At 45.6% G+C, this 144,179-nt stretch overlaps 1 long non-coding RNA gene across 1 annotated transcript; it reads right to left on the reverse strand.

Moving 5' to 3' along the window:
* Positions 1 to 14,467: 14,467 nt before the first annotated feature.
* Positions 14,468 to 118,241, reverse strand: LOC134980468 (uncharacterized). The gene is made up of 3 exons (XR_010190403.1): positions 117,949 to 118,241; positions 17,423 to 17,607; positions 14,468 to 15,454 (listed from the first exon to the last, which is right to left on the reverse strand). It is a non-coding gene; the product is annotated as an uncharacterized LOC134980468 (long non-coding RNA).
* Positions 118,242 to 144,179: the final 25,938 nt, after the last annotated feature.

Raw genomic sequence — 144,179 nt, forward strand, 5'->3', positions numbered from 1 at the left:
GATTACAGAAAGCATCCATATGACCACGACACATATCAGAGAGCATCTACAGTACACGACCACCATAAGTACATATAGGGGTATATGCAATTGTGGTCAAATTGCCGCAAATGTCGAAAAACGGGGCATTTTCGACAAAAAAAAATATGTCGAATTGGATTCGACAATGCAATACAGTACTTTTCGACAAAAAAACGGCCGTTTCAGATTCGACTTTTCCAAATTCGACAGTTGTCAAATTCGACATGTCTGCACTGTTAAAAATGCAGCTTTTCGACAAAAGTATATTCAATTGAAGAATGTCGATTCGACAACAGTGCTTTTCGACAGTAATTTCGTCAATTTCATTCCGCCTCACTTTGCTGGCGAAATCTAATAAAAAAAATTTAATACATGTTTTTTTATATTTTTTTTATTGCTAATACCATATCTATTTATATTAGAAGGGATTATGTACTTAGTTTGTCTATTAGGAGACACAAGTATTATTTATAGATTTTTTTAAATAATATTTTTTTTTAACTGACTAAAATAGAGAGAGTATGGTCTTCAGTGGGAAGGGGTGGGAATGGGTTAAAATCACGAAAAAAAGTGCGTGGGGTCCCCCCTCCTAAGCATAACCAGCCTCGGGCTCTTTGAGCCGGTCCTGGTTGTAAAAATACGGGGGAAAAATGGACAGGGGATCCCCCGTATTTTTAGAACCAGCACCGGGCTCTGCGTCCGGTCCTGGTGCAAAAAATACGGGGGACAAAAAGCGTAGGGGTCCCCCGTATTTTTTGAACCAGCACCGGGCTCCACTAGCTGGAGAGATAATGCCACAGCCGGGAGACACTTTTATACTGGTCCCTGCGGCCGTGGCATTAAATACCCAACTAGTCACCCCTGGCAGGGGTACCCTGGAGGAGTGGGGACCCCTTAAATCAAGGGCCAGGGGTGAAGCCCGAGGCTGTCCCCCCCATCCATGGGCTGCGGATGGGGGGCTGATAGCCTTGTGTAAAATAAAAGAATATTGTTTTTTTGCAGAAGAACTACAAGTCCCAGCAAGCCTCCCCCGCAAGCTGGTACTTGGAGAACCACAAGTACCAGCATGCGGGGGTAAAACGGGCCCGCTGGTACCTGTAGTTCTTCTGCAAAAAAAATACCCAAATAAAAACAGGACACGCACACCGTGAAAGTACAACTTTATTACATACATGCCGACACACACATACTTACCTATGTTGACACACCAACTCTGGCCACGTCTCCAAGTAGAATCCAGGGTACCTGTAAATAAAATTATACTCGCCTAAATCCAGTGTGTCCTGTTCTTTTTTTTGTAATCCACGTACTTGGCAAAAAAACAAACCGCATACCCGATCCACGAACTGAAAGGGGTCCCATGTTTACACATGGGACCCCTTTCCCTGAATGCTGAGACCCCCCATGACTCCTGTCACAGAGGGTCCCTTCAGGCAATCAGGGAGCGCCACGTTGAGGCACTCTCCTGATTGCCTATACGCGTCTGAGCTGTCAGACAGCGCATCGCACAGTCTCTCCATTATCTTCAATGGTGGGAACTTTGCGGTCAGCGGCGAGGTTACTTGCGGTCAGGCTGCACACGGCAGAGATACAATGTAGCGCCTATGCGCTCCATTGTATCCAATGGTGGGAACTTTGCGGTCAGCGGTTGACCGAAAGTAACCTCACCGCTGACCGCAAAGTTCCCACCATTTGATACAATGGAGCGCATAGGCGCTACATTGTATCTCTGCCGTGTGCAGCCACACAGACACTACGGGAGCACACAGCCAATCAGGAGAGTGCCACGACGTGGCGCTCCCTGATTGGCTGAAGGGACCCTCTTTGACAGGAGTCAGGGGGGGTCCTGGCAGTCAGGGAAAGGGGTCCCATGTGTAAATTTTTTTAGTAGTAGTACTACAGGTACCAGCGGGCCCGGTTTTCCACCGCATGCTGGTACTTGTGGTTCTCCAAGTACCAGCTTGTGGAGGAGGCTTGCTGGGACTTGTAGTACTGCTACTAAAAACAATATTCTCATTTTTAACACAAGGCTATCAGCCCTCCATCCGCCGCCCTTGGATGGGGGGGACAGCCTCGGGCTTCACCCGGGGTGAGACAATTTGGAAGCTGACGGAAGACCGGTGAGAGGAATGAAATGAGCCATCTTGGTGAACCGGTCAACTACCACCCATATGGTATTATACTTGTTACACTCAGGAAGGTCCGTAACAAAGTCCATTGATAAATGGGTCCATGGACGGTGAGGAACAGATAGAGGAACCAGTTGCCCAGCGGGTGACTGGCAAGGTACTTTGTGTTGGGCACACTTGGGGCAGGATGCCACAAATTACGTAATGTCCTTTTTCAGGGTCGGCCACCAGTATGATCTGGAAACTAATTCTAAGGTCTTCTGAATGCCCGCGTGTCTGGCGAAGCGAGAGGAATGAGCCCATTGCAAGAGCTTCCTTCTGAGAGCCGGTTTTACGAGGCTTTTCCCTGGCGGGGGCATAGAGTCCATCCTCACTGCGGAGAATGCCACTGGATCAATAATGTAATGCTTGTCAGTAGACTCAGACTAATTTTATTGCTCCCAGGAGCGGGAAAGGGCATCAGCCTTGTGATTCTGTGACCCTGGACAAAACTGGAGTTTGAAGTTAAACCTGGAAAAGAAAAGTGCCCACCTGGCTTGGCGAGGATTGAGACACTGGGCGCCCTTTAAACACAGGAGCTTCTTGTGGTCCATCAGAATGGTGATGGTATGAGAAGCTCCTTCTAACAAATATCTCCACTCTTCCAGGGCTAGTTTGATAGCCAAAAGCTCTTGATCGCCAATGGCGTAGTTGCTCTCAGCAGGAGAGAACTTTCTTGAGAAGAAGCCACAAAGATGTATGTGGCCATCATTGGCTCTTTGCGACAGGACTGCGCCTACTCCAACGGAAGAGGCATCCACCTCCAGGATGAAGGGCTGGTGTCTGGCTGTCTCAAGACTGGAGCAGAGACGAACTTGGAGATGGAAAGCTCGAGTAGCTTCCTCAGACCACTTGGAAGGATTGGCACCCTTTATGGTAAGGGCTGTGACAGGTGCCACAATAGTGGAAAAGTCTCGAATAAATATCCTGTAGTAATTGGCGAATCCTAGAAATCTCTGGACACCCTTGAGGGTTGTAGGTATCGGCCAATCTCGAATAGCTTGAAGTTTTTCCTTTATAAACTCCTCCATGGGCTGGGTCTCTGGAAGCAATTATGGGTAGATACGTCCTTGAGGAGGAGAACTGTCAGTCAAGGAGTTACTAGAACCACTGGTGGAATCTTGGTTTAGTGGAGGTGGAACATCTCTAGATTTGTAAGAAGAGTTACGAACTGAAAGATCCTTTTGAAGACAAGTCTCTGAACAGGAAGGACCCCATGCCAAGACATGCATAGTCTCCCAATCAATTTGAGGGTTATGGAGACGAAGCCATGGAAGGCCCAGAACCACAGGATGTGTGGCCTTTGGAATCACCAAGAAAGAAATCAGTTCGGAGTGGAGAGTTCCTACCTTCAGATGAATAGGCAGGGTCTTGGAGACAATGTCTGTATTGGAAATCCTGCTGCCATCCACGGCAGTCAAGGATATGGAAGATGAAAGTCTCTCGGTGGTTAGGGACCACCGCTTAACGTATTCCTCAGTCATGAAGTTCCCAGCTGCTCCAGAGTCCACTAGGGCAATGAGGTTCCTGAAGCGCAGGGCAACTTGAAGCGAAACTGGGAGATTACAGTGACACGAGGATGGAGAGGAGTTCATAACTTCTAGCCGGCCCTCTCCTTGGCGGGCTAGGATTTGGAGTTTCCCCTGACGCTTTGGACAAGCGTTGATGTTGTGAGAAGGATCAGCACAGTACAGACATAGTTGTTCAGATAGACGTCTTCTACGTTCTACAGGCGACAGACGAGAGTAACCAATCTGCATGGGTTCATCCCTAGGCGGAGATGGCTGATGAGGAGGAGCAGCAGTAGAAGCTTTAGGAAATGTAGACCTTCATCGCTTAATTACCCTTTCACGGGACCGCAGATCGATTTTAGTGCAGAGAGATATGAGCTCGTTCAGCTTTGAAGGTAAGTCTCTGGTAGCGAGTTCATCTTTGATACGTTCAGATAAGCCATGCCAAAAGGCTGCATAAAGAGCGTCATCATTCCAGGAAAGTTCAGATGCCAGAATCTGGAACTGTATTAAATATTGTCCGACTGTACGTGACCCCTGGCGTAACCTGAGGATTTCAGAGGAGGCTGATGTCACACGACCTGGCTCGTCAAAGATGCTCCTGAATGTTGCCACGAACTCTGTATAGGAGGACAACAGAGCATCCGATCTCTCCCATAGGGGTGATGCTCATTTGAGGGCGGAGCCACTGAGGAGAGAGATAATGTAGGCAACCTTGGTGCGGTCAGTTGGGAAACTGCCAGTCTGTAACTCGAAATGAATCTCACACTGATTTAAGAATCCCCGACAGGCTTTTGGGGACCCATCAAATTTAGCAGGTGTTGGCAAGTGGAGACGTGGAGCAGAAACGGGTATGGTGGGAGGGGTTACCACCGCAGGTACTGTAGTCGACACACTGGACGCCTCTAAACCACGGAGGGTTACTAGCATCCCATCCAGCCGGGAGGAGAGGTCCTGGAGACAGCGGACCATATGGCTCTGTGCAGCCTCCTGATGTTCAAGGCGGGCTGCAAGTTGTTGCATGATACTGGTCGCATGGGCCTGGTCTCCGGCCAGATCCATTGGGTCAGTGCTTACTGTCACAACTGAGGGCTGGTGCTGACCAGGGGAAGCCTCAGTTGTAGGGGCTGAGGTGTATGTAAACCTGGGTGGTAATATGGGACTCTTAGACATGCAGATGGACTTGCACTACCAATGCCCGAAGGCGTGACCACGACAACAGGAGTAAAATTAATGAGTTTTTATTTAGCACAGCTCAGATGGTACATCGGCAGTTGCAGTAGTAAGATATAGAAAATGAATAAATGCAGTACACAGTTCCACAACATGCAGCAGTAGTTGGAATGTCCTTAGGTGTGGTATCGGCAACAAGGCAGGCTTGGGAGACTAGGAGATGGAAAGTCCTTTTACCAACACCCGTCCGCTGAATAGTGAAATAGAAGCAGGAACTGACCAGCTTGTATTATACTGAGGCTGGATGTACTGTGGAGTAAATGGTACACGTAGACTGCCGGGTTCGCCGTATAGAATCGGACCAGTTGAAGAACTGTGAAGAAGTGCAGATAAACCAGTGTAACAGGAGAAGAGTTGAATGACACTGGTGATGCTAGAGATCGGTGGTATTTAGGAATAGATGACGGACCCCTGATGGTTTCTGGAAACCGATGGCGGAGCACCGATGGTATCTGGAAACCGATGGCAGAGCACCGATGGTATCTGGAAGCCGATGGCGGAGCACCGATGGTATCAGGAGGCTGAACACCGCTGGAAGCCAGATGCTGGAAGCCGGTGTTTAGGGCACTGCCAGTCGCAGGAAGCAATGAGGACACTGCTGAGTCAGGCTGCACCGCAAGGTGGTGACTCTCTGGTGGAGTGAAGACACAGGAGCTGGAATACCTGGAACTTAGTAATCAACCACAAGGAGCAGAGACTGGATACACTGGGAATGACAACCAAGGCACTGACAACTTCCTGGTCCAGGCACAGGATATTTATACCTGCTGTGAGGCAGGCATTGGCTAATCAATTATGCAGAGTTCAGCAATGTAGCAGATAGGTGCAGAGATAGCATGTGACTGGAAAAACATGGCTGCGCCCATGTTTGCATTTGGAGGGAAAGTCAGTTTGTGAAACCATGTGGAGAAATGACAGTAATGGCGGCGGAGGCCGCGGAGAGCTGGAGGCGCCATTTTAGGATTTAGCAAATCGGATTTATGAAACTGCTGTGTCAGCGCTAAGGGATCACAGGGAGGAGATGTGAAGTGAGGATATCAGCAATGCAGCTGGGATCCAGCCCTGGAACGCTGAGCCAGCCTCAGGAGACACTTGAAAGGTAAATAATGGCGTCCAGTTACCCGGATCGTGACAGCATCCTGGGAACAGTCAGAGCTTTAGCCTGTTGGTGCCTCGGATCAAAATCCAACTTTACACCCTGATGTTATTCCCAGTGTACCCCGCTGCAGAAATGAAAATTTGTCCTTCTGTTCTTCTGTCTTTCTATACAAAGCCACAGTTTACAAGCAAAGATGGTGAAATTTTACATACAAGCGTATTAAAACACAAGGCGGAGGCGACTAAAACAATTTGAAATCCCTAGCACCCAAAGGGGGGCAGACAGCAGCACAGAGTATATTAGGAGACAGCATAACGCCGGAATTGCTGGAGTACAGTACTCAAAAATTGGTATACATATGCCTTACAGTCTGGCAACAAACACTGTGGAAGGAAGACACCCCTAGGGCTGGGACAGCAGCACAGAGAATTTTAGGAGACAGCATAACTCCCGAATGCCTGGACCAATTTACAACAAACATGGTACATATATGACTTACAAGCTGGGAACAAACACTGTGGGGGTAAGACACCCCTAGCACCCCTAGGGGTGAGGCAGCAGCACAGAGTTTTTCAGCAGACAGCATAACTCTGGAATGCCTGAAGCAATTTACACCAAACTTGCTACACAAGTGACTTACACTCTGGGAACAAACACTGTGGGGGTAACACACCTCTAGCACCCCTAGGGGTGGGCCAGCAGCACAGACTAGATCAGGACATGTATATGTCAGTGATGACAGGGCTGCATGTGACAGGGCCAGTGACATGATGTGAGGAGGGGAATGCAGGTAGCACAAACCCACACACTGAGAGTTATATAGTGGAAGTAGCACTGTCCCCCAGCAGCACAGAGTATATCAGGAGATACACAATGTGCTGCACTATATAAGAAATGGTAAAAAAAATCGATAATTTCACAGGGGCACTGACATGATGTGAGGAGGGGAATAGAGGCAGCAGGAAGCCACAGACTGAGAGTTGTATAGTGGAAAGAGCAGGGTCCCTTGGGGGACCAAAAAGGGGTCCAGCCACTATACAAAGTGCGTGAGGGAAGCAAGATATGCCTATATACTAGATCTCCAACCAACGTAAATTAACGAACAACTATCATTCTAATTTTACCATCCTCATCCTGTAGCGAAGCACGGGTATTCAGCTACCTACAAGGTTATTTATACTATCTTTGCAGGAGATGAAAATAGATTCTGTGGATAAACTTGTGTGTATCAAAGCCGGATTCTTCTGTATTATCCTGTTTTTTTGGGTGGAGAACACCTACTGGATAAGGAATCGATAGGTCCTAGCACAAGTTGTTATCTGGTGGAGAACACTTACTGGATAAGGAATTGATAGGCCCTAACACAAGTTGTTATCTGGTACGGACCTTTCCATTTGTTGTGTCTGCAATACACTATTAACAAAATTACTGCACCATAAGGCGCTTGTTCTTCTCTCCTAGTACTATAGAATTTCCAATGACTGAATATACCCGGGTCATTACTGAGGAACTGAGCTGCCGCCAGGAAGTCTGGAGTGTGCCCACAGGATTTAGATGATCCTGCCATTTTGCTGAGGACAGTGACATTTTTAAGACTTTTCAAACTGCTAATGACTATGTCATTATTACCTTTACAGGAGTTAGCAGCGGAGACATCAGCGGGCCGGCCGCAGGCATAAGAAACCCCATTGAACTGGGGAGGAAAAACACGCCGCAGAAAGAACCCGGAGGCTCCAGATAAGGCTCTAACCAGCCGGGAGGGGTTTGTCCAAAGACACTGCACAGGCATAGTATTATACCCTGAATGAGTGAACGCTATGAATTGCCATATAAGAGGCTATAATCACGCATGATCTGCTTAGCTAAACGGCAGAAGCCTTAACTGTGGAGAAAGCGTTTTTAAGTGTACAATTAAATGTGGATGTCTTTAACCTGAGGAGAGAGATTTTTTGATCTGGACTAAGTATTCATACTAATGCATGCTTGGATTAAATACTAACATCTATAAGGAAAAATACCCTGCATGGTTGCATGTCACTAACCAAAAAAAGCGCTGGACACTCTATCTTTGTCTAATCTGTTTGGAGTGATATTACTAATATTGCATGATAAAGATATTAATGGTTCATTTGAAGCATATAAATTAAGGATACAAATTGTATCAGGTATTTAAACTGGAATCAAGAAAGTATCCTCTATTATTAGACCCAGTAGTAATATATTAATTGGTTTTATGAAGTAATCTTTTATGTGATGCTGGCCGGTATCAAGTACTGTGTATATGTTTGTTTGTATGTATTTGTATATGTCTAGAAATTAATTTTATGTGAAAATAAATATCCACATCAGATTGATTTGCGCAGTCCCAGCCTTGTGTTTTTTGTAGTTTCTGTACTAAGGGTTAAAACCAAAAACCCTTGGGGATTGCTGCATCCATCTGTAATCAATCACAGCGCCAGGAGATTGTGGTTTTTTATTGCTAATGACTGACCCTTAGAGGGGATTCCCGATTGTTGGATAAGCGCACTGATCTATAAAAACATTTGTTTATATATATATATATATATATATATATTTATTTGCTATGGGGCCCAGAGCTGAGAACGGTCCTCCTAACTGTCATAGTTACATGTGTTATATAAATTTTTTTTAACTGTTGGGCGGTACGTAGGGGCCCTTCCAATTTTTTTTCGTGAGGTCTACAATATGTCTAAGTATGCCCCTGGATCTGTTCATTTTAATGTTGTATAAAATTAACTGAAGGGCATATTTTTACATAATATGAACTGGGGCACTGTAATATGGGTAGCAAAATATGAACTGGGGATACTATGTCATAATGTGAATTGGGGAAATTGTCAGATAATGGGGGCCCCGTCAAAATGGTGCTATGGGGCCCACAAACCTCTGGCTATCTATCTATCTATCTATCTATCTATCTATCTATCTATCTATCTACAGCAGAGGTTCTCAAACTCGGTCCTCGGGGGCCCACACAGTGCATGTTTTGCAGGTCTCCTCACAGAATCGCAAGTGAAATAATTAGCTCCACCTGTGGACCTTTTAAAATGTGTCAGTGAGTAATTAATACACCTGTGCACCTGCTGGGTTACCTGCAAAACATGGGTAAGAAAAATTTGGGACACCTCACAAATGCGCAGGGATGGCTGCCAAAATTATATCCACCAAGAAGGGATGTCTCCCACTTCCCAGAATAACAGACTTTAAAATAAAATTAGGTGGTAACAACACTAGGCGCCAAACCCAGATGACAAATATTCAATTATGTAAGTGTAGTCACAATCACACAACACCCATATAACAGTTAATGGGGTACGTTCCTTAAAATTACTTGAATTTGAGCATGTAGGAAGATTTCTGTTCTTCTTCTGGATCATTAGGTACTTGTCATCCGAATTTTCATTTATCCAATGTCATAAAAATAAGAGGAGAAAGGTATCTCGTGTATTACCGTTTATTTTTCTGACAAAATATTCATATAAAACTTTTATAACATATCCCCCTATCCAATGTAAACAGAGCACATGCAGCCGGTGCACAGCTATACTGGGTGTAAGAATGGGATAATTACCATATAGTATGAGGAAACAAAGTCCTCAATACAGCAAAGTTCTTAAATACCAGTCTGCCTCCCGGGAAATGGCGTTCTGGATTTTGCGGCAATCACCTCTCCCACAGACAGCAAGATGTCACCTCCAACTGCGCCGACGCGTTTCAGGCCTTACTAGGCCCTTTCTCAAGGCAAGTGTGCTCTCTACTGACAGATCCCCCCTTTTTATTTCCAGATCAACCAATCACAATTCACAATCAAGAATAAACCTGTTTCATATGTGATCAAAGATGGCTCCCTCCATTTGTTATTCACTGTTGTCATGACAACCTATGATCGTCGATCATGAATTGCAGATAAAAATACATCCCATGTAGTATAAGTATCCTTGTAATGTACTAAACTGATATTTCCGAAGTGCTTTATAAAAGTATTGTCTTTAAAAGGTCCGTTTTCGGAGTCCGTTTTTACTAGCGATACGTCACTTCCGGTTGTTTCCTCCGTGACGTTGCTTAGTCCTTATCCGAGGTTCGTCACGTCCGGTGTCTTCTGTTGCTAGGCAGCGGCTGTGATTTCCCCGTGCGCGACGTCACTTCCGCTCCCAGTGAGATGTTTCCCCGTCGCTGATCCTGTTATTCTTAATGATGCACGCTGTTGCTAAGTAGCGGGGACAAACAAAGTTCCCCGTCTCTATTGCACTTCCGCATTTCCTCAGGGTGGAATTTCAATAGGATACCATATTGTTTAAAATACCGACTTGTCCTTCTCATGACGACATAATATTCTTATAGGGTAATGGGTAACATTTCCTTATATTTCAGATTTTCCTATTAGGGATGATCATTTCTCCCATAAACGACGGGGCAGAATTCATATGTGCCCTAAAAAAAGGGACACCAATAAATGTATGAAATATATATAATATAAATATTATAATATAAATATAAATAGGAAAAATAAAATATGAAAAACTAATCATCTTAATTAAAACAATTGTGTTAAAAGACACTTAATTCATTTTTTTAAAAATTCCATGAATTTAAAAATACAAATAATCCCAGATCAAGTATTAACATTTTGTGGTCTTTATAAAAACCACTTGACCTCAAAATCAGAATTAAGGCCTTTAGGTAATAATGTATTGTACTTATAAATCAACTGCATTTCGGTTTTGGCCAATAATTTATTAATGTTATTTTGGCGATGGTTTGCTAATATCTTTTTAATTCCCACAAACCTCAAAATATGGCCTGGATCACAGTTGTGTATTTTTCTAAAATGATCAGAAAGTGCATGTGCTTCAAGGCCCTTTTTTACATTTCTTAGGTGCTCACTTATACGTATTTTTAGGGGCCTAGATGTTCTTCCTATGTAAAACTTGTGACATGAGCATTCTATGGCGTACACCACGTTTTTCACATTACACGTAATGAAATCCTCAATTGAATGAACCTGTCCATTAATCTCTAGTTTTTCTAATTTTTTTCCACTGTCAGTTTTAATGGTTTTGCACCCCATACATATCCCACAGCGGTGAAAACCCTTAGTCGCAATTTGACCTTCCTTTTTAAGGCTAGGGAGATCACTTCTGACTAGACTGTTTTTTATGTTGGGTGCCTTCTTGTATATAAAAATGGGTTTTTCCGGTAATACCCCTGACAGGACTGGATCTTTTTTCAGCACTTTCCAGTGTTTCCTAATGGAAGATTCTAATGATTTATGTTGTGTACTGTAATTTGTTAGAAAAGCATATTCGAAATGTTTTGATTCATCTTTTTTCTGATTCTTGTCCCTCAAGAGGTCTTCTCTATTCAATAGTAATGTCTGTTCTTTTACTTTTTCCACATGTTCAGGCTCATAGCCATTATCCTGGAATCTTTTTTCAAGTTGTTCTGCCTGTTGTTCAAATACAGCATCCTCCGTACAGTTCCTTCTGACTCTCTTAAATTGGCTATTAGGTATCGACCGAAGCCAATTCCTGTGATGGCAACTGTTCCTGTCTATGTAGGTTTGGGAATCCGTGGGTTTGGTGTACGTCTTCGTGTGTAGGATCCCTTCCTTAACATATAGGGTGATATCCAGAAAATCTATATTTTCACTACTGACGTTGAAGGTTAGATGGATATTGCAGGGATTGTTATTAAGATAGACACAGAATTTCTCCAAGTCCTCCTTCTCCCCTTTCCATATGAAGATGATATCATCTATGTATCTCCTCCATGACACCAGGTTCGCCCCGAATGGGTTGGGACCCCAGACATAGTCTGATTCCCATTTCCCCATAAATAAGTTGGCATAACTCGGGGCGAACCTGGTGCCCATGGCGGTTCCAACCTTTTGGAGGTAAAAATCCCCATCAAATTTGAAATAGTTGTTGGTTAGGATGAAGCGGACTGCTTCTAGAATGAAGCTCTGAATGTTGGTATCTATATTGCTCTTTGTTAAGAAATCCAAAACGGCCCCTATTCCTACATCGTGATCTATTATCGTATACAATGATTTGACGTCGGCAGTGACCAACAGCATACCCTCTTCCCAGATTATTGTCGGTAGATAATTTAGAAGATCCTTCGTATCTTTCAGGTGAGACTTATTGGTTAATACCAATGGCTGTAGATGAAAATCTATCATTTCGGATAGATTAGCGGTAACAGAGTCGACACCTGACACTATGGGTCGTCCTGGAGGATGTTTCTCATCCTTGTGTATTTTCGGGAGGAGATAAATCACAGGGATAATTGGTTCTTTATTTCTAACAAATTCTTGTTCCCTATCATTTAGTACTTTCAAAGTTCCATATTTTGTAATGAGCGTGTCAAGTTTCTCCTGAATTTTTATCGTGGGGTCCGCTCTCAATTTATGATATGTAGTTCTATCTGCCAGATGTTGCCTTACTTCGTTCACATACCAGATCCTATCCATTATTACCACCCCCCCCGCCTTTATCGGCGGGTTTAATAACCAGTTCTTTATTGGTTTTAAGCGATTTGAGTGCGGTTCTCTCTTTTTGAGTGAGATTACACTTAACTCCTCTCACGTTGATCTCCTTTACATCATCGTGCACTAACGTTGAAAAGGTTTCTATACAATTTCCCTTCATATGATGCGGGAAAAAGACAGATCGGGGTTTAAAGGGAGTGTTGGATATTAACTCCGTTTCTCCCAATTCCCGTATCGTTTCTTTTGTGAGAAAAAACTTCTTTAAACAAAGCTTTCTCACAAATTTCTGGATGTCAATATATGTGGAGAATTTGTCTATGGAGGTGGTTGGAGCAAACTTCATTCCCTTTTCTAGAACTGAAATTTCAGATTTAGATAATACGTGCGAACTGATATTGAAAATTTTCGTTTTTCCTCTTTCCTCAGTCCTTAATGTTTCCGGTGCGGTCCGTCCCACATTCTCCTGATCATCAACCATTACCAGAGTTTTCTCTTTTTGATTGGTCCGAGGATTCTTTCTTCTTTTTATTTTGTTTTTCCGAATCTTGTGTACTCCTCCCCGTTTTCCCCTGTGTGTTTTTTTATATCCGACATACTTCATCTTGGGTAGGTCTGTAGACCTCTTCTCCCTAAAAAACGATTCTCGTCACCATCTCTTTCTAGAACTGCAAATCTATTGCGTTGAGGGAGGGGTGTGCCATATCTCAACTCTTCATTCCTTCCCCCTCTTTGATATCTCCCTCTATCCTTGAACCTTCTTTGATTTATTCTAACTGGTGATCTGTATGGTCTGTTCCGTTCTTCAAAATTGGGATTTGCACGGAATCTTCTATTGAAATTTTCTTGTCGATAACCCAAATTTCTATCCAAGTTTTTCCCTTCTCTATGGGAACGTTCTCTTTCCATTCTTTCCCTTCTCCTAGTGTAACTTCTATTCCGTGGTTCTCTTTCCTTCTGTTCTTTGTTATATCTTAGGGGGGAGGGGGTCCTGGCCCTTACATCACCCTGCTCGGATTCTTCCTCTTGTCTGGATATTTCGTTCTTTTGTTTTTTGTCCCTAATATATTTCCTTATTTTCCTATCTATAAGGGTTTTCTCTACTTTCTTTATATTAGCCTCAATCCTCTGTTCTAGATCTTTATAATCATTCAGGTCAGCAAAAGGGGTTACTAGATCTTTATATATTTTAATTTCATTATCTAGTTTTTCCAATTCCCTTCTTCGTTCTTCCACAATTAGGTTCATAAGGGAAAAGGAGCAATCACAGATGATCCTTTCCCATTCTTCTTTAAACTCCCCTGACGAACTTTCGAATGAGGCTTGTTTGTTAATCTGGAGGCCTTTTGGGATGATCTGATTCTTTATATATTTCTCTAGCATAACCGTTTCCCACCAGATTTTATTTTCCTTAATGAGAGTTTTTTCCAACTTCCTCATAATTTCTTCTAAACTCTCATCTAATAGTTCAATGTGTTCCCCGTCATCTTTGAACAGATGGTCCAAAGTTGACCTCCTGTGTTCTCTATATTTAAACATTGTCACTGCAGCACTAACAAAGATGATCCCTTGGGGGACTTAAATACAGAGGTAAGAAAAATTTGGGACACCTCACAAATGCGCAGGGATGGCTGCCAAAATTATATCCACCAAGAAGGGATGTCTCCCACTTCCCAGAATAACAGACTTTAAAATAAAATTAGGTGGTAACAACACTAGGCGCCAAACCCAGATGACAAATATTCAATTATGTAAGTAGTCACAATCACACAACACCCATATAACAGTTAATGGGGTACGTTCCTTAAAATTACTTGAATTTGAGCATGTAGGAAGATTTCTGTTCTTCTTCTGGATCATTAGGTACTTGTCATCCGAATTTTCATTTATCCAATGTCATAAAAATAAGAGGAGAAAGGTATCTCGTGTATTACCGTTTATTTTTCTGACAAAATATTCATATAAAACTTTTATAACATATCCCCCTATCCAATGTAAACAGAGCACATGCAGCCGGTGCACAGCTATACTGGGTGTAAGAATGGGATAATTACCATATAGTATGAGGAAACAAAGTCCTCAATACAGCAAAGTTCTTAAATACCAGTCTGCCTCCCGGGAAATGGCGTTCTGGATTTTGCGGCAATCACCTCTCCCACAGACAGCAAGATGTCACCTCCAACTGCGCCGACGCGTTTCAGGCCTTACTAGGCCCTTTCTCAAGGCAAGTGTGCTCTCTACTGACAGATCCCCCCTTTTTATTTCCAGATCAACCAATCACAATTCACAATCAAGAATAAACCTGTTTCATATGTGATCAAAGATGGCTCCCTCCATTTGTTATTCACTGTTGTCATGACAACCTATGATCGTCGATCATGAATTGCAGATAAAAATACATCCCATGTAGTATAAGTATCCTTGTAATGTACTAAACTGATATTTCCGAAGTGCTTTATAAAAGTATTGTCTTTAAAAGGTCCGTTTTCGGAGTCCGTTTTTACTAGCGATACGTCACTTCCGGTTGTTTCCTCCGTGACGTTGCTTAGTCCTTATCCGAGGTTCGTCACGTCCGGTGTCTTCTGTTGCTAGGCAGCGGCTGTGATTTCCCCGTGCGCGACGTCACTTCCGCTCCCAGTGAGATGTTTCCCCGTCGCTGATCCTGTTATTCTTAATGATGCACGCTGTTGCTAAGTAGCGGGGACAAACAAAGTTCCCCGTCTCTATTGCACTTCCGCATTTCCTCAGGGTGGAATTTCAATAGGATACCATATTGTTTAAAATACCGACTTGTCCTTCTCATGACGACATAATATTCTTATAGGGTAATGGGTAACATTTCCTTATATTTCAGATTTTCCTATTAGGGATGATCATTTCTCCCATAAACGACGGGGCAGAATTCATATGTGCCCTAAAAAAAGGGACACCAATAAATGTATGAAATATATATAATATAAATATTATAATATAAATATAAATAGGAAAAATAAAATATGAAAAACTAATCATCTTAATTAAAACAATTGTGTTAAAAGACACTTAATTCATTTTTTTAAAAATTCCATGAATTTAAAAATACAAATAATCCCAGATCAAGTATTAACATTTTGTGGTCTTTATAAAAACCACTTGACCTCAAAATCAGAATTAAGGCCTTTAGGTAATAATGTATTGTACTTATAAATCAACTGCATTTCGGTTTTGGCCAATAATTTATTAATGTTATTTTGGCGATGGTTTGCTAATATCTTTTTAATTCCCACAAACCTCAAAATATGGCCTGGATCACAGTTGTGTATTTTTCTAAAATGATCAGAAAGTGCATGTGCTTCAAGGCCCTTTTTTACATTTCTTAGGTGCTCACTTATACGTATTTTTAGGGGCCTAGATGTTCTTCCTATGTAAAACTTGTGACATGAGCATTCTATGGCGTACACCACGTTTTTCACATTACACGTAATGAAATCCTCAATTGAATGAACCTGTCCATTAATCTCTAGTTTTTCTAATTTTTTTCCACTGTCAGTTTTAATGGTTTTGCACCCCATACATATCCCACAGCGGTGAAAACCCTTAGTCGCAATTTGACCTTCCTTTTTAAGGCTAGGGAGATCACTTCTGACATGCACTGTGTGGGCTCCCGAGGACCGAGTTTGAGAACCTCTGATCTACAGTATCTATCGTCTATTCAGCTCCACAAGCCATCGACCCATAAAGAAAACTGCTGGAGAAGCCTCTGGCCAATCTGCCCATGATCATACCTGAGTTATTGGAATATTAATTGATGCTTTTGTTTTCAAATCTTAGACAAGTGGTTTCCAAACTTTTTTGAATCACGGCGCCCTAGAATATCAGGATTTTTTTCATGGCACCCCTAGGCCAAAAATTTCTTATTGAGAAATTTAGAAAGATATATTACATTAAGTAGATCACATTTATATGTCATCCTTAGGGTCAGTTGTGTGTTGAGGGACAAGATTTGCTTCTGTTTGGCCACATATTTTATGACTGGCAGCCACCAGCACTGGTTTTGCCTATTATATTGACCATGAATAATTTGAATTGGTCCTGGACCACCAACCCAGGGCACCCCTGCAAGTGTCCCAAGGCACCCCAGGGAGCCACGGCACACAGTTTGGGAACCTGTGTCTTAGACTGATATGTACACTGGTTTTGAAGTTATATGTTTGTAATGTTTACATTTTTTTACAGATAAATTAGCTATTAATGGTTTTTCAAATTGCACTTGCAGCTCACCTAATTCAGCTAGAAAGTTGGTCAAGGTCTCATTTTAAACCTCTTTTTATGGCATTTTATGACATATAAAACAGCAGTATGTTTCAAGAAAATTCCAAATAAAAAAAAAAAAATCTTTAGATTTTTTCAAAAAGCCAAATTTGAAAAAAAATAAAAATAAAAAAATAAAATACAAAAAAATTGTTCATACTGTTGTTAATAAATCCCCAAAGTTTTATTTTGGGATCATGATGGGATCATCTGCTACAAGAATGGTCACTTTGGAAGTTTGTTAAAATAATGAAAATTAGAACAATTTAGGCCTGTTCATTACTTTTAATTTATCTCCTTAAACAATCCCTTTAATGTATATTATTACAATGACACAGTGGGCGGAATGTAATAGAGTCTGAGATCGCCCGAACTTGGACGTTTTTTTTACAGGGGCAATTATTTACGAGACATGGTTTTGCCTTGTAAATGGCTACTCCTTTAAAAAAAAGTCCACATTTGGCCGGCATCCTGCACGTTTGGTGAACTCTGACACTATTACTATTCCCAGCTTGTATGTTAATACTAAAATAGACTTTTGCAATAATTTTGTGTTTCACGCAATTTAAGAAAGCTTCCTACAGATCATTACCATTTGGTGCTGCTGCTCTGGATGGGTGGTGCTACTTGATTGGTTGTAACTGGCAGCTGCACATGCACATAACGAGATGTGCGCTGGCCCAAATCTTGGGGTTTGGGGTTGGATCTGTATTTCCTTCGTGTTTTGGTTTTGTATTGGTTTTGCTAAAATCGCCCTTGCAGGTTCTGGTTTTGGATCTGTATATAAATTAAAAAAAATATGATCAAAACAGATAAAATTACAGAATTGTTTTTGTTCCTACAGTATTTTTAACCTCAATAACATTCATTTCCAGTCATTTTTGACCACCTCACAATGAGGGTCATTCCGAGTTGTTCGCTCGCAAGCTGCTTTTAGCAGCTTTGCACACGCTAAGCCGCCGCCTACTGGGAGTGAATCTTAGCTTATCAAAATTGCGAACGAAAGATTAGCAGAATTGCGAATAGACACTTCTTAGCAGTTTCTGAGTAGCTCCAGACTTACTCGGCATCTGCGATCAGTTCAGTCAGTTTCGTTCCTGGTTTGACGTCAAACACACCCAGCGTTCGCCCAGACACTCCTCCGTTTCTCCAGCCACTCCCGCGTTTTTCCCAGAAACGGTTGCGTTTTTTCGCACACACCCATAAAACGGCCAGTTTCCGCCCAGAAACACCCACTTCCTGTCAATCACATTACGATCACCAGAACGAAGAAAAAACCTCGTAATGCCGTGAGTAAAATACCTAACTGCATAGCAAATTTACTTGGCGCAGTCGCACTGCGGACATTGCGCATGCGAATTAGCGACTAATCGCTCCGTTGCGACAAAAAAATAACGAGCGAACAACTCGGAATGACCCCCAATATTGTTTTCATCCAGCGTCGGATCTTGCAGGTTTTGGATTCCATATGAGGGAGCTGCAGCCACAATTTCACTCCCTTCCTGCCAGGATGTCTGCAATAAATAATACTCTAGGAACAAAAAAAGGCAAACACATGACAATTCCCACCATAAACTCCTGACAGAACATTACTTCTCAGTCAAGGAGCATAGAATCTCTACCAGCAACACAGAGTCCCAGATAAAGCCAATATAATGGGTCCCACAGCAGATCCCTTGCAGAACATTACTTCTTAGCCTAGGGTCAAATAATCTCTCTTCAGCTCTCTGGGTAGCTCTAGTTATACCTCCAGAAGCTTCATATTGCAGGGGTGTGTGTGACCTCTGTGTCTTTGGATCTTATGCATTGGAATACAATATATATTCTAATCAAGGTGATTACATCAGCCAGAGAGACACCCTGTCTGGTCAGCTCACTTTTGGATGATAGGGAGTAAACAAAAAGGGACAATGGTACCTTATATGACTCAATCTTTGAGTGTCCACTGTGGTGAATGAAAGCAATAGGAAACTAGGTCTAACATAAATACATTATCTAAAGTGTAACAGATAACATAACACAATTGCATATATTAACAATATTAAGGTTGATTTAAACACAGTATTGGGTGAGCAGCAATGGACATGTTATGGAGAATGTACAAACAGATGAATTGGATGTATATGGATATGGGTATAAAAAGTACATTTTTGACACAGGAAATGAGGCATAGCTATATTAATTGTCACAGACCTCAATTCCTCAAACTCTCCCATTCTAGTGAATGGGGAACGTCTCCGTCACAGGCGCGTGCCCACCCAGACGGAGACGTTCTTGGAATTAGGTGTGTCTGGGCGGGCGCACCCAGGCACAGATGGAGCCATGACTAGCATGGCTCCATCTGTAAGTTGTTTTATTTTAAAAATGTTAATTAATTAATGGGGCATTGGTGATGGTCTTTATTGCATTGACAACAATTTTTATTGGTTATTGCACTATTATGACTTTTACTAATTTAACTTTTACTTTTTATTTGATTTTACATGCCCTGACTTAAGCCGTCTATGCCCTTAGTCATGACTGGTATCAACATGACTGGTGGCAGCACCTGCAGCCTTATTATGTGCTTCCTGCTCTGCTCTCAATTGTTCGTCCTCCATATCTATCAACACGAACCAAGTGGGGTACAGCACACACTAAAATTTGTACAAAAAATGTACCACCTACAGTGCCACAATACGTGTATCAGTCAAAGATAATAATCTAACACTATGGTTTTCTTTCACCTACAGTGTCACACAATATGTGTATGAGAACGAAATAAAATATATTACTGTGGTACCACCTTCATCCACAGTGTTGCACATTATGTGTATGAGCGCGACATAAAATATATTACTGTGGTACCACCTTCACCCACAGTATCGCACAATATGTATGAGTATGAAATAATAATATACTGCCGTCTGGCTGGCAGTGTCACAGTACTTATGAAAATGTGTTTATTATTATATTTTAGGCTTTTTAGCTTTTATTATCTTAATTTTATACTGGGACGGAGCTCCTGGATAGACAGAGCACCTCTATACAGACACAGCAGCCCCAGTATGTATACAGGGGTACAGCACAAAAATCTAATATTAGTTTTATCTTTTTAACACTGGGATAGAGCCCCTAGATGTATGGACAGATCACCCCTAGGTGGACGGAGCTCCGCTGGAGAACACGGCAGCCCCTTGCCAGTTACAGCAGACAACAGAGCACCCCTGGATTGATACTGATAGGACACACCAGCCCCTGGATGTACATAGTATACTGGGTTTTTAATTAATACTTGGGCAGGGTCCCTGGATGTATGGACAGAACACTCCTAGGTGGACAGAGCACCCTTGTCAGATACAGCAGATGACAGACAGAGCACCCCTTAACTGATACACCAGCCCCACGCTCCGCAACCCAGAATTGGGACAGACACATCCGTTCGATACACTCTCTACAGCCGGAGTGTAAATGGCGCAGACCACTGGAACCTTTATAGGATCCCAAACCCTGCGAGAATCCGACAGCAGGATGATGACGTTTTGCCTTGTTTTGGGATCCGAATCTGGCAGGAAACCCAGAGCCGGATTCTGTGGTGGGTCCGGGTTCTCCGAGATTACTCTGCTCATCTCTAATTTTAGCTGGTTTTATCGATTTTTAAACCCATTTTAAACCATACCAAATTTTGAATCCAATCCAAACACTTGGGGGTGGTTTTGACAAAAATAAAATACTATGATGAATTAAAACCAAAACCAAAACACGCGGGTCCACACACATCTCTAGTTCACATGTTGAATCTTTCTACAGAGTATCTTTCTGTATTGTGCTTGGTTTATGAAATTATTTGTCTTTAATCATATAAAATGACTATGTAACTGTCTAGGTGTAAAGAAACTCTTAGGACAGGAGCAACACCTTCAATGTTCCCTATAAACTGAGTAGTCTGGGTCAGAAAGTGATAAAGTGTCGGCTTACTGGAATCTGTAGGACCATTGTCACCATAAAATGGATTTTTCCTACCAGAGCCGGCCTTAGGCATAGGCAAAATAGGCAAATGCCTAGCGCATTTGGTATGCTTAGGGGCACCAATACATACAGGGCCGTTTCTTGGGGCAGGCGAGCAGTGCAACCGCACTGGGCGCCCGCCGCGGCACTAACTGTGCCTCCCTGCTTCCCCCTTCTATTTCTCCCCGAGTAACCCGCTCGGTAGGGCGGAGTTTCACGGAATGACGCGGTTGCGTCGTTACGTCACGACTCAACCCCGTCACTCTACGAAACTCCCCCCCCCCCCCGAGCGGAGTACAGAGGGGGATCCAAGTTAGGAAGAGGGAAAGGCCGGCGCGAGGAGCGACTGGTGAGCCGGGCCAAAGAGCGGTAAACACCTCTGTAAGTATTCTCTCTCTCTCTCTCTCAATGTGTAAAATGGGGACACCTGCCGTAATGTGTGAAATGGGGACTCTTGCCTGCTGTAGTGTGGGGATTTAATGTATCAAGGGCATTGCGGTGTGTGGCATAATATGGTGCAGGGGGCGCGCGCAAGTTTTTTTTTTTTTCATCTTGGTGTGTGTGTGTGGGGGGCACATTTTTTTATGTCATGGGGGGGGGCACATTTTTAAATCTCGCACTGGGAGCCAAATTGGCTAGAAACAGCCCTGAATACATAGCATGTCATACATTTAAAGCACAATAATATCTCCAGCGGTGCAGTGAATCACTAAAAACTGATGATGATTAACTAGAAGCTAGCATACTGTAATTGTAATTAATTTTATCAGTATAAATTAAAGCTATTATTGTTAGATGCACTGCGCTCACTCTGTCACACACACACACACACACACACACACACACACACACACACACACACACACACACACACACCCACTCTGCAGCCATCATGCACACTCTCTTTCAAGCCCTCCTGTGCCTCAGCCAGCCGGCAAACGTAACCTTCTTTCATCTTCTCCAATCTCCACTAGTGGCGCAGCGTGATGTCATGAGATCACGCATGCCGCGTAACAAACTTTATTGTGCAGCCGCAGCTAGCAATGCGGCCAGTAGCCTGCGGGCAGTAGGACCTTGTGCCTCCATTACTTTCCTGTACGGGCGGGCAGGCAAGGAACCACCTGGGTCCTCTTTCACCTTGCAGAAGTTTCGGTAACAGCGGCCGGCGATAGGAGCGGGCCAGGCCTCCACGTTCTCTGTCAAAGTATCCAGGCCCTGTACAGCTGTATTGGCAGTACCCCCCTGATGGCGGCCCTGATGTTAATACTAGTACTTCCTGATCTCTCTGCCCAGACGGAGCAATGGACCCTCTTTACGCTTCTATTTAAAAAAAAAAAAACAACAACAACAGTGCACTCTCCTTCACTCAGAAATACAGTTATGTAACAGCTTCTAAAACTTCAAGGCATCCCTTATAAAATATTAACTTGCAACGGATAGATGATGTAACGTTTCGGACCATTACATGCTCCTTATCAAACGAGATAATGAACTTTACAGCTACCAAAATCCTCTTCACTTTACAAAGATGAGAATGTCAAATAAGGTGCAAAAATAGTATCTGTATTAAAAGTGTTTGATGTTTCATGCCTACTGGGTTTTACTTCCTAACTTTCTCCTGCAGTCTTGACACATTTCTATGAACGGTAATAGCTAAAGACGTGGTCCATTTAGGCACCATAAAATAGGGAAAGTAACGTATGAAAAGTGATGCCTTTTTACCTAGCCATTCTTTCCAGTTTTGGTGACAGCCGCATTATCCTTTGTGGTTTATGGTAGATATATATTGTTACTTTCATTTCAATTCATCTTACCATCTATGCGTTGAGGCTGCCAAGTGTGCTAGCAGAACTCGTTATGGATGATATCAGAGGGTGCATTTTATCTCTGTTGTTACACTCTAAAATAAATATTGGAGTTTATTCTGCTAGTGTTATGGTTACAGGCACTTGAATACATATAGCCTTGTTTTCCTAAAGCTCGCACTGCAATTACGATGCTTGTTCTCTTAAACATACAGGACTGTATTTACAGTGTTTGCTGCCTTAACCCAAATATGAATCTATTTTATTTATTCAATTTGTGTTTATGCTGTGCTGAACATATGACTGGAGAAATAGGACATTGCCATACACTATCAACAAAACCATAATAAAATAGGTGGAAAATGTAATAATGAAATACTGTACATTCTGGCCTGTATAGACTTGCTTTTTCGAGTACCTTTCAAAGCAATGAGTCATTAAGATAGACCGTGCATATTTGTGTTCTACTAAATAATCTGTGAGATGTTGTTCTTGTGGTAGAGTTGGGGAGGCAACGTGTTATATTTTAGTTACATCTATTTATGGGCACCACACAGGGCCGGATCTAGGCCTTGTGGCGCCCAGGGCAAAAAAATAGGGGCGTGGCTTCGGAGAAGGGGCATGGTCAGTTATGCCCCCTGTAGCTGTGCCCTCAGCAGTTGTGCCCCCAATACTGTGACCCCAGTAGCGCCGATCACCCCAAAAAATAAAATAATAAAAAAAATACTATATTTATTGCAATTGTGGCAGTGTGACTGTAAATGGCATTACTGACATGTGTTCAGAGTGTGGCTGGAGGGATCCACAGAGGAGAAAACACCTAATGGCTGCTGCAGTGAAGGGTCAGTGTGGCGGATGCTGCAGACTCGACAGGCTGGAGCCTGTATGTTCAGCTCAAGTAGGATTGTGGAAGCCAGTCGAAGCTCGTTATGCAGGGGAGTTGCTGAAGATCAGGAGGCTTGTGTCTAACCCTGGAGGAGACAGCGGAGACCACTAAGCTAAAAGACTGAGACTGTATATCTGAGAGACCAGATTGCAAAGCTGTACATGTGAGCAGCTGTGCACTTGTGCAGCCAAAGTCAAGCAGGCCAGGTCATCAGTATTCTACATGTCAGAGATAGGGCTGAGACTTTGTTTTTAGAAGCCAGAGGCCAAGCCAGGCCAGGTTAACTATCTAGCTGCCCCATTATAGTCAGGGGTGAAGAAGTGAATCAGTGCCCTGAATGGGGGGTAAGCGTTTGTTATTCTCTGTTTACTTGTATTGTTTCCTGCAAGTAAAGCACCATTACGTTTATTTACCTGAAAAGCTGTGTTGAATCCTGTCTGAACACCTAGACAGTGACACTGCACAAATTCTCCTTTCTACCGAACTAATTACCCCAAATATCACATTATAGAGGTGTTTGCCAATGAGGCATTTGACTGAATAATTAAGTAGAAACCTACAGCTACAATAGTTGCTGTGCTATGTTTTGGCAAGACAAAAATATAATCTACTGTAGATACACAAAACTAATTTAGACTTTTTTTGTTGTAGATTAAATACTTTCTTACTTATATCACATATTGGGGGTCATTCCGAGTTGATCGCACGCTGACGATTTTAGGCACCACTGGGGGGTTATGGTTAGGCTGCGGGGGCTGAGACGGTTAGGATTAGGGTATGCGGGGGGTTCTGTTTAAGTGCCACCCAGGGGGCTAGGGTTAGGCTGTTGGGTGGGGTAAGGGTTAGGCACCTAAAAGGAAGGGTTAGGGTTAGAGTAGGGGAGGAGTAAGACTACTTATGTCCCTTGTCGGGATCTACACTGTTGGGTTGCCGCAGTCGGTCTTCTGGCTGCCAGCATCCCAACAGCTGAGATTTCATACCCAACCCAAGAGAACAGCAGCACAAACACACAGCAGTTCATAGCACATCTATAAAACATTGCCACACAGCAGTGGCAAAAATGAAAAAGTGGTGTCATAAAGGAAATGCACCGTTTAACAAATCAAGCACTTCTGTGACAGGAACTGCCACTTTTGTGACTGAAGTGCTTGGTTTGTTTGGGCCCCCACAAAACAAGCTAACAATCGATTTACGGCAGGTATGCTAAAAGCTCTACAGTGCCAAAATTTCATTTTTATTATGATTCTAATCCTCACCCTCATCAGTGTGCACATCCTCACACAAAATCAATATCAAAGGCTTGCAAGGTGACGCAGTCCTTTGCCTCACCACTCCCGGAAAACAGGTCCACCACCACCCCCCTTCCTCCCCTTGACAGCCTCTGGCTATCAATCAGGCAATCACAGGACCTGTTCTGCAGAATGGGTCCTGTGCGTGTGAAGGACCCCGCAATCGGGGGAAATGCAGTAAGGATCGCATAAGCAATTCTTACTAAATCACCCCTATGAATCCATGGATCCATTCTGCCTTATGTCATTGATTCATGTTAGGGGTAGTCTTAAGGGTAGTCTTGTAATGGTGTAGGGAGTTTACTTGGTACACATTTGGCCCCATGATACCTATTGAGAATTGTCTAAATGGCACAGACTAGCTGAGTATAGTTGCTGACCATGTACATTCCTTTATGGCCACAGTCTGACCACCTTCTAATTGCTACTCCCAGCAGAATAACATGCAAAATCGTAAAGCTTCCATCATCTCATGCAGGTTCCACAAACATGACAATGAGTTCAGAACACTGCAATGGTCTCTGCAGTTACCAGATCTCAATCCAATAGAGCAGTGGTTCCCAACCTCGGTCCTCAAGTACCCCCAACAGTTCATGTTTTCCAGGTCTCCTCACAGGATTGCAAGTGAAATAATTTGCTCCACCTGTGGGTCTTTTAAAATGTGTAAGTGAGTAATGAATACACCTGTTCAACTGCTAGGTGACCTGGAAAACATGAACTGTTGGGGGTACTTGAGGACCGAGGCTGGGAACCACTGCAATAGAGCAGTCCCCAACAGGTAATGTGTTAAAGACTTCTGTCTGTAGAAGCAGGTGAGACAATTACTAACCCAGCAAAATAGAGTATCTCACCTATGCATGATTAAAGACATCCACAAAACATGACCTGTTGGGTATAGTTGACAACTGGAGATGAGAACCCCTGACCTAACACAAATATTAATATTTTATCATATAAAAATGTGTTGTGCATGTGAAATTATCCCACCTGCCTCCACAGGCAGAAATTTCCAGTACATGACCTGTAGGGAAAACTTAAGGGTTGAGGACAGTTGAGAATCCCTGTGATAGAGCATTGTGCTATTATATTATCACAATGATGAGACATAACTGATTTTCAACTAAAATATTGAGGACTCGATTCTGTCTGAGTTGCAAAACGCTTTAGCTATGCTAATGCTGGTGTCAGTCTTTCCTCTAGGGTACGTCAGCCCTCCCCCTGGTGTACATCAGCCCTTCTCTGGTATATGTCAGTCCTCCCCCTGGTGTACATCAGCCCTTCTCTGGTATATGTCAGCCCTCCCCCTGGTGTACGTCAGCCCTCCCCCTGGTGTACATTAGCCCTTCTCTGGTATATGTCAGCCCTTCCAATGGTGTACAGTATGTCAGCCCAGCCCCTTGTGTACATCAACTCTTCTCTGGTATACATCAGCCCCCCCCCTGGTGTATGTCAGCCCTTCCCTTGGTGTACGTCGGCCCTCCCCCTCGTGTACATCAGCCCTTCCCTGGTGTACATCAGCCCTTCTCTGGTATATGTCAGCCTTTCCACTGGTGTACAGTATGTCAGCCCAGCCACTTGTGAACATCAACCCACCCCCCGGTGTACATCAACTCCTCTCCGGTATATGTCAGCCCTTCCCCTGGTGTATAAAGCATGCTTCTGACTGTGCAAGGACTGAGATTGACTTGACTTGAGAAATACGTATAAATAAGTCTTTAGATGCAACCAATGGGTGACTAGCGCCAGCCTTATGCTCTAAGGTTCAGATTACCTCCAGAGTATGACCGCCAATTTGAGCTCCCAGTCACTGCCCAGGAACAATATATCTCTGATACCATGCATCTCAATAGCAATGGTGCCTCTGTGTGTACACCATGGGATGAATGCGGTGTGCGACTCTTTAGAAACGAATGCCCTTATTTATCAGTAAGTGATGAATTTCACTGTGAGTGATAAATTGCACCAGCCAATCCGCTCCTGTCATTTTTCAAACACAGGGGCAGATGTATTAACCTGGAGAAGGCATAAGGAAGTGATAAACCAGTGATATGTGCAAGGTGATAAAGGCACCAGCCAATCAGATCCTAACTGTTAATTTACATATTGGAGCTGATTGGCTGGTGGCTTTATCACCTTGCACATATCACTGGTTTATCACTTCCTTATGCCTTCTCCAGGTTAATACATCTGCCCCTCAGTCTGTAACATGGCAGTTAGGAGCTGACTAGCTGGTGAAATTTATCACTCATTGATAAATAAGGGCATAAGATGCATGTGCTGTTGATAAATATTGACAATTTGGCAAATATCAGCTACACGTACGACTCAGGCTCTAAATTTGTACTACAAAATAATGATCTTTATGTTTCTATCTATAGTGTATTTCAGGTTTTATGTTAGAGAATTTATTTTGTGACCCAGTGATAATGTACAAAATAATTTGTGTTAAAGACCAAAATATGTTTTGTTTTTAAATCATTCACTCCATACACAAAGCAGCTGTTCTACATCCCTCCATCACCTTCTTATTGCATGTGGTCACACCCCATAACATCCCAACAGATGAATATTTCCCTTTGTACCCATTCTATCAGTAAGTATTTAGATAAAGCCACACACCAAGGACAATAAACCATATCGTGATTGCTCTTTACCTTATCTGTTAAGACAACTGAAAAATATTTCTTCTAGCCATTTCTACAGGTCATCTGTGGTTAGAGCCCTCCAAATATCACTAACCAAAAGAGACTTGAACATCCCAAATAGCTTTACTGTTCAATGCATCATGTTATCATAGGCACTTCTGGATTTTAGTCAGAAATATGACATTGAAATTCACATATATATATATTGTATGGAAATATAAAAAAAAAGTCCTTACATCAATACAAGGACAATATAAATCAGTAAACAGTTTACTCCACTGCACTGGGGATGAACCTTCCTGTCTTTCTCCCCGCAACTATTTGTTCCTTTAATTCTGTGACATCATCAAATGGTTTCTGTCACAACCAAGGTTTAAGAGTTTGCATCTTATGTGACCAGTCAGAAACACCCACAGAGAGGCTGTGGTTCTCAGAGGGGCATTCCGGCACCTCTGCTGCCTGGTATCGTCCATCAGTACTTGACGTGCTGCCGATCAGGCAGCACGGCGGCACCTCCTACCCTACGGCTGCAGAGATTAGCAGCCACTAGGGATATTATTGTTATTATTATTATTATTATTACCAGTTATTTATATAGCGCACACATATTCCGCAGCGCTTTACAGACAATATTTGGCCATTCACATCAGTCCCTGCTCCAGTGGAGCTTACAATCTGCATTCCCTACCACATGTACACACACACATTCACGTTAGGGTTAATTTTGTTGGGAGCCAATTATCCTACCTGTATATTTTTGGAATGTGGGAGGAACCGGAGTACCTGGAGGAAAACCACGCAAGTACGGGGAGAATATACAAACTCCACACAGTTAGGGCCATGGTGGGAATTGAACCCATGACCTCAGTGCTGTGAGGCAGTAATGCTAACCATTACACCATCCGTATGTAAAACAAGCTGCCCTTACCTTACCTGTGTACACCTGATGCCCAGTGGCTGCAGAGTATAGCAGTTGCTACAGTGCCAGATTAAGGTCCACATGGGCCTGGAGTCGAAACTTATAAAGGGCCTATTGCGTGCCGACATAAGGGGTGTGACCAGCTTCATGTGGGTTTGGTTTATGATGTGGAGGGCATGACCAGTGCCTTGGGGAATGATCTGTACAGCACCATGATGGCCATAGCTATCACCTACTGTACTTTCAGCCACCTCAATGTCCCTCCCATCGATGTGTGTGTGTGTGTGTGTGTGTGTGTGTGTGTGCGTGCATGTGTGTATATATATATATATATACACACACATCTACACACACGTATGTATATATATATATATACACACACACACATTATATATATATATATATATATATATATTATATATACATACATACACACTACCCACCACCCACTTACATCCTTGTCGATCATCAATCAGTCCTGTATACAGAATCTATTATCTGCTACTACTTACAGATACCATCCCTCAAATGCTAAAATACCCCTCATTCACCATCGCTACATGACCCCATACCACAAACACTGAAATATCCCTCACTCACCACCACTTCCCAACCCCATATTTAACCATCTGTAATTCCTCTAACCACCACTCCCTGACCCTGTAACTGACAAACTAAAATACCCCTCACTAACCATCATGCCCTGACCACACCACAAATACACAAATACCCCTCACTCACTATCATGCCTTGACCACACAACAGATACACAAATACCCCTCACTCACTATCATGTCTTGACCATGCAACAGACACACATATATCCCTCACTGGGTGGTCTTCAGTATGCTGACTGACGGGATCCCGGCGCACAGTATACCGGCGCGGGGATCCTGACAGCCGGCATACCGACACTATTCTACCTCGTGGGGGTCCACGACCCCCCTGGAGGGAGAATAAAATAGCATGGCGCGCGTAGCGCGCCACCGTGCCCTTAGCGTGGCGAGCGCAGCGAGCCCGCAAGGGGCTCATTTGCGCTCGCCACACTGTCGGTAAGCCGGCGGTTGGGCTCCCGTCGCCGGTATGCTGGTCGCCGGGAGCCCGACCGCCGGCATACCATAGTGAATCCCCCTCACTCACTGTCATGCCATAACCACACAACAGACACACATATTATATTCCTCACTCACTGTCATACCCTAGCCACACAAATGCCCCTCACTCACCGTCATGCCCTGACCACATAACTGACACACATATACCTTTTCCTAGATCTCACAAAAAAAAACACCAAAAGAAAATTGTATAACATTTAACATTTTCTTTAATTAAATTGCCCTACCTCTCAGTGGACCCGTTGTTATTCATTCATCCTCCCACCGGATGTATTACACAGATGCTTCTTAGTTTGGGCTGTTGGTATTATCCAACACTGGCCTGAGATATAGTGGTAGCCCATTCTAAAGGAGGTTTCATAAAAAGCAAAATAAAAGATACAATATTGAAAAAGAACAACGGAATTTGCTGCGCTATAAAAGAAACTTAATACATAATAAAGGAATATATCTTATGATTGTAGTAATAGTATAAAGGATACTTATTCAAATATATTAACCTCAAAACTAGAGATGAGCGGGTTCGGTTCCCTGTGAACCGAACCCCCATGAACATCCTGCCCCAAGCCCGGATCCAAGTCCAGCTCGGAACTTTCCACCAGACTCGGAAACCAGAATGAGGCAAAACATCATCCTGCTGTCGGATTCTCGCGGGTTTTGGATCCCATATAAACAGCCTCGTGTCGCCGCCATTTTCACTCCGGACTTGGAGAGTGAGGAAGACAGACCTCTGTCTCTCTCTGTGGGTGTTGGCGTCGGGTGGGGTTAGTGTGTGCTCTGTAGGGGTGCTGCTGAAGTCACTGTGGTGTACCTGTGCTGTGTTAGAGGTGCTGTCCTGGCTCTCACTGGTGTTTCATACGCTGCAGCTGTACATGGGTGTTGCTGTCCTGGCTCTCACTGTGTTGTACAGGGTGCAGGGGCACTGTCCTCCTGTATGCTGGAAAATATAAGGGTGCTGCTAGCCCTGTATGTTGTAAAAATTCAGAGGTGCAGTTGTTAAAAATTAAACGCACACTGCTGTATGCTGTAAAATATATGGATGTTGCTGTTCAAATGACATTACACTGGCCCTTGTATGCTATACAAATTCAGGGGTGCAGTTGTTAAAAATTAAAAGCACACTGCTCCTGTATGCTTTCAAATATAGGGGTGCTGCTGGCCCTATATGTTGTAAAAATTCAGGGGTGCAGTGAAAATCAATGTACACTGGCTCTGTCTTGTATGCTGTAATAATTCTAGAGTGCAGTGAAAATCAATGTACTCTGGCCCTGTCTTGTATGCTGTAAAAATTACAGGGGTGTTGTGAAAATACAGCGGTGCTGGCACTGTCTGCGGTTGCGATGTCTAGGCCTGACCTTCACAACACTGTATGGGTAGAGGAGGCTCCTACCACCATTTTCACGCCGCCTGCAAGTGCTGGGAGGAGCACCGCCAGCCCAGTTGCTGATATTGAGATTGAGGATGTCACTGTAGAAGTACACCAGGATGAGGAGGATATGGGTGTAGCTGGCACTGCGGAGGAAGTTGACAATGAGGATTCTGATGGTGATGTGGTTTGTTTGAATAAGCCACCAGTGGAGACAGTTGTTGGCCATGGGATGAAAAAGCCCATTGTCATGCCTGGGCAAAATACCAAAAAAGCCACCTCTTCGGTGTGGCATTATTTCTCCACAAATCCGGACAATAGGTGTCAAGCCATCTGTTGCCTTTGTCAATCCATAATAAGTAGGAGTAAGGATGTTAACCACCTTGGAACATCCTCCCTTATATGTCACCTGCAGTACTTCATCATAAGTCATTGTTGTCAGGAATCTGCATTTTGCATCACGTCACTTACCAGCAGGGGTGTATCTAGGGGTCTGATCGCCCCTGGCAAAGTCAGGGGCTGGTGCCCCCCCCCCCCCCACACACACACACATGTTTGAAATAAGGAAGGCGTGTCAAAAAAAGAATGTGGCCTTGTGGGGAAGGGGTATGGCCACATAATAGTACTTCCAGTTAAAATGATGACACACAGTATCACATTACACCACACAGTAGTGTCCATTACTCACATTACACCACACAGTAGTGTCTCTTATTCACATTACGCCACACAGTTTTACCCCTATAGAAAACACAGTCTATACAGGGCATATGGGGAAGGCATATAGAAAATGGAAATGTGGACCAGTGCTAATAAATATATTTCTAATTTTATATGGAGAATGCGGTCAAACAACATTTGCCATTAGTATATCAGATACTGCCCATAGGCACACACACATGTACACTTACATACATAGTCAGGCATACATACAGTATGATATACAGTACAGTCACACATGCAGTATATACAAATACAGTTACATACATACATAGTTACACACTTATTCACATATAGTCACACAATAATACACACATAAATACAGTAGATACTTATACACACACACAAACATACTGTACATGCCAGTGCCGTAACTAGATATTTTAGCGCTGTGTGCAAGAAATGGCATCGGCGCCCCCCTCTTAACGTAAACCGGCGGCAGTGCGCGTCGTAGGCGCGCGCAAAAAATATAGGGCCGTGGCTTCACGGGAAAGGGGTGTGGCCACAAAATAATACCAATTCATATAATGGTGCATAGTAGTCTCCATTATTCAAATTACGCTGCACAGTAGCGCCACTACACCAGGTAGAGCCCCTTTTTCACATTACGGCAGACAAATTCCCCTTTTTACACATTACGCCAGACAGCGTCCCCTTTTTACACAATACGGCAGACAGCGTCCCCTTTTTATACATTATTGCAGACAGCGTCCCCTTTTTATACATTACGGCAGACAGCGTTCCCTTTTTACACATTAAGGCAGACGCGTCCCCTTTATACACATTACGGCAGACAGCGTCCCCCTTTTTACACATTACGGCAGACAGCGTCCCCGGATTCACCTGTGCTCAAACATGGAAATCCTGAAAACCTGACCTGTCAGAGCCCTCTTAGTATACACTCTTGTAGCTCTGCTCTAACCTCACATACAGTATACATGCATGGTGCCCCTATCTCCGCACAGAGACACTGACTTGCCTGGTCTTGCATCTCTGGGAGAGGCCTTCAAACCCGCCATCCCCTCCAGCTGGACCATGTCAGCCGGCACGGCGGCGCTGCGATGAGGGCAGACATTAGGGTGGCACTGGAAGCCATGTGGCGGAGACACACTGACACTTCCACACCGCGATCAGAGCAGGATTAAGGCCTTTCCAGACCACTATATATCTATATATATATATACATACATACAGGGCTGCCATCAGAAATGGTGGGGCCGGGGACTGACAAAACAGGCAGGCCCCCCCCCCCCCCCCCCCAAAAAAAAAGTAAAAAAATAAATACTATATATATATATATATATATATATATTTAAAAAAAATTCATTTTTAAACAGTGTTAGATATTTATAATTCATATTCCAGCTCTAATACTTTATGTTCTAATAACACACACAGGCACACACTCCTACCTCTGCTTCTCCCTAGAGCTCCCAGCTGCCTCCGAACTCAGAGTTCCGCTCCAGGCCAGTTCCCCCATCACTCCCCCTCCTAATTGCTTCTCAATGTTCCGAGGAGACTGCTGTGCGGTGACGCTGTGTACCGGTCTGCATGCATGGGCTGGAGGATTCCAGAGAATTCAGCAGGGGCAACAGCGTGAAAATGGCCTCTGGAACGTGTGCGGCTGCAGAAGACGGATACGGGCGGCGGCGGAAGACGGGGACGGGCGGCGGCGGGCAAATGGAGGCACAGGCAGCCCGGGCCCTCTTATCACTGTTAGAGAGGCCATGAACGCCTCAGGGCAGTGGGAGCGCAGCCAGGGGGAATATGCGCTCTAACTAGGTGTGCGCTGTGGGCAATGCCCCTTCAGCACACACCTAGTTACGGCGCTGGTACATACATTCATAGTCACACACATACATAAATTCAGTCACAGACACACATACAGACAGACTATTTAGTGTCCCCCCCTCCCCCCACATTACAGACAGGGTATGCTGACTGCATGTACTTTAGTAGCTTGTTGTCCTCTCTCCCTCTCCTCCATGCTGCTGGGCTGCCTGGCAGTGAGTGCCGTGTAGCCCCACCCACGTGCTTCCACTCCGTCCATTGCCCTAGCCAAAAGCAGGGCAGTGTAGTCCTGTGCCTCAACCACCCTCCCCCCCCCCCCCCCTCCCTCTCCCCATAATCAGACTCTGACTGTACTTGGTGACTGTCTGTCACTGCCGGTGCCAGTGTCTAGCCGCACAGCTCCGCACTTGTGATCAATCAGACTCAAAGTAAGTTACAGCTCCTAGCAGCCCTTGCTGCCGGGGGCTTCCGGCAACAAGGGCTGCTGGGAGCTGTAGTTTATGTTGAGTCTGATTACAAGCGAGGTGCGGTGCACTGCTGCTGGACACTGGCGCCGGCACTAACAGACAGTCACCAAGTCTGACAGTACTACTTGGTTCTACACCCTGGCTATGGATGGTACTGCTGGATGGCGCCCCCTCCTTGCCTGGCGCCCCTGGCGAGTGCCATCCTGGCCAATAGGTAGATACGCCCCTGCTTACCAGTGCTCTGATGTACTGGCCTCCGGAGGTCACATCCTCAGCCTGGCAGCGTATTCTATGAGACTCTCTCCAGTGTGTACCCCGCTTGCCATACAGCATGTACCTCGATGTATTCCCACCATCTCCAGAGTATGGGCACCGCCATGACCCCTGCAGTCAGCTGACTTGGTGCTATACACTCCTGAGCATTGGGCTCTCACATGACTTGATTCTCCAATCCCTGCTGACCAGGGGGTATATACTCAGAATTCCTGGTCAGTATCATTGCCTTGAACAACGTGTCACATCCTGTGAACAAGCGGTTCCTGGCTTCAATCTTCTGTCTTCAGAGATTCCCCTATGTATTAGTCCTGTGGAACTACAGGTCCCAGCAGTTTCCAATCTCCAGTTTCCAGTTCCAATCTCCAGTCTCCAGTTTTCAATCTCCTGTTTCCAGCGATCTACAATTTCTGGCATCTCCAAGTGATCTCCATGTTTCAGTAATCCTGTGGAACTACAGGTCCCAGCATTTACTCCAGCTTTCCTACGAACTCCTGCCACAGTCAGCCTCCACACTACTTGCAGTAAGAGACTTTCTCCAGGTGTTTCTCACCATTCTCACCTGTGTAGTAATTACCAGCAACTCTGCACTGTGCAATTGCATTCAGCACTTAATCTACCAATTTGCTGCATTATAGACTGTCTCCTGCTTGGCTTAGTGGACGTGTGCCTATAAATAGACTGTGTATCCTCATTGTTGGTTTCCAAACTATCCAGCAGAGTTATGTATTGCCTATAATCTTGTCTTCAGCCGCATCTGCTTCATCTGCATATTGTTTCCGTTTTACCTACTACAAAACCAATCATCATTGTTATTTAATATCATTGACTTTTTAAAACCATTTACCGGAGTTATTTACTGCCTGATACATCAATGCGCACATGCGCAGGAACTTCCTACAGCCTCCTCGTTTTCTCCACCGCACCACTAGTGCCCCCTCTGGGAACAGGCAGAGTTACAGACCTGACAATTGTCAAGTTGCGAAACTTTGGGTAATTGCGTAAGCAGTCCACTGACACCTAAATGATGTGGTTTTGTTTGTTTGATTATTATTTCTCTGTGAGGATCAGATTGTAAACACTGAAGGGGGGGGGAATCTGAGGATGAGGATGACATCTTGCCACTGTAGAGCCAGTGTGTGCAAGGAGAGGTTAATTGCTTATTTTTTGGTGGGGGCCCAAACAAACCAATCATTTCAGCCACAGTCATGTGGCAGACCCTGTCGCTGAAATGATTGGTTTGTTAAAGTGTGCATGTCCTGTTTATACAACATAAAGGTGGGTGGGAGGGCCCAAGGACAATTCCATCTTGCACGTCTTTTCTTTGTCTGCCACATCATTCCAGGGGTGCTGCCCTATATGGGGTGCTGCCCCATCAGTACAGGGGTGCTGTTGCCTTTCTGCTGTGCTGTGTAATTCTTCAGGGGTGCTGCCTATGCTGTATAAGTTCAGGGGTGCTGCTGTACTTGATCCTAGGTTTAAAAGCCTAGAGCAGATATAAAACAAGCTTCAAATCACAAACAGATTTGTGAAAACTAGCCGCAAAGGTGGAAATGGAAGTGGGGAGAGACCACATTTGCGGCCAAAGTCAGTGTGACTCAAAAGAGACTGAATCATAATCCAGCACAACTGCCGGAGAGGTAAATGTGATGTTTTCTGCTGGAGCATTAGAGAGAGGTTCTTCTCAATTATTTCATGTTAGGGACTCACTCAAATGAATGGCTCCAATTAGTTAGTCTTAATTTTGATTTATTATTGATGTTCCATATTTTGGGATTATTTATTTAGAAGATGCGCATTTGTTGTACAGGGATCTTCTTTTCCTAAGGGCTGCATAGGGTTATCGCAAGACCTTGCGGTGTTAGAAGAACAGAGTTTCAGTGGTCTCGCATTGCATCAGCTTTCCGTTGCACTGCAGCACTAGATGGGCCAGGAGCTCCTGTGAGGCACAAACGGTTACTGAATAAGGCCCAGTATGGAGTCTCATGGATGTCTGGCTTGCCAGGCTGAGGCATGCTGTGGACACGGAGGTTAGCATTGCTTCCTCCCACAGTCCTATTTATAGTATGAAATGAGTTTGGACTGTAGAGTGGTAAGCTCGACTAGGGCATGGGCTCAATAACAAAAACATTTACTGCACAGTCGTGCTTAGTACTTTACCGAACCCACCCGAAGTGAACTTTCCCCATTCGGGCTGCTGTGGGGGCTTAGGAGGGGCTGCTAAAACATCTAAGGGGCTGCTTTATGTAAAAATAAAAGAGACACAGGTATGCTCACATGCGTGTAACTGGGACACACAGGTATTTTAACATGCGTGTAACTAGGAGCTGTGAAAAACAAAAATAGGGCATCTGCCACGAAATATGTAAATAAAAATGCAATTAAAAAATGGAAAAAAAGAAAACCACGAGATTTTCACAAAATATCCAATCTCGATCCTGTGGTATACACCAGTTTATTTGCATCTCATCATTAAATCCGAGATTAGCTTAATCCATGAACATGGAGAAGGGGGTACAATTTTGGAGGCTATGGACCCTAGTTTTTTAGTTTGTCCAGTAATGTGGTAATTAATAATTATATATTTGCTTGGTTGATTTCCTTTCTGTTCCACAACAATATAGGAGTGGAGGTGAAAGCCTGTGTGTTGTTCCTGATTGTGTGTGCCTCTCTAATTTTTAATCACCTTGTTGACACTGTTCTCTTACTCTTGCCTCTTCTCATGTGAAAAGTCATCAAAGAAGGAGGTGGTACATTTGTAGCTAGGTATGATTGAGAGAACTTGGCGAGCTTTTTCCAGGAGGACCACCTGTCGCTGAAATGATGGGTTTATTAAACTGTGCATGTCCTGTTTAAACATCATATGGGTGATTGGGAGAGCCCAAGGACAATTCCATCTTGCACCTCTTTTTATTCTTTGCATTATGCACTCTTTGGGGCCTAGTTTTTAAAACTGCCATCCTGTCTGCAACTGCAGTGTCACTTCTAGATGGGCCAGGTGTTTGTGCCGTCCACTTGTGTCGCTTAGCTTAGTCATCCAGCGACCTCGATGCAACCTTTTGGCCTAAAAACAATATTGTGAGGTGTGAGGTGTTCAGAATAGACTGGAAATGAGTGGAAATTAATGTTATTGAGGTTAATAATACCGTAGGATCAAAATTACCCCCAAATTCTGTGATTTTAGATGTTTTTATTTTTTTTCCAAAAATCATCCAGATCCAAAACCAAAACGCGAAAGGGTGGTTTTGGCAAAACCAATCCAGATCCAAAACACAAGCGGGGATCCAGAACCAAAACCAAAACATAAAAAGTGTCCGCCGCACATCTCTGCTCAAAACAACTCATAAAGAAGGTAGATGGAGTCAAGTAATAATAACTGACGATGGACCTTATTGAGTAAGGATTGCAGATTCTGCTTTTTAGCAGAATCTGCAATCTTTTCAATCTCATGCTCGGGGCCGCCCATCGCAGCCCATGAAGTATATGTAAGTGTTTTTTTTTATGAGCTGTTTTCCTACAATGGGTGAAACCATTTACACCCTATATGAATAAACTATTTTAGCTAAAAAGGACCTTGATAAAGGTGGGTACACACTAGGCGATGTGCTCGGTGAGCGTCATCGCCTAGTGTTTCCCCTCCCAGGCCGCGCCAGGCTGCCCGGGTATACACACTGTGCGAAATCACACAGTGACGTCATGCCGCAGCTGGCCATATCATGAGTCCAAATTGAGTTGTATGCACAGCCGAGACCGAGGGTCATTAATTACCCGTGAGGCCACGCATCGCTCGTCAACGGTGGCATACACAGTTGGCGATATAGTAAACTATATCGCTCAGGAGGGGAAAAATTATCGATATAGGGGGTAAGTCAGAGTTGATCGCAGCAGCAAATTTGTTAGCAGTTGGGCAAAACCATGTGCACTGCCGGTGTGACAGATACAGCATTTGCAGAGAGATTTAGATTTGGGTGGGTTATTTTGTTTCTGTGCAGGGTAAATACTGGCTGCTTTATTTTTACACTGCAATTTAGATTTCAGTTTGAACACACCCCACCCAAATCTAACTCTCTCTGCACATGTTACATCTGCCCCCCCCCCCCTGCAGTGAACATGGTTTTGCCCAACTGCTAACAAATTTGCTGCTGCGATCAACTCTGAATTACCCCCATAGGGGGTAATTCCAAGTTGATCGCAGCAGGATTTTTGATAGCAATTGGGCAAAACCATGTGCACTGCAGGGGAGGCAGATATAACATGTGCAGAAAGAGTTAGATTTGGGTGGGTTATTTTATTTCTGTGCAGGGTAAATACTGGCTGCTTTATTTTTACACTGCAAATTAGATTGCAGATTGAACACACCCCACCCAAATCTAACTCTCTCTGCACATGTTATATCTGTCCCCCCCCCCCCCCCTGCAGTGCACATGGTTTTGCCCAACTGCTAACAAAAATCCTGCTGCGATCAACTTGGAATTACCCCCATAGTTCACTGTATTGCTAAGTGTGTACCCACTTGAAGTTTTATGTGTGTTCAGGTTGGATAATAAATATTGGCCCTCATTCCGAGTTGTTCGCTCGGTAAAAATCTTCGCATCGCAGCGTTTTTCCGCTTAGTGCGCATGCGCAATGTCCGCACTGCGACTGCACCAAGTAAATTTGCTATGAAGTTAGGATTTTTATTCACGGCTTTTTCTTCGCTCAGGCGATCGTAGTGTGATTGACAGGAAATGGGTGTTTCTGGGCGGAAACAGGCTGTTTTATGGGCGTGTTGGAAAAACGCTACCATTTCCGGAAAAAACGCAGGAGTGGCCGGAGAAACGGAGGAGTGTCTGGGCGAAGGCTGGGTGTGTTTGTGACGTCAAACCAGGAACGACAAGCACTGAACTGATCGCAGAAGCCGAGTAAGTCTGAAGCTACTCAGAAACTGCTACGAGGTGTGTAATCGCAATATTGCGAATACATCGTTCGCAATTTTAAGATGCTAAGATTCACTCCCAGTAGGCGGCGGCTTAGCGTGAGCAACTCTGCTAAAATCGCCTTGCGAGCGAACAACTCGGAATGAGGGCCCTTGTTTTATTTGTATAAAGAGAAGCTTCCTATCAATTTTATCATTAAGCAGATATATATCAACAATATTTTGCTGCTTTTTTTAACCCTTTTCATTGTGTTTTGTGTAGGGCCAGTCAAACAACAGGCCATCTGACTAGCCACAGTCTATCTGGCATCATAAGATAATTTTATATTTTAAGATATAGATATTCCATACCACCAGGAATAGATGCTATTAGTGAGCAATAACTTGTTGCTCTTGATTTCTGCATTGTCCCCCTGTCCATTATTATGCCCCATCCACCCCCTCTGTGCCTATTTTTACCCCTTTGTGTCCATTATTATGCCACCTCTGTGTCCATTTTTATGCTCCTTTCTGTGCCCATTATAATGCCCCCCTCCTGTGCCCATTATGCCACCCTCCTGTGCCCATTATAATGCCCCCCTCCTGTGCCCATTATTATGCCCTCTTCTGTGGCCATTATTAGTCCCCCCCTCTGTCTTTTATTATGTCTCCCCCTCTGTGCCCATAATTATGCCTCCTCTGGCTACTATTATTTCTCTGCACTCTGTGTCTAGTATTATGCTCCCTCTGCTCTGTCTACTATTATGCCCCCCCTATGTGACCATTATAAGCACCCACCCCCCTTGTGTCCATTAGTACTGTGTGTTCTCCCCAGAGCCGGCCTTAGGCATAGGCAAACTAGGCAAATGCCTAGGGCATTTGGTATGCTTAGGGAAACCAACAGCTTCTGCTGATTAAAATGATATGCAGCATGCCTATATTCTGTGTGTGACTGCGGCCGTATCTGCATACGAAATGCTACGTTGCAGTGTATTCCTGGAAATCACTGTAATGTAGCATTTCGTATGCATATACAGCCGCAGTCACACACAGAATATAGGCATGCCACATATCATTTTAATCAGCAGAAGCTGCTTGTGCATCCTAGCCACATAGTAATGCAAATATTATGATGCATTTTCATAAACAAAAGGCGCCCGACGTTAGCAGATCTGTCAGCTGACTCATGCCAGGCATCTCCTGCAGAACTAGCGGCGGTGCTAGGGGGCACCAGCCAAAATCTTGCCTAGGGCATCATATTGGTTATGGCCGGCTCTGGTTCTCCCACACCACTGCATCTACTATGGTGTTTCTCCCCTCCCCCTTTATACGTTTAGTATGGTCTCTCCACCCTGAAGGTCACTTACTTCTCGTTTCTTCTCTCCCCTGAAAAGCGTTGACAGCCAGGAAAGTCTAGTGCTGCCATCGGTATACCAACAGACAGCACTCCGGCAGTCAGGGGCATCCAGTGTGTGGTGACTCCTGTCCTCAGTCCTCCCCATGGTCTTCAGCGTCACCCACGGAGAACCTTGCACGGTAGAGCCTATGTGACATCAACCAGAGCGCCGCAAAGTCACATGGCACAGCCGCACAGAGAAGGGGCTGAGGCACACTAGTATGCGGCGCAGGGAGGGCTTGTGAAGCCTTCTGCTGCACCACCCTTTGAATGTATGTCCGGCCACCGGGACTCTGAGGTTCTCCGGGTGGGGTGTGTAGGTGCTTATTGGAGGTGGGGTTTGAACGGGAAGAGACTCGGTCTGCCACTGGTGGTGACAGGAAAATATTTTTTCCTGTCTCCAGCGGATCCTCCTTGGTGGTGTGGGCCTATTATCATGGGGGGAAGGCGAGGGGGAGAGGGGGGGGGGGGGGGGGCTGTAGCTGTAGCTCCATCTGCCCCATTGTTAATCCGGCCCTGAGTCGATGTGAAAAAGTTATGAAGGTCGCAATGGACGGATATTTTGGCCATCGATGGTTGAAACAAGTTTATATAATTAAAATAAAATTGTGCGGGATATGTTTTTAATAAATGTTCTTAACCTAATTCATTCATAACTAAAAGTCAATTTGTAGCAATTAAAAAAAAAAAAATATTAGCCAGTTAAGTGGTTTAGCATATAAGGCACAAAAATGGCAACTGAGAGGCCGGCATAAAAGCTACCATTAAGAAGAGATGAGATTTTACAGTAGGCTTATATTAGTCATTTTTGTATTTCAGTTGACATCAAGGTTCTTGAATTTCTGAACCAAAAGAATATGAACAACATTTCTTTTAATTGGATTAGACTTGACTTGCTTACTGCTGAATTATAATATGTACGTCTGTACTTCCAAAATGAAAATCAGGAGAGCACTGGACAATTTTAACTTGTAAATATATTATACCTAGTCACCAAAAACAATTTGGGACAGTAGAAGCCTTACCGATGATTGCCGGAAAACCTTTGTGAGCAGCCCCAATGGACAAGGGGTCTACTGAGGGGGTGGGACGTTCCAAGAGGGCGGGGCCTCCCGAGCCAGATGCATCCTCCACTGCAACTGTGACTCCACTCCAACTCCACACACATACGATGGCTCAGCACATGGAACACACACACACACACACACACACACACACACACACACTGTTCCCCCCAGGTCACCACACACACACACACACACACACACACACACACACACACACACGCGCGCGACACTTATTGAGAGAGCTGTGTAAATATTAGGAAAAATAGTCTGTGTCCTAGTTAAGATATAATATTATACTAAAGAGGCTATGGAGAGTCTCAGTGAAGATCGTGTGAGACATCTGATTAGGGGCGCTTGTATGTTTGCTTTTGAGACTACATATTCATATATTGCACTGCATTTTGTAATGACATTACTCAAGTTGTCTTTTATCACTTCAGCACGCACACACAAACCCTGTTCCCCCTTAGTCACTACCCACACACAAACACACAACCTGTCCCCACCAGTCACTACACACACACACACACACACACCCTGTTCCCCCCAGTCACTACCCCCACACACACACACACAGCCTGTCCCCTCCAGTCACCACACACACACACACACACACACACACACACACACACACACACACACACACACTGTTCCCCCCAGGTCACCACACACACAACTTGTTCCCCCCTAATCACCACACACACACGCACCCACACACACAGACCATCTTCCCCAGTCACCACACACACACACACACACACACACACAGCCAGCCAGATGCAGAAGGATCAGGCAGTGCTACAGACAGAAGACCGCACGGGCTCAGACAAAGTTGGGGGGCCTGGCCTAATCCCAGACCAGTGGCCATGCCCCTTTTAAAAACCTAGAGATGTCCATCTGTGTGCTCACCATCGATTGTTGCCATCGATGATGAAGCTGTGAGTGGTCACAGCCTTGGGGCAGGCTTCACAGGTGTTGGGGCGGAGCTATGCTGAGTGTCCTGACATCTTACAAAAAAAAAAATTGTTTATGCTGTTCCATCAATGGAGGGAAACTATCTGGTTCTCTCCCATCGTTTGCAAAAGTAGTCAATGATTATGAAACATTGATGGTCGATGGCCATCCCTAAAAAACTCTACCATGCAGCAGGCACCACAAGCCGGCCCAGCAAACAGGGCACTGGACCGGCCCAGCTGTATATCATCCCGGCATCCCAACAGGCAAATCCGGCCGCTGTTGCCAAGCCACGCCTGCTATGCATCCAATTGTATGCTTTTGAGGTCTGAGCATCTATATTTAATTCCAAAATCTGAGAGCTGATACATATTTATTGATGTTAAAAATAGCTACCAAATAAGGTAACATGTATTTTTGAATAAAATATCTGGGACGGTCCTACTTCAACCTCCAGTTCTAGGCACAACCCCCTTTACCGCGTGAGAAACATCTGTTTTCTCAAGAAAGATGTATCATCACCCTGTAATAAAGCAACACCTGCAGTATGTTCTGTGCCTAAAACCACCAGTTAGGAATGGGCCACTAGATCCAGATCACTGGAAACCTCCCCGTCACACACACACACACACACACACACACACACACACACACACACACACACACATTTACCTATGCCTGCATTAGAAACACTGTGAGTTGAACTTCAGATCCACACTAAGTCCTACATTTGATGCCTCAAAGTCCATAGTTACAACTTTCAACTTAATCTACCGAATGTTGAAAACAAGAAAAGTGATCCAGAGTGAATATTTTTAAAGAGAGATTTCTTCCAGAATTGGAGTATATCTGTTACTAAAAAACACTTTTGTTCCCATATTTTAAAGACATTGGTTTATTCCATTGGTGAAAGGTCATTGGATCAGTTTGTCACCCAGATGTAAGGAAAGACTACAAACACATTGTGACCATCTGTGCAACTATTTGTCACAATACCTGCACAGCATCCGTGAACAAGATAGGCCCTCATTCCGAGTTGATCGGTCGCAAGGCGAATTTAGCAGAGTTACACACGCTAAGCCGCCGCCTACTGGGAGTGAATCTTAGCTTCTTAAAATTGCGACCGATGTATTCGCAATATTGCGATTACTAACTACTTAGCAGTTTCAGAGTAGCTCCAGACTTACTCTGCCTGTGCGATCAGTTCAGTGCTTGTCGTTCCTGGTTGACGTCACAAGCACACCCAGCGTTCGCCCAGGCACTCCCACCGTTTCTCCGGCCACTCCTGCGTTTTTTCCGGAAACGGTAGCGTTTTCAGCCACACGCCCCTGAAACGCCGTGTTTCCGCCCAGTAACACCCATTTCCTGTCAATCACATTACGATCGCCGGAGCGAAGAAAAAGCCGTGAGTAAAAATACTTTCTTCATAGTAAAGTTACTTGGCGCAGTCGCAGTGCGAACTTTGCGCATGCGTACTAAGCGGATTTTCACTGCGATGCGATGAAAAAGAACGAGCGAACAACTCGGAATGAGGGCCATAGTTATAAGAGGAAACTCTTTTCTTACATTCTCCCACTGATTGTATCACGGAGAGGATCTATGTATTTGATGATAACCTATGGCCAAGACTGTACAGGCAAAAATGTTTCCTTTAAGGAGGGATAATATATTAATGTATAACAGGACGCTTGTGTCCCCGTTTGTCACAGGTTTAGAAGGTCTTTGTCCTATTCCTCTGCTTTCAGCATCCACAGCCTTTTGTCTTTGTGTAAGCTGTTTTGTTTTAGTGAAGCATAAAACACTCCTATAATAGAAGAAGCCTTCCAGGGCTTATTTTTACAACCGAAAAAATATGTCACATATATTAATGTCAACAACGTGAATTTTACCTCATTAAGCAAATCCTGATCTGAGGCCCTTATTATTATTCTAAGCAGAAGAAATATGCTAATTACTCATTCTCTATGTAAAAGGGGGGTGTAAAGGTGTAAAATCTTTCTTTAGCCGTGTGACCATGTTCTAATTGCATGTCAGGTGTCAAAATAATCTGACTTGCTGTGCCTTTAGCAATTAGACATTCAAGAGAGCACTCTATTAATGACTTACTGTCTGACGCCAAACCCCTTCATAACACTGTTTTCTTTGCTATAGTGGAAGAAAGTCTTATAAACTTATTTATAATGCCTGGCTATAAGACCAACTGCTAATTCCAGGAAGTTAATGTTTTGACAAGGTGAAGGTAGGCTGCAATTCTTTTGATTTGTGTGACATTTCATAAATGCAGTAACCTAGGGAAAAGCAGAGAAGGGGGAGAGGCTGAGCACTGGTGCACCTTAGTACAACGGTAAGGATTTATAGGACTGTCCACTGTATCACAGATTAGCAAATATAGGCAGTTAATTTCATTGTAATTATATCAGTACCTGAGAAGTAACGAATAAGTGTTGAGACATCTATTCAACAGGTCCGTTCCATTATTACATATGGTCTATGCCGGAGACTACTGCGATGTACAGAGGATGGGGCCCACCCAGGGGTGCACACGGGCCCCCTCCTCTGTTAAAACGCTCCTGTCTATGATGGACAAGATGAGAATGTAATTTAACTGATTTATGCAAAATACTTGATGTTTTCCCCTCCTATGTGTTTTTGGGAGATCGTTACTGTTAAATTGCTGCCATACCAGAATTTGAGAGGTACTGAACAGATGTTGTCACCTTTATTCAACAGTTCCCATTTCTACATTACTGTTTTTTTTCCATATAATTGATCTGTGAATCACATGCAAGTTTTGTCTTTATGTGTCAGATCCTTTCTATAGGCAAACTTTATCATACCAGTGTGTAAGAGGTACCTACAGTAACTTATGTCACTACCACCCTTTTTAACAACAGGTCCTAGCACAATATATTGCATGTATGTGACATTATGATACTGTGATTTATATTTTATTGCATGTGACTACTACAGTATATACAGTATTTTCCTGTTTTTAGTCCTTCCTCTGTGTATTGGACAATTTTATAATGAATGCTCATATATGTTTTTTTGCACATATATTTTCTTCTCACCGTTTTGATGTAATTATATGTGAGTTTTGCATACTGTAGATATACACTATATGTTTAGTGTGTTTATTGATTTTCACTTTTGCTAATTAGCATGTTTTAATGAATGTTATCTATTACAAGTTATACAGTATTTTATGATAGACAGAGTGCCCCTGATCTGACAATTTCCTTCTCACTTTTTTCCTAAATTTCATAATTGTACTTATAGCGCCAATAACACTTTGTTCATAAGACTAAGTGTTTGAAAATGAACAACTGAACAACACCAGTAAACAGGTAACTGAATGTTTAACTTTAACACTTGCAACTTCATTACGCTCTAAGCCTAAATATTTTTTTCCAACACACCATGTACCACAAATTGCTCTTCTTCATTACACTCCATTGTATTCTCTCCAAAGCAATTATATCCTTCATTCATCCTGTAACCCACCCCTCTGTACACATTACTGCCTCAATTATCCACTCCCCTCTTATTAACACTAATGAGCTTTTCACTTATCTTTATACTGTAATTTGACAATAATATACAACCTGTCACCATAAAAACATTAAAAAACCTCCTACAACTATATTTAGCTCTCATTCTCTTGCTTCTATTAGCTGGTGACATTTCACCAAATCTGAACCCCAATCTCTTGCCCCACTCACATTCACCTGATTCTCAGCAATATAGAAATCAAGCTAACCTTATAAATATCACATCTCCCATCACCATCAAATTCACTAAACTGTGCCTTATGGAATGCATGCTCTGTTTGTAACAAATTAATATCCATCCCTGACCTCTTCATATTGAACAACTTCAACCTGCTGGCTATAATAGAAACATGGCTCACACAATCAGATATGGCCTCCCCTGCAGCAATGTCACACTGTGGTCTCCAATTCACACACAACTCCAGGCCTGGTAACAGTAAAGGAGGAGGGGTTGGATTAATACTATCCCAATATTTCACATACACAGTTGTACCACAGGTTCAATCACTCACACATCATTTGAAGTACATTCTTTTAGGATTTACGCCCTTTCTCTCTGAGTCCTTTCTCTCTATCCATTGCCCACCTGGGCAACCCAAACAATTTCTGGAAGGTTATATTTTTGCTGTATATTTGTTTGTATGTTATACATTTTTGGAAGATCTTTCTGCCTGGCTCCCTCACTTCCTATCCTCTGACATCATCATGGATGATTTCCATATCTCTCTCTCTCTCTCTCTCTATATATATATATATATATATATATATACAGTACATAGGATCGGCACTCACCCCTCATTAGGTATTCACTCCGGTGCCCTCTGGAAACAATCAATACTAAACACATCATACAAGCAGCGGCACTCGGAGACTCTCAGTAGTGAAAAAATACTGTGAAAATGTATTCCATATCGCTATATGTACAGGCCAACGTTTCAGGGCATGTGCGCCCCTTTGTCAAGGTGAACCAAAAGTCTTTGTATGTGGAAATGTCTTTTGTATGTGGAAATGTTTCCTCCCTTGTCACGGAATGCAGGTATCATGGCTATACACTGGAAAATGGGATGCAGTTACACTGCCGGCAGTTGGGATCCCGGTGGTCAGGATTCCGATTACAGAATCCTGACTGCTGACAATACCAGCTCACAGGTGCTATTCCCACTCGTGGGTGTCCACGACACCCATAGAGTGGGAATAGAACCTGGGGCGAGCGCCACAACACAGCCTGTAACATGCCAGCTAGGAGATGATCGGGTTGTGCTTTATCTCTCTCCAAGCCTTGATAAACAAAAGGACTAATCTGGGGTTCCTTTTTTTAAAGGTTGTTAAAATGGTGGAGGAGGCAGGTGTCTAGTTTTTCTAAAAATAACAGTCCTAAATCCTAAAATAGGTGTTCTCTTCTGAGTCTACATAAAGACTACATAAAGATGGCAATTACTATTGTCATGTATTGTCAACGATAGCCTTGGCTGACTGCCTTGTAGATAGTGTACCCGTGGGGACAGTGCAATCCTACTGATGCAATTAACATATCATATATAGAGATATGAAGGTCCAAGGGAGACTTGAAGTTGTCCCAATAGAGGCAGATCTGTTGAGGGGGCAGAGTCTTGGAGGGGGTAGGCTATACTCCCTCCTCATACAGCCTGATTCTGTTGTGGCCTTTGTTGCGTCTTTTACGGCAGTTGCATCTGCAGCTTTATGTTAATGATGCCACAAATCCCTTCCCCGGTGTACATCCGTATGTCTTAATGTGGAAGGATGCAGATGCCCAATTTAAGTGTCTATAGACTCTACAATCATGCTTTATGCTTTTTTAGACAACATCATTGGTCAGAACATTAAGACTTGCACCAGCTCTATGTTAACATAGTAACACAGTAGTAACACAGTAATTGAGGTTGAAAAGAGGCAAAATGCCCATCGTGTTCAACCTGTATACTGTATCAAGTTGAGTTGATTTTACTGTACCTGCTGAAGAATGTTTTATGACTAGTTAACAACTATAAGTCATGTTACACCTGGATTAACAACGTCAATATTTTAAATGTTGTATCCTTGGTAAATGTTGTAACCTTGGTTTAAAGGTTAGATGCATATAATTTTCGGATGTTTGACTGCATTCCCCATACATGTCAAACTTTGTAAAGTAATACTTTCTAAGCCTGTACACATTGTGTTGCCTAAAATAAGCATATGGGCTTCTTTCCACATACTGTAAATCCCGATATGGGATCCCTCGCAGTGGTCCTGCAGCTCACACATGCGCTGGCTGATGGCTGTGCATGCCAGGATAACTACCAGGTCATAACTCTGAAAATCCTCACATCGCAAAGGACAGCTCTTTTCAGGAGAGCTGTCCTTTGCATAAATTGTAGCAAATATTGTATATAGTATTATATCTTTATTTTTGATCTTTTCTACACAATGGAGTGTTTATTGTACACTAGCTGGAGTACCCGGCGTTGCCCGGGATTTTAAGAATGTCTGTTTACAAAGATAAATGTAAATATTAAACACACAGTATAAATCACATTGTAGATAACTGAATACTTGTGCTTTGTTATGGGATGAGGATGGTAAATTAGAATGATAGTTGTTTGGAGATCTAGTATATAGGCATATCTTGCTTCCGTGACGCACTTTGTGTAGTGGCCGGACCCCTTTTTGGTCCCCCAAGGGACGCTGCTCTTCCCACTATACAACTCTCAGTCTGTGGCTTCCTGCTGCCTCTATTCCCCTCCTCACATCATGTCAGTGCCCCTGTGAAATTATCGATTTTTTCACAGTTTATTATATAGCGCAGCACATTATGTATCTCCTGATATACTCTGTGCTGCTGGGGGACAGTGCTACTTCCACTATACAACTCTCAGGGGTAAATTTACTAAGATTCGTATTTTCCCGTTTCAGGTCAAAGTTCAATCACGAATGACATCGAAAGTGTAAAACTGCAACTTTTTGAATTGATTACGACTAATTTACTAAGCTGTCGTATTCGGGTTTTTCTTTTGTTCCGATGTCGATGTCATTCGTGGTTTTTTTTCTATTTTTACGGCAGTGATTAGCAAAACACTGCCGACTTTTTTTACAATCAATCTCGGCCGGATCTGTGTGATCCGTGCTGGGGTTTATTTTTTTATTTTTTTTAATTAAACACTGTAAAATAATAAAAAAAAATGCGTGGGGTCCCCCCTCCTAAGCATAACCAGCCTCGGGCTCTTTGAGCCGATCCTGGTTGCAGAAATATGGGAAAAAAAATGACAGGGGTTCCCCCATATTTAAGCAACCAGCATCGGGCTCTGCGCCTGGTCCTGGTCCCAAAAATACGGGGGACAAAAAGAGTAGGGGTCCCCCGTATTTTTAAAACCAGCACCGGGCTCCACTAGCTGGACAGATAATGCCACAGCCGGGGGTCACTTTTATATAGTGCCCTGCGGCCGTGGCATCAAAAATCCAACTAGTCACCCCTGGCCGGGGTACCCTGGGGGAGTGGGGACCCCTTCAATCAAGGGGTCCCCCCCCCCCAGCCACCCAAGGGCCAGGGGTGAAGCCAGAGGCTGTCCCCCCCCATCCAATGGGCTGCGGATGGGGAGGCTGATAGCCTTTGTTGTAAAAGAAAAGATATTGTTTTTAGTAGCAGTACTACAAGGCCCAGCAAGCCTCCCCCGCATGCTGGTACTTGGAGAACCACAAGTACCAGCATGCGGCGGAAAAACTGGCCCGCTGGTACCTGTAGTACTACTACTAAAAAAATACCCAAAAAAAGACAAGACACACACACCGTGAAAGTATAATTTTATTACATACATACACACATACATACATACTTACCTTAAGTTCCCACGCAGGTCGGTCCTCTTCTCCAGTAGAATCCAAGGGGTACCTGTTGAAGAAATTATACTCACGAGATCCAGGGGTCCAGGCTCCTCGGGAAATCCAGGGGTAATCCACGTACTTGAAAAAAAAAAAAAAAACGGTGTCCCGACCACGAACTGAAAGAGGACCCATGTTTGCACATGGGTCACCTTTCCACGAATGCCAGAAACCCACTTTGACTTCTGTCTAAGTGGGTTTCTTCAGCCAATCAGGGAGCGCCACGTTGTAGCACTCTCCTGATCAGCTGTGTGGTCCTGTCCTCACTGACAGGCAGCACACGCAGGGCCGGCGCCACCACTAGGCAGCTTTAGGCAGCTGCCTATGGGCGGCTGCCACTGGAGGGCGGCGCTGCACGCTGCCGATGAATGCTTCTTCCTTTATTTCATTAGCTGAGCGGCTCCTCTTCCTTAAGAGACGAGGAGCAGGGATGTCACGGACGCTTAACTGTAACCAGCTAGCACAGTAAGTGTAACCCATCGGTTTTATGCACATAAAGTAAGCAGCATGCTGGTGATAAGCAGGTTCTCTGTACAGTTGAATTACAACACTGTCTGATCCTCTCTCTGCAATCCCCCCTCCACCCCTGCGCATATTCCCTCCCCGCACCACGACAACAGCACCCTCCTACTCAGCCCCCGTGATCTCATCTCATGTTACCTGCCCCCCACAATTGCATCCCACACATTACAACCCACCTTACCCGCAATTACACCCCCCCCCCCCAAACTGGCTGCGGCTGCATACCCCATATATTCTCACCTCCCCCCCCCCCTCTTTTCCACCCTTCATGGTCGCAACATGCATATACGGCAATCACTGTGAGGCACCTGCAGAAGGGGTCGCCCCTGCTGCACACACCCTGGGTAGAGTACCTGCCGCTGGTGGCGTAATGTTGATGGGTCAGGCTGGGCAAGTGACCTGAGTGGCAGTGCAAGGGGGAGGGGGGGAGCACATGTATGGAGACATTGTGAGGCTACTACAGGATGGAGATCATGACATGAGACTGTCTGGCTCTGCTGTACCGTATTCGGGTCGGCTGCTTCAGTGAGTGAGTAACCTGATCTCTCCCTATTTGCAGATCGCATGCTGGGAGTGAGAGACAGTCTGCAAAGTACTTGCCACTTTATAAGTGTATTCAAACACTTTTAAAGACACTTGTATATTGACAAGTAGTTGCAGACTGTCCCTCACTCCCAGCACGAGTTAGACCTCACAGACAGGGAGAAAGGGGTCCAGTCGCTATCTCTACCAACAATGTACACCAATGGGGGACCTATATTTTGTAATGATTGCTGTGTGCTGCACCCTTTGTTTTGTAATTAATGGTGGCAGGTCCACCACTCCCTCATGAGTTGGGACGCATGCTATGCAGCATATAATACATTTGTCCATCCTTCCTGTTTCCTCCCCTCTCCATGTTTCTCTCCATATTGCATTCTGCACACCTCTCCCCTTTGTCAGCCCCAGAAACAAGGTGCCAAGGGACCCTGAGTCTTGGAAAGGACCAAAATGCTTAGGGGTCGCTAGGTGCCAGTGTCAACATGTATTACCAGCGCCAGGTGTGTAAAAATGTTTATTTAAATGTTTATCGCTGTGCTGCAGCCCCACACCATCTCTGGCGGCTACGGTGATGTATGTGTTAACGCCTTGCAAGCTGCACTAGGGGGCGGTTTCTAGGGGCCGCTGCAGCTGGGACTTAGCCCCTGGACTGCAGTGCTATGTGCGAGAGCAGAGCTGCCTGCAAGGGGACCAGGACCACCGCCTCCCAACGCAGCGATTTGACCGCACTGCAGGTAGACAATCAGGTTTACCCCAGTGCGCTGAACGAGAAAACTTGAGTTGCCACATACTGGTGAGACCGGTATAGCCATCTACCATTGTTACAATACAGTGCGGTGGCACCAAGTTTAAATGCACCAATTGGCGCTTGGTGCACAGTGAAATGTCGGGTCCAGAGGATGTGGGCTGTGTAATGGGAACCAGTAGCGCTGGGATACCAGGGAAGGCAGCATTGAGTAGAAACAGCAAGCTGAGCATTGCAGCCAGGACCGTGTTCCACAGCTGCAGTGACTCATGCTGTTAACACCTGATGCACCATTAAATAGACCCAAATATACAGTATAAAGGGCATGATGACATGCAGCTCAGGCGCTTCTCTGTCCCTGCCTCTTTGGATCCCACTGCGGCCGCCTAGAAGTAGCTGAGCAACCACCGCTGCACTGCCAGATGATTGCCAGCTGCCACAGCACATTAGCCATAGGTGCTCTGGGGAAGGCATGCATGGGTGGGAGTGCTGGGTTGAGATAGGGGGCCCCGGAGACATCAGTATACTTGGCCCCATTATTCCGGTCACTGGCGCTGCTTTTTATCTAAATGGCGGAGGTCCATCACCTAGTGGAATTCTGCTGCACTATGGCTCCTCCTATAGGTGACAGCCCAGGCAGATCAGTGAGTAACCAGCAGAGCTAACCTGACTAAAGAAAGCAGTGAAGATAGGATTTGCCAGCAAGTATTAAGGTAATGTATCCCCTCCCCCCGAGAATGTTGTATACTTAAAGGGGGAATCCAGTTAAAGGTGAAGGGTGCAAGTTGCTGTTGCAGTGGCGTTGAAATGCTGGCAGCGGCACTGCATCTCGCACCTCTCATGGCCCTTTCTCATCCCGCATTAGTACATTTATGCAGGGGCAGTATTGTGTAGCTTTGCCTAGGGTGCCTAGCAACCTTGCACCGGCCCTGAGCACACGGCAGTGTTACAATGTAGCGCCTATGCCAATGATGGGAACTTTCTGCTCAGCGGTGACGTCACTTTAGGTCAACCGCAGGGCAGAAAGTTCCCATCACACAGCTGATCAGGAGAGTGCTACAACGTGGCGCTCCCTGATTGGCTGAAGAAACCCACTTAGACAGAAGTCAGAGTGGGTTTCTGGCATTCGTGGAAAGGTGACCCATGTGCAAACATGGGTCCCCTTTCAGTTCGTGGTCGGGACACCGTTTTTTTTTTTTTTTCAAGTACGTGGATTACCCCTGGATTTCCCGAGGAGCCTGGACCCCTGGATCTCGTGAGTATAATTTCTTCAACAGGTACCCCTTGGATTCTACTGGAGAAGAGGACCGACCTGCGTGGGAACTTAAGGTAAGTATGTATGTATGTGTGTATGTATGTAATAAAATTATACTTTCACGGTGTGTGTGTCTTGTCTTTTTTTGGGTATTTTTTTAGTAGTAGTACTACAGGTACCAGCGGGCCCGTTTTTCCGTCGCATGCTGGTACTTGTGGTTCTCCAAGTACCAGCATGCGGGGGAGGCTTGCTGGGCCTTGTAGTACTGCTACTAAAAACAATATCTTTTCTTTTACAACAAAGGCTATCAGCCTCCCCATCCGCAGCCCATTGGATGGGGGGGGACAGCCTCGGGCTTCACCCCTGGCCCTTGGGTGGCTGGGGGGGGGGACCCCTTGATTGAAGGGGTCCCCACTCCCCCAGGGTACCCCGGCCAGGAGTGACTAGTTGGATTTTTGATGCCACGGCCGCAGGGCACTATATAAAAGTGACCCCCGGCTGTGGCATTATCTGTCCAGCTAGTGGAGCCCGGTGCTGGTTTTAAAAATACGGGGGACCCCTACTCTTTTTGTCCCCCGTATTTTTGGGACCAGGACCAGGCGCAGAGCCCGATGCTGGTTGCTTAAATATGGGGGAACCCCTGTCATTTTTTTCCCCATATTTCTGCAACCAGGATCGGCTCAAAGAGCCCGAGGCTGGTTATGCTTAGGAGGGGGGACCCCACGCAATTTTTTTTAATAAAATAACAACTTTCCCACCCCTTCCCACTGATATACATGCACGGATCTCATGGATCCCTGCATGCCTATCCAATCACGGAAAAAAAAAGTAGGTCTGTTTTTTTTTAGCACTTTTTTACGAGTTGTAATTTTTCACGGCAGTGTTTGTTTTTTTTTTGCTGTGCACTTCTTAGTAAATGACCGAGATTCATACTTAAACAGCCGCGTTTTGACCGATGGTGTATTCATTCGTGATTTTTTTCTTGGACTTCAAAATATTACGAATGCCCTCATCACTGCCGTGATTATTGCTTAGTAAATTACCGAGATGACACTTTGATGAAAAAACGGCATCTCGGTCAAAATCGGGAGCTTAGTAAATTTCCCCCTCAGTCTGTGGCTTCCTGCTGCCTCCATTCCCCTTCTCACATCATGTCAGTGCCCCTGTGAAATGATCGATTTTTTCACAGTTTCTTATATAGAGCAGCACATTATGTATCTCCTGATATACTCTGTGCTGCTGGGGGACAGTGCTACTTCCACTGTATAACTCTCAGTGTGTGGGTTTGTGCTACCTGCATTCCCCTCCTCACATCATGTCACTGGCCCTGTCACATGCAGCCCTGTCATCACTGACATATCATGCATGTCCTGATATATTCTGTGCTGCTGGCCCACCCCTGGGGTTGCTAGTGGTGTGTTACCCCCACAGTGTTTGTCCCCAGAGTGTAAGTCATTTGTGTAGCAAATTTGGTGTAAATTGCTCGTGGCATTAAAGAGTTATGCTGTCTGCTGAAAAACTCTGTGCTGCTGCCTCACCCCTAGGGATGCTAGGGGTGACTTACCCCCACAGTGTTTGTTCCCAGCTTGTAAGTCATTTGTGTAGCAAGTTTGGTGTAAATTGCTCCAGGCATTTCAGAGTTATGCTGTCTGCTGAAATACTCTATGCTGCTGTACCACCGCTAGGGGTGCTAGGGGTGTCTAATCCCTGCAGAGTTTGTTTCCAGATTGTAAGTCAGATGTGTACCAAGTTTTGTGTAAATTGTTCCAGCTCTTCCACAGTTATGCTGTCTGCTGACATACTCTGTGCTGCTGTCCAACCCCTAGGGGGCTAGGGGTGTCTGACCCCCACAGTGTTTGTTCCCAGAGTGTAAGTCATATGTGTACCAAGTTTGTTGTAAATTGCTGCAGGCATTCCAGAGCTATGCTGTCTGCTGAAATACTCAGTGCTGCTGCATTACCCCTAGGGTAGCTAGGGGTGTCTAATAGAGATGAGCGCCTGAAATTTTTCGGGTTTTGTGTTTTGGTTTTGGGTTCGGTTCCGCGGCCGTGTTTTGGGTTCGAACGCGTTTTGGCAAAACCTCACCGAATTTTTTTTGTCGGATTCGGGTGTGTTTTGGATTCGGGTGTTTTTTTCAAAAAACACTAAAAAACAGCTTAAATCATAGAATTTGGGGGTCATTTTGATCCCAAAGTATTATTAACCTCAAAAACCATAATTTACACTCATTTTCAGTCTATTCTGAATACCTCACACCTCACAATATTATTTTTAGTCCTAAAATTTGCACCGAGGTCGCTGTGTGAGTAAGATAAGCGACCCTAGTGGCCGACACAAACACCGGGCCCATCTAGGAGTGGCACTGCAGTGTCACGCAGGATGTCCCTTCCAAAAAACCCTCCCCAAACAGCACATGACGCAAAGAAAAAAAGAGGCGCAATGAGGTAGCTGTGTGAGTAAGATTAGCGACCCTAGTGGCCGACACAAACACCGGGCCCATCTAGGAGTGGCACTGCAGTGTCACGCAGGATGGCCCTTCCAAAAAACCCTCCCCAAACAGCACATGACGCAAAGAAAAAAAGAGGCGCAATGAGGTAGCTGACTGTGTGAGTAAGATTAGCGACCCTAGTGGCCGACACAAACACCGGGCACATCTAGGAGTGGCACTGCAGTGTCACGCAGGATGTCCCTTCCAAAAAACCCTCCCCAAACAGCACATGACGCAAAGAAAAAAAGAGGCGCAATGAGGTAGCTGTGTGAGTAAGATTAGCGACCCTAGTGGCCGACACAAACACCGGGCCCATCTAGGAGTGGCACTGCAGTGTCACGCAGGGTGTCCCTTCCAAAAAACCCACCCCAATCAGCACATGATGCAAAGAAAAAGAAAAGAAAAAAGAGGTGCAAGATGGAATTATCCTTGGGCCCTCCCACCCACCCTTATGTTGTATAAACAAAACAGGACATGCACACTTTAACCAACCCATCATTTCAGTGACAGGGTCTGCCACACGACTGTGACTGATATGACGGGTTGGTTTGGACCCCCCCCAAAAAAGAAGCAATTAATCTCTCCTTGCACAAACTGGCTCTACAGAGGCAAGATGTCCACCTCATCTTCACCCTCCGATATATCACCGTGTACATCCCCCTCCTCACAGATTATCAATTCGTCCCCACTGGAATCCACCATCTCAGCTCCCTGTGTACTTTGTGGAGGCAATTGCTGCTGGTCAATGTCTCCGCGGAGGAATTGATTATAATTCATTTTAATGAACATCATCTTCTCCACATTTTCTGGATGTAACCTCGTACGCCGATTGCTGACAAGGTGAGCGGCGGCACTAAACACTCTTTCGGAGTACACACTTGTGGGAGGGCAACTTAGGTAGAATAAAGCCAGTTTGTGCAAGGGCCTCCAAATTGCCTCTTTTTCCTGCCAGTATAAGTACGGACTGTGTGACGTGCCTACTTGGATGCGGTCACTCATATAATCCTCCACCATTCTATCAATGTTGAGAGAATCATATGCAGTGACAGTAGACGACATGTCCGTAATCGTTGTCAGGTCCTTCAGTCCGGACCAGATGTCAGCATCAGCAGTCGCTCCAGACTGCCCTGCATCACCGCCAGCGGGTGGGCTCGGAATTCTGAGCCTTTTCCTCGCACCCCCAGTTGCGGGAGAATGTGAAGGAGGAGATGTTGACAGGTCGCGTTCCGCTTGACTTGACAATTTTGTCACCAGCAGGTCTTTCAACCCCAGCAGACCTGTGTCTGCCGGAAAGAGAGATCCAAGGTAGGCTTTAAATCTAGGATCGAGCACGGTGGCCAAAATGTAGTGCTCTGATTTCAACAGATTGACCACCCGTGAATCCTTGTTAAGCGAATTAAGGGCTGCATCCACAAGTCCCACATGCCTAGCGGAATCGCTCCGTGTTAGCTCCTCCTTCAATGCCTCCAGCTTCTTCTGCAAAAGCCTGATGAGGGGAATGACCTGACTCAGGCTGGCAGTGTCTGAACTGACTTCACGTGTGGCAAGTTCAAAGGGCATCAGAACCTTGCACAACGTTGAAATCATTCTCCACTGCACTTGAGACAGGTGCATTCCACCTACTATATCGTGCTCAGTTGTATAGGCTTGAATGGCCTTTTGCTGCTCCTCCAACCTCTGAAGCATATAGAGGGTTGAATTCCACCTCGTTACCACTTCTTGCTTCAGATGATGGCAGGGCAGGTTCAGTAGTTTTTGGTGGTGCTCCAGTTTTCTGTACGTGGTGCCTGTACGCCGAAAGTGTCCCGCAATTCTTCTGGCCACCGACAGCATCTCTTGCACGGCCCTGTCGTTTTTTAAAAAATTCTGCACCACCAAATTCAAGGTATGTGCAAAACATGGGACGTGCTGGAATTGGCCCAGATTTAATGCACACACAATATTGCTGGCGTTGTCCGATGCCACAAATCCACAGGAGAGTCCAATTGGGGTAAGCCATTCCGCGATGATCTTCCTCAGTTGCCGTAAGAGGTTTTCAGCTGTGTGCGTATTCTGGAAAGCGGTGATACAAAGCGTAGCCTGCCTAGGAAAGAGTTGGCGTTTGCGAGATGCTGCTACTGGTGCCGCCGCTGCTGTTCTTGCGGCGGGAGTCCATACATCTACCCAGTGGGCTGTCACAGTCATATAGTCCTGACCCTGCCCTGCTCCACTTGTCCACATGTCCGTGGTTAAGTGGACATTGGGTACAGCTGCATTTTTTAGGACACTGGTGACTCTTTTTCTGAGGTCTGTGTACATTTTCGGTATCGCCTGCCTAGAGAAATGGAACCTAGATGGTATTTGGTACCGGGGACACAGTACCTCCAACAAGTCTCTAGTTGGCTCTGCAGTAATGATGGATACCGGAACCACGTTTCTCACCACCCAGGATGCCAAGGCCTCAGTTATCCGCTTTGCAGTAGGATGACTGCTGTGATATTTCATCTTCCTCGCAAAGGACTGTTGAACAGTCAATTGCTTACTGGAAGTAGTACAAGTGGGCTTACGACTTCCCCTCTGGGATGACCATCGACTCCCAGCGGCAACAACAGCAGCGCCAGCAGCAGTAGGCGTTACACGCAAGGATGCATCGGAGGAATCCCAGGCAGGAGAGGACTCGTCAGACTTGCCAGTGACATGGCCTGCAGGACTATTGGCATTCCTGGGGAAGGAGGAAATTGACACTGAGGGAGTTGGTGGGGTGGTTTGCGTGAGCTTGGTTACAAGAGGAAGGGATTTACTGGTCAGTGGACTGCTTCCGCTGTCACCCAAAGTTTTTGAACTTGTCACTGACTTATTATGAATGCGCTGCAGGTGACGTATAAGGGAGGATGTTCCGAGGTGGTTAACGTCCTTACCCCTACTTATTACAGCTTGACAAAGGGAACACACGGCTTGACACCTGTTGTCCGCATTTCTGGTGAAATACCTCCACACCGAAGAGCTGATTTTTTTGGTATTTTCACCTGGCATGTCAACGGCCATATTCCTCCCACGGACAACAGGTGTCTCCCCGGGTGCCTGACTTAAACAAACCACCTCACCATCAGAATCCTCCTGGTCAATTTCCTCCCCAGCGCCAGCAACACCCATATCCTCCTCATCCTGGTGTACTTCAACACTGACATCTTCAATCTGACTATCAGGAACTGGACTGCGGGTGCTCCTTCCAGCACTTGCAGGGGGCATGCAAATAGTGGAAGGCGCATGCTCTTCACGTCCAGTGTTGGGAAGGTCAGGCATCGCAAACGACACAATTGGACTCTCCTTGTGGATTTGGGATTTCAAAGAACGCACAGTTCTTTGCGGTGCTTTTGCCAGCTTGAGTCTTTTCAGTTTTCTAGCGAGAGGCTGAGTGCTTCCATCCTCATGTGAAGCTGAACCACTAGCCATGAACATAGGCCAGGGCCTCAGCCGTTCCTTGCCACTCCGTGTGGTAAATGGCATATTGGCAAGTTTACGCTTCTCCTCCGACAATTTTATTTTAGGTTTTGGAGTCCTTTTTTTTCTGATATTTGGTGTTTTGGATTTGACATGCTCTGTACTATGACATTGGGCATCGGCCTTGGCAGACGACGTTGCTGGCATTTCATCGTCTCGGCCATGACTAGTGGCAGCAGCTTCAGCACGAGGTGGAAGTGGATCTTGATCTTTCCCTAATTTTGGAACCTCAACTTTTTTGTTCTCCATATTTTATAGGCAGAACTAAAAGGCACCTCAGGTAAACAATGGAGATGGATGGATTGGATACTAGTATACAATTATGGACGGACTGCCACGGTTAGGTGGTATAAAAAAACCACGGTTAGGTGGTATATATTATAATAATAATACAATTATGGATGGACGGACTGCCTGCCGACTGCCGACACAGAGGTAGCCACAGCCGTGAACTACCGCACTGTACACTGGTTGATAAAGAGATAGTAGTATACTCGTAACAATTAGGATGACACTATGACGGTATAAAGAATGAAAAAAAAACCACGGTTAGGTGGTAGGTATATAATAATAAATAATACAATTCTGGTCGGACGGACTGCCTGCCGTGTGCCGACACAGAGGTAGCCACAGCCGTGAACTACCGCACTGTACACTGGTTGATAAAGAGATAGTAGTATACTCGTAACAATTAGGATGACACTATGACGGTATAAAGAATGAAAAAAAAAACCACGGTTAGGTGGTAGGTATATAATAATAAATAATACAATTCTGGTCGGACGGACTGCCTGCCGTGTGCCGACACAGAGGTAGCCACAGCCGTGAACTACCGCACTGTACACTGGTTGATAAAGAGATAGTAGTATACTCGTAACAATTAGGATGACACTATGACGGTATAAAGAATGAAAAAAAAACCACGGTTAGGTGGTAGGTATATAATAATAAATAATACAATTCTGGTCGGACGGACTGCCTGCCGTGTGCCGACACAGAGGTAGCCACAGCCGTGAACTACCGCACTGTACACTGGTTGATAAAGAGATAGTAGTATACTCGTAACAATTAGGATGACACTATGACGGTATAAAGAATGAAAAAAAAACCACGGTTAGGTGGTAGGTATATAATAATAAATAATACAATTCTGGTCGGACGGACTGCCTGCCGTGTGCCGACACAGAGGTAGCCACAGCCGTGAACTACCGCACTGTACACTGGTTGATAAAGAGATAGTAGTATACTCGTAACAATTAGGATGACACTATGACGGTATAAAGAATGAAAAAAAAACCACGGTTAGGTGGTAGGTATATAATAATAAATAATACAATTCTGGTCGGACGGACTGCCTGCCGTGTGCCGACACAGAGGTAGCCACAGCCGTGAACTACCGCACTGTACACTGGTTGATAAAGAGATAGTAGTATACTCGTAACAATTAGGATGACACTATGACGGTATAAAGAATGAAAAAAAAAACCACGGTTAGGTGGTAGGTATATAATAATAAATAATACAATTCTGGTCGGACGGACTGCCTGCCGTGTGCCGACACAGAGGTAGCCACAGCCGTGAACTACCGCACTGTACACTGGTTGATAAAGAGATAGTAGTATACTCGTAACAATTAGGATGACACTATGACGGTATAAAGAATGAAAAAAAAAACCACGGTTAGGTGGTAGGTATATAATAATAAATAATACAATTCTGGTCGGACGGACTGCCTGCCGTGTGCCGACACAGAGGTAGCCACAGCCGTGAACTACCGCACTGTACACTGGTTGATAAAGAGATAGTAGTATACTCGTAACAATTAGGATGACACTATGACGGTATAAAGAATGAAAAAAAAAACCACGGTTAGGTGGTAGGTATATAATAATAAATAATACAATTCTGGTCGGACGGACTGCCTGCCGTGTGCCGACACAGAGGTAGCCACAGCCGTGAACTACCGCACTGTACACTGGTTGATAAAGAGATAGTAGTATACTCGTAACAATTAGGATGACACTATGACGGTATAAAGAATGAAAAAAAAACCACGGTTAGGTGGTAGGTATATAATAATAAATAATACAATTCTGGTCGGACGGACTGCCTGCCGTGTGCCGACACAGAGGTAGCCACAGCCGTGAACTACCGCACTGTACTGTGTCTGCTGCTAATATAGACTGGTTGATATTTAAAGAGATATTAGTAGTATACAACAATACTATACTGGTGGTCAGGCACTGGTCACCACTCCTGCAGCAAAAGTGTGCACTGTTAATTAATATAATTGTACTCCTGGCTCCTGCTAACAACCTGCAGTGCTCCCCAGTCTCCCCCACAATTAATTATAAGCTTTTAATTTATACATTGATGACTGTGCAGCACACTGGGCTGAGCTGAGTGCACACAGACTGAGTCACACTGTGTGACTGACTGTGCTGTGTATCGTTTTTTTTTTCAGGCAGAGAACGGATATAGCAGAGAGAAGTGAACGGATATATTATATTAAATAAAAGTTAACTAGCAACTGCACTGGTCACTGACTGTGGTAAACTAACTCTGTCTGCGACTCTGCACAATCTCTCTCTCTCTATCTAATCTATCTCTATTCTAATGGAGAGGACGCCAGACACGTCCTCTCCCTATCAATCTCAATGCACGAGTGAAAATGGCGGCGACGCGCGGCTCCTTATATAGAATCCGAGTCTCGCGATAGAATCCGAGCCTCGCGAGAATCCGACAGCGTCATGATGACGTTCGGGCGCGCTCGGGTTAACCGAGCAAGGCGGGAAGATCCGAGTCGCTCGGACCCGTGAAAAAAAAACATGAAGTTCGGGCGGGTTCGGATTCCGAGGAACCGAACCCGCTCATCTCTAGTGTCTAACCCCCACAGAGTTTGTTCCCATATTGTAAGTCAGATGTGTACCAAGTTTGGTGTAAATTGCTCCAGCCCCTCCACAGTTATGATGTCTGCTGACATACTTGTGCTGCTGTCCCACCTCTAGGAGTGCTAGGGGTGTCTGACCCCCACAGTGTATGTTCCCAGAGTGTAAGTCATATGTGTACCAAGTTTGTTGTAATTTGCTGCAGGCATTCCAGAGTTATGCTGTCTGCTGACATACTCTGTGCTGCTGTCCCACCCCTAGGGGTGCTAGGGGTGTTTTACCCCCACAGTGTTTGTTGCCAGATTGTAATGCATATGTGTACCAATTTCTGAGTACATTGCTCCAGCAATTCCGGAGTTATGCTGTCTCCTGATATACTCTGTGCTGCTGTCTCCCTCAACTAGGGGTGCTAGGGATTTCTAATTTTTTTAGTTGCCTCCTCTGTGTTTTAATATGCTTGTATGTCAAATTTCACGATCTTCGCTTGTAAACTGTGGATTTATATAGAAAGACAGACAGAAGGACAAATTTTCACTTTTATATAGTAGATTATTTTTCAATGTGAATGCTAGTCATAATATTTGACCCACATGAAAATACCTTGCTACTTTGCTAATGGTATTTTGCTTCAATAAATAAAATAATAATAATAAAAAAAAAAAATAATAATAATAATAATAATAGCAAATCTACATCCATTTGGTTAGCAAATGCCACTATGCAGCGGTAAGTGGCAGGATGTATCACATGCAATGCAATGCTTTATACATCCCACATTTTATCATGTATAGGAAATATATGCAGAGCCGTAACTAGACTTTTTGGTGCCCTGTGCCAGAGAGAGAATCCCTCCCCCTCGCATTTTCTTTCACCGCTGTTTGATAAATAGCCCCCACAGTATCTAAAGCATTATCGCACTCTAGAGAGGTTGAAAGAGAAATGCTCTAAGGTTGGTCATGCAGCATAAAATGTCCCCCTTACCATAGGAGTTACAATTTGGCATGGTGCCCCCTTACACATGTGCTGAAACAATAAGGTTGATTTAGGGCGGAATTAAATTAGCAGAGGTAAATTACCGTGGGCTAATTGATCCCCTGGAGCTATCCAATTAGCCCCAAAGCAAGGAGCTATCAGAACTTTTTTTTACCTACCTAAGGAGATTGGAAAAAAAACCTTGTGCCACGACCCTATTCACACGCGAATCTGTTAACTTTTCATGAATTCTGTGTGTTAACACGCTACTTTTTCACGTGTCAGGTGACAAAGTGAATGCAATTGAATAGCCACTGTGGTATACATGTAATTACAAGTAATAAGTGTCCATCCATTTATGCAAGTTGACAGTTTAAAATAAATGTAGAATCAAAAACTACATTTGTTCTAAAAGTGTAATCGGGTGCAAACAAATAGCAGTGCAAAGTAGGTCAGACTGACCTTTTAATGTCAATTGAAATATAACACATTTCTAAGAATCCTCCTACTATCAGCAGGCCATCCTGACAGGATTTGCTGTGACACAGAAATCAGACAGAGGTTTATACTTTTTGCGCAGATCACTATAGAACCACTAAGACATTTAGCTCCGCTGCTCTTCTTGCCGTCTCTGACAACAAGGGGAATTCATTAGACCATTTGTTACTGTCATCTGCTGTGATTCATAATGAAATGCTAAATGTTTCATAGACTCGGGGAAAGGCAGGCATATTTGTCTTGGGTTGGCTGGGTAGATACACTGGCTTTAAACTTCCACGCACGGTGGCTGATGGATGAAAGGGGGAACGGGTGGATACCGTTTGAATGATGATAGCCTAATATCATCATCCTCTTGTCAGACGTAATAGGCTTTTGCTCATAGAAATAATTAATAAATCTGCTGCATTATATTCCATCTCTGACAGGCGCCATCCATCCTTCCCCCAGCTGGATCACACAACTAATAAGGAAATATGTGGTGCAATAGCCCTGACAAATTAAACAGGTAGTTTATGAACAATTTGTTGTGTCTCTGAGGTTTATGATATTTATTAAATATTGTTACCAGTTCTTCCCCTGTGAGTTGGAACATAGAATTTTAACCCAGGAAATTGTAGTAACAGCTGGTTGCCCTGTTTGTTATTTTTCTGTTACAGTTCGGAAGTAACAGACTATGGCATTAAAGTGAGATCATGCTGTATGCCAATGCACAGTATATTATTTTTAACAGACAAGGTGAATATATTTATTGTTTGGTTTTTACATATTTTTTGAACAGTATATTAATAGAAAAATGGCTCTAAAATTAAAATATTGCAGCATAAGTGTTGGTATTCAGAAAGGCGCAGTGTGCAGCAGCACAGTCCTCCTCTGTTCAGGTTGTTATTGGTAGTACAGCACCTTAGACAAGTTGTCAGGGCATTGGGGGGGGGGGCACAAAAGAAGTCAAGGGGAGTGTTTAAGAAGAGGCGCAGCCTGAAAGGGAGTACATGTTAGAGGGCCATCTTAACAGCGTTGTAGGACTTGAGCAAAACTATGCACTGGGGCCCCTACCCACCCACTCCTGCGGTTCCGCGCCTTCTCTCTACATGCTTCCGTACAGTGAATGGCTGTCAGCACTGTGACAGCTCCAGTCATCCACCAATCAGTGTGCTGACTGCCATTCACTGTCTGGCTGCAGGGTAGGAGGCAAATAGAGAATGCTGCCTGACTGCTGTGATTGTGTGTGATTCACAACCAGAGCAGCTGGACAAAATTCTCTTCCCGCCTCTCAAAAGAAGCTCCCGCCCTTGCTCAAAGGTCCCTAAAATTGTGGGGCTCTGGGCAGCTGCCGTGTGTTAGAGCGCGTGCTAACTATCCCTATAACTCCCTACCTGACGTGGATCTCTCCTCCATCTCCGGCTGGTTCCCTTAGGTGCGCCTGCGCACAGGCTGGCTCACCGAAGCAAAGCGAACCAGCCAGAGACGGAGGAGAGATCCACGTCAGGTAGAGAGTAATAGGGATAGTTAGCAGGCGCTCTATCACCTTCCGCATTGAGCGGCTTCCAAACACGGCTACCAATTGGAACCCTGACATCTCGGACTCTACCTACAACCACACAAAAGGGCTGTATACATTGAAACTAACCACCCCTTTTTTACAGGTACTTGCTCTAATACATAACACACTCAAGCGCTCCTATTTTTCATTTTTATTTAATTGTTATTTATAAGCAGAGCTGTTATCATACCAATAGCGCAAGTGAATTATCTATATTTGAGCTCCCATTCACATGGGAGGGGGAAAAGGTCCACTGGGAGAGATCAAGCAAAGACCAAGTGAGGTTAAGAATTTAGAGACATGGGATTTTATGGGGATATCGATTGGGATGTTGAAATCGCCTAAGATAATGTAGGGAATGTAAGAAGTGAGGAAGCCAGGAAGCAAAGTTGTCAAGGAATTTGGAAGGAATGCCAGGGGGACGGTAATTGACAGCTACTTGAAGAGGAAAAGGTTGGAAGAGGCGTATAGCATGGACCTCAAATGTAGAGAATGTAAGGGATGGTTTTGGGGTACATCCTGGAGGATACAGGATGAAGTTTACAAATCTATATTCCCCTGCTTTCTTTAGGTAATAAACTCATTATAGCATCTTCTTTGTTAGTGAACTTCTCCAGTGATCACAGACTTATCAGGGCTCGTAGAGAGCTGGACAGAATGTGTATCTCAATCGTAAGCACAAAATGCGCATTGAATAAGCAAAAGTAAGAGGAATTCAAATGCATTCAGCCAATCAAAAGCATCATCATTACCCTCGTCTCATCACCCTTAATGCCAGGGTTTGCAAGCATAAAATGCATCTCAGTCGCCATGAGTACAGATGCTTCAAAATTCTCTGTACCCATGCACAGTTCAAACAAAATGTAATTTGCAGGAGAAAAGGTGCAAATTGTGTTTGCATCCAACTCTACGTGAGATCCCTTATAAATATCATTATTATCTGATAACAACGCAGGTTGTTATAACCTGCTATTGTATCTGCGCTGGCTGACAGGTCTCTGCTGCCAGAAGTTGGCAATGTGAACAGTTACCCAGGAGTGAGTAATCCTACCTCCATGGTGCTGCGTAATATGATGTGCAGGCAGGTGCTATATTATGAGAAATAAAAATATACAGTGTTCTCAGCACTGTGTCAGAAAAACATCCAGGTGACCATATGAAGAACTGCAATCACAGGTGCCCAAATGGTAACTTTCGGAAAGAAACTTACATTCGGGTTCTCACCCGTAGACCCTAAGCAGTTTCTTTAACAGCCTGAGGGGGCCTGGTGAAGTGATAAAGTGGAAGGTGATAACGCACCAGCCAGTCAGCTCCTAACTGTCATTTTTCAAACCCAGCCTGTGACATGGAAGTTAGGAGCTGATTGGCTGCTGCGTTATCACCTTCCACTTTCTCACTTCATCGGTCAGCGGCGGTGATCTGACCGGATGGGGACTCGAGAAGCCAGGGAACATCAGGGACCTCTGCCGCTGTTCTATTGTGGTCCGTGTCCGTGGTCTGTGTCTGCAGCCGAACCACATCGGAGCACTCCAGTATACGGCTTATGAGTATCCGGACATGGGTCTGATCTTGTTATCTTTTATCTTTGTGAATATATTAAAAGATCCTTTTTGGGAATTGATATGGTGTGGAGATCTTCTAGAGTCATCTAAAAGAAACCATTATGGGAATGCGGGACTGAACACTAATGTAAGTGTATTTCCTACTGGCGTGTCTGCCTGCATTCACCTCACACATCTCTGTCACTCAGGCTGTTAAAGAAACTGCTTAGGGTCTTCAGGTGAGAACCCAAATGTAAGTTTCTTTCCAAAAGTTACCATTTGGGCACCTGTGATTGCAGTTGTTCATATGGTCATCTGGATCTGGATGTTTTTCTGACACAGCGCTGAGAACACTGTATATTTTTATTTCTCATATGTGTTTTAGGAGTGTATAAGGGTGAGCTCTATCAGTGCTTTTAGCGGCTTAAGTGTTTGGTAGCGCAGGTGAAGCACATTGTTCATTTAATCAGGTGCTATATTATATTCTTGACCCTAAAGTCTGCAATATATGCTGGAGGACTGTATAATATGTTAGACATGATATGACACAAAAAAAAAAAGCATTTATTTTGCTAGATGGTTAACCGAAACTTTGAGGCCCATAGATATAGTGTTAATTGTCCTCAGCTTGTTTGTGTTCTAACTGAATATAAGTGCCAATGTTAACATAACCACACCAACTTTTCTAATTCACCACACCTTTAGGCATGACATGCAAAGCCCACCTAGTTTCTTATCTTCTGAGAACGGTAGGGAGGTTCCACTGATGCTTTGCCCTTTGGACCATTTGGCTGGAAAGTGATATGGACTGGGGAATATCAGAGAGAGAAAGTAGTCGGAAAGGGTGGGGGAAAAAAAGTTGCAGGCAACTAAACAGAAGTGCAGGGGACGAGGAGGAGGAGGAACAGATTAGATGAGTGACCCAATCTCATATTTGCAGGGTTTTTAGCGTTAATTTGTCTTAAACCACTTAAATGGTTTAAAAATCCTAAAAAAAAAGTCAAAATAATAATTGGAAGAAATATTGAACATGTAAGTGGCACAATAGCATGAGATGTAACAGGGGTCTTCTAGACATAACCACAGGGTGGTGCTAGACAACCCTTGGGCATTTTTTCCATTCCTAAAATAGATGAAAATAAATGATGTTTTCTAATGAAGGTTTGTAAAATAAAATATTCTCCAATTAAGTGGTCAGGGTTCTAAATGATCACACTTACATTTCTAAACAAATCGAGCAGAACATTGGGCCTAATTCAGACCTGATCACTGCTGTGAGTTTTCGCACAGCAGCCGATCAGGTCTGAACTACTCATGAGCCGGCGCATGCCAGACAGCTGATGGCTGTCTCAGCCCTTTTATCTCCAATGCCTGATTGACAGGCAGAGGCAGTTGCTAGGTGGGAGGGGCGGGCCGGCGGCATTTGGCCGCCGTTTAGGGGGCGCAGTCCGGGCAATGCAAGCATCCTGGACCGTTAGGGGGGCGGGCTGCAGTGCGATGTCACATGCAGCTGCTGCAACCCTCACAGCGTCGAGTAGCTCCTGCCAGTGCGCAGGAGCTGCGCTGGCAGGGAGCTAGTCTTCAAGTACAAAAGCATCGCCGCTGAGTGATGCTTTTGTGCTTGTGTAGGGAGGTCAAGCCTGACATGCGGGGCGGACTCGCCCTGTGCTGGGCGTCCCCCCCCCTCCCCCCTCCCCGCATGTCTGTGTGACTGATCGTAGATGTATTAAATTTAGCACATCTACGATCAGGTCTGAATTAGGCCCACTGATATCACAGATCCACTCTGTAAGTAAAGTCTAGAGACAGATACTTTTCATAAACACAAATAAGCAGCAATTTCTCATATTTGTATCCAAAAGACAAGCAAGCTTAACAGAACACTCATCAGGCTGTTTCCTTTAGAGCATTATAACACAGATATTAAAACAGTTTAAGTCCGTAGTCATCTCAGAAAATTAAAGCTCAGAAGCTTACTGGTAATAAGTCATTGGATGCATACAGGGGAACTCAATTGCTCGCGGAAAATTACAAAAAAAATCATGGCAAAGGGTTTTTCCGTCAGCCGCAGAGTTTTGTTATGCTATTGAAGGAGATAAATCACTGCATCATTTTTCTTGCATCTCCAGAGTAAGTCTGATTTTTTCTAAAATCTTTATTTTTTGGGAAAAATCACTGGGACTTTCTTTGGAACCCTGGTGGACGAAACCCCAGCCCCTCCTCCCCGAGTACTAATTAAGAAATTAGAAGTTTCCAGTTAGCTTAATTAATCAGTAATTACTCACCATCCCAAGTGGTGTCTTCAGCAGCACTGAGTATGTGAGTGTTGTGTGTCTGTGAGTGTCTGTGAGTGTGTGCAAGGAGCCAGCAGCTGAGAGAAGTACATCTCCCAGAAGCCTCCTTCCCAGTGAGAAGATCGAAGGGAGGCCACCGGCAACATAGACAAAACTTTCTTATACCCCTTTCATACAGACCAAAATTTCCCGGATTATTCCACATGAACGCGCATCAACCCGGGAAATTTCTCAGTGTGAAAGGGTTCCGGGACAAAATGCCAGGACTCATGCCCCGGCATTTAAACCCTGCAATCGACCAGGGTTGGTCCCGGGATCTTACCGGGAACCTGGTCAGTGTGAACAGGAGCCGGGTCAATGCGCCCCGGCTCCCGTTCACTCTCTATGTAGCAGGCGGCGCATGGAGATCATGTGATCTCTCTAGCGCCGCCCCCGCCGTGTCACCGCTGACGTCAGCAACCCGGCAATATGCTGGGCTGCTGACTGCGGTATGCAAGGCGTCTTACCCGGGAATGTCCCTGTTTGATCCCGGGACCGTATTACCGGGTAAGACCCTGCATATTTTGGTGTGAAAGGGGTATTAGAGGAACATGCTACCCTGTGGTTCCTTGCTACTGGACAGTCGTTTGAGGAGCTGAAGTTTGGGACCCATATCTCTGTGCAGGCTTTGGGACACATCATACCTGAAACCTGCAAGGCTATTATCAAAGTGCTTCAGTACAAGTACTGCAAGGTAAGAAAATTACACCACACATTGCTTGTCGTATAACAAAATGTTTTATATTGCAAACTGAATTTAGTAGAAAAAATTTGCTTTTTATTTCAAGACATCATTTTATTAAATAAGTGGCCAACATGGTTAACTTTAGCAAACAGTATACATTTTCACAATGCAGCACATGTGCATCATTTCATTTATGAAACTAAGAAAAAAAAAGCTATATATAACGACAAATGTGGTGCATTATGATACTACACCATTGAGTGGCACAATGCACACATGCAACTTGGGGTAGGAAGATGGGTCCCAAATACCATCAACCTGCACCAAGTTGCATGTGTGCATTGTGCACCTGGTAGCGGTGCCACTCAATGCCGTAGTATCACAATGCACCACATCTGTTGCTATATACAGCAAGGACAGCATTACATTTGTGTAACGTAAAAAATGCTATATATATATATATATATATATATATATATATATATAAAAATAACTATTTTAATAAATATGCAGCCTTTTTCAAACAGTATCTTTATAGTAGCATTTGGGGCAGTATGAGATATGGCATTAGTGGCACATGATTTCAGACTATACCGTGAAGAAGAGTGCCTGTGGGTAGGGGTTGGCTGGCAACTTTTAGCCTGGGAGGCAAGTCCAGAGCACTGGCCAATAAGTAATGGCGCCATCTTAAATGGAATTTTTTTTGTTAAAAAAAAATTTATTAATAAAAAAAAATTAGGCCTGGTGTAAATTATCCCAAAGATACTTTATTATAGATTTGTCACTGCGGCCGCGGCTTCAGCAGAGCTGGAAGGTGGCGGCCGGCCCGTGACCCTTGGCAGCGCTTTCAGGGGCATAATGCACACATGCAGGTAGGCCCGGCTCAGGCTCCCCAGCACCATTAACCTGACCCAAGCTGCAAGTGTGCATTGTCCACCTGAAAGTGGCACCACTAAAACGCTGTATATCATAGTGCACCAGATCTATCGCAGTATATACCAGTGCAGCAGGAATTTTATATATATACCAACAGATGTGGTGCATTCTGATACTACGGTATTGAGTGTCACCGGTGCCAGGGGCGCAATGCACACATGCAACTAGGGGCAGGAAGATGGGTCCCCAGTACCATCAACCTGTCCCTAGCAGCATGTGTGCATTGTCCGCCTCAAAGCGTTGACACTCACCGTAGTATCAGAATGCACCACATCTGTTGGTATGTATAACAAGGGCAGCAGTAAATGAGAATCACCCTACATTTCAAAGAGACTTGTCTCTTCCACCTCCTCTTGTTCCCCCTGTGACATCAAGGAGGTCAAAATTGCGGAGGGGAAGGTGGATGTGTGGCTGGCTTGGGAAGGGTAACTGGGTTGAGGAGGAGATTGGATAGTGGGGGAAAGGTGGGTGGATGGGGGTGGGGGGTTAACTATAATGGGAAGGGTGGCTGGTTTGATGAGGAGAGGTTTGAGGAGGGGTAGGTGGATGGGAGCTGGGATGTGGAGGAGGATGGGTACTGGAGGAAGAGTAGGTAGGTGGTGAACTGAAGGTCAATGGGAGATGAGGAGCAGGTGCTTGAGGTTCTGGCCCATGAATGTTCCACTCTGGTGTCATTTGTCCTGTGAGTGCTTTGTACAAAACCTGTGACACCAGGCACTTGCACTCTACTTGCTGCTGCTCGGAAACCTTACGCATGGTTTTGCTAACGTATGACGCAAAGTCATCAAATTCATCAGATCAAAGTCATCAAATTCAGCTTTCCGGAGCAGCTGTGAATGGGCCTCCAACAGTAGCGGGTCTTCCACAAATTTTGTTTTCCGTGGCTTCCTCCTGGAACTCTGTAGCTGTGGAGATTTCGATTCCTCTGGTGATGCGTTGCTGAGGTCAGGGGTACAGCTGAGGTCTTCAGGTGTCTGTAGGGTAAAAAAAATTTAGTAAATATTCAAACATTTTTTTTTCTTTTACAGTTCCCTACAAGCGTGGAAGAATGGCAAGCTATTGCAGAGGACTTTGACAGGCGCTGGAGTTTCCCAAACTGAGGTGGTGCGATAGACGGGAAACATGTGCACATCACCAAACCCACCAAAAGTGGGTAGACTACTTCAATTATAAAGGCTACTTTAGCATTGTTCTCATGGCGGTGGTCAACGCAAACTATGAATTTATTTTCCTGTATGTTGGGAAAAATGGTCGTTGCTCGAATGGTGGATCCTTGAAAAATACGCGCTTCTATGATAGGCTCACCACCAACTCCATTCATCTGCCGCCTGTGGAGCAAACAAAGAATAGCCTGGGATTTGTGTTTGTGGCAGTAGAGGCCTTCGCACTGCACGAACACATAATGAAGACCTACTCGGAAAGAATCCTGAACCACGATAGGCGCATTTTCAACTACCACCTTTCTAGGGCCCGTCAGGTTGTTGAGAATGCATTTGGTATTCTCAGCAACCGGTTCATGATCTTCCACAAACCCATGAACATGAGGCTGGACAAAATTGACTGTAGTAACAGCATGTTGTATACTGCACAACATGCTCCGATGCAAGGCCACGAGGCAAATGCCTTAGCTCCCAGTAGTACCGGAAGACCCCAACAAGCCAGTGGTGACAGTGCCGATTTCCTCGGTGGGACCACCTGCAGTAACTTTACGCGGCACTGCAAGGGCAAAAGAGGTCAGGGAAAAATATAATTCCTTTTTCAATGGGGAAGGAGCTGTGGCATGGCAGGAGGAATTTATTAGGTAATAACAATTAAAAGCAATTTACCCCTTCGGCCTTCTCCACATCCAGACTTCCCTCCTCGGACTCTGCCATCACCACTAGGGACTCCCTAGCTGACCGTTTCTCCAGGAAGAAGTTTAGTTCTTTGTAGTACCACAGCTGCGGCACATACACCTTGTCTGCACTGGCCCCTGACCTCTTGGACTCTTCTGTTTGTTGCTGTAGTCCGGTGAGGATGTCAGCCACAGACACTCCTCCTCATGGTACAGGCTGATAAAGCCCAATAGGAAATCACGGCTCTCATAGGACATCTGCAGACTGCAAATAAAGGAAAATGAATATACATGAAAAAAGTTCCATTATTCTGGTTAAATAAAGTTTGTTTTCTAGTTACTGTTGTGAGTTATCTGAAATATGTTGTGATAATACATTGGTGTGCAGGGTGCAGCAGCATAATGGTGGGCTGTGGCTTGCAGTGGCACAGTATAATGGCGTTTAGGGCGTGGCCAGGAGCTTGCAGTGGTGCAGCATTTTGGGCAATGGGCCAGTAAATGGTGGATGCAGCAGCATAATGGTGGCTTGCAGTGGCGCAGTATAATGGCGTTTAGGGCGTGGCCAGGGGCTTGCAGTGGGGCAGCATTTTGGGCAGCGGGCCAGTATATGGTGGGTGCAGCAGCATAATGGTGGCTTGCAGTGGCGCAGTATAATGGCGTTTAGGGCGTGGCCAGGAGCTTGCAGTGGTGCAGCATTTTGAGCAATGGGCCAGTAAATGGTGGATGCAGCAGCATAATGGTGGCTTGCAGTGGCGCAGTATAATGGCATTTAGGGTGCAGCCAGGGGCTTGCAGTGGTGCAGCATTTTGGGCAGTGGGCCAATAAATGGTGGGTGCAGCAGCATAATGGTGGCTTGCAGTGGCGCAGTATAATGGCGTTTAGGGCGTGGCCAGGGGCTTGCAGTGGGGCAGCATTTTGGGCAGCGGGCCAGTATATGGTGGGTGCAGCAGCATAATGGTGGCCAGTGGCGCAGTATAATGGCGTTTAGTCGCATCCAGTGTCTTGCAGTGGGGCAGCATTTTGGGCAGTGGGCCAGTATAATTATGGGTAGACCAGCATAATGGTGGGCAGTGGTGGTAAAACAGCATAATAATCATTGGTGGCCAGTGGTTTAGCCTGCCTACCTTGTCCGCTATTTGGGAGCTCAGCAGCGTGCTTGCATCCTCCTCTCCAGTCATGTGCGCAGTGTGGGGAAGAGGAGTGGCCAGGAAGTCGGCTCCTGTCTTCACATATCGCACATCACAGTGTGATAAATCGAAAGTGGTAAAAAACAACGTAAGATCGCACTGCGATTCGATAAATATTAAGTGCAGCACATACTATCTTGAGACGCGACATTCAACCGGCGTGCCTGCGCATCGCGTCGCAAGGTGCCTAAATTGTGCATACAATCCTTCGATTTATCTCACAGATGTGGTCGAAATCAAAGGATAGTGCCTGATATCTCACAAGTGTATGGGCTACATAAGCCTCAATGGAATAATATAATTATTAATACCAATAGGTTTTGTCTTTTCCAATTGTGAGACACCATATTCAAGACCTCTATATGTGAAGGTTTTGCCCATATCATTATACATTGGGTATATACTGTATATTGGGTACATTGGTACTCCTTATCATAAATAATAGGTGTCTTTCTTGGATAATTTTCTGTCTCAGTTGTATGGCCCATATTCTATATGCCATTTTCAATCCACTGGTCCAAAAAAAGATATATTTTTTTAACATACTGTATCAGCAACTTGGTGGCCATTTTTAGTAACATGTCATCTGTTAGGCTTCCTCGAGATATGGGTTTTGCCGTGCCCACAGTTGATTCTGGTTTACTACACCACTTATTAGTGTTGCTACCATTTTCTCTGTTATATATATTTTGCATACAGGATATATGTTCAATAATTGAATAATGATTGTAGCACAGGTTGTATGCAATTTGTATAGTTTGTGTATCCTACCATCCTGTATATTCATTCTATGTATCACCCCCTTTAAAAGATTTGTACTCCTGATAAAGTCAGTGAGTAGGACGAAACGCGTAGGGCCTCTTATAACGTCCTTGTATATGTTCACGTTTCACCTTGGATTCCGAAAATCAAAGAGATAAACATCAGGCTATTTCTATACCTCCATATTGCCGCTATCAATGACACCTCTTTTTATACATTTGCTGTAAGCAATTGCTTTAATGCTATTTCTTTTATTTTTAATCAAGAATAAAACTATTTTGAGGTACTAATATCTGGCCATTGGCTGTTTTGTTGGATGATTTTTTTTGTGAGAGGGTATGTTCACAGAACTAAATGGACATCTCACATATTGAAAAAGAACCTTGGTCGCTATATCAGAAGAATTCTCCAATGATAACAGTACCAGCTGAAATTTTCCAGTGGTATCTTTATTGTATACATTTTAGTGACATTATTGATGTTGATACATATTGGTAATAAATTGTATTGAATTGTAGAAAACATTCCACTTGTTAGTGCCCTTTATGTATTGTGTTTATATATATATATATATATACATATATATATATATACACACACACACACACACACACACACACACACACAGGATGGGCTGGGCTGGTAACGCAGAGAGCAGGGCTGGCTGAGCAGCCTCCTAGCTCTCTGTTTAGCTGGCCGCCGGTTCACCCTCCCTGGTATACAGATAGATGGGGCGTGCCATGAGGCCAGGCAGGATCACTGGATTTATACGGCAGTACCGCTGGATATATATGGCAGTATCAATGGACATATACGGCAGCACAGGGACACCACCACTGGATTGATGCAGGACAACACAGCACCACTGGACTGGACTTATACAGCAGCACTGGACATATGGCAGCAGAGGACACCACCACTGTGACTGGACTGATGCAGTACAACACACCACCACTGGACTGATGCAGCACAACACAGCACCACTGGACTGGACTTATACAGCAGCACTGGACATATGGCAGCAGAGGACACAACCACTGTGACTGGACTGATGCAGTACAACACACCACCACTGGACTGATGCAGCACAAGACAGCACCACTGGACTGGACTTATACAGCAGCACTGGACATATGGCAGCAGAGGACACCACCACTGTGACTGGACAGATGCAGCACAACACACCACCACTGGACTGATGCAGCACAAGACAGCACCACTGGACTGTACTTATACAGCAGCACTGGACATATGGCAGCAGAGGACACCACCACTGTGACTGGACTGATGCAGCACAACACACCACCACTGGACTGATGCAGCACAAGACAGCACCACTGGACTGGACTTATACAGCAGCACTGGACATATGGCAGCAGAGGACACCACCACTGTGACTGGACTGATGCAGCACAACACACCACCACTTGGACTGATGCAGCACAAGACAGCACCACTGGACTGTACTTATACAGCAGCACTGGACATATGGCAGCAGAGGACACCACCACTGTGACTGGACAGATGCAGCACAAGACAAGGACACTGAGGATGGAGACACGCCACTCTCTACACTCTCCAATGCCAGAGTAAAAATGGCGGTGACACACTGCTCTTTATATGGAATCAAACCCTGCGAGAATCCGACAGCGGGATGATGACGTTTTGCCTCGTTCTTGTTTCCGAGTGAGGCAGGAAAACCCGAGCCTGACTAGGATCCGGGCTTGGGTGGTGAAGTCCGGTAGGGTTCGTTTCTCTGAGAACCGACCCCTCTCATCTCCATATAGTGTCAAAATGGGCAGTGTGCTATAAAAGGAACCAGGTGGGTTTAGCTGTTAAGCCCAGGGCAATCATGCATTTGGATGATAAAAAAAATGTGAGCTTGCAGATTTCATTGTCTTCCCTCTAGCCTGGCACCGCTGATGTAATCAAAACAGGGCACGTCAGCAGCTCCTTTTTAAATACCAGGTTGGAGTGTCATTTGCCTGTCAGTCTGGAAGGGGGAGGAGGAGTCTAGGGTATTTAAGGTCTGTTTAGGCCATTTGACTGTATGACCGACGCCAGCTAGTGGCCGGTCAGTAGGTCTATTTAGTGAGTGACAGGGCTGTGACCATATACTCTGTTAAAGTTACTGGTTTGCGGTCAACCTGACAAAATAAAACAGTGGTAAAGAAGCCCAGAGTCAGTGTGTGCTTCCACTACATAGCATCTTTATCACACTATTTAGTACTATTTATATATTATACTTTGTTTTTCAATAAACAGGTCATTCTAATCATTTACAAAATTTACTATTGGGGGGAGATTAATTACAAGTTTTATTTTTATAGTTTTAATTTGATTAAAATCAGTGCTGTACTAACAGGGCCGAACCCCACATTTATTAATATTTAAAAATGAATATAAAAAAAAATCACCTGTTAGCAAAATGTGTGTTTCAGCCCCTGAAACCCAACATCGTCTGAGGTCGATTTTAATCGACCGTTAGTGAATTTCCCCATTGGTGCTGTTCCACCAGAGAACTCTACTTACATTCTGTAGAGATGACATATTTTAGCATGTTTACCACAGAATGAATAGAGGAGAGCTCACATGGAGGTGCTGCGCCTGTAAGTGCATACCCTATAGGGAGATATCTATGAATATAACACTTATTTTAAAATGGACATAAAATATACCCTCTTAAGTCCTGCTTAATTGAGATGTGAGAATAATTAGTAAAACCCTGTATTACTTAGGTAGGTGCTGCTGTCACCCATCCAGCTACACAGGACAATTGCTGGCTGAAGCTCATGGTATTATGTGTAGCGCTGTACACCACACCAAACCACTTCCTGCTATGACCATTGATTAACATTTGGATGAGGTTATTGGCAACAATGTTGTCACACTGAGCTTGTTGTGAAGCTGATTGAAATGCAGGCAGCAACCTTTATTGTTCTGTATTATTTAACTCATTATATGCTGTCCTGGAAGGTTAGAATAGGATGTGATTATAGCAATAATCCCCCAAAGGCTGCGTATTGAATCTGTACAACTGCTTCATGTACAGGATGTGTTATTATACCACAACAAATTGCACCTTGCTGAGCTTCATTGAAATACAAGAAAGAATCTGTATTATTAAACTTGTTTCTTTGCACGCATTTAGTCTGTGTGCTGCCAGTTTAGCTTGTAAAATCCAGCACTATTGAGATGCTGTTAGTGTTGCCAGTCTTTGAACGTTCACACGAAAGGGGAAACTTCAGAAGACATGTAAAGCAACAGTTTATGTACAATATAACAAGATTGTTTGGAATCCCAGCGGTCAGAAACCCAACATTGGAATCCTAATGCTCAAAGTGCCGACGGATGCCCAAGGTGAGTATTAGAGTTATACCCCTTTCACATCGCACTAAAAACCCGGTATCGACACGGCATATTGCCGTGTCGAAACGGGTCCGTGTGCGATGTGAAAGGTCCTTTGGTGAATTAGCGGGTCGTCTGACCCGGTAATTCAACCCGGTAAAAAAGAAGGGTTATTACCGGGTTGATTACCGGGTCAGGCGCAGTGTGAATGGGAGCCGTTCCGATGCGAAACGGCTCCCATTCACAGCATAGGCAGAGGCGGCGCAGGAGATAAGCTCATCTCCCGGCGCCGCCTCCACCCCCGCCCCTGCTGCGCCCTCCGCTGCTATGGCAACCGACCCGGTATATTGCCGGGTTGGAAAGCCAGCAACGGAGCGCAAATGCCGGATCCCACCCGGTAAGTACACGTTTCTCTTACCGGGTAGGATCCGGCATTTGCGATGTGAAAGCGGTATTAGGGTCAGTTTTAGGGTTAGGGGCAGGCTGTGGGAGGAGTGGGTTGGGGAAAGGTTAAAATACTTACAGGTATCCGTCGGCATTCTGAGCCTCTGGATTCCACTGTCCGTATTCTGGCCGTCTGGATCCTGGATGCCAGAAATTTGATACGGGATACTGTGAGGATCTCGGCAGTCGGGATCCTGATGGTCAGAATACTGACAGCGGGATCCCGGTGGTCAGAATCCTGACAGATCTTGAAAGTAAGTACAGGGGTCGGTGGCATCATAAGGGGAGTGTGGGGGGTGCGGCCCGCAGAGGAGGTGACACCAGAATGCCGGCTTCTCACACTCGCATGAGTCGGGTGCTGTAGTATGACATTCTCCTGCAACACTCGGCTCCTGTCATACACAGGGGGTACACACTGCATTTACTGGTCTCCGGGGGCAGGCCAGCTTCTTCAGGTGATGCTGGTCTGACCTCAGAATGATGTCACCGGGTTCCCCCACAAGGCCACGCCCCTTCCATCTTAGGTCATGCCCCTTTTCGGATGCAGGCAAGCCTCCGGAGCCATAGAGGATGCAGAAACACCCGGTGACGACTCTGACAGGGGTTAGGGTTATGCACTAGTGAGAGCGTTTGTATTAGTCTTGGATTTGGCAGAGAATAGGGTTAGGCAGCAAGAGTGTGGGGGGTAAGGGATTAGGGATTGTGATCCGCTGTTGGCATCATAACCATCTGGATAGTAGGATGCAGGTGCACCAAAATGGTTGGAATCCCGACAGAGGAAAGGTAAGTATACTAACCTTTCCCCATGGTCCCACTAACCATCCCTACCTACAGCTAAACTTAACCCTCCCCCATGCAACCTAGCCCTAACCCTCCCCTCTGCAGCCTAACCCTTCTCCCTGCAGCCTAACCCCCCACCCCACAGCCTAACACTAACCCCCCCTCCCCACAGCCTAACACTAACCCCCTCCTCCCCCGCAGCCTAATCTTAACCCTCCCTGTGGGTGCCTAACCCTAACCACCCCGTCCTGCAGTCAACCCTAACCCTCCTTGCTTCCTAACCCTAACTCTCAACCGGCAGCCTTAATCTAACACCCCTCCCCCCCTCCTCCGGCTTACCTCTCCGGTGGCCCAGCATAAGCTCGTCGGTATTCCAGCAGTGGGTTGGTGAACTCTGTCAGGGGATGCTGGCGCCGGAATTTCGAGCAGTGTCAGGATTCCAGTTTTGACTGCAGGGATCTCGACATCCGGGATCTTGCCTGGATCCCTTTATACCACCTAGTCTGCAGTCTAACAATAGTTTTTGTAGAAAGCCTCATACAATTTAAAGAAATGAGGCTTCAACAAATTGCCCACTATGTTTGTTCTTACTTATTCGGCTCTAGTGCACTCTTTTCTATTATTTTTCTTTCACTTGATGGAAAAGAAAGTGCAGAAAAGTGAAACACCTACAATCCTCTGTAGATCCCCAGCTGCTGAGAGTCATGTGAAGTACTGTAGTTGGCCAATAACGATAACTCTAATTGCATTTTTTGTTATTTATTTTAATGGAATGTGAGGGAAAATTTGCTTTCATTTTGCCGGACTGTATTAATGACGATAGTTTTTATTATTGTTACAAGATGGTCAACAAAGACTTGCGCCAAAAAGGTTAATATTACTGTTTTTAACATGAGTGTACAGCTTTCTTCATCATAAATTATTTTTTTGTAACAGGTTATTACATTTATAGAATTTTACTTTGTATTTCTAATATTATTGACGCAAGTGTTTTTGTGTTTTTTTGCTATGTTCTGCAATCAAGTTTTTTTTTAAAAAACAGATGGGTTTGACATTAAAAATAATGATACAATTCAGAACATTAAAAAAAAAACTATACAAACTCCAGTGGACTGGAGCCTCTCAAGAAGTTATCAAATGATCGGTCAAAACTGAGACACTGATCTAAATGCAGTAAATCTTCACATGGTCTTAAATTCAACACTATTTTCATATCATTTTGCTCTAGAATCTCTTTGGCATTTTAGGTCACACTACCCATTGAAGCATTGTGCTGCTGCTTTTGTTGCAAAGAATTTGCCGCTAACTGGCTACATTAAAATAATTATATTAAATAGGCTCAATAGGCTGCAAGGGCAAGGTGACAGAACAAGGCTGAGAGCCAATGCGGAAGAGTTGAAAGATCTACTCTGTTTACAGCAACTCCTGCAGAGATATAATGATATAGTGATTGGTAGCACTAGCCAGTTGCCTGTCACTTATTCATCGCCAACTTATTTCTTTCTCTTGCAATTGCGAAGGAACCAGCAGGCCTTATGTTTACTTAGAAGCGAGGGAAATAAATCATTTAAATACAAAATACATTTAATAGATAGATTTAAACTTTGTTCCTTTATTAATGGGTACAGCCTTAATGGTCGCAGGTTTCAATATTACTAGGTGTGTCAGCGTTTATAGCAAATTTCAATACAATTGTTGGATATGTATATATTTAAAGAAGAAAAAAAATCTGTCTTTTATATGGTTTGCATTTCTTAGCTGCAGAGTCAATGGCGTTCAGAAACCACCAAGACTCGTTACGGCAGAAGGCAGACTCTGCTTGCAGCCTAGGAAGGTATGAGAGTAGAATCTGCCTACAGTAACTTGCAGATACATTTGCGTTGAATTGAATCTGCCCCTTGGTATTTTTATTGAGATATCTTAATGTTCATTTACATACTACCTTCAAGGGGAATTCAGTTAGCTGTAGTAAATTACCGCGGCTAATTGATCCCCAGGGATAATTAATTTGTTGCAGATAGAGGCATAAGAAACAAAATCCCAGATAAGTGCTGTTTATCTGCGGCAGTGATCGTGAAAACACATGGATTTGGGAACTTATCCCAGATTCTGTGTTTTTCGCATGGAAAGTGCTAAATTTTTCTGTGAAAAAGGGCATTGGCCCTCATTCCGAGTTGTTCGCTCGTTCTTTTTCATCGCATTGCAGCGATTTTCCGCAAACTGCACATGCACAATGTTCGCACTGCGACTGCGCCAAGTAAATTTGCTAAGAAGTTTGGTATTTTACTCACGGCATTACGAGGTTTTTTCTTCGTTCTGGTGATCGTTGTGTGAATGACAGGAAGTGGGTGTTTCTGGGCGGAAACTGGCCGTTTTATGGGAGTGTGCGAAAAAACGCTGCCGTTTCTGGGAAAAACGCGGGAGTGACTGAAGAAACGGGGGAGTGGCTGGGCGAACGCTGGGTGTGTTTGTGACGTCAAACCAGGAACGAAACTGACTGAACTGATCGCAGTGGCAGAGTAAGTGTCGAGCTACTCAGAAACTGCTTAGAAATTTCTATTCGCAATTTTGAGAATCTTTCGTTCGCAATTTTGCTAAGCTAAGATTCACTCCCAGTAGGCGGCGGCTTAGCATGTGCAATGCTGCTAAAAGCAGCTTGCGAGCGAACAACTTGGAATGAGGGCCATTAATCGAACTGCGAAAAAGTGATTTTTTTTCGCTGAAAAATTTAACGCGGCTAATTGAATTCCCCCCATAGTGTGTTTAACTTCTAGAAAAGTAAAAAGAGGGGAAATGACAGATGATTAATGGGTTTCACAAAACAGATGAGGAACGGATGAGGAAAATGACCGTGTTTATTTATTTAAAAAAAAACAACTGTAGATGCAACATGCAATAAACATAGATGTTTAATTGTGCATCTTCCTACATGAGTGCAATCTACTCATATATACATATGTATTGTGGCAATGTGAAGATAAATGGTTGTAGTGAGTCATGGATTCGGTGCGAGGGCTGGAGGGAACCACCCACACAGGGAAGAAAAAGGAGGTGTGACCACACCCAGAGGCTGCCAAGTGGAGACAGCCCAGGAGACTGTGCTGTGTGCAGTAAAGTGAGGCTGTTGCCTGTGTATACAGCCCAGACAGGGATGTGAAAATCAATCAGACTGCTTGTGGAGACAGTACAAGTGGCACTGTAGCATCTAAAGAGCCCAGTTAGGCTTGGGCCACACATAGCTTTTTCGACGGACCTGTTTCACAGGACCCGGGTCCAGAGAAAATGCTATCTGGATTCACACTATGCCTTTTCGCCGGATGCTAGATTTCAGGGAGAACACAGTGCGGCACAGCCATTCAAATGTATGTGTACTCCTTGAAAGCGGTCGTCCTGTCATCCAGCTCAACGTGGGTCTGGTGGGTGGCCGGCTAGGAGCCTATGTGCTGGCTCCTTCCAAGTCCCGCTACAACGCACTGTGTGGCCCCAGCCTAAGCCAGAGGTGTCCAAATTTGCGCCTAAATTCTTCACCATTAGACACTCTACCGATCTAAATACCCCAGATTGTCACTATATATATATATACATATATATATATATATATATATAGATAGATAGATAGATAGATTGCTATGTATTCATGCAAGTGTTCATCTCCCCTCACTTTAACAATTCAAAGATTGGAACACATCACTAAAGGGCCCTACACACTGGCCAATCCGCCGCCGAGCTGCCTGACGGCGGATATGGCCGACGAGCTACCCGGCGGCGGGGGGGGGGGGCAGTGACGGGGGGAGTGAAGTTTCTTCACTCCCCCCGTCACCCGTCTGCATTGAAGTGCAGGCAAATATGGACGAGATCGTCCATATTGGCCTGCATGTACAGCCGACGGGGGACCAGCGATGAACGAGCACGGGGCCGCACATCGTTCATCGCTGGAGCCTCCACACTGAAAGATATGAACGAGTTCTCGTTCATTTATGAACGAGATCGTTCATATCTTTCAAACAAATCGGCCAGTGTGTAGGGCCTATAACACATTGTAAAAGGTCTACAGGTGGAGCTGATTATTTCACTTGTGATTCTGTGAGGAGACCTGGAAAACATGCACTGTGTGAGGTCCTGAGGACCGAGTTTGAGAACCTGTGACATAGAACGTTCAGCGATTGTGATTAGACAGTGATTTACTGTCAGGAAAATAGAGGATGGATTTACCACTTTACTGCAAGACTCAGGTTATGTTGGTTATATAATCAAAGCTAAAAAATTCTAATACTCCCTTTTATTTTCATTTGAACCAATATTCTAAATATTTAGATATTTTTCCATTATTTTGGTAAATGTATCTGACACAATACAAACATGTGCAAGTAATTGCCCTCTCTAATTAGCTAGTTCACATCTCAAAATACTGTGCAAAGTATGAAGAGTGCATAAGTAAAATCTCCAAAGCATTGGACTGTAACGTGGATGAACATTACATAGTGGCAAAGGGATTAATGATTCTGAAACCATTTTCTTTTTCATATTCCTTTAACATTACTGACAACCAGCATAAATCTAAGCCAATTTAGTACAGTATATGTAGTGTATTTAATGCCCTGATTTACATTTACTGACCAGTCTATCGCACATGCCTGCGTAATAATATATACAACCACAGCACTTAAGAAGGACAAAAGTTAATTGTTCTGCAAAATTAGGCGGCATTTACTTCTGTTTTTTAACCATTTTGTGTCATCGCCCTCATCTTATATTTCATGACGTGTGCTGGTAGCAGTGAATAAACTGTAGCTGTGGCGTATCACCAATTAGAACTTGATTGGGTGTCTGTTGTAAGCAATTAATTGGCCATGAAGAACAATGCACAGCTGCCGTGCAAAGAGCAGAAATCAGTGCTAATTGGCTTTGCACTGCCCAAGTACTGAACGTTATTAACGACAGCTCTTGTCAAAGTCAGTTTAAATTGCAGCCTTTTGAAATAACAAAATGGGACAATTGCCTGAATTACAGAAACCCACCAAAGTTGTGCAGAGCAGTATATGTTTTCCAAGATCTGCTTCCTCGGTGTGCTGATTGACGAAGTTATTCCCAGTTGCTGGACTAAGCGTGAGAAAGCCTTCATTAAAATCTGGTTTGAAAATGTCTACTTTTTTGGCGCCACTCTTACACTAATGGGAATTCCAAGCTATACTCTGCAACGGCTGATGCTGACGCAGGGGTACACATTGTATTATTCTTTATACAGTCAGCGTCAGCTGGTAGTCATTACATAACTGCATATTTCCAAGTGGTGATTAAGAACTTTGATTGTTTTTTGTTTATAGGTTTCGATTTACAGTATTTAAATATCCTGACCATCTTGTCACAATAATATAAAATATTGTAATTAATACAGTCCGGCAAAATGAAAGCAAATGTTCCCTCACATCCCATTAAGATAAAATAAAAAACATACAATTAGAGTTATAGTTACTGATCAGCTACTTCACATCACTCTCAGCAGCTGGGGGGTCTACAGAGGAGTGCAGGTGCTTCACTTTCTTTTTCGTCAAGTGAAAGAAAAATAATAGAAAAGAGGGAACTACAGCCAAATAAGTAAGAATAAACATAGTGGCCAGTTTGTTGAAGCCTCATTTCTTTAAAATATATGAGGATTTCTACAAAAACTATTGTTAGACTGCAGACTAGGTGGTATGAAGGGATCCGGTGGTCAGTATCCCGGCTGACGGGATCCAGACAGCTGAAATGCCGACGCCGGAAACCCGACACTGTATGAAATGCAGGCGCCGGCATCCCGTCAGAGATCACAAACCCACCGACGAATCCCGACACGTACGGGGGGGGGGGGGGGATGTTGTGTTGTGTTGTGTTAAGATTGCAGGGGAGGGTTAGGGTTAGGCTGTTTTAAAAGGTTCAATTTACAGTATTTAAATTCAACCTACTGTGTGTTAGAGGTATTTGTTCTGTAATTATTTTACTAGCATCTCCCTTTTTCTCCCTAATTCTGCATCCAGACAAAATAAACATGTAGCGAGGGCTAGAAATCATTTTCTGAGCTTACTTTTTTTAATTTTAGAACGTGAGTGGAGAAGAAGTTAGACTCTTTTGTGGGTGCACTCTTAGGCTGATTAACAATGATCAAGATATAGGTAAGTATATAAAAACATGACTTTTAATGAGAATAATTAAAAACTGGTATCCAAGATTACACACATAAACATACACATAACATAAATTAAAAAAATCTTTGGTCTCAAATTATAATAAGAGGTATGATCACTCAAATATACTAAATTGAATTATGAGACCCAAAGCTGCCAATTGCGCAAACTGGTATCAAGAATTGAGGCACTGGATTTGTGCCAGTTAGCTCATCCCCATGAATCACAAATAATATTTTTTTTTGCCAGACAGATCACAATATGGAAAAGTAAATAGATTGAAGGAAAATAAGAGCAGTGATTCTGCTATCAGTGTTAGGCAAGGAATAAGGGGCTAAATAAAGAGTTCTACTAAACTCTGAGTCTTACTTCTTCTTCACTCACGTTCTACAGTACTATTGTTGACTCAGGGTGCACCGCCATAGAGACTTTATCTGGGAATATTTCCCCTGAGTGTCCTAATTTGGCTCTTCATAAATTTTGTAACTGGTGCGGAATCATCCCTCTTACATGTTTTTATTTTTATTTTAAAAGATGCAGTATTTATTATACCCCTTTCAGCACCCAGAATTTTGAACACAGGTCTAACCTAGGTGAGATCCAGTAGAGACCACTTTCAGACTTTTGGCAGAACCTGACTTCTTGCTTGATCGGTGACATCACTGCAGGCAGATGCAGTGCCGGCGCTTGGAGAGGAGATCATCTCTGAGTGCCGTCTCTTCCTATATTGTGAACGGGTTGCCTTGACCCTGGTTAGTTGTACACACTGCACCGCGGCCCAGGTTCAACCTTGGTCACTACCCGGGTTGAAATGTCGAGTAGCTTGACCTGGGTTTTTATTTTAAGGACCCTTTCAGACTATGCAAAATCCCGGGTTTCTGCGCATTCACATACAATAACCCGTGATATTTTTGCTAGTCTGAAAAGGGTTATAAGATATGTGCAGTTCGGTTCTTTAGAAATCCAATTCCACCTGAATATTGTACGGGATTTGGATGTTAATTTCAAATTTCAAGTTTTGGATTGCAAAAATTACATGATTTTTGCTAATTGAGAAGTTTTCAAGAAATCCAAAAAACAAGGTTCAGATTTTAAATCCAAATTGTGGACCAAAACCCTTGATGGTGGTTTCGCAAAACCAAGTCTGAAACCAAAACACGGCAATAAAATTAGAACTTAATGACGAGATTCCGTGCACATCTCTAGTATTGATATATCCTAACTCACCAATTATACAGAAATAATTGTAAGATTTACCTGGCATAGTACATATATTAACCCTTTACTTTGAAAGCATTAAAAATTCCAAGAATATACATTTTTTTTACTTTTTATTTTATGACGTTTGCACCTCATTGTGAATTTTGTATGATCTAGAAGAGCTGATTGCTATACAAGCAAGCATTTGGATGTTATTTCAGAGTAGACACTGCCACAGAAAAGATACAAATGTAAACACTAGGGCATAACTATAATACCAAATTCAAATTCAAAGGATTAAATAATTTGTTTATCATATAAAGTGAATTATGATGCCCAAACCTTTAGAAAAAAAGCAGACGGATCTCAGGAATGGGTGTGGTTCGTTTTATCGACAGTATCTAGGTCGACAATGTTTAGGTCGACCACTATAGGTCGACAGTCACTAGGTCGACATGGATGGAAGGTCGACAGGGTTTCTAGGTCGACATGTGCTAGGTCGACAGGTCTAAAGGTCGACATGAGGAATTTTTTTTTTGTGTGTGTCGTTTTCTTCGTAGAGTGACCGGGATCCCAAATTAGTGCATGGTGCCTTCGCTCCGCTACCGCTTCGCACGGCACACTTTACCGTTCCAATCGTAGTCCACGTGGATCGTTAATTATGAAAAAATCCCCCCCCAAAAAATGTGAAAAACTCATGTCGACCTTTAGACCTGTCGACCTAGCACATGTCGACCTAGAAACCCTGTCGACCTTCCATCCATGTCGACCTAGTGATTGTCGACCTATAGCGGTCGACCTAAACATTGTCAACCTAGACACTGTCGATCTTCAGACCGGATCCCCTCAGGAATACCATTCGCAAGAAGCAACTTGTATTTGTTTCCCCAGCTACAGGAAAAGTCTGGCTATACCAACGGGTAGAGACATCATAATCTGTAATACTGTGGGTAGATTGCTTGCAAACACAATGTATTTGTATGCTGTGTGTGTGTAATGATAGTTTTGGAAAGGGAAGCCTGGCACTGCTATTTGTCTGTCATGTTTCCCTTTGTTGAAACATCCTCCAAGTCCATTCATATTGTATGATGATCAGGCTTTGAATGGCCCAGGATGACATGTATATAGCAGCAGGCTGTGACCACACCAGTGCACTGTTTGATCAGTTGCCATTGGCTATTGTCTTTTTTCATCCTCCCTAACACATGAACAGATATAAACTTAGTAAGGTAAACATATCATTGAATAGACATGAGGGACTGGCTGCAAGGTACTTGATACAGTTTTGCGTGGTTAATGTTGGCTGATGAGAGATTTTTTTTTATTGTGACTGTAGACAGTGTAAATTGAAGTCACTAGCAACAAGTTTCCTTAATTTCATTTTGCACCTGTATTCATGTTTAATATGGCCAGGATGAAGACCAGCGTCTACCTGTCTGTCATCAGGGCAACACTTCAATTTGAACATCTGCTGAGCCTCAGTGCATTAGCTCTGCTGCAGCTGCTTAAGTCTAGGAGGAAATTGATTGATCCCTGTCAGCACCCGTAACAGGAGTATAATGTGCAGTTAGAAAATGATAAAAGGACATTTTTCTGACAAATGTAACCTTGGGTGCCCTTTTTTTGTCTAAATCCAACTGGAACACAGAACCCTAAAATGAGATATCATTTACACCTATAGTGCTGTAACTCTCTAGCCATGATTATCCAGTTGTAAATTGACAAAAATGTTTAGCGGTTTTAAAAACAAATGGTATAAATCGCCAGAAATCTGCGACTTTGCAAAACTAGGACATACTGAATTACATACCCCCCCAAATCTTCATCCTTCATGAAATCCCTGTTGTTCTACTTACATACAGTATATGTGAGACATGGTAATACCAAAGGAAAAGAAAATGAAAACGTAATACAGTCACCTTTGGTGATAGATATATATATATATATATATATATATTTATTTATAAATTAATAACGTATCAATCGATATCTTACTGTACACCCATATGTGTATAACAACACACCATTCTTAGTGAAATGAAATAACTTTCCTCTTGTGCTTTATGCTAACGTCGCACACACTGGGCATCCTACTGAGATTTCCACCATCTGCGACGCTAATCTGCTGCTTTGCGCACCATCGGACATTGGGGGTCATTGCGAGTTGATTGTAGCTGTGCTAAATTTAGCACAGCTACGATCTTCTTCCCTGACATGCGGGGGGACGCCCAGCACAGGGCAAAGCGGCGATGCCTTTGCACTTCAAGAGTAGCTCCCAGCCAGCGCAGCTTTAGCGTGCTGGCCGGGAGCTACTCATCGCTCCCCGGCCCGCAGCGGCTGCGTGTAATGTCACGCAGCCGCTGCGGCCCGTTCCCCGTTCGGTCAGGCCACGCCTGCGTTGGCCAGACCAAACCCACGAAACGGCGTCCAAACGCCGCCGTTCCGTCCCCTCCCGCCCAGCGATCACCTCTGCCTGTCAATCAGGCAGAGGCGATTGTATCCCTGCCACGGCCTTCGGCCGTCTGGCATGCGCCAGTGCACTACAGCGATGGTGCATGCGCAGTAGGGATCCGTTCGCTCTGCTGCGTTAAAACGCAGCGAGCGAACGGGTCAGAATGACCCCCATTGCCCCAGCCTTATGGAGGTGCAGAATGTCCATCTAAACATGTCCAGTGCAAGTGGCGACTAATACCCACCGAAATTGCCTCTCTCTGCGTCCAAATTCAAAAGCGGTAACCATGGGGATATGGCTGCTCAGAAGCATGCCAGACTGAAAACAGCATCCATCTCTAAATCAGGCCCTTTCTCGGCCATTCACTGTGAAATATGTAACAGTGTATGGCCACACAATTGCTACCTTGTGTGGAAAACATCTTCCCATTCCTCTACTGTGAAAGAAATGTTGGGCATACAGTATATTGCCACATGCAGCTGACCAATGATCATTGATTGGTCACCGCCATACCACTATGCAATTATTAGCCTGATCCACCAAAAATCTGCGCATTAGGCAGATAATTGCATAATGTATGCCCGGCTTCATCAGCACTTCACATTAGCTATATGGGAGAGTGGTGTAAATCCTTTTTTCAAAATGTTTAATCATTCAAAATAGTAACTCAACAAAAGGAAAATACACTAATATTGCATTACTTTTTTTTCTAAAAATATATTGATAAAATCACACTTACAAACCAAAATACAACCAAGAATCCCAAAAATTCCCATGTGTGCTCAGGAAAGTCTCCTACCAGAGCCAAGATGGCACTCGCATATAAGAAAGTTCTTGGATGGGATAGCCCAGACACTGGACAGCTGGCTCTGTGATGGATCTACAAGTAGATTAGACCCGGTTATGTCCACATGCCATGGTGACGCGTTTCGACTAGATGCAGTCTTTGCCAAGGCAATCAGAGGTTAGCGCAAAACATAGCTATTATCAAGAAACACTAGAATATTGGTTATTGGTATAAATTAAACTGCATTGTTGCTGTAAATGGAACCAGTTTCATCTTGTATACAGTGATGCATATAAAAACAGAGTGTACAATATGTACTTACTCATACTGTACATTGACAAAAATAAAAGAGTACTGGAAAGAAGCACAGACCAAAGGTTTTCAAATGCAGGTCTCAAGGCACCCCAAAGGTCCAGGTTTTAATTAAATCTATGCATGGCCACAGGTGACTTAATTAGTACCTCAGTCACTTTGATTTAACTATCTGTGCCGAGCCTTGGATATACTTAAAACCTGGACTGTTGCAGTGTCTTGAGGACCATGTTTTAGAACCTCTGGCGTAGAGTATTGCCAGCGGGTAATGGAGTTTGTTAGGCAAAGAGGGGACTTGTGTGGTGCAATGCAATATTAACAAAGGGTCCACAAGCAGGGCTCTTAACCTCTTTTGTTTCAAGTTGTGATTTGTTAAATATACATTGAGGACAATTAAAATTTTACTGTGTATTGTTTTTTGACTAGGGGTGGAGAGTTTATCGTCAACACCAATATGAAGTCTGTTAATTACCCATTTCTCTGACAAAAACAGGAGTTGACAGTTACAATTTTTTTTTAAAATCAGAGTGCTATAAAGGCATTTTAAATCTATGCCGTATCCTTGAGTGCCATGCAACCACAGTCACATGGCACATGATGTAATGAGCAGAGAGGCTTTGGAACACCTCTTTGAGATCTGTCTTTACTGTGACATCTTTACCTTCTTACTCCCCCACTGCCATCACATAAAATGCTGAGAATCCGTGAGCATTTGCCTGTCCCTCCAGAGACATTTCCAAAAAGGAGATGTTTTGTAGAAGAGCTAAGAAATATGTATAAGGTGTGCAATTTGCTATTGGCATAAAATAAATAAATACATTCTGTGTGGGATGGCAGATACAATATGAAGTTTGATTTACTTGATGTACCTCATTCTTCCCATCCACTGAATCTCCTGTAGCTTACAGCACTCCAGAGCTGCTCTGGTGTACACTAACAACTGGCTTGCTTCAAATAGGCAGTGTTGGTGCTCATATAAGAACATCCAATTGAATGCACAGAACAGACCTAAACTGTGTGAACCATTTTAAAGCTTTTAAGGGACACACTAAAAGAACATACTATATATTCTTAGCGGTTGATATCAATATCTCGGTGCACAGGATCCCAACGGTCAGAATGCCGGCAGCAGCATCCCAGTGTTCAAAATCCAGACAGATTTTGGGATTTTAAGACTAACCCTAAGCCACCCCTCCCACAGCCTAACTATAACCCTTCCCGTAATACCTTGCCCTAAACCTAACCCCAATACTTACCGCCTGGTCCAGTCTGTATGCTGCTATTCGGCATTGTGGTTGTACTTTGGCATAGTAACATAGTTAATGAGGTTGAAAAGAGGCAAAATGCCCATCGGGTCCAACCTGTAATCTGTCTTAAGCCGAGTGCATTATAATGTCCCAATTGAAATAATGTTTTATGTTTAGTTATCAGCTGTAAATCATGTTCCTCCCAGATTAACAATGTCAATATTTTAAATGCTATAACCTTGGATATCTTTTTCAGTCAGAAATTTATCCAATCCGTTTTTAAATGCATATATAAAGTCCACCATTACCACCTTCTCTGGCAGGGAATTCCAGATCCTTATTGCCCTAACAGTGAAGAACCCTTTCCTACATTGCGTATGGAATTTCCTCTCCTCTAGCCTCAGCGAGTGACCTTGTGTTTTTAATAAACAATTCCTCTGATAACTCTTTGTAATGTCCCTTTATATATTTGAAGATATTACTATTGTCTCTTCTTAGACGCCTCTTTTTTAGTGTATACAAATTCAACCTAGTTAGCCTTTCCTCGTACTCCAGTCCTTCTAGGACTTTAATCAATTTAGTAGCACGCCTTTGAACGCTTTCGAGTTCACAGATATCTTTTTTATAATGTGGTGCCCAAAATTGAACACAATATTCCAGGTGCGGACATACCAATGATGTGTACAGCGGCAGGATTACACTCGCGTCCCTTGTCTCAATTCCCTGTTTTATGCACGCTAGCACCTTACTTGCCTTCTTTTCTGCACTTTGACATTGTATACGGTTATTAAGCCTATTATCAATGAGTACCCCCAAATCTTTTTCCAATACTGTTACCCCTAGAAATTCCCCATTTAATATGTAAGTTGCAAGTTTGTTTTTAGTCCCAAAGTGCATAATTTAGCATTTTTCTATATTGAATCCCATTTTCCATTTAGACGCCCAGATTTCAAGTTTAGATAAGTCATTCTGTAGAGACTCCACATCTATTTCCGAATTAATTACCTTGCACAATTTAGTATCATCTGCAAAGATTGACTCTGTGCTTTCCAGGCCTATTTCCAGGTCATTGATAAATATGTTGAACAGTAATGGCCGGGGTACGGACCCTTGTGGTATTCCGCTGACTACTGGAGCCCAGCTGGAGGACATCCCATTGACCACTACTCGCTGTACTCTGTAATACAACTTAACCAGTTGTTGGGTATTGTTAGCCCAAAAATTATTTATTAACATATATTTATATAACGCCAGCATATTCTGTTCCACTTTACAATTAAACCATTTTAGAAAGTTGTTGGCTTTCTTAAATGAGATAATGGAATATTATACAATAGTATAAAGCTGCGATGTGCTTAATATTACTCTCCAATTGAATATTTTTAATGTGTTCTGAATTGCAAGGAGTGTGGCGAAAAACTAAAGTGATTACTATAACACAAAATATGCAAAGTAACAATATTATCTTATAATACAGTCACAATACGAAGCAGCTACTGCTAATTAATGACAATTAAGCAGCTTTGCAAAGAGAGGGAATGTGCATTTATAATGCGGTTTAATCAGTATACAGTATGTGTTTGTTTTACTGAGAATATATGCAGTTTATTGTGAACACACCAAAAATGCTACAGTAGCTATGGGATAAGATTACATTCATATCTGCACAGGTGGTTACTGAGAAAGAAGTCCTAATGGTGAAAAGTCTCACTCTAGGGAGAGAAGTCATGGGGGGCCATTTATCATAGCTACATTGTAAATGTGGTGCAGATATGATATTGATATTATATTAAACTAACATGATCATTTTAATGCAAATTTGGAAACAATCTGTTGTTGGGATACAGGTTCCAATAGCTTAACGTTATCAACCCTGATTCTAGGTACAGCCAGGTTCTAGGTACAGCCAGGTTCTAGGTACAGCCAGGTTCACCATGCACACCATGCCCGGTAGTCAGCCTGCACATGCACAAGTGGGGGGCAGCCCAAACGGGATATGGAGGATTCCTCTCTGAAATAATCAGTGCTCATAGGCTACTATGGGCTAGCACCAGTTTCAGATGGTTTTAGTGGCCAAGTACAAGCTCCACTTGGTAAATCCGACAGTTAAGCAGATCCATAAAAACCTATGGGGGCTTCTTGGCATTCAGAAATGGAAGGACTGCTGCAGAGACCTTCTGCAGTCCCTCCTTGTCACATTCAGGGGATCCTTAATATTTGTGGGTAAGCCCCAAAATCCAGTGTTCGGGTGATATCCCACAAATATTCTTTAATAAATCTGTCCCATAATCAGCCATGGCTTGGTGTCATTAATGACAGTTCAATTTTTATGCTTACTGTATGATGAATACCGGGAGCTCAAATGAACAAAGCAGGGAATTAGAGTGAGAATGGGCAGAGAATTCCATGAAGTCTTTAACTTTTTCTTTGATCTCAAGGGTGAATACGTTTACTGAGCCATAGGTTGCCTATACTGAAATAGTATAAGTAAAATCATGTCACTTGGTCTGTAACATGATACAATGTGAGTGCCCATGATACAGTGAAGAGTGCCCATGTAATATCAGTAATTAGTCTGAGCCTGGTGCAGTGCCGGTGCTAGGGTGTTTGGCTCCCCCACCTGCAAATAATACATTTGCGCCTTCCCATACCTGAAAAAGAGACAGTGTGCACCGCTAAACGGATTGTGGTCTCACAAGGAAGGGACATGGCCACACAATAGTACCCCCAATTTAAATTATGCCACACAGTAGCACAATTTTATTCATCCCAAACATAGTGCCCCATATTCATATTACACTACATAGTAGTGCCCCTTATTCACATTACACTACACAGTAGGGAATGCTGTCAATATACCGCCTGTCGGAATCCCAGCATTCAGGACCCAGACGCCAGAATCCTGACAGATGTGTAAATGCCAATGCCCAAAATCCAGACAGAAGCCCAGTGTTCCCCCTCGGGTGGTGGGCGTCGGTCTCATGACCGCCGGGATCCCATACTGAATCCTACAGTAGTACCCCTTATAAACAATGCCCACAGTTTATGCCCCTTATCAGAGGTGTAGCTAGGTGCCATGGTGCTCGGAGCAAGGGTATGTTTCGGCGCCCCCTCCCCTGTATTGAATTGGAGGAATGTTACATTTTAAAAGAAAAAAAAAATATTTAAAAATCCTAAATTGGTGACAGGGCCAGTTCTAGAACTTGTTGAGCTCACGGCAAAAGTTTCCTTTGGCACTCACCATGCTTAAAACAGGGACAATGCGTGGTGAAGGCATGCATCAAAAATATAGGGGTGTGGTCACAGAATAGTACCAATTCACAATACACCACGCAATAGTGTCCATAAGTCACATTAGTATTAGCACAGTAGTACTGTTATACACGTAACACCACACAGTAGAGCCCCTTATACACATTACGCCTCAGAGGAGAGCAGCTTATACACGTTACACTACACAGGGGAGCCGTTTATACACGTTATGTCATAGCAGACCTGCTTATATACGTTACGCCACAGTAGAGCCCCTTTTACACGTTACGCTGCGTACAGCCACTTATGCACATTATGCCAGGTAGAGCCCCTTATACACGCTATGCCAGGTACAGCCCATTGTACATATTATACCAGGTAGAGTTGCTTATACACATTATGCCAGGAAGAGCCCATTATACACATTAAACCAGGTAGATTCCATTATACACATGCCAGTAAGAGCATTGTATACTCATTATTCCAGGTAAAGCCCATTATACACATTATGTCAGGTAGAGCTACTTATACAGATTATGCCAGGTAGAGCCCATTAGCCCATTATACACATTATGCCAGGTAGAGACCATTATACACATTATACCAGGTAGAGACCCTTATACACATTATGCCAGGTAGAGCATTTTATACACGTTATGCCAGGTAGAGTCCATTATACACATTGTCCCAGGTAAAGTTTTTTATACAGATTATGCCAGGTAGAGCATTTTATACACGTTATGCCATGTAGAGACCATTAAACACATTATGCCAGGCAGAGATGCTTTATAAACATGATGCTAGATACAGTCCAACCACTTCATACCTACACCCCAAACTCGCCCCTTACTGTAAATCCTATGCCCCTGCCCCTTATACACATAACGCCCACAGTAGTAGTGCCACATCTGCTGTGTGGTCCAGGTGAAACCCTCCTGCAACCTCCACTAACACCCTGTCCCAGGCCAACTCCTTCCAGGCCACTGTGCAGGAGGGTGACAGGTATCAGCACCCCAGGGACACCCCATACTGGTCACCTACTCCTCTGTCACTGGCAGACCTCTACACTGACACCCAGATGCACTACCGGGTCACCCCTAGCCCAGGAGAGGGCAGAGGGGCCTGGGAAGGGTGTATAATGCCCCGAGGACAGCAGCACCCATTCCCTCCACAGCGCGGCACACTCTCTCTCCCCCCGAACCTGCAGGAGGCCTTGGCTGACTCTTCACCTCCTCCACCTTCTCCTCCTCCCTCTCGCAGGCTCTGTTACTCCAGCAGCAGCGGCTGTGGGGAATGGCAGCGTCGGCACTGTGTGTGGGCTTAGATTGCAGTCTCTCTGGGGAGGAGGAGGAGGGAGAGGCAGCGGAGGGACCTTAAGCAGTGAACCGCGCTACATACTGCCAGTGCCACTGCAAGTCATCCAGTTTGACAGGTGCAGCGGCAGCCGGCAGCAGCAGGATGAGTAGCAGAGCTGGGAGAGCACATCTTCAGCTTGGTGCCTCCCTGCTTTGCATACCCTTGCTGAGCAGGTAGCGCCGCCTCTTGCCTGGAGCACTCTCCAAGTCTCTGTTGGTGCTATTTGGAATAATAGGCAAAGTTCACCTTTCATTACCTTAGAATTTGAGTTTAGTTAAGATGTCAGTGCAAAAAAAAATATATATTTACATTGTTTTATACAACTACTTATTTAGTTTCTATATAATGAGTGGTTTATGACTGACAATTCAGCAAAGAATACACATTTTGTACATCTTAAATTATTTATATCACAAATTAAAACAGTAAAAGTTTAGTAGTTTCTCTGCAGTGTACAGGTAATGGTAACGTGACTATACTGTATGTAATTTGCTGATGCCGATTATTCTATTCCTCTGGAATTATGTGCCTAAATATTACCTAAAACAAGCCACATGGGAATATTAGGCCAAATAAAAGAGAATGACGGAAATTTAATGTTTATTGGTTTCCTTTAACAAAAAAAAAAAAAAGTTTCCCACCGCTGCTACCTTTAGCTTATTCTCTGAAGAAAACAGATTATTTGGAATGAATCCTGATTAAACATCCTGCCAGCACTTCCTGCATAGGTATAAGATATTTTTCTGCATGAGTGTTTATTGAGGTCACACGCGTGTACTCATAATACCTACTGGTAAACTAATTTGTTTATGTGTTACCATGGAGACTCAACTTTCTCTTTTTGGTAACTATTCTCTATCAAAATATAACGTGGCTCAGCGCTTAACATACATACAAAACTAAATAAGCAATAAAAATATGAATTACAACATGAAAAAGACACTTCCCTCATTCAAGGGCAGCAGCAAATCTTCAAAATTATCCTGTTTAGTACAGGTCAATTGTAATTTTATAATAAATAAAGGGTGTTGAGGACTGGTGAATCCAAATCGTGCAATGTGAAAAAAAAGTGTACACAGTGGTGAAATATACAGTATCTGAATATCAAAAAATAAAATAAAAAATATGCTCCTTTGTCAACTATTTGAATCCTGCATCCAGGCGCGGCCCAAGCCTAAATTTTTTGGCGCCCCTTAGTGGAATATATGGAGGCATGGCTTCATGGGGAAGGGGCGCGGCCACATAATAGTACCAATTCGCATTACATCACAGAGTAGTGTCCGTTACATTACACCGTACAGTAGTGCCTCTTATACACGCTACCCCACAGTAGAGCTGCTTATATATGTTACGCCACAGTAAAGCCCCTTATACATATTATGTAATGCTAGAAGCAGTGATATAAGCATCCTACCAAACTATTGTGGAAACAGTTTTGTCTCAAAAAGGAGATTTATGGTAAGAACTTACCCTTGTTAAATCTAATTCTGCGAGGTACACTGGATTCCACAGGGAAAAACATCGGGATGTAGAGTAGGATCTTGATCCAGAGGCACCAACAGCTAAGGCTTTGACCTTCTTCCCAGCACCACGGCGGGCTGCCCAAGAGCGTCCAACAGACCGAGTAGAATGGGTTCTGATAGTAGCAGGAACTGGAAGACCAGCCTGTACGTAAGCTTGTGCAATCACCATTCTAATCCATCTGGCAAGGGTCTGCTTATTTACAGGCCAGCCACGTTTGTGAAAACCAAACAGTACAAAGAGAGAATCAGACTTCTGAATGGAGGCAGTTCTCTTCACATAGATACGGAGAGCCCGTACCACATCCAAAGACCGCTCTTTGGAGGACAGATCGGGAGAGTTAAGGGCCGGAACCACAATCTCTTGGTTAAGGTCGAACGAAGACACAACCTTAGGAAGATAACCAGGGCCCTGAACGAGGAGGTCTGGGCGCTGTGGAAGTAGAAGAGGACGCTCTAACGAGAGACCCTAGAGGTCTGAGAACCAATGTTGTCTGGGCCACGCAGGAGCGATCAGAAGTAGGATTCCTCCTTCTTGCTTGAACTTCCTTAGGAAGATAACCTGGTCACAATGAAAAATCAGAAAGGGAGACCTACAGGATAAGGCACCCAAGTCTGAAACCCGTCTAGCCGATGCAATAGCTAGCAAAAACAAGACCTTAAGTGTAAGCCACTTGAGGTCCATAGTCTCAAGAGGTTCAAACGGAGCCTCTTGTAGGGCATTCAGCACAACCGACAAATCCCAAGGAGCCACAGGAGGCACGTAGGGAGGTTGAATCCATAGAACACCCTGAGTGAACATGTGAACATCAGGAAGAGTCACAATTTTTCTCAGAAACCACACCGATAAGGCAGAAACATGTACCTTGAGGGAGGCCAGACGAAGGCCTGCGTCAAGGCCTCATTGCAGAAAGGTCAAAAGATTGGCAGTACTGACCTTAAACGCATCGCAATTCCTATTGGCACACCAGCTGAAATAGGAATTACAGACCCTATGATAAATCCGAGCAGAAGCCGGTTTACGGGCCTTCAACATCGTTTGAATAACCGCCTCAGAAAAACCTTTGACCCTAATGACGAAAGCTTTAAGAGCCACGCCGTCAAAGCCAGTGGGGCCAAGTCCTGGTAGACACAGGGGCCCTGAACGAGGAGGTCTGGGTGCTGTGGAAGTAGAAGAGGACGCTCTAACGAGAGACCCTGGAGGTCTGAGAACCAATGCCGTCTGGGCCACGCAGGAGTGATCAGAAGTAGGAGTCCTCCTTCTTGCTTGAACTTCCTTATCACCATGGGCAGGAGTGACTCATAAGAACACGTACGGCAGCCGAAAGTTCCATGGAATTGCCAGTGCGTCCACGAACGCTGCTTGAGGATCCCTTGTCCTTGCTCCGAAGACCGGAACCTTGTTGTTGTGCCGAGACGCCATCAGGTCTACATCTGGTAGGCCCCACTTGTCCACTAGGAGTTGAAATACTTCTGGTAGAAAGGCTCCACTCTCTGGCATGTATGTCCTGACGACTGAGGAATTCTTCTTTCCAGTTGAGGACTCCCGGAATGAACACTGCCGATATGGCTGGCAGATGGCGTTCCGCCCATTGAAGAAACTTTGACACTTCCATTATTGCCATGTAGCTTTGAGTGCCGCCTTGATGATTTATGTACGCCACCGTGGTGGCGTTGTCTGACTGTACCTGAACAGGCCTGTTCCGTACCAGAGGCAGGTCGAGTGTCAGCACATTGAACACCGCCCGCAGTTCCAGAATATTTATCGAGAGGCGAGACTCCTTCCAGGTCCAACGACCCTGGAGGGAGTGCTGCTCCAACACCGCTCCCCAACCCCTCAGACTGGCATCCATCGTCAGAAGGATTCAGTTGGAGATCCAGAAGGGACGACCCCTGCTCAATCGATGGTCCTGCAGCCACCAGGTCAGTGACAGACAGACCTCCGGATACAAGGAGATCATTTGAGACCTGATCCGATGAGGCAGGCCGTCCCACTTGGCAAGAATCAGTTTCTGCAGAGGGCAGGGATGAAACTGAGCATACTTCACCATGGCGAAAGCCGACACCATGAGGCCTAGTACTTACATCGCCGACAGTATCGACACACGCAGACGAGAGAGGAAGCAACGTATATTGTCCTAAAGCTTCAGGACTTTCTCCTGTAACAAAAACAACCTCTGGTTGCATGTGTCCAACAATGCTCCCAGATGCACCATGCTCTGGGCAGGGACCAGGGATGATTTCTTCCAGTTGATGAGCCACCCGTGGGTTTGCAGAAACTGGACCGTCAGATCCAAATGACGGGGGAGAACTTCTGGGGAATTGGCCAGTATCAGCAAATCATCCAAATATGGCAGAATCGAGATGCCCCAACGGCGGAGTGAAGCCGTCATAACTGCCATGACCTTGGTGAAAATTTGCAGAGCCATGGTCAGACCAACGATAAGGTCAGGAATTGATAATGGAGGTTGCCAATAGCAAACCGCAGGTATTGCTGGTGCGACATGGCAATAGGAATATGCATGTAAGCATCCTGTATATCCAGGGATACCATATAATCCCCTGGCTCCAAAGCCAGAACAATATTTGGATACCCGCACCAATTTGTTCAAAGATTTGAGGTTGAGAATGGGCCGGGAGGAACCATTCGGTTTAGGGACTAGGAACAACGTTGAATAGTACCCCCTGCCACTCTGAGCCAGGGGCACCGGTACTACCACTCCGGTGTCCAGGAGGGATTGTACCACTAAACGGAGAGTTGTTGCCTTCCCCTGATCTGAAGGGATGTCCGTCAGGCAACAACGAGGAGGGGGACGTGTCTTGAAGGATATATCGTACCCCTGAGTGACGACTTCCCGCACCCAAGCGTCTGAAGTAGTTTTCAACCATACCTGGTTGAACTGTAGAAGTCGTCCTCCCACCATGGGATTCCCCAGAGGGAGGCCCGCCCCGTCATGACGCAGGCTTGTCAGATTTGGAAGCCGGCTGACGGACAGCCGAGGCACGTTTAGGCTTGGGCTTGGTGGTTTTGGAAGTGCGAGACTGTTTCGGGTACGCCTGACCCTTTGTTTTACCCGGAGGGTGAAAGGAACGAAAGGAAGTACTCTTAGCCTTTGGGGCAGAAGGAGTAGTACTAGGTAGACATGCAGTCTTAGCAGACGCCAATTCAGCGACAATCTTGTTGAAATACTCACCAAAGAGGATGTTTCCTTTAAGCGGGAGCACCTCCAGGGTTTTCTTAGAGTCCAAGTCCACCGACCAGGACCGCAACCAGAGAATACGGCGAGCCAAACAGAGAATACGGCGAGCCAAAATGGATGTGGTAGGAGCCTTGGCCGCCAGAACATCTGCACCTGAAGCTGCTTCTTTAATGTAATGAGATGCCGTGACAATATAAGAGAGACATTGTCTGGCATGTTGAGAAAAATTGGACGGAAACTCAGCCTCCATTCCCTGAGCCCACACCTCAATAGCTTCTGCGGCCCAAGTAGCCGCAATGATGGGCCTATGCGCAGCCCTTGCAAGGGTATAGATAGCTTTTAAGCAGCCCTCCACACACTTATTCGTCGGCTCCTTGAGAGAAGTGATGGTAGTGACAGGCAGAGCAGATGACACCACCAGCTGAGCGATTTGCGAATCCACTGGCGGTGGCATTTCACAATTTTTACTCAATTCTGCCACAAGGGGATAGTGGGCTAGCATCTTCTTGTGATGGCGCGAATTTCTTCCTGGGTTCTCCCAGGATTCCTGACGTATGTCAACCAAGTGGTCAGAATGAGGTAAAACCAATTTAGTAACCTTCTGACGTTTGAACCTGTCCGGTTTCTTAGATGTAGTAGCAGGCTTAGGATCATCATCAATCTGAAGAATGAGCCTGATAGCGTCTAATAGATCAGGAACATCCACCTGTGGAACAGATTCCCCATCAGAAACGTCATGATCAGAGTCTGTGGGGTCAGTATACACGCCATTTTCATCGGAAGAGGTATCTGGAACATGCGTGGATTGAGAGGAAGTAACAGCCCACTTAGAGGACTTCTTAGGTTTAGTCTTAGGCGGATGAGGGTCAGGAATACGTTTATCCATAGAGTTATTCAATTGCTGTAACTGAGTGGACAGAGCATCTGTCCATGGCGGATTAACCGCAGGGACCATATAAGGCTGATAAAGCACAGGAGCTCCCATAGGGGGCGCGAGTCTAGTTACCAGCGTAGTCAGTAAATTAGAAAAGGCAGACCAAGGTGGGCCCTGATGTGCCCCCGTTGTTACAAACTGACTGGGGGGTACAGAACCCCCAAAACCTGAACCCTCCGCAGCCATGTTATCCTCAAATGCATCTGGGACATCATAACCGCGCACGGCAGAATCAGCCCCAGACCCATTGCCCCCTGTAGCTGACATGATATGAAAGTGTAAACCACGGGCGACACAGTACAATATCAGCAGATATAATACCTAACACAACCCCCCCCCGTGCAGTGTGACAGCACAAACAGAGGATTTCTGAGATAAAATGTGACTGAAAAACACAGAGAAAAATACAAAATATGTATATCCTGTGAAATACCTATATTATCTAATAACCCTGATGCACAGAGCCTCCTCAGGTTACAGAATATAGGGATAGCAGTAGGGGTGAGATACACAGAGTAGAGATCACCCAGCAGCTATATGCACACACACACACACAGTCACATGTACAATGCAGGAATTATGACAAACAATAAAACTGCACTGGACTAGCAATACTATTACTGAGTAAAGCTATGTATATAAACAGATATATCAATGCACAGTAAAAACTGGATGAATATCACAGGGTACTTGACAGTGGTGCAAGTGTGTGGGTACGGGTGGGTACGGCTTACCCGTAAGAATTTAGCTGTGGGTACGCCATACCCACACCGACGGGCCGCCGCTACTCTTCCCTCCCTCCCTCTGCTGCTCCCCGCCGCACCTGCCCGCACCCGCCGCACCCGTAGCACCGCCGCTGATGTGAGGGAAGGAGAGCGCAGCCTGCGCCTCTCCTTCCCCTCAGTCTCCGGCGGGTGTCTCAATTTAATTCAGCGCCGATCCGTGAGCCAATCAGAGCTCGCGGATTGGCGCTGAATTAAACTGAGACACCCGCCGGAGACTGAGGGGAAGGAGAGGCGCAGGCTGCGCTCTCCTCCCCTCACACAGACAGGACGGCAGCGGCAGCGGTGAGCAGGGGAGGAGGGGGGGGGGGACATGTATACCTGACACTGGGGGATATCTGGCACTAGGGGGGGCATGTATACCTGGCACTGGGGGATATCTGGCACTGGGGGGGCATGTATACCTGGCACTGGGGGATATCTGGCACTGAGGGCATATCTGGCACTGGGGGGCATGTATACCTGGCACTGGGGGATATCTGGCACTGGGGGGCATGTATACCTGGCACTGGGGGATATCTGGCACTGGGGGGGGGGGCATGTATACCTGGCACTGGGGGATATCTGGCACTGGGGGTGCATGTATACCTGGCACTGGGAGCATATCTGGCACTGGGGGGGCATGTATACCTGGCACTGGGAGCATATCTGGCACTGGGTGGACTTGTGTACCTGGCACTGGGGGATATCTGGCACTGGGGGCATATCTGGCACTGGAAGGACATGTGTATCTGGCACTGGGGGCATATCTGGCACTGGAAGGACATGTGAATCTGGCACTGGGGGCATATCTGGCACTGGGGGGACATGTGTATCTGGCACTGTGGCCATATCTGGCACTGCGGAGACATGTGTATCTGGCACTGGGGCATATCTGACACTGAGGGCATATCTAGCAATGGGAGCATACTTGTGTATCTGGCACTGGGGGCATATCTGACACTGAGGGCATATCTGGCAATGGGGGCATACTTGTGTGTCTGGCACTGGGGGCATTTCTGTATCTGACACTGGGGGCATATCTGGCACTGTGGGCATATCTGGCACTGTGGGCATACTTGTGTATCTGGCACTGGGGGCATTTCTGTATCTGGCACTGGGGGCATATCTGGCACTGTGGGGGCATTTCTGTATCTGGCACTGGGGGGCAATGTATATCTGACACAGTGGGGGCATTTGTGTATCTGGCACTGTGGGGCAATGTGTATCTGACACTGTGAGACAATGTATATCTGGCACTCTGGGGGCATTTGTGTATCTGGCACTCTGGGGGCAATTGTGTATCTGGCACTCTGGGGGCAATTGTGTATCTGGCACTCTGGGGGCAATTGTGTATCTGGCACTCTGGGGGCAATTGTGTATCTGGCACTGTGGGGCAATGTGTGTCTGGCACTGTGAGGCAATGTGTATCTGGCACTCTGGGGACATTTGTGTATCTGGCACTCTGGGGGCATTTGTGTATCTGGCACAGTGAGGCAATGTGTATCTGGCACTGTGGGGCAATGTATATCTGTCACTGTGGGGCAATGTATATCTGGCACTGTGGGGCAACGTGTATCTGGCACTATTGGGGTCATACGTGTATCTGCCCCTCCCCCCATATGTGTATTACGCCCCCATTTTCATTGGCCATGCCCCATGTGGCATTTGGCCACACCCATTTTTTGCCTTGCTGGACTTCACCACCGGGTGCTGCGGGCCTTAATAAAATAGATTTAAACCTAATCCGACCTGTGCCCTTGCCCTGGTGGTCTAGTGGGGTCCCTGTACTGCCACAGTATCCATGCCAGCGCGCGCGTCCTGCCTCCTAATGGCCGCAGCGGATCGCGATTTCCAGCGGGTCCCGCCTGGGGGACCCTCTTACCTCATCCCTGAGAGCGGCCACGCGATTCCGGAGAACTTCGGTTAGTGTGTGTGCCCTGGGTGAAGAACCAGAGCCTCCGCTGTAAGTACCCGGCAACCAGGGACGCGGGAGTATACAGCGCCACTGGGGGAGGTGATGGAGCTGCAGCAGGAGATATCAGAATGATATCTAGCACTAGAGTGCCTCTGCTGCAGCCCTTGAAGTCTTCTATCTTCTTTAAAATAGCTCTTCTTAGGGCTGTTGGAGCAGCCCTGCCTGTTAGCTGCCTGCACTGCAGGCACCAACTTACAAACTGAGCTCCTGTGCATGGAGGCGGGGTTATAGAGGAGGCGGCGCTGAGCATCTTGGGAACAGTCAAAGCTTTTAGCCTGTTGGTGCCTCGGATCAAGATCCTACTCTACACCCCGATGTTATTCCCTGTTGAATACCAGTGTACCCCACTGCAGAAAGATAAGTTAACAGGGAGAGGGTGACAAACAGTGGGTGACAGGGAGAGGGTAACACGAGAGAGATGTTGACAGGCAGTGGGTGACAGGGAGAGGGTGATAGGGAGAGGGTGACAGGCAGTGTGTGACGGGGAGAGGCAGTGGGAAGACAGGCTGGCGCAAACAACAGATGGGCAGAAAGAAGTGTACAGAAAGGATGGCACAGAGGATGGGCAAAGAATCTGGCACAGACAAAGGATGGGAAGAGAGTCTGGTATGGAAGGGAAGAGAGGCTAATGCAGACAGAGGATGAGCAGAGAGGCTGGTACAGAGGAAGGGAAGAGAGGCTGGTGTAGACAGAGGATGAGCAGAGAGGCTGGTGCAGAGGAAGGGAAGAGAGGCTGGTGTAGACAGAGGATGGGCAAAGAGGAAGGGAAAAAGGGCTGTTGCAGACAGAGGATGGGAAGAGAGGTCGGTGTATACAGAGGATGTGCAGAGAGTCTGGTGCAGACAGGATATGCAGAGAGGCTGGTGCAGAGGAAGGGAAGAGAAGCTGGCACAGAGGATTGGCAGAAAGGCCTGCACTGAAAGAAGATGGGCAGAGAGGAAAAAGGCAGTATGCTTGCATAGGCAGGAAAGGACTGAGAGGCTGACATGTGCGAGAATAGATAGAGGAGAATGAAGAAAACTGTTCTTCCTCGTACAGAGCAAACACTCTTTAAATTCTATTACCTTTTTTGTTTAAAAAATGCTGCTAAGACCACACCACAGGCCTACGTATGCCACATGAACCACCTCATGTGTCTCCACCGCAAAATGCCTCCACAAACCACCATATGCAATTCTGACCTCCCTACGCCCCACAACAAATACCACATTGACCCTCCTCGCATCTCATAACAAATGACACACTGATCCTTCCCACATTCCAAAACAAATGCAATGTTGATCTTCCTCACGTCAGGGCCGAAACTAGGGGGGGGCTAGGGGGGCAGGCGACCTGGGCGCCAGATTGGAGGGGGCGCCGAGACCCCCTAACACCCGCCGCGGCACTTACTTTTAAACCCCCTTCTCCCGAGTGCCCAGCTCGGGGGGCGGGGTTTCGCGGAATGACGCGATTGCGTCGTGACGTCACGGCGCAAACGCGTCATTCCACGAAACCCCGCCGGAGGAGGGAGAAGGGGGAGCCCGGAGCCGCGCAGACGAGGAGGGAGAGGCGGCTGAAGAGCGGCGAGAACCGCTTCAAATGTAAGTCAGCCCCTCTCCCTTCCTCTCTCTCTCTCTCTCTCCCTCCACCACCTGCCGCAATGTGTAAAATGTGGACCTGTGCCTGCCGCTATGTGTAAAATGGGGACCTGTGCCTGCCGCTATGTGTAAAATGGGGACCTGTGCCTGCCGCTATGTGTAAAATGGGGACACTTGCCAGCGTACTGTGTAAAATGGGGACCTGTGCCTGCCGCTATGTGTAAAATGGGGACACTTGCCAGCGTACTGTGTAAAATGGGGACCTGTGCCTGCCGCAATGTGTAAAATGGAGACACTTGCCAGCGTACTGTGTAAAATAGGGACCTGTGCCTGCCGCAATGTGTAAAATGGGGACACTTGCCAGCGTACTGTGTAAAATGGGGACCTGTGCCTGCCGCAATGTGTAAAATGGGGACCTGTGCCTGCCGCAATGTGTAAAATGGGGACACTTGCCAGCGTACTGTGTAAAATGGGGACCTGTGCCTGCCGCTATGTGTAAAATGGGGACACTTGCCAGCGTACTGTGTAAAATGGGGACCTGTGCCTGCCGCAATGTGTAAAATGGGGACCTGTGCCTGCCGCAATGTGTAAAATGGGGACACTTGCCAGCGTACTGTGTAAAATGGGGACCTGTGCCTGCCGCTATGTGTAAAATGGGGACACTTGCCAGCGTACTGTGTAAAATGGGGACCTGTGCCTGCCGCAATGTGTAAAATGGGGACACTTTTTCCTGCCGCAATGTGTAAAATGGGGACACTTTTTCCTGCCGCAATGTGTAAAATGGGGACACCTGTCTGCCGCAATGTGTAAAATGGGGAATGGGGACACTTGCCTGTCGTACTGTGTAAAATGGGGACACTTTTTCCTGGATATGAAATTTATGTTAGAAAAGGCAGTTTTTCAGGTAAAAAAGTTCTGAAAGAGATATATATATATATAATATTTTTATTCATTTATTTTTTATTTTTTTTATTTTATTTTATTATTTTTATTTATTTATTGTAAAATATTTTTTTTTTTGCGGGGGGTGGGGGGGTGGGGGGGTGTCAAATGACTACCTTGCCCCGGGTGACAAAAATCCTAGTTTCGGCCCTGCTCACGTCCCACAACAAATGCCACCCTGACCCTCCCCATGTTCATAACACATGCCACACTGACCCTTCCCATGTTCCATAACAAATGCCACACTGACCCTCCCCACGTCCTACAAAAAATGTCACGCTGAGCCTCCCCATGTCCCACAAGAAATGTCATGCTGATCTTCCCCACGTCCCATTACAAATGTCACGCTGATCTGATCCACCCCACCTCCCACAACAAATGTCATGTTGATTCTCCCCACGTCCCACAACAACTACCACACCAACCCTCCCTATGTCCTAGAACAAATACCCCCTGATATACCCCTATCACACAACCAGCTAAATACCCAGGATTTCTGTATGTGTGAAAGGAAAACCCGGGAGCTGAGACCTGGGAAATTGACGGCTTGCTAGACCTGGCAAATTCCCGGGTCGCTTGTCTGAAAGCGGCATAACCCTCCCAGTAATGTATAAAAAGGGGACGCTGTCTGCCGTAATGTGTAAAAAGGGGACTCTGCCTGCCATAACGTGTAAAAAGGGGGCTGTCTACTGTAATGTGTAAAAAAGGGGGACTGTCTGTCGTAATGTATAAAAAGGGGACGCTGTCTGCCGTAATGTGTAAAAAGGGCATGATGTCTGCCGTAATGTGTAAAAAGGGGACTCTGCCTGCCGTAATGTGTAAAAAGGGGGATATTTCCGTAATGTGTAAAAGGTGGACGCTGTCTGCACTAATGTGTAAAAAGGGGATGGCAAAGAATCTGGCACAGACAAAGGATGGGAAGTGTGTGTAATGTGTAAATGTGTAAAAAGGGGGACTGTCTGCCGTAATGTGTAAAAAGGGGGACTTTGCCATAATGTGTAAAAGGTGGACGCTGTCTGCACTAATGTGTAAAAAGGGGACGCTGTCTGCCGTAATGTGTAAAAAGGGAACGCTGTCTGCCGTAATGTATAAAAAGGGGACGCTGTCTTCCGTAATGTGTAAAAAGGGATGCTATCTGCCGTAATGTGTAAAAAGGGGATGCTTTCTGCCGTAATGTGTAAAAAGGGGACGCTGTCTGCTGTAATTTGTAAAAAAGGGCTCTACCTGGTGTAGTGGCGCTACTGTGCGGTGTAATTTGAATAATGGAGACTACTGTGCACCGTAATATGAACTGGTATTATTTTCTGGCCACACCACTTCCCCATGAAGCCACTCCCCTATAATTTTGGGGCCTATGGCGCACACTGCGCCTATTTTATATGAGGGGGTGGGGGCGCCGATGCCGTTTCTTGCGCACAGCGCTAAAATGTCTAGTTACATCACTGCCCCACAGCAGCGAAAATGGGAGTGTGGGCCGTGATTGCAGCACCCTCCACGAGGGCACGCCCCCTACCTGTGAGGCCACAACCCCTAATTTTGAGCACTTTGTGTCTCTTCTCCCAACTTTCGAAAGTGTGAGACAACCAAATAAATTAAATTGAAGCTGGAGCACCTGTCACATAGCCTGTTTATTCACTTGTATAATAAAATATTTTATTTTACCCAACGTGTTTCGTCTTTGGTGACGTCTTCAGGGGTGTTATAGAGTTATCATATTGTAATGACAGGAATTATTGAAATAATTTTCCTTTTTAGATGATGATTTATTGTGTCATTCCGTGTGGCATAATGTGAACTTTGGATCATACTGTGTGGCATATTGTGAATTTTGACTCATTCAGTGTGGCGTAATGTGAATTTAGGCTCATGCCATAGGAATTTTGTCTCAGTCAGTGTGGCGTAATGTGTAAGGGGCACCAGTACTAGATAGTGTAAGGGGTCCTACTACTGTGGTGCATAATGTGTATAAGGGGTATATGGTGTGGTACATTACACTTAAGGACACGCCCCATTTTCAGTGGCCATGCCCCCTTTTCCGGAGCATGTGCGGGCATAATTACAACCTTCACTTTTCCTGCCTTCACTTCAAAATGTCCACTTCGACCACTGTATATATATATATATATATATATATATATATATATATGTGTAAAATAGAGAATGTGCAAGCGCCACAAGTGTTACAGATACACCCGACTAAAAAACACTCCCAATAATTTTGGCCGTCTGCCGTCCCTTAAGTACACAGTAGTGGTGAGTTACTGTTGTAATTGTTTATGGGCAAAATGGTATAAGGGTACTGGCGACCACTGGTGTAAAAAAATGTTTCAAACCATGTATATAATAAAATAAAATATACAAATTTATTTGGTACAGATAAAATACAATTAGTATGAAGGTAAAAATGTAAAAATAGAGGGGGGAGGGGTTGTGTTTTATTAAAAACATACACGCAAGGTTCTAAGACCAAGAATCTTTTCATAAAAATAATAGTAAAAATAATAATAATAATTAACTAACAATGTTCTAAAATCAGAATAAATAAGAATAAAGGAGAGTCTTAACTTGTAGGTAGAGGGTCACAGAGGGAGAGCCCTCTGTGACCCTCTACACGTTTTTACCTTCATACTAATTGTATTTTATCTGTACCAAATAAATTTGTATATTTTATTTTATTATATACATGGTTTGAAACATTTTTTTACACCAGTGGTCGCCAGTACCCTTATACCATTTTGCCCATATATATATATATATATATATATATATACATACATACATACATACATACATACATACGGGTTGAGTATCCCTTATCTAAAATTCAAAATCCCAAATTTTTGGGTCCCCTACTGAGATAATGACATGTATTATATATTATGTGTATATATAGCTATATTATATAGATATATAATATACATATATGTGTGTCATTATGTCAGTAGGGGAACCAAAAATGTGTGATTTTGAATTTTGGATAAAGGATACTCAACATGTATATATATATATAAGTAAAAATGGAGCAATTTACACCATACTTGTTACACATATTACTTACAAAAAAATACTGTGGGGGTAAAACACCCCTAGCAGTGGGGGTGGGAGGGAGGTGACATGTAAAAATCCCTAGTTTTCAGCATAACTCTGGAATACCTGGAGCAATTTACACAGAGGCACACATGGGTAGGGGCAGAGGCACCAATGTGTAAGGGCAGAGGCACCCACGGGTAGGGCCAGATTTGCAGCAGCCCCGTCTTCTTCTTGTTGATTAAGGGCAGCAGCGTTTTAAGAGAGGAGGGGGCCCATGTGCAGACTCCGAGTGGGCCCCCTCCTCTCCACGGCCCCGTAGGCTCCGGCATTGTGCTGGACTGTACTGTGCATGCGCAGATCTCCAGAAACATGGCGTCCACCTTGGTTCAGTCTGCTCATGCGCTGTGGCCATTTTGGGTGTGATTATTGCCGCCGTTGCAGTGCCAGACGCGGGACTCCAGAAAGCTAAGTATTAAAACAATGTAAGTGCAGTGTGTGGGCCCCCCCTTGACTCAGGGGCCAGTGTGCACCGCACACATTGCACCCATGATAGAAACGCCAATGACTAAGGGGTCTATGTACTAAACCTTGGAGAGAGATGAAGTGGAGAGAGATAAAGTACCAGCCAATCAGCTACTAACTGCCATGTTACAGGCTGTGCTGGAAAAATGACAGGAGCTAATTGGTTGGTAGTTTCTCTCTCTCCACTTTATCACTCTTCAAGGCTTAGGGGGTCATTCCGAGTTGATCGCTAGCTGAAAATGTTCGCTGTGCAGCGATGACGCAAAAAAAGTCACTTCTGCGCATGCTGCGCAATGCGCGCGCGCGACGTACTTTCACAACGGCCGATGTAGTTTCACACAAGGTCAAGCGAAGCTTTTCAGTCGCACTGCTGGCCGCAGAGTGATTGATATGAAGTGGGCGTTTGTGGGTGTCAACTGACCGTTTTCAGGGAGTGTTCGAAAAAACGCAGGCGTGCCAGGAAAAAACGCAGGCGTGGCTGGGCGAACGCAGGGATTGTTTGTGACGTCAAATCCGGAACGGAATAGTCTGAAGTGATCGCAAGCGCGGAGTAGGTCTGAAGCTGCTCTGAAACTGCACAAAATTATTTTGTAGCCGCTGTGCGATTCTTTCGTTCGCACTTCTGCTAAGCTAAAATACACTCCCTGTGGGAGGCGGCATACCGTTTGCACAGCTGCGAAAAACAGCTAGCGAGCGATCAACTCGGAATGACCCCCTTAGTACATAGACCCCTTAGTTCCTAGGGTTTATTTGAATAAACTGGTCATCCTACTCCAAAGTCATTCTCCAGCCTCTGTCACTTGGTTAGCAATAATAACCCTTAAATATTTGTACAAATAATTTATAGCTGATTAAAAGAAACTGCTGCTTAAATTGCAGATTTTAAATGATTAGGTTTGAAGGGTTAAGTGGCAGAGCGCCATACCTCACACTAACTGTATGGACATCCCTTCCTCTGACAGGTGTAATTACAAAATGAAAGCCTCGGTCATCTCTGTGGGTACCTCTACATGTGAGGAAATGCTAGAAAGGAAGCTTACAAATGAATAATCATTTCCAACAACTCACACCGGCACTCACAGCAGGAAAGTGCAAGAATCAGGGAAAGTTTAGGCCGAGGAGCTGATTAAGAGATAGATTCCTCTCTGTCAGGGGCAGAAATTATACAAGTGTCCCCAGGAGAATACATTTTCACCTGAAAGCAAACGGCATTAGGAGCACCATACAACTGGAGAAAGAAGGACAGTGATCTGATTAGGAACACATGCTAATTTACACAAGGGCCCCAGCTGAAATGGAACTACGTTTACCACTGGGTTTGTTAATTTGCACCGGACACCATTATCCGCACTGTATCCTATCCTGGTATATGCTCAAGGTTTTCACGTCATTATCTGCTGCACGGATACAAAGGTAATGTTACAAAATATATTGATGCTGGTACATTCCATCAATAGGATTATTCTTTCTATTGCTCTTTGGCAATGTATTCGGCCTTGAGTTCCAGTTTACTGTATATTGCAGCATCGTATGCTGTTTATAGAATATATAAATAAAGGGTTAGTAATATCTAAGCTTCTGTATTTGGATAGAACATTAAGGGAGACAATACTTAAAATGAGCTAGTACAACAGGCCGCTTTATGTATAATGATTTCATTTGCATATTGATAAAGAAAAAGATCACCCACAACTCCCTTAACAATATGGGACCATTCTGGGATCCGGTCTGAAGATCGACAGTGTCTAGGTCGACAATGTTTAGGTCGACTACTATCAGTCGACAGTCACTAGGTCGACATGGATGGAAGGTCGACAGGGTTTCTAGGTCGACATGTGCTAGGTCGACAGGTCTAAAGGTCGACATGAGTTTTTCACATTTTTTTGGGGGGGGGATTTTTTCATACTTAACGATCCACGTGGACTACTATTGCAACGGTAAAGTGTGCCGAGCGAAGCGGTAGCGGAGCGAAGGCACCATGCCCGAAGCATGGCGAGCGAAGCGAGCCATGCGAGCAGGGCCGGTGCAAGGTTTCTCGACACCCTAGGCAAAACTTCAGCCTGCTTTTAACCGCCCCCCCAAACCCCCCCCCCCCCGACCAGAACCACAAACCAGTACACATTTTCCAGTCTGTCAGATGAAAGTATGTAGGCAGCATCTTAGAAGTTCAACAGCTACCGTCTAAATTAAGTTTTACAGGGATGCATCTCACGGAGTTATCCTTAAATTTGTGATAAGCAGACTCAGGGCAGCCCACTCAGATACTGGCACCCTAAGCAGCTGCCTAATGGTAGAGCCAACCCTGCACTTACACATAATGCCCACAGTAGTAGTGCCGCTTACATATAATACACACAGTAGTAGTGCCGCTTACATATAATACACACAGTAGTAGTGCCGCTTACATATAATACACACAGTAGTAGTGCCGCTTACATATAATACACACAGTAGTAGTGCCGCTTACATATAATACACACAGTAGTAGTGCCGCTTACATATAATACACACAGTAGTAGTGCCGCTTACATATAATACACACAGTAGAATGCCGTTGTTGGGGTGCGGTCCAGACAACGTATCCGAACTGTTGCGGGGGCGGGCCACAGCAACTGCATGATATCACCTAGGCTGCGCAGGCAGGTAGCTACTCAGCGAATGCAAAAGCATCGCCGCCGTGCATTGAGAAGTACATTTGGATCTGGACTATGTACATGCTATTTGAGGATGATATGCAGTGTTTAATCCTATTTATGTGAATAGAACCAATAAATCATCTATGATTCTTTATCCCAACAGTCTGCACTGTGTCTGCTTGTTTAAATTTTTTCAGAACAATATCTTTATAAAGAAAGAATACATTAGTGCAGACTTCACTGTCTAATTGGTTGAAGCATTGATAGTTTTACTCTGGATATGTGGCTGCGCCACGTGTTATTAAGATATTAGCATTCCCCTCAGATGTGCAATCTGTATACTAGTGCTCTGCCTTTATACATGCCATATCTGCTCACTCACTACTAATACAGTAAGCAGGTAACTGTATTATCCACTATATATATCAGCAATATATAGCTACAGGCTACAATCCATACAGAAATATTATTATACGATTGCAAAAAAAAAAAAAAAAGGTAATTTGTGCGATTAATGTTTTAAAAATGTCCTGTGTAAATACATGTAACTTCATCCTCGTTGCTACAATGCCGTATTGCAGCCACGCTGCTCCCCAAGCAGAGCGCCATCACACCTGCCATTGCACAGACTTGCCCTCTCCATACCTTGACAAAGTCCACTGGGTACAGGCTCCAGGACAGGGTCGTAGCAAGAACTTTGTGGGCCCCATCGCAACATATTGAAGGGGTTCAGGGTATACCAAGATATATTGCAGACCCAAAGGCAACTTTTTTTTTTTTAAGGACACCTATGTATCACCCAATGGTGAAAAATATATACAACACATGTAACTGTGACAGGGAAGGTGGCCCCTTTTAGCTCTGGGCCCCATAACAGCTGCACTCCCTGCACCTATGGTAGCTACAACCTTGTTTCAGGATCTGACAGCTCCAGGATCCCTACCACGGCTCCAACTGCCATGTGCGTCAGTGGAGACACCCTGTCCAACAGGCTCTTGTAGTTGTTTCCAGGCAGAGAGGGCATCCCCTCTTTAACCCCCATTGGGATACCAGCATTTCGTAGCTCGTTGGGGCTGCCGAGGACAGGAAAGGGGCTCAGCCCTCCCCCTGGTGCAGCTAGCAGTTCGAGCTCCGCCTGCTGTGTGCAGCCAGCACGCAGCACAGTGACCAACATGAATCGATGAAGTGCAGCACAGGCAAGGGGACACAAGAACTGGACACCTGAGATTCATGAGGGTCCAGGGCCCCTCGGAATCTCAGTGCCTGTTACAAGTGTCCCCTTTGTCCCCCCGTCGCTGGGCCTGTTTACAAATAATGACAGACATATTGCCCCACATTATTAAATGCCCTAATACATGACAGACATAATGGCCCTAATGCTGGGTACGCACTGGTAGATATATCTGTAGATCAATTGATCTGCAGGTATATCTGCGGATGGACCGGGCAGTGTGTTGAGCATACACACTGCCTGATCCGTTGGCACTGATGTCACAAACTGGGCGGGCATTTACATACACCCGCCCAGTTCAGCGGTCAATCACCTCCAGCTGTTGCAGCATGTGTATGGGCGGTTGTCTGTCTGCACACACAGCGATGCGCCAATATATCACTAGATATATTGTCCGTCGGCTGTGCTGCAGGGCCGACGCGATATGTCTGTGAACGACAATGTTCATGGAGATATCGCTCGTACACACTAGCCGACAGACCAGCTATATATCGGCCAGTGTGAACGCACCATGACACATATGCCCCACATTATTACATTCCCTTATATACATGACAGACATAATGGCCCTGTTACACAGCGAGACAATCTCTGTAACACTTTCGACTGCAATCCCCCACCACCTCCACAGCACTCACCCAGCTTGAGATATTAAACAGCCACGGCCCACGTAGGCTGAGCAGACAGACCGCAGCCAGTCACTCCACACACATAGGAAGAGTCCGGGACCTGGGTGAGCCGGGGAGGCAGCAGCAGCGGAGGCAGACATGCGTGGATTGCGGCCTCACACACGGCGCTCCACCACAAATATTTTCTGCCCTCCGGGACCTGGGAGAGCCAGGGAGGCAGCAGCAGCGAAGGCAGACATGCGCAGATCGCGCCCTCACACCATACTTGCCTACTTTTGGAAATTAATTTCGGGGAGATTCTAAATGGTATGAGAGGTCGCACAGCGCGCTGCTGAGCTGGCATGTCATGCTCCGCCTAAAGGATCTGTCTAGCTCCACCTATGGTCATGTCAATTGCAGCTCAGGGTGATATTATGCAGTGGCAGGTGGAAACTAAAGTGGCAATGTTCTATAGTACTTCCTGCTTCGCCTCATTAGCGAGGCGAAGCAGGAAGCTACATTGACAAGATGTATGAATATCTTGTCTGCCGAAGCAGCGGAATTAAATTTTCCCCTACGCGTCTAGTTTCCCTTCGTGGAGAGGACCTTGGCTGTGCAGTGCGCGATGACGTCATCGCGCACCGCACAGTAAATGACCTCTCCACGAACGCGCCTAGTTTCCCTTCCCAGCGGCCAGCGGCAGCAGGGGGACAGCGGGGGCCGGGGGGCACACACTGCAGCAGCGGATCTTGCCCTGGTGCGGCGCCCTCCGGATGGCGGCGCCCCGGGCAAAAATCCTGCTTGCCCGTGGCAAGATCCGCTACTGATGGGCAGTCGCCAAATATCGCCAATTTATGTGATCATTGACACTGATTGACTCCTCTCAACATGAGCCCTCTTGTGTTTTTATAACTTCCACTGTTCGAGCACACAGGAGTCAGTGCCACCTTACACACACACACACACACACACACACACACACACACACACACACACACACACACACACACACACACACACACACACAGGAGTGCCAGCCTACACACATAGGTCAGTGTCAGCCTACACACACGCAAACACACACACACACACACACACACACACACACACACACACGGGAGTGCCAGCCTACACACATAGGTCAGTGCCAGCCTACACACATAGGTCAGTGCCAGCCTACACACATAGGTCAGTGCCAGCATACACACACATGTGGGGGAGTGCCAGGCTACACACACACACACACACACACACACACACACACACACACACACACACACACACACACACGGGAGTGCCAGCCTACACACACAGGGGAGTGCCATCTTATACACACACACACACACACACAATCAGTGCCAGCCTACACACACACACACACACACACACACACACACACACGTCAGCCTACACACACACACACACACACACACACACACACACACATGGGGGAGTGTCAGCCTACACACACATACATACATACATACACACACACACACACACACACACACACACACGGAGTGCCAGCCTACACACACGGGAGTGCCAGCCTACACACACGGGAGTGCCAGCCTACACACACACACACGGGAGTGCCAGCCTACACACACACGAGGGAGGGGGGGGGGAGTTACAGCCTACACACACACACAGAGTGCCAGCCTACGCACACACACACAGGGTAGTGCCAGCCTACACACACACACTCACACGGGGGAGTGCCAGCCTACACACACACACGGGGGGGGGGGGGGGGGAGTTCCAGCCTACGCACACACACGGGGGAGTGCCAGCCTACACACACACGGGGGAGTGCCAGCCTACACACACACGGGGGGGGGGGAGTTACAGCCTACACACACACACACAAACACACAGAAGAGGGCCAGCCTACACACACACACACACACACACACACACACACACACACGGGGGAGTGCCAGCCTACACACACACATGTCAGCCTACACACACACATGGGGGAGTGTCAGCGTACACACACACACACACACACACACACACACACACACACGAGGGTGTGCCAGCCTACACACACATCCACACACACACGGGGGAGTGCCAGCCTACACACACACACACACACACACACACACACACACACACGGGGGAGTGCCAGCTTATACACACACAGGTCAGTGCCAGCCTACACACACACAGGTCAGTGCCAGCCTACACACACACACACACACACACACACACACACACACGTCAGCCTACACACACACACACACACACACACACACACACACACACACACACACACACGGAGTGCCAGCCTACACACACACACACAGAGTCCAGCCTACACACACGCACACACATGGAGTGCCAGCCTACGCACACACACACAGAGTGCCAGCCTACGCACACACACACACATGGGGGGGGGGGAGTTCCAGCCTACACACACACACACTCGGGGGAGTGCCAGCCTACACACACACACATGGGGGGGGGCTACATACACACACACACACACACAGTGCCAGCCTACACACACATGGGGGAGTGCCAGCCTACACACACACAGGTCAGTGCCAGCCGACACACATAGGGGAGGAGTAGCAGCCTACACACACACACACACACACACACACACACACACACACACACACACACACACATGGGGGGAGTGCCAGCCTACACACACACACACACATGGGGGGAGTGCCAGCCTACACACACACACACACACACACACACACATGGGGGGGAGTGCCAGCCTACACACACACACACACACACACACACACACACACACGTCAGCCTACACACACACACACATGGGGGAGTGTCAGCGTACACACACACACACACACACACACATGGAGTGCCAGCCTACACACACACGGGGGAGTGCCAGCCTACACACACACACACACACGAGGGAGTGCCAGCCTACACACACACACACACACACACACACACATCCACACACACACACGGGGGAGTGCCAGCCTACACACACACACACACACACACACACACACACACACACACACATCCACACACACACACACGGGGGAGTGCCAGCTTATACACACACAGGTCAGTGCCAGCCTACACACACATGGAGTGCCAGCCTACACACACATGGAGTGCCAGCCTACACACACACACACACACACACACACACATGGAGTGGCAGCCTACACACACACACACACACACACACACACACACACACACACACACACACACATGGAGTGCCAGCCTACACACACACACACACACACACACACAGAGTGCCAGCCTACGCACACACACACATGGGGGGGGGGGCTACATACACACACACACACACACAGTCACACACACACACACAGTGCCAGCCTACACACACATGGGGGAGTGCCAGCCTACACACACACAGGTCAGTGCCAGCCGACACACACATAGGGGAGGAGTAGCAGCCTACACACACACACAAGTGCCAACTTACACAGACACATAGGGGTCAGTGCCAGTCAGTGCCAGTCTGCCCCCCCCCCCCATACACACAGATCAGTGCCAGCCAACCAACACACCACAGCACACAGGACAGTAGCAGCCTATACACAATGCCAGCCTATGAAGCTGCTGAGTTAGAACCATGTACTGTACACTGACCTTTGGAACGGCCACTCCTTCTCCTGCTCCAGCCTCTCCTCTGAGCTCCCAGTCACCCCAGACCGTCAAACTCCCCAGCAGACCAAAACTGCTTTCCGTGCCAGCTCCCCATCAACCCCCCCTTAAGGTCAATCTGCAGCTCCCAACATGAGGGGGAGAGAGGGAGATCCAATCGTGGGGGCGTGGGTAACATGTGGGAGGGCGGTGCAGCATCCCTGCTGAGCCGTGAAACTCAGCTGAGCTAAGGGTAAGGAATTATTCTTTCACTGGCAGCGTGCAGCACCGCCCTCTAGTGGCCGGCGCCCATAGGCAGCTGCCTAAAGCTGCCTAGTGGTGGCGCCGGCCCTGCATGCGAGGGGACGCGGTGCACTAATTTGGGATCCCGGTCACTTTTCGAAGAAAACGACACGCAAAAAAAAAAAATCCTCATGTCGACCTTTAGACCTGTCGACCTAGCACATGTCGACCTAGAAACCCTGTCGACTTTCCATCCATGTCGACCTAGTGACTGTCGACCTATAGTGGTCGACCTAAACATTGTCGACCTAGATACTGTCGATAAAACGAACCACACCCGACCATTCTCTTAGTTGTGAGTAAAACAAAAAAGAGCAAGTAGCTGTACACCTTGGCATGGCCGCCGACAGTTCTGTAGGCCCCCCGGTACTGTGATGGGGGGGTCACCATCTAGGGGAGGTGTGGCCAGGCCTCCTTCTTCCAAAAATGAAAAAAAATACACTATGCGCCTGTCAGTGAGAGTGCCAGTTGGTGGTCAGACAGAAGCGGAATTGGGCTGGGGGAGACTGAGACAGGACTAAGGGGTATATTCAATTGATGTCGAAAACTGCCGTCTGTTGAAAAGACGTCAGTTTTCGACTTTTTAAGGTCGAATCGTGATTCGACCTATTCAGTCCTATTCGACAAGTCGTGGAATTCGACTTGTTGAATAGTACATGAATTGGCGGTATAACTGCAGATTCACGTACTTTTGAGTGAAACGGGGCCAAATTCGACAGGATTTGGCCCCGTTTCCGACCATCTCAGTCCGACATAAAAAAAATGTCGGACTGAGATGTGGGACCCAGAAAGGGAGAGGGGGGGGGGGGAGCCGCAGGGAGACGGGGGACAGCCGCAGGGCATACAGGGGAGAGAAGCCCTACAGCGCTGCAGCAGGATGTCTCACAGCCGCGCCGCTCACGGCAGCGTCCACCCAGCTCCAGCAAGTGAGGTTACGCTTGCTGGAGCCGGGTGGACACTGCCGTGAGGTCGGGCGGCTGTGTGACATCCTCCGTCTGCCCGTGTCTGTCCCTGCTGGTCTTCCCGCAGCTCCCCCCCCCCCCCCCCCCCCCCCCCCCCCCCCCCCCCCGCCTCTCCTCCTCTGGGTCCCTCATCTCAATTCGACTTTTTAAAAGTTGAATTGAGATGAGATTAAATAGAGGTTGTCGGATCCACTCCGACAAATGCATGTCGGATTGGATCCGACCCTCCGACCCTAATTGAATATACCCCTTAGGATGCAGGGTGAGAGATGATTGACTGCTCCTACAGCATACTCTTTTCTCAGCCCAGTACATAGCAGTGTGTGCTGCACTGGGGAGAGAGGCTGCAGCAGCAGCAGTCTCTTCTCTCTCTCTGTCTGAAGTGCCAATACCGCTGCTTGTTACGGGTTTGCCAGGGGGGGAGGGGGGAGTGCGAGTGCAACAAAGGCCATTGCAGGCTCACTGCGCTCGCCACAAAGGAATATTCCTGGTGAGTCGGCAATGCATGCCGACTGTTGGGATGTGTGGTGGTCGTATACCAACCGCCGGTAACATAACTACATCCTGTGCAGATGCTGAGAGATTTAGACTGTGGAGAGGCGTGACCAAGCTTAACTCTAAATTGCAGTGTAAAATACAGCTGTCCAATATTTGTAGGCTGCATGCAAAAGCAGCAAGTATTAACGATGCATGTAAAATAACTAAGTAAATGTATTTGTGTCACTCACATTGCAGCATGGTTTGTCCATGTCCACAGTTACTTGCCCTATTTTTGCTTTCCTCCAAATTCCAAATCAGGCTCACAGTGTACAATGGCCCTCATTCCGAGTTGTTCGCTCGGTAAATTTCTTTGCATCGCAGCGATTTTCCGCTAATTGCGCATGCGCAATGTTCGCACTGCGACTGCGCCAAGTAAATTTGCTAAGAAGTTTGGTATTTTACTCACGGCATTACGAGGTTTTTTCTTCGTTCTGGTGATCGGAGTGTGATTGACAGGAAGTGGGTGTTTCTGGGCGGAAACTGGCCGTTTTATGGGTGTGTGTGAAAAAACGCTGCCGTTTCTGGGAAAAACGCGGCAGTGTCTGGAGAAACGGGGGAGTGTCTGGAGAAACGAGGGAGTGTCTGGGTGAACGCTGTGTGTGTTTGTGACGTCAAACCAGGAACGAAACTGACTGAACTGATCGCAGTGGCAGAGTAAGTATCGAGCTACTCAGAAACTGCTTAGAAATTTCTAATCGCAATTTTGAGAATCTTTCGTTCGCAATTTTGCTAAGCTAAGATTCACTCCCAGTAGGCGGCGGCTTAGCGTGTGCAATGCTGCTAAAAGCAGCTTGCGAGCGAACAACTCGGAATGAGGGCCAATATGCAAATAGAGAGCTTTGGTATTACCAAAACTCATCAGCAGCCTATTATATTCTATTATTCTCCTGTGCTTTGGCTGCACCAGAAATATGATGTGTCTCCTGTTACCGGTCCTTCCTTGCTGTACTGTGGCCCTCATTCCGAGTTGTTCGCTCGCAAGGCGAATGTAGCAGAGTTACACACGCTAAGCCGCCGCCTACTGGGAGTGAATCTTAACTTCTTAAAATTGCGACCGACGTACGCGCAATATTGCGATTACAAACGAGTTAGCAGTTTCAGAGTAGCTCCAGACTTACTCTGCCTGTGCGATCATTTCAGTGCTTGTCGTTCCTGGTTGACGTCACAAACACACCCAGCGTTCGCCCAGGCACTCCCACCGTTTCCCCGGCCACTCCTGCGTTTTTTCCGGAAACGGTAGCGTTTTCAGCCACACGCCCCTGAAACGCCGTGTATCCGCCCAGTAACACCCATTTCCTGTCAATCACATTACGATCGCCGGAGCGAAGAAAAAGCCGTGAGTAAAAATACTTTCTTCATAGTAAAGTTACTTGGCGCAGTCGCAGTGCGAACATTGCGCATGCGTACTAAGCGGATTTTCACTGCGATGCGATGAAAAATACCGAGCGAACAACTCGGAATGAGGGCCAGTGTACGGAAAACAGTGTAAATTCTGACCTAGGAGGACAGCACATGGCACAATAGGTGTCTTTAGAGTATAAAATTAAACAAAGCCTAATTGATTAAAACAATATCCAGGGTTTCAATGCCTGGGAGATATGGCCACCAGTAACAGCATCTGTACTGTAACTTATCCCTGGATAGGAGCCAAGAGAAGACTGAATGTGAACAACGGGTATAGAATAATTGTGGATGGCTTGGATGGCTGCCACTTAAGGTGTTAAGATTAAATTAGTGTCAGTTACTAGCACTAGCCAAAGGGAGTAAAGGAGGGCACACACGGAGAGATCCGTGTTTTAAATGTAAGCAATGGACTAGATTGCTTAGATTTTAAGCACGGATCTGCCGTGTGTATGCCGCCCAGCAATAGCGGAACTAGATTGAGTCTGCATGCAGGCTCAATCTAGCGGGTCGCTCACTTCAGCGCTGTGTGAAGGGAGCGGCCCCCCGTCATCGCACCCCCCTCGCTCAGCACATCGCGCTGTGCTGAGCGGGGGGAGAGATGTGTGCTGAGCGGTCTGTGTTAAGATGGCTCAGCACGGGTGTAGTACGGCTGACCGGCGGTCTCCTGACCGCTGGTCAGCTTACCGACACCGGGATCCCGGCAGCTTACCGACGCCGGGATCCCGGCGGGGAGGGGCGAGTGCAGCAAGCCCCTTGCGGGTTCTATTCCCACTCTATGGGTGTCGTGGACACCCACGAGTGGAAATAGTCCCTGTTGGTCGGCATGCCGACCATCGGGACAGTGACCCGTCGGGCTGGTGGAGGAGGTCATGTGACTGTCGGTCAGCTGACCGGCAGTCACATGAATACCACCCCTCAGCACATATCTCTCCCATCAGTACTGGCCTAATGGAACTCAAATACCTAAATACTAGTTTGGGGAAAATGATGAACATTGAGCAAATTCAAATTGTTTTTCTCATTTAGATCCTAATTTTGATTTGCAATGCTAATGTTCATAGAGTTAAATGATTTTTTTTGCTACTGTGTGTGCATGCGCGGAAATCACGAAAAACTCATATGTCGCTTGTGTTACCATGTGTGTATGGACAGAGGCGCAGTTGCGATTGAGATGCACAGTATTAGAAATGTATTGGGCGTTCCTGGGTAGAGACTAGAAGAAGGCTATTCAGACACAAGAAGATCCATCTCGTTGGCATTTATGGGTGTGTCATAACTGGTTTCGAACATGTGGCAGACCAATGAGTCGCACTGCCTTGAGAGTGTTTGCTGTATGCATTTCCGTCCCCATACCGCGGTGGGCAAATTCATTGGGGCAAAGAAAGGTTTTAGATATTGTCAATAATTAATATATATTAGTGAAGATCTATAAAATGCACAAACTTATTGGATGCAGCCTGTGGTGCAGAACTAGAGCCTTCACCAAAACTCCAAATAGACCAAATACCGTTAAAAAAGACTGCCACACAATGGCGTCACCAACAAATAGCAAGGGAAAGTGATTAAAACATTAAACATCTTCCATTAAAAATAATTTCCAATAGATCAAATACTTCAACTTCCTTGATACTGAAACTCAGAAGGATAAAAATATAGGGGGTCATTCCGAGTTGTTCGCTCGTTATTTTTTTCTCGCAACGGAGCGATTAGTCGCTAATGCGCATGCGCGATGTCCGCAGTGCGACTGCGCCAAGTAAATTTGCTATGTAGTTAGGTATTTTACTCACGGCATTACGAGGTTTTTTCTTCGTTCTGGTGATCGTAATGTGATTGACAGGAAGTGGGTGTTTCTGGGCGGAAACAGGCCGTTTTATGGGTGTGTGCGAAAAAACGCTACAGTTTCTGGGAAAAACGCGGGAGTGGCTGGAGAAACGGAGGAGTGTCTGGGCGAACGCTGGGTGTGTTTGTGACGTCAAACCAGGAACGAAACTGACTGAACTGATTGCAGTTGCCGAGTAAGCGTCGAGCTACTCAGAAACTGCTTAGAAATTTCTATTCGCAATTTTGCTAATCTTTCGTTCGCAATTTTGCTAAGCTAAGATACACTCCCAGTAGGCGGCGGCTTAGCGTGTGCAATGCTGCTAAAAGCAGCTTGCGAGCGAACAACTCGGAATGAGGGCCATAGTACAATACTGTTTATTAAAAGAGCCGCACTCACATTAGCAATGAATCAATAGACATATTACACCATACAGGTGTAGAGTCTTTAGGCTCCACAGAGGTTTCTTTCTCCTTTAATACTGAAACTTGAAGAGAAGTAGAACAATAGTGCAAGATTGTTTGGAGAAAATAAAACAATTTATTACAAACACACTCGCATAAGATAAAAATGAAACAGCATATATCACCAATAGGGGCAAATCCCACCCAGGATCATCAGCATCAGGAAAAGAGGATCCTTGAGCACGGGACACCATCACACCGGACATCAGATCTTGGCATTTGAGGTGTGGAAAGTCCATCTAATTCAATAAAGGATCCTCTTTTCCTGATGCTGATATGGAGTGATATGTCTATTGATTCATTGCTAATGTGAGTGCGGCTCTTTTAATAAACAAGAGTTTTTTTCCAAACAGTATTGTACTATGGGGGTCATTTCGAGTTGATCGTAGCTGTGCTAAATTTAGCACAGCTACGATCATTCACACAGACATGGGGGGGGGACGCCCAGGACAGGGCTAGTCCGCCCCGCATGTCAGTGCCGGCCCCCCCGCATAAGTGCAAAGGCATCGCACAATGATGATGCTTTTGCACTTAAAGAGTAGTTCCTGACCAGCGCAGCTTTAGCGTGCTGGCCGGGAGCTACTCGGCGCTACCCGGCCCGCAGCGGCTGCGTGTGATTTCATGCAGCCACCGCAGGCCGCTCCCCCAACGGTCCAGCCATGCCTGCGTTGGCTGGACCGCTCACCCTAAACGGCGGCTTAACACCGCTGTCCAGCCCCCTAAGAGGCGATCGCCAGGCAACAACGGCTGCCCTGCGCTGGTGCACTGCGGTGCCGGCGCATGCGCAGTTCCGACCCAATCGCTGCGCTGCAACGAACTGCAGCGAGCGATCGGGTCGGAATGACCCCCTATGTTTTTTTATCCTTCTGAGTTTCAGCATCAAGGAAGTTGAAGAATTCGATCTATTGGAAATTATTTTTAATGTAAGAACATTGTATCACTTTCCCTTTGGTATTTGTTGGTGGCGCCATTGTGTGGCAGTCTTTTTTAACTGTATTGTCAATAATTAAAACAAAATGTGATCCTGCACTGCCCTATACCCTGCAGCCACACTCTGCAGGAGTACACCGGTATTAACCCCAATTAGACAATGAACAAATAAGCAGAGTGATCAGTTTTCTCTTAAATCAGGCTTATCCTCGAAAACACACTTTCTTGTGAAGGCCCGTACACACTGGTCGATATATCGGCCGTTCTCTTGAACGGCCGATATATCGCGGGAGCGTCGGCCAGTGTGTATGGCCAATACGTCTGTGAACTCCGTCGTTCACAGACGTATCGCGTCGGCCGTGCAGCACAGCCGACGGACAATATATCTACCGATATATTGGTGCGTCGCTGTGTGTGTACGGGGTGGTCGGCTGACCGCCCGTACACATGCTGCGGCGGCCGGCGGTGATTGACAGCTGAACTGGGCGGGCGTGTGTACACGCCCGCCCAGTTCATGACGTCAGTCCCCGACGGATCGGGCAGTGTGTATGCTGAACACACTGCCCGATCCGTCCATAGATATAGCTGCCGATCAATTGATCTGCAGATATATCTACTAGTGTGTACCCACCTTCACACCTGGAAATCTTTCTCATGGCAGAAACTTCCATTAAAGTTCTGACCCGCAGACCTTGAAAGGTATCTTTATCTTCCCTTCTTTAAACCCACCAGCAGTTAAAAGGTATGCAGCAGACACATTAAAATCCTGTCTCACATTCACATAGCAGGTTTGTTAATCCTCCATATACATCCAGACACAGGCTGGCTCCAAAACCAAGTTCTAATAAGAAGAATAAAATGTAACAAACACGCGTTTCCGGGATAGCGATCCCCTTTGTCAAAGGGGATCACTATCCATGAAACGCGTCAGAGCTAGCCGATATCGGGACTTTGTAACTAGCTGCTTGTTACATCTGCCGGTGAGGGAGGACATGTGCTGCTGCCATTTATCATCTAGTCTGCGTCTGCAGCTGGACAGTGCCACATGTAAGATCCAGCGTCTTCACCCACTCGCTTCACTCTGGTTGTTACATTGTACCTGTGAACTTTTAGTGTTTGCTGCATTTTATTTTAGGTATTGTGGTTTATGTCAGGACTTAGAGAATAATACGTGTACTCAGGATGATGCGTTCACGCTCAGGGTCCCATCCAGAAGAAAATGATAGGGGGGGCACTATGGAAGGGGCAAGTACATTTGCGTGCGGCTTCGGTGCATGTGAGGTGCAGGGTGCAGGGGGCAGCGTTTGAGGTGCAGGGGGCAGTGTGTGAGGTGTTGGGTACAGGGGGCAGTGTGTGAGGGGCAGGGGGCAGCGTGTGAGGGGCAGGGGGCAGCGTGTGAGGGGCAGGGTATAGGGGGCAGCGTGTGAGGAGCAGGGTGTGAGGGGCAGGGGGCAGCGTGTGAGATGCAGGGGCAGGAGGCAGCGTGTGAGGGGCAGGAGGCAGCGTGTGAGGGACAGGGTGTGAGAGGCAGGGTGCAGTGTGTGAGGGGCAGTTGGCCCCCAGTAATAATGTCCCCCAGTAGTTTGCCCCCAGTAGATGCCCCCCAGTAATTATGTCCTCCAGTAGTTTGCTCCCAGTAGTAATGTCCCGCAATAGAGTTTGCCCCCAATAGATGACCCCCTCAGTAGTAATGCCCCCAGTAGATGCCCCCCGTAATAATACCCCCAGTAGTAATGCCCCCCAGTAGATGCCACCATTAATAATGTCCCCCAGTAGTTTGCCCCCAGTAGATGCCCCCCAGTAGCTGCCTCCAGTAGTAATGCCCCTCAGGAGTTTGCCCCCAATAGATGACCCCCCAGTAGTAATGCCCCCAGTAGATGCCCCCCAGTAATAATGCCTCCAGTAGTAAAACCCCCAGTAGATGCCACCAGTAATAATGTCCCCCAGTAGTAATGCCTCCAATAGATGACCCCCAGTAGTAATGCCCCCAGTAGATGTCCCCCAGTAATAATGCCCCCAGTAGTTTGCCCCAGTAGTAATGCTCCCCCCAGTAGTAATGCCCCTTGTTGATGCCCCCCCAGTAGTAAGGTCCCCCCGTAGTTTGCCCCCAGTAGATGCCCCCGCTGCACTAAGGAAGAAAAAAAACATCATACTTACCGAGCCCCGTTCCCACTTCCAGACCGCTGCAGTCCTCCTCCTCTCTTGGCGTCCGCTCCTCAGTCAGCACTATGAGAGAGACGTCATAACTGACGTCTCTCCCATAGCGCACGCCGCACAGTGACAGCGCCGGAAGCAAGAGCTCAGTACTGAGCTCCTGCCTCCGGCTCATGGTGAGGAGAGACGGGCGCCCGCTGGTAACACAAGCGGGCGCCCGTCATCTCCCTGTGCGGTGCCGGGGTACAAATAGGGTTGGGGCCACAAATGACAGGGGGGAAGGGGGCACGGGCCTGAGTGCCCCCCCCTGGATCCGCCACTGTTCACGCTAACATTTACAATGTCCATCGCTACTGTCAACTGGATGGTTTGGCGAGTTTCTCGGATCGCCCTGCTGGGGAGGAGATGATCAAAGTTAACTTTCTGTAACAATTAAATCATAACAAGGTTTTTGTATATGAACTTATAGGAGGATCTCTGACATGTGATATTGACCCCTGGTAGGGACTTATGAAGGGTCCCAATCAAATAATATACTTGTAGCACTCCCTCTTCACGCGCATACTAGCACACACACATGCATACTGTACAAACACACATACACACCTTTGGGGAGATTTAATAAACCTTCGAGAGATAAAGTAGAGAAGTTGCTACTCGCAAACAATCAGCTTATTTTATAAATGATCCTAGATAAATGATAGCTAGAAGCTGATTATTTATTTATTATTTATTACCTGTTATTTATATAGTGCACACCAGGGGTTAAAGTGAGCCGGAACGGGGTGGTACTGCGTTCCGTCAGTTCCACTTGGAGACGGAACGCAGTACCGCCTCCCCCGGCTCACCTAACCCGATGTCCCGGCGCTGCAGGGAGATGCCGGGCGGCTGCTGTTATAAGCGGAGCCCGGCTCTTCCCGCACAGCGGCAGCCGGAGGCAGGAGCTCAGTACTGAGCTCCTGCCTCCGGCTCTGTCAGTACGAGCTATGGGAGAGACGTCATGATGCCTCTCCCATAGAGCCGAGGAGCGGGCGCCAAGAGAGGACCGCGGCGGGAGCGGGGCTTGGTAAGTATGGTGCCTCTCTCTCCCCCCCCCCTCCCATATGTGCACTACTAGCGGCGCTGTTATTGGGGGGTCTATACTACTGGGGGCAAACTACTGGGGGGCTATACTACAGAGGGGCAAAACTACTGGGGGGCTATACTACAGAGGGGCAAACTACTGGGGGGCTATACTATAGAGGGGCAAACTACTGGGGGGCTATACTACAGAGGGGCAAACCTCTGGGGGCTATACTACAGAGGGGCAAACTACTGGGGGGCTATACTATAGAGGGGCAAACCTCTGGGGGCTATACTACAGAGGGGCAAACTACTGGGGGGCTATACTACAGAGGGGCAAATGACTGGGGGGCTATACTACAGAGGCAAACTACTGGGGGCTTTACTACTGGGGCAAACTACTGGGGGGCTATACTACAGAGGCAAACTACTGGGGGCTTTACTACTGGGGCAAACTACAGAGGGGAAAACTACTGGGGGGCTTTAATACTGGGGACAAACTACAAAGGGGCAAACTACTGGGGGCTTTACTACTGGGGGCATTACTACAAGGGGGCAAACTACATGGGGGGCTGCGGCAAACTACTGGGGGCATTACTAACGGGGCTAAACTACATGGGGCAAAACTACTGGGGCCATTACCACTGGGAGGCTAAACTAAAGGGGGGCGGGAGTAAATTACTGGGGTCATAACTGCAGGGGCATTACCAATAGGGGCATGACTACTGGGGCTAAACTACAGGGGGATAAACGACTGGGGGCATTACTACAGGCAACATTACTACTGGGGGCAATACTACACAGGGGCATTACCATTAAGGGCATTACTGATGGGGTGCACTGCTAATGAGGGCATTGTAAAGGGGACACTTCATAAGGGGCACCACTCTTGGGGACATAAGGGGCACTACTATTGCGGGTATTGCATAAGGGGCACTACTATTGCGGGTATTGCATAAGGGGCACTACTACTGTGGGCATAGTATAAGGGGCACTACTATTGCGGGTATTGCATAAGGGGCACTACTACTGTGGGCATAGTATAAGGGGTGCTACTGCTGTGGGCATTACTGTATGGGCTGACAAAGAAGCTGAGCTCCTGGTCCGCCCTCCGTCGCTCCGCCCCTACCATCGCCGCCGCACTGGGAGCCCTGGTTCCAGACTCCCAGCTGCAGCGGATCTGGGACCAGGCTGGCTTTATAATCCCTGCCGCCGCATCGCGCTCCTGTGACTGCGGCGCTACTAGTTCAAATCTGTCGCTGATTGGCTGCCGGTCCGCAGCAGTTTTGAAATATTAGCACCGTGGTCACAGGAGCTCGATGCGGCGGCAGGGATAATAAAGCCAGCCTGGTTCCCGATCCACTGCAGCCGCCCTCAGCCTCCTCTGCCGCCCCGCCCTCGGACCTCTGCATGCCCACAGCCTCCTCCTCCGCACTATCTCCGAGGCCCACAGCCTTCTCCACTCCACGCCTACCACAGCCTACTCATCCACAGCACCGCAGACCACCGCCGCTGCTAATCTTACCATGCTGCCTTTCTCTCTCTCTAGTGCCTACTGTATGTCCCTGCTGTCACTCTCCATGTACCTGCTGTCACTTTCCATGTCCCTGCTGTCACTTTGCATGTCCCTGCTGTCATTTTTCATGTCCCTGCTGTCACTCTCCCTGTCACTCTGTCACTCTATAATGTGAATTTCGGCTCATTCTGTATGCTATAATGTGAATGGCGACTCATAACGTGTGCTATAATGTGAATTTCGGCGCATACCGTGTGCTATAATGTGAATTTTGGCTCATACTGTGTGCTATAATGTGAATTTCGGCTCATACCGTGTGCTGTAATGTGAATTTCGGCTCATACCGTGTGCTATAATGTGAATTTCGGCTTATACTGTGTGGTGTAATGTGAATTTGGCTCATACTGTGTGGTGTAATGTGAATCTCGGCTCATACTGTGTGGTATAATGTGAATTTCGGCTCATACTGTGTGCTATAATGTGAAAGGGGTCCTGTTATTGTAGTGTATAAGGGGTATATGGTGTGGTAAACTACACTGAAGGGCACACCCCCTTTTGCGTGGCCATGCCCCCTTTTCAGGAGCGCACACGCCATCGGCGCGCACATAATTACAACCTTCACTTTTCCATACCCCCACTTCAAAATTTACACTTGGGTGCTACTACTGTGGGCATTATTACTATTGTGTGACCACGCCCCTTTCTTTTTGAGACCACACCCCCTTTATTACATGGGCGCCGTGGGGAGGGGGGTGAGTTCCACCACCTCTCTAAGCACTGGTGCACACATATTCCACAGCGCTGTACAGAGAATATTTGCCCATTCACATCGGTCCCTGCCCCAGTGGAGCTTACAATCTATATTCCCTATCACATATACAAACAGACACATTCACACTAGGGTTAATTTTTGTTGGGAGCCAATTAACCTTCCAGTATATTTTTGGATTGTGGGAGGAAACCGGACCACCCGGAGGAAACCCACGCAAGAATGGGGAGAATATACAAACTCTACACAGTTAGGGCCATGGTGGGAATTGAACCCATGACCTCAGTGCTGTGAGGCAGTAATGCTAACCATGACACCATCCGTACTGCCCGGTCATCTAGCTCCAATAATCATGGAGATGCTGGAATACAGTATTTATTTCTTGTCCAATAGATTTAGCATATTATAAGGAGCCTTTTATACTTTGCAGATTTGTTTTATTTCATTTGGCTTCAGGGCTTGGGGATTAAGAGGTACTTAATTCTTTTTTACAGGAAGACTTGCAACCCATGTGTGAGGACATTCTCACAAGCCATTACCGAATCTGCCGCTGGAACTTTGCAGCCCTCCATGCCTCTGCTTGCCACCTGCAACAACCCTATCACTAACCCTTGATAATGTATTTCCTACCTAGTAGTCAATTGAATTAGTTTATTATGCATGTGGAAAGCCATGGTCCATGCACAAACCAATCATTTGCACATCTGACAGAAACGCTATCACACTGACATCAAATCAACTGCAGGACATCTATACACAGATAACATAAAAGCACTCACCAGTCTTCATCAACACCTGTAAAATAAATAAAAAATTTCACCATACTATAAAGTCAACGTTTCGGTCTTATACAAAGAACATTAACAAGACATAAGACATCCATTTCTCAGCAGCAGACTTAAGTGTTGATTAAGACTGCATTTCATCTGTTTCTATATTCTGAAACAGACTAAGGGTAAATATCTGCAGAGCCCATATATGCATTATGTATTTTAAATGAACATGAAAAGGGGGAGCTTCATAGTGTGTAAACTAGAGATGAGCGGGTTCGGTTCCCTGAAAATCGAACCCCCCAGAACGAGGCAAAACTTCATCATCCCGCTGTCGGATTCTCGCGGGGTTTGGATTCCATATAAGGAGCAGCGCGTCGCCGCCATTTTCACTCCAGCATTGGAGAGTTTAGAGAGAGGACGTGTCTCCGTCCTCAGTGTCCTGCATCAGTCCAGTGGTGGTGTCTTGTGCTGCATCAGTCCAGTCACAGTGGTGGTGTCATATGCTGCCATATGTCCAGGGCCAATTCTAAGATTTGTGGCGCCCCGGGCAAAATATGGGGGCGTGGCTTCAATTGGGGGCGTGGTCAACGCGCTGAAAGAAAAAATACAAATAAATAAAAAGTATACTTACCATCCCCGTTCCTGATCCAGACCCCCTCCGCCGGCGGCGCCGCTCTTCTCCTCTCCTCTCCTCTCTTCTCTTCTCTTCAATCTATGGGAGAGACGTTATTACGTCTCTCCCATAGAACAGCATAGACACTAGAGGTCAATTATGACCCCTAGTGTCTGTGCCACTATGCTGTGCGGTGCGCGATGACGTCATCGCGCATCGCACAGCAAAGGTCCTCTAGACGAAGGGAAACTAGACCGTAGCGTCTAGTTTCCCTTCATGGAGAGGACCTTTGCTGTGATGTCATCGCGCACCGCACAACTAAGGTCCTCTCAATGAAGGGAAACTAGACGCTACGCGTCTAGTTCCCTTCAAAGCGGGGGGGCACAGCAGGGCACTGCGGGGGACACAGTGGCGGATCTTGCCCTGGTGCGGCGCCCTCCGCATGGCGCCGGCGCCCTCCGGAAGGCGGCGCCCCGGGCAAAAGTACCGCTTGCCCGTGGCAAGAACCGCCACTGCATATGTCCAGTGCTGCTATATAAGTCCAGTCCAGTGGTGCTGTGTTGGGCTGCATCAGTCCAGTGGTAGTGTCTTGTGCTGCATCAGTCCAGTCACAGTGGTGGTGTCCTCTGCTTCCATATGTCCAGTGCTGCTGTATAAGTCCAGTCCATTGCAGTGGTGCTGTGTTGTCCTGCATCAGTACAGTGGTAGTGTCTTGTGCTGCATCAGTCCAGTCACAGTAGTGGTGTCCTCTGCTGCCATATGTCCAGTGCTGCTGTATAAGTCCAGTCCATTGCAGTGGTGCAGTCCAGTGGTGGTGTCTCTGTGCTGCTGTATATGTCCAGTGGTACTGCCATATATGTCCAGTGGTACTGCCGTATAAATCCAGTGATAGTGCTGTATATGTCCAGTGGTACTGCCATATAATTCCAGTGGTACTGGTGTATAAATCCAGTCCAGTGATACTGCCATATATGTCCAGTGGTACTACCGTATAATTCCAGTGGTACTGGCGTATAAATCCAGTCCAGTTATACTGCCGTATATGTCCAGTGGTACTGCCGTATAATTCCAGTGATACTGCCGTATAATTCCAGTGGTACTGGCGTATAAATCCAGTCCAGTTATCCTGCCGTATATGTCCAGTGGTACTGCCGTATAATTCCAGTGATACTGCCGTATAATTCCAGTGGTACTGGCATATAAATCCAGTCCAGTGATACTGCCGTATATGTCGATTGGTAATGCCATATAATTCCAGTGATACTGCCGTATATGTCCAGTGGTACTGCCGTATATGTCCAGTGGTACTGGCGTATAAATCCAGTCCAGTGATACTGCTGTATATGTCCAGTGATACTGCCATATATGTCCAGCTGTACTGCCGTATAAATCCAGCGATGCTGCCATATATGTCCAGTGGTACTGCCGTATAAATCCAGTGATACTGCCGTATATGTCCAGTGGTACTGCCATATAAATCCAGTGGTACTGCCATATAAATCCAGTCCAGTGATACAGCCGTATATGTCCAGTGGTATTGCCGCATAAATCCAGTGGTACACTGGCGTATAATTCCAGTCCAGTGATATTGCCGTATATGTCCGGTGGTACTGCCGTATAATTCCAGTGATACTGCCTTATTAATTCCAGTGGTACTGGCGTATAAATCCAGTGATACTTCCATATGAATCCAGTCCAATGGTACTGCCGTATAATTCCAGTGGTACTGCCGTATAATTCCAGTGATACTGCCGTATATAATTCCAGTGGTACTGGCGTATAAGTCCAGTGATACTGGCGTATAAATCCAGTGGTACTGACCTGTGCTGTATATTATTTACTCCATTTAAAGGGGTTATTAATATTTAATCCAAGTAATATTTACCGGGTTTGCCCTGTGTGGTGTAGGGATATGCTGTCCTGTGCCGCATAATGAGGGTCATTCCTAGTTGTGCGCTCGTTATTTTTTTCTCGCAACGGAGCGATTAGTCGCTAATGCACAAGTAAATTTGCTATGTAGTTAGGTATATTACTCACGGCATTACGAGGTTTTTTCTTCGTTCTGGTGATCGTAATGTGATTGACAGGAAGTGGGTGTTTCTGGGCGGAAACTGGCCGTTTTATGGGAGTGTGTGAAAAAACGCTGCCGTTTCTGGGAAAAACGCGGGAGTGGCTGGAGAAACGGAGGAGTGTCTGGGCGAACGCTGGGTGTGTTTGTGACGTCAAACCAGGAACGACACTGACTGAACTGATCGCAGATGCCGAGTAAGTCTGGAGCTACTCAGAAACTGCTAAGAAGTGTCTATTCGCAATTCTGCTAATCTTTCGTTCGCAATTTTGATAAACTAAGATTCACTCCCAGTAGGCGGCGGCTTAGCGTGTGCAAAGCTGCTAAAAGCAGCTTGCGAGCGAACAACTCGGAATGACCCCCATTGTGTTATAAAACTCCAGAAAAATAATGTAGAACAAAAATTTGGAGGATAAAATAGGGAAAGATCAAGCACCACTTCCTCCTAGTGCTGAAGCTGCTGCCACTAGTCATGACATAGATGATGAAATGCCATCAACGCCCTCTGCCAAGGCCGATGCCCAATGTGATCGTAGAGGGCAAGTAAAAACCAAAAAGCCAAAGTTCAGTAAAAAGACCCAAAAAAATAAGTTGAAATGGTCTGAGGAGAAACGTAAACTTGCCAATAGTACGGATGGTGTAATGGTTAGCACTACTGCCTCACAGCACTGAGGTCATGGGTTCGATTCCCACCATGGCCCTAACTGTGCGGAGTTTGTATATTCTCCCCGTACTTGCGTGGGTTTCCTCCGGGTACTGCGGTTTCCTCCCACAATCCAAAAATATACTGGTAGGTTAATTGGCTACCAACAAAATTAACACTAGTATGAATGTGTCTGTGTACATGTGGTAGGGAATATAGAATGTAAGCTCCACTGGGGCAGGGACTGATGTGAATGGGCAAATATTCTCTGTACAGCGCTGCGGAATATGTGTGCGCTATATAAATTACTGGTAATAAATATGCCATTTACAACACGGAGTGGCAAGGAACGGCTAAGGCCCTGGCCTATGTTCATGACTAGTGGTTCAGCTTCACATGACGATGGAAGCCCTCATCCTCCTGCTAGAAAAATGATAAGAGTTCACTTGGCAAAAGCACAGCAAAGAACTGTGCGTTCTAAGATGATATTACAAATCCCCAAGGAGAGTCCAAGTGTATCGGCGGTTGTGATGCCTGACCTTCCCAACACTGAATGGGAAGAGGTGGATCCTTCTACCATTTGCACGCCCACAGTACAGTTTCTGATATTCAAATTGAAGATGTCACTGTTGAAGTACACCAGGATGAGGATATGGGTGTTGCTGGCGCTGAGGAGGATGTTGACGATAAGGATTCTGATGGTGATGTGGTTTGTTTAAATCAGGCACGGGGGAGACACTTGTTGTCCGTGGGATGAAGAAGCCTATTGTGATGCCTGGGCATAATACCAAAAAAGCCACCTCTTTGGTGTGGAATTATTTCTCCACAAATCCGGACAACAGGGGGTTTATTTACTAATATTAGTGTTTGAGTAGATTTGTGTTGATTTTGAACTCAATTTTATCGGACGTGTTTGCATGCAACTTTTTTAAACCATCTACGCTAAGTTACTATGCTGTCGAGTTTGTTGTTTTCGTATTTTCCGATGGCGATGTTATTCGTGTTTTTTTGTGTTTTTGCGGCCGCAAATCACTTGTTCGGTCAGGAGTTTGTGGGGTTTTTTTTCAATGGATTGGGACTATTTTAAACGCGGCAGTGTTTTTTTGCAACTATGGCCGCATTTCATCTTTTACTTTCGATTTTAACCTTTGTTCGTCATTGGTTGTGTTTCAGATGTAGAAGTGTCTGTGCGCAACCATATAAATACGCCCCAAACCGTCCGCACCTTGTGGGTTTAGTAAGTGGTGAGGAGAGAGGTTGTGCTGTGGAGTTTGGTGAGCAGGTGTGATTTGGAGTAGTATTTTTGGCGAGTTCTGAGTGTTGTATTGTGTTTGAAAGTAGTCTTGTCATTCTTGTAGCCTTGCTTCTTTTTGGTTTGTCTTAATTTTTGTCCGTGTGTGTGTGTGTGTGTGTGTGTGTGTGTGTGTTTTGTGTTGTGTAGTGGTAGTGGAAGAGTGTGTTGTTTGGCCTTTTTTTTCAGTGTTAATTGTTGTTTATCCTAATTACGTCCGACTCAGAGGTGGGGGAGCTGAGTGAGGTGGGGGAGGTGAGTGAGGTGGAGCGTGTGAGTGAGGTGGAGGAGGTGGGTGAGGTGGAGGAGGTGAGTGAGAGGGAGGAGATTAGTGAGGTTGAGGAGGTGGGTGAGGTTGGTGCTGCAGCCTCTAGTGATAGTAACAGTGAAGCAGCTCCGCAGCCACGCACCACCACTAAGACTGGCCGCAATGTAAAGTTTAGTTATGCTGAGAATGTGGCTTTGGTGCATGAGCTGATGAAATATCAGCAGTACCTATTTGGGCCGGAGGCCGCAAAGATGACATCAGGGAAGAAGACGGTGTTGTTGGCTAAAGTTGTTGCTGCTGTAAATAGTGAGGGAGTTGTCAAGCGGACGGAGCACATGTGCGCAAATGGTACTATGATATAAAGTGCTGTGTGAAGTCCAAAATGGCCAAGGAGGCGAAGTCGGCTCGCCAGACCGGTGGGGGTCAGCTCTTCATTGCCAGATATCTGGACTACGAGGAGCCCATGCAGAGTTTGATACCTCCTGAAGTTGTGTCAGCAACCCATGTCCGTGATTCCGATCGGCTTAGGAAGGATGGTGAGCATATTTTTTCTTAATAACATACTCTGTTTTTTGGGGGGATTTAATTTGGTTTTGGATAATGTTTGTCATATTGCCTAGCGCGTTACTCGCATCTACAACTACACGGCAACAAAACCCATGGCATTGTTAATGGCTAATCCAAAAACCAATGTACTGTAGCACATAACAGTACTGTATGTGAAATGTGTCTTAAAATGTATTATTGTTTTTGTATTGTGAAGTTGTTATTTTGTCCTGCATTTAATTTGCAAACACCAAGCTTGCCCTTCATCACATTTCCCTCAAAAAGCATTGTACTCTGTATTTTGAGGCAGTTAGCCATGTGCAAGGTCTCACAAACAGTGGTTCAGATGTTATAGGCTGGAGTAGGCCTAAGTAAAGTTTAAACCAGTGACATGTGCAAGCTAATTGAAGCACCATTTATTCTGGTTAAAAAATAAGCCACCATATTTTTACTCGCTTGCCGCCTGTATTTGTCACCTTCGCCAACACTGCTTTATCAGGGGCTTATGTCTTTGGATGCTTAATAAATCTGTTTAATGTTTTCCTTAGTTTTGTAGTGATGTTAGGCTAGTGTGTGTTTGTTGTGGCATATCACACAGGTTGACACAAATGTAATTTCTTATTATTGATATTTGCTTTTCTAATCAATATGTCTGTGCTTTGCAGTGTTCTTTTTGTATTTGGAATGTAGGGCCATGTTTGTGGCCTCTCTATTATCTCATGCGTAGCACTTTCCTGAGTGCACATGCCTATTGGCCAATATTGTTGTGCTAATGGCTGTGTGTGTGGGGTCGACATCAGATGTTTTTTATATGTTCCAATGAATAGAAAATTGCAAGCACACAAAATAAGAAGTTGGTATTATCTTTATAATCATAATGTTTCAAATGCTTATCAAATGCATTATACAATTTCATAATTTGGGTTATTTTCCCCCCCCGGTTGTACAGAGTCTAAAAAACCCACAACTGGTCGCCCTACAGTCAGTCCCGCGACATCTGATGATGATGATGCTGCGGCAGCAGGTAAAGTGTCCATTGTAGTACATGTTATGTTTGTGAAGGAATGGACGTACCATATTTTTCACTTTAATACTAGGTCCCTCAATACCAGGATTGACCAGCAGAAGACGGCCTCCTGTACCCCTCAAAAAGCGGACACATCTGGCACCCAAGAAACCAAGTTCGGATGTCCTGTCCAAACCACAGCAGTCTACACCGCCACAAAGAATTTCAGTCGTTTCTTCCGTACCACCACGCCAAATTTTGGACACTCCACCAAGACGCCAACAACACTCCCCTCATCTGGATGGTGAGTAGCAATAGCAATATAAAATTTTAGAAGAGATTAGTCATCTATAAATTATCCGTTAATTTACATTCATAAACTGGACACACAGCACAACCAACAATACATACAGAAGAACAGCAACCACAAAATGGCCACAAAGTGGAATGTAGATTTCCGCCTCCATTAAAGATATGTATGTCCACTTCAGCCATACAGTAGCAGATTGTCTGGAAGATGCTGCAACAGAAACAGATGGATAAGCTTGACAAAGAGTAAGGCTGTAAACATTGTTGTGTGTTTATTCTTTTGCATACATTAGCTTCAACATGCAAAAAAATACAGATGTTGTTTTCGCTCACAGTAAAAGACAACACTTTTGTAAACAACTCACACATTTCTCGTGGAGTATGTAGGATATACCAGGCAAATAATGTGGTTGTTTTTACATTGATGTACACAGCAAAGCAACAATGAGAGAGGCATGTGCAGCCTTTAAAGGCAGTAGTGATGTTGTTGCAATGCAGAATATGTACAATATGTGTTCACATACATGTGTAGAGTGGCCTTTGTTTGTTAAACATTTGTCAAACATATATGGCTAGCTAACCAAAAATGCTTTGTCCTTACAGAAACAACTAATGTTACCAGCATCCCTCTGACACACCAGCAAGACAGTGACATGGATGAGACAATCATTTTACAACTTCAGCCAATAATTGAAGCAAACACACCCCCAGCACCTTTGAGTACACCACCCCCACTAAACACACCACCACCACAACACAGCCCAACAACACCAGTAGCACAAGGGCCTGATCAAGTGTTTTGGGACAATTGGACTACACAGCAGGCCACTAATCAGGCTTGCCTGCGTAGACCGACACAAATTTTCTCAAGCCTGACTAATCATGTCAAAAGAATAAGCCGCAATATCAGCCGACAAAATGAACCAACCACGCGAATGGCAAACACCATGGAAATAATGCGGGCAGACATGACACATGTAATAAGCAACTTACAACACCTAATGGATGAACATCACAGACAACAGCAAAGCTACCTAAACATTTTAGAAACAAATCAAATGCTCATTGAATCTATATCCCGCATCATGGAAAATCACACTGCAGCAACGGGTGGTCTTCTGTATGCCGACTGTCGGGAACCCGGCGCCAAGTATACCGGCGCCTGGATCCCGACAGCCCGCATACCGACAATTATTCTCCCTCGTGGGGGTCCACGACCACCCTGGAGGGAGAATAAAATAGTGTGGCACCCGTGCTTGTAGCGTGGCGAGTGCAGCGAGCCCGCAAGGGGCTCATTTGCGCTCGCCACACTTTCGGTAAGCCGGCGGTCGGGCTCCCGGCGCCGGTATGCTGGTCGCCAGGAGCCCGACCGCCGGCATATCGTAGTGAACCCGCAGCAACATGTGAACTCAATGCCACCCTTACTAACCTCAATGAAACACTCAGTTCCCAGCAGCAACAGCAACAAAGCACCAGTTCTGGTACGACAGCTCCACTTGTATCGCCTGTGGCCTCACCACCAAGGCGCTCCACCAGAACACGCCCACACGACAGTGGTAAAGGCAAAGCAGTATCCAAGCAGCCGGCCCCCTAAAAACAACTGCCAGATGTAGTGGTTTCTGTTTGGAGACAAAAAAACAATGAGTTAGTGTCTGTTTGACACTATGGATTGTCCTGTTACCACCTTAACAATTTAAACAACATTATTAATTATCAGTAAACTAAGTTTACAAGTGTATTTGTTATTCAGACTGCTATTTGCCAGTCTTTGTAATGTTTTTTGACAGTGAAATGTTATCTGTGCTACACATTGGGGGTAATTCTGAGTTGATCGCAGCGGCAAGTTTGTTAGCAATTAGGCAAAACCATGGCCCTCATTCCGAGTTGTTCGCTCGCAAGCTTCTTTTAGCAGCTTTGCACACGCTAAGCCGCCGCCTCCTGGGAGCAGAATTGCGAATAGACACTTCTTAGCAGTTTCTGAGTAGCTCCACACTTACTCGGCAACTGCGATCAGTTCAGTCAGTTTCGTTCCTGGTTTGACCTCACAAACACACCCAGCATTCGCCCAGACACTCCTCCGTTTCTTCAGACACTCCCGCGTTTTTCCCAGAAACTGCAGCGTTTTTTCACACACACCCATAAAACGGCCAACACCCACTTGCTGTCAATCACATTACGATCACCAGAACGAAGAAAAAACCTTGTAATGCCGTGAGTAAAATACCTAACTGCATAGCAAATTTACTTGGCGCAGTCGCAGTGCGAACATTGCGCATGCGCAATTAGCGGAAAATCGCTGCGATGCGAAGAAAATTACAGAGCGAACAACTCGGAATGACCAACCATGTGCACTTCAGGGGGGGCAAATATAACATTTGCAGAGAGAGTTAGATTTGGGTGGATTATTTTGTTTCTGTGCAGGGTAAATACTGGCTGCTTTATTTTTACACTGCAATTTAGATTTCAGTTTGAACACACCCCACCCAAATCTAACTCTCTCTGCACATGTTATATCTGCCTCCCCTGCAGTGCACATGGGTGGTCATTCCGAGTTGTTTGCTCGTTATTTTTTTTCCGCAACGGAGCGAGTAGTCGCTAATGCGCATGCGCAATGTCCGCAGTGCGACTGCACCAAGTAAATTTGCTATGCAGTTAGGTATTTTACTCACGCATTACAAGGTTTTTTCTTCGTTCTGGTGATCGTAATGTGATTGACAGCAAGTGAGTGTTTCTGGGTGGAAACTGGCCGTTTTATGGTAGTGTGTGAAAAAACGCTACCGTTTCTGGAAAAAATGCGGGAGTGTCTGAAGAAACGGGGGGGGGGGGTGTCTGGGCTAACACTGGGTGTGTTTGTGACGTCAAACCAGGAACGAAACTGACTGAACTGATCGCAGATGCTGAGTAAGTCTGGAGCTACTCAGAAACTGCTAAGAAGTGTCTATTCGCAATTCTGCTAATCTTTCGTTCGCAATTTTGATAAGCTAAGATTCACTCCCAGTAGGCGGCGGCTTAGCGTGTGCAAAGCTGCTAAAAGCAGCTTGCGAGCGAACAACTCGGAATGAGGGCCATGGTTTTGCCCAACTGCTAACAAATTTGATGCTGCGATCAACTCAGAATTAGGCCCCTTGTGAGTTGCATGCATTAATGAGCCAACAGTCTTTGATTATCTAATTATTATTAACAGATTCTAATTTGTCTCATATATAGCAGCCAGTCTACTGCACAGGCATGCACAGTGTGAGTTGCATGCATTAATGAGCCAACAGTCTTTGATTATCTAATTATTATTAATGCTGTGCACCGGACATTTTTCGGGTTTTGGTTTTGGCTTCGGTTCCGCGGCCGTGTTTTGGATTCGGACGCGTTTTGGCAAAACCTCCCTGAAATTTTTTTGTCGGATTCGGGTGTGTTTTGGATTTGGGTGTTTTTTTTACAAAAAAACTTCAAAAACAGCTTAAATCATAGAATTTGGGGGTCATTTTGATCCCATAGTATTATTAACCTCAATAACCATAATTTCCACTCATTTCCTGTCTATTCTGAACACCTCACACCTCACAATATTACTTTTAGTCCTAACATTTGCACCGAGGTCGCAGGATGACTAAGCTAAGCGACCCAAGTGGCCGACACAAACACCTGGCCCATCTAGGAGTGGCACTGCAGTGTCAGACAGGATGGCAGATTTAAAAAATAGTCCCCAAACAGCACATGATGCAAAGAAAAAAAGAGGTGCAGTGAGGTAGCTGTGTGACTAAGCTAAGCGACCCAAGTGGCCGACACAAACACCTGGCCTATCTAGGAGTGGCACAGCAGTGTCAGACAGGATGGCACGTCAAACAATAGTCCCCAAACAGCACATAATGCAAAGAAAAAAAGAGGTGCACCAAGGTCGCTGGATGGCTAAGCTTAACGACCCAAGTGGCCGACACAAACACCTGGCCCATCTAGGAGTGGCACTGCAGTTTTCTAGCGAGAGGATGAGTGCTTCCATCCTCACGTAAATCTGAACCACTAGCCATGAACATAGGCCAGGGACTCAGCCATTCCTTACCACTCGGAGTCGTAAATGGCATATTGGCAAGTTTACGCTTCTCATCAGATGCTTTTAATTTTGATTTTTGGGTCATTTTACTGAACTTTTGTTTTTTGGATTTTACATGCTCTCTACTATGACATTGGGCATTGGCCTTGGCAGACGACGTTGATGGCATTTCATCGTCTCGGCCATGACTAGTGGCAGCAGCTTCAGCACGAGGTGGAAGTGGATCTTGATCTTTCCCTATTTTACCCTCCACATTTTTGTTCTCCATTTTTTAATGTGTGGAATTATAAGCCAGTAATATATCAATAGCAATGGCCTACTGTACCGTACTGCTATATATTATACACTGGTGGTCAGCAAAATTATGCACTGTCCTCCTACTATATATACTGTGAACAACTTAAATGCACCACAGGTATGGATGGATAGTATACTTGACGACACAGAGGTAGGTAGAGCAGTGGACTACTGTACCGTACTGCTATATATTATATACTGGTGGTCAGCACAATTATGCACTGTTCTCCTACTATATATATTGCGCACAACTTAAATCCACCTCAGGTATGGATGGATAGTATACTTGACGACAGAGGTAGGTAGAGCAGTGGACTACTGTACTGTACTGCTATATATTATATACTGGTGGTCAGCACAATTATGCACTGTCCTCCTACTATATATACTTCGCACAACTTAAATGCACCACAGGTATGGATGGATAGTATACTTGACGACACAGAGGTAGGTAGAGCAGTGGACTACTGTACCATACTGCTATATATTATATACTGGTGGTCAGCAAAATTATGCACTGTCCTACTATATATACTGCGCACAACTTAAATGCACCGCAGGTATGGATGGATAGTACACTTGATGTCACAGAGGTAGGTAGAGCAGTGGACTACTGTACCATACTGCTATATATTATATACTGGTGGTCAGCAAAAGTATGCACTGTCCTCCTACTATATATACTGCGCACAACTAAAATGCACCACAGGTATGGATGGATAGTATACTTGATGACACAGAGGTAGGTAGAGCAGTGGACTACTGTACCGTACTGATATAATACTGGTGGTCACTGGTCAGCAAAATTCTGCACTGTCCTCCTACTATATACTACAATGCAGCACAGATATGGAGCGTTTTTCAGGCAGAGAATGTAGATATTTTCCGCAAACTGAGCACAGATATTTGCAAGCACACTGAGCACAGATTTTTGCAGCACACTGAGCACATATATTTGCAGCACACTGAACACAACTGAGAGAACGCTGCACGTCCTCTCCCTATCATCTCCAATGCAAGAGTGAAAATGGCGGCGACGCGCGGCTCCTTATATAGAATACGAATTTCGCAAGAATACGACAGCGGGATGATGATGTTTGGGCGCGCTCGAGTTAACCGAGCAAGGCGGGAGGATCCGAGTCTGCCTCAGAACCGTGTAAAATGGGTGAAGTTCGGGGGGTTCGGATTCCGAGGAACCGAACCCGCTCATCACTAATTATTATTACCAGATTCTAATCAGTCTCATATATAGCAGTCAGTCTACTGCACAGGCATGCACATTGTAAGTTGCATGCATTAATGAGCCAACAGTCTTTTATTATCTAATTATTATCACCAGATTCTAATCAGTCTCATACATAGCAGCCAATCTACTGCACAGGCATGCACATTGTGATTTGCATGCATTAATGAGCCAACAGTCTTTGATTATCTAATTATTATTACCAGATTCTAATCAGTCTCATATATAGCAACCTGACTACTGCACAGCCATGCAGATTAACACATGACCCATACAACCTAATATTTGGGTTTGTGTGGTTAATTTAATACTTTACGCCATTAGGACAATAACAGTATTGTTCAACAAGCAAGTGTCCGAATATGTGCAAACAATAATGGGAGTTTTTAGATTATTATTTTTTTGGCGGTTTGTCATTAATGTCCTGCCATGTTTGGGTGTGCTAAAAAGGCGTTAAGGGAGCATTTGTTTTGATGCTTCAAACAAATCACTTTTCCTTGCAACAGCAAAAGTAATGTGTGTAATAATGTATACATATTGGCCCTCATTCCGAGTTGTTCGCTCACTAGCCGCTTTTCGCAGCAGTGCACACGCTAAGCCGCCGCCCTCTGGGAGTGAATCTTAGCTTAACAGAATTGCGAACGAAGTATTCGCAATATTGCGAAAATATTTTTCTGTGCAGTTTCTGAGTAGCTCGAGACTTACTCTTCCAGTGCGATCAGTTCAGTGCTTGTCGTTCCTGGTTTGACGTCACAAACACACCCAGCGTTCGCCCAGACACTCCCCCGTTTCTTCAGCCACTCCCGGGTTTTCCCCAGAAATGGCAGCGTTTTTTCACACACTCCCATAAAACGGCCAGTTTCCGCCCAGAAACACCCACTTCCTGTCAATCACACTTCGATCACCAGAATGAAGAAAAAACCTCGTAATGCTGTGAGTAAAATACCAAACTTCTAAGCAAATTTACTTGGCGCAGTCGCAGTACCAACATTGCGCATTCGCAATTAGCGGAAAATTACCGAGCGAACAACTCGAAATGAGGGCCCTTGTTTCTTGTGTTGTGTCTATAAAACATGCAGAATTGAACAAACAATCAGAAACAAATAAAACATTTTGGATAGTACGAAGTTTGTGTCCCTTAAACACCATGGAACACCACACATAGGGCCAGATGTATTCAGCATGGAGAAGATAAAAAACATGGCGAAGTGT

The sequence above is a fragment of the Pseudophryne corroboree genome, chromosome 12 (assembly GCF_028390025.1).
Source record: "Pseudophryne corroboree isolate aPseCor3 chromosome 12, aPseCor3.hap2, whole genome shotgun sequence".
NCBI lineage: Eukaryota > Metazoa > Chordata > Amphibia > Anura > Myobatrachidae > Pseudophryne > Pseudophryne corroboree.